Source organism: Jaculus jaculus, chromosome 5 (genome assembly GCF_020740685.1).
Source record: "Jaculus jaculus isolate mJacJac1 chromosome 5, mJacJac1.mat.Y.cur, whole genome shotgun sequence".
NCBI classification, from domain to species: Eukaryota; Metazoa; Chordata; class Mammalia; order Rodentia; family Dipodidae; genus Jaculus; species Jaculus jaculus.
Genome location: NC_059106.1, coordinates 12,448,498 through 12,568,244, shown reverse-complemented (window position 1 = coordinate 12,568,244; position 119,747 = coordinate 12,448,498). Strand labels below are relative to the sequence as shown.

At 45.5% G+C, this 119,747-nt stretch overlaps 2 protein-coding genes and 1 pseudogene across 5 annotated transcripts; 2 read left to right on the top strand and 1 right to left on the bottom strand.

Annotated features, from left to right (window-relative positions):
* The first annotated feature begins 22,451 nt into the window (after positions 1-22,451).
* Positions 22,452-75,548, top strand: B3galnt2 (beta-1,3-N-acetylgalactosaminyltransferase 2). Of its 3 annotated transcripts, XM_004659707.2 has the most exons (12): positions 22,460-22,638; positions 37,485-37,632; positions 42,519-42,619; positions 47,003-47,199; positions 50,073-50,168; positions 60,184-60,294; positions 62,564-62,642; positions 67,711-67,894; positions 69,140-69,265; positions 70,943-71,102; positions 71,664-71,720; positions 73,339-75,548. In XM_004659707.2, the coding sequence occupies exons 1-12, from the start codon at positions 22,527-22,529 to the stop codon at positions 73,477-73,479; spliced, it is 1,512 nt and encodes a 503-aa protein (XP_004659764.2). In that variant the 5' UTR covers positions 22,460-22,526; the 3' UTR covers positions 73,480-75,548. The 3 variants fall into 3 exon arrangements, with proteins under 3 accessions (XP_045004661.1, XP_045004660.1, XP_004659764.2); XM_045148725.1 differs by lacking the exon at positions 50,073-50,168 and having other exon boundaries at positions 22,458-22,638; XM_045148726.1 differs by lacking the exons at positions 69,140-69,265; positions 70,943-71,102; positions 71,664-71,720; positions 73,339-75,548 and having other exon boundaries at positions 22,452-22,638; positions 67,668-67,852.
* LOC105944087 lies at positions 53,819-54,927 on the top strand (annotated as a pseudogene).
* On the bottom strand, positions 74,435-116,577 carry Tbce (tubulin folding cofactor E). Of its 2 annotated transcripts, none has more exons than XM_045148724.1 (17): positions 116,502-116,577; positions 108,878-109,006; positions 105,020-105,104; positions 102,988-103,173; positions 101,776-101,864; positions 98,876-98,975; positions 93,968-94,070; positions 93,068-93,144; positions 91,031-91,126; positions 90,098-90,162; positions 89,950-90,014; positions 89,475-89,624; positions 86,841-86,994; positions 84,838-84,906; positions 82,319-82,378; positions 74,805-74,896; positions 74,435-74,678 (listed from the first exon to the last, which is right to left on the bottom strand). In XM_045148724.1, the coding sequence occupies exons 2-17, from the start codon at positions 108,978-108,980 to the stop codon at positions 74,574-74,576; spliced, it is 1,599 nt and encodes a 532-aa protein (XP_045004659.1). In that variant the 5' UTR covers positions 108,981-109,006; positions 116,502-116,577; the 3' UTR covers positions 74,435-74,573. The 2 variants fall into 2 exon arrangements, with proteins under 2 accessions (XP_045004659.1, XP_004659697.2); XM_004659640.2 differs by having other exon boundaries at positions 116,495-116,566.
* Between the last annotated feature and the right edge of the window lie 3,170 nt (positions 116,578-119,747).

The window sequence follows — 119,747 nt, the reverse complement described above, 5'->3', positions numbered from 1 at the left end:
TGGCTGAGATCTTCTTTCAGAACTGTTCATTAAATGGCACAGTAGTATTTAACATGGCTTGTAAAACAGATGAGATGCTAGCAGAGTTATCAGAAACATATACATAACATTTAATCTTAATAATAAAGAGCTATTTTTTTTTTATCTTTGGTTATACATTTCTCTCTGAGTGTTTAAGACCTTGTAGATAGCCAAAAGTTAATTAAGGATTAATTTTGGAGGTCATTAATGGCTCTCCAAAGAGACTTTAGGGACACAGGAGTAGCCCCATAGCTTACTGGTGTCTTTTGCCTGTTAGGATGAGTCAGGGCCATGCTGGCCAAGTAGTTTTCCCTTCTTTGGGAAGTCAGGAGGACTGATTGCTCCTCAATTGTGACTCTCCTGCTTTACATTGTACACCACTTTTGTTTGGGTCTCCATATCCTCCCTGCTCAGGAAGACAGGTGACTTACCAGGGGGCCAGTGTAGAAGTGTCCCATCATCTCCAGTGGCCTCATGACATGGGAGCATAGGCCAAAATATTGACACTTTTTACTCCGATGATTCCAATTGGCTTTGGCTTCTACATAGGTGATTAACACACTTAGAAAGAAAGTTACACCAGCTTGGATGTACATACATATAGAGCACATTTAATTACTGAAATAGACTTAACTAAAGAATGGCACAGGGCTTCTAAAATCATTTTGTCCTATCTTTAAAATTTTTGTTGTACTGTGGTAGCATAAGCCATATATATATCTGAGGTATAGAAAGTAGGCACATCTCCCATTTTAAATATCCAACATTTATAAGTATAGGCAGAACCTGTTACCAGTCTTGAAAACAGTACCAGTTGATTTACAAACTTAACTTATTTAACCTAGAAAACAAGTAAGACAGTATAAGGTCTTAGCACCTGTGTGAAAACATCTTTGATTAGTTCAGATACCTGTGTGGGTACAAATTACCCAGAGAACATTGGAAACAGAACCATGGAGCTTGATTTTTTTTTTTTTTTTTTATATGAGGACCATTGTTTGAGCATGAGGCTGTGCTCTAAAGTAGGGAATATGTCTTAAGGGTTAATTTTGTTATAAGCACTGGACTTAAGATGCCAAAATTGAGACAGTTACTTTACATATAACAGAGTAGAATCTGGTCTTTTCTGAGCCCAAACAGCTAGCTAAATATTAATATAACCCTTGATAAATCTTTTTGAAAGAAAAAAACATTATCTGACAACCAATGATTTTGGCTTAAACTTGATAACTATTGATTTCATGCACCACAGAAATTTTTATTAACATAAAACAATTTTATGTTTTACCCATGACTTAAATTTGATAAAGCTCAAGCAAACTATCCCAACATACTTCAGCCTGAAAATTTCTTTCTTTTTCACATCCGCACATCTTCATTTACATACTTTAACATTCTGATCTAAGTACCACTCAAAAGACATTTTTAACAAGCACTCTATGTCCCAACATTGAAAAATTCCTTCCCAGTTTCTTTCCTTTTGGGGCATTCGCGAACCCAACATCCTCTTTCCTTGCAATACGTACATTGATCCTTCTCAAGGGGCTTCCTAAAGCCCTCGGGTTTCTTTTTCCTTGTTTGCTTGTTGCCCAGGTACCCTGGCTGTTTCTTCCTGATCCTGATGCTCTTTTTTTTTTTTTTCTCTCTTTTATGATAAACCTTTTCAGCTTCCTTAATTATGTCTGTCAAAGCTAGATCTTGTAAACCCTGTAGATGTTGTAATTTCTTTTTAATGTCTGGAGCGGACTGCCTTATCTATGTCATTGTTATCGCTGCCTGTTGACCCGGAGAAGTAGGGCCAAAAGGAGTATGTCTCCGGGAAGCCTCCATCAAGCATTCTAAAAAAATAGAGGGAGGTTACCTTAGCCAGATTCGTGGGGCGGCGAGCAGCCCCCCTGAGACCTGCCATCAGAGCCTGGTGGTAGACTGTCAGTTGCTCCCTACCTTCTGCTGAGTTGTAATTCCATTCAGGTCGGGTGAGAGGGAATCCCACATCAATCTCATTTGGGAGCTAGGTAGGCTGCTCATTTGGGCCTGAGACATGCTAGGGTCAGGGGGAGGACCAAAGGCTCATACGGTAGAATCAGGTCCTTCAGTTTCTAGTCCCTACAGTGGGCCCATCTCCTCCCCCCTCAGCCAAAGCTGGAGCGGGGAGAGCAGGGGGCTAAGGTGGGGGAGATGGAATCGGGGCAGAGGGCCACTCGGGAGGGTCCTCTATTTCAGGATATATTTTGGGCTGAGCCGAGGGGTCTGTGGCCATTCGGCTTGGTTTTCTCGTGGCTTGTTGGGCCACTGCCAGGACTTGGGAGCCTGACCGTGGCGGGGGTGGATCCAGGGCTTGACCCATGCCGGGGGATCCATCATTAGGCTCTCCCAGACCAAGATGTATGGCTGTTGATCTGGGTGAGAATGGGTCCCTTCTGAAAAACAATATTCTTAACAGCAGAAATAATGGTTAGATCAAATGCTCCCTCTGGCAGCCACTCAAAGGAGCAGAAAGTCTGTTATTTACCCTTTTTTTTTAAAATTTTTACAGATAAGTCATGAGACTTACTTCTAACTTCAGAGAAATGAGATACCGTCAGAGTCAGGGGGGTCGTCACAGTCTGTCCCATAATTAGAAACAAGAGTCCACAAACAAACACAAAATAGATACTGACAAAAAGAAACCAAAAACTGTGACACCTCCGATGCGTCCAGAACAGAAAACCAAATGCAGTTTCAGATGGAAGATGCCTCTGTGGTTTCTCCTGAAGGAGAAATACACAATCTTCCTTTACCAGATAGGAGACTGTCAGCCACCCTGACTCTCCTCAGATCCTGGGGCGTCCCCCAGGATTGCAGCCTGTGGTCCTGCCAACCACCATTGTCAGGTCCTCACGGTCCTGAACAACAGCTGCCCAAACCGAAATTAAAACAGATCAGAGCAACAGAAATTACAGAAATCACTCAAACACTCAAACAAACACTCAGACAAGCAGCGCTGCAGACATTTACATTGTTTACCTCCAAGGGGTCTCCAGAGTCCTGGGTGGATGTGCAAATCCCTGGATGAGTCCTCAATTGAAAGACCCCCAGAGGGAGACCTTCACTCAAGTCTCGAGATAGCATGCACCCAAAGACACACGGGAGACCCAACTTGCTGCAAAAGCATGAGGCTTTATTCAGGAAACCAGAGCTCTGGGGTCGACACATATCTCACACAGGAGACAGAGGTGTCGACTCTTTGCCATTTTTTTCAGTAGTAAGTTTTTGATTTAATTCTTTACTAACCCTTTGTCATTTCTTGGGATGAATGTTAGGTCCATCAATCATAAACCATGGACATGTCTTATCAACAAAAATAAAAAAACTGTATAAGATCCTTTTTCTTTACCCGTATTCCTCGCTCTCTGAGAGAGGCTTTTAAATCCTTTATGAAAGAAGCCTCTTTAGACAATGAATGGCCCATCTTGATGGGATGGAATGAAGAGGGAAAACTTACCAGGTCTTGCCGTCTTCTTGGGCGGAGAAGCGGTGACCCCGGAGCTCATGTGCTGGGGGCTTTCCGTCCAGCAGGGGTCCGTGCCTCGAGCCGCCACGTTGGGCGCCCGTCGTCACCAGGGACGTTCTTTCTGGCTTCCAACAAGATACGTTCCCTCTCCTCGGTCGTGAAGAGGGTCTGGAGTAACTGCTGGCAATCGTCCCATGTGGGCTGGTGGGAGAAAACTAGGGATTCCATGAGTGCAGTTAATTTTGAGGGGTCCTCCGAGAAGGGAGGGTGGTTGGCCTTCCAATTATAAAGGTCTGCGGAGGAGAAAGGCCAATATTGTAGGGGTGGCAGAGGTCTCTGAGTTGGATCATCCCCTGGTAAGATCTGGTTAAAGGTCCCTCCTCGGGGCCATCCAACATTAAACATAGTCCCTTCTCCCTCACATAGAGTTTGCCATTTTCCTTTCTTTATTTCAACAGATAAATTATGAGCTCAGCTCTTAACGTCAGTCCAGTGAGCTAAAGTCAAGTCCAAAGGGGTTGAGATAGTCTGTCCCATGTTGGAAGGGGAATAAAAGAGATAGGAGAACAAAAGGATCTGGAGAACACCGAGAACAAAGAGACAAAGGCGGCCCGATCGCTGCTCGAGTAAAAACGAAACTGAAGCAGATGGCGGCGAGCGGGACCCAGATGATGCTTCCCGACAGAGGCGAACTCGATCCGAGTTCTTCAGATAGGAGACAGAAAAACCTGTCTCCTGGGGGCAATCAGGAGCGTCCTCCAGATTGCTGGGTGGTGGTCCTCAGGCCCGTCAGCCCCAACTCAGAGCACCCAAAGGGAAGGCATCCAGATACTGAAACCGGTTGAAATCGAGAATTTTTCCAGAGGACAGATATAAAAGTACAGACATACACAGACAAGACGGGAGGCGCCTCTTACCTCTGAGGGGTCCTAGATGAGGTCTGGGGTCCTGTAGAGACTCCTGGCTGGCTCGCCAAATGTGGGGTTCCCCGGAGGGGTCCCCGCTCAGGGCTGTCTACGGGACCCCAAGAACACTCACGCAGGACGCTCTCAATGCAAACCGCACGAGGTTTATTGATTCCGATGCATCGGGGCTCAACACAGATTCCTCTCGCAGGAGGAAAGGTGAAGAGCCCCTCGCCACGTGTTTGGTCAGCTTATAAAGGCTGAAAACTATAGGTATGCAGAGTCATAGGGGCTTTTCAGCCGTGGGTTCCCCTGATTGGGTGGGGCCCACGAGGTTGGCTCGTGAGCGTCCCTCTGATTGGGTAGGGCATACAAAGGGCCAGGTCCTCATGGTATACTTTTTACAAAATGGAGGTAGTTGCATACTTTTTACAAAATGGAGGCAGTTGCAAAATGGCAGTTCTGTGATTCAGTGCAGTAGCAAGCAAGCCATATTACAGAAGCTTAAAAAGGCAAGTTAGCAAAGCAGCTAGAAAACAGAGCAGCAGAAATAGGGCAACTTTTATCCTTTCAAGCTCATTCCCACATTGGTGCGCAGCTGGACTCTGGTGGTGGTCCCCAGCTGCCAGTGCCTCTGTTTATTTTTATTTTATTTTTTCCAGGTAGGGTCTCACTGTAGCCCAGGCTGACCTGGAATTTCACTATGTAGTCCCAGGGTGGCCTCGAACTCACGGCGATCCTCCCACCTCTGCCTCCCGAGTGCTGGGATGAAAGGCGCGCGCCACCGCGGCCGGCTCCACGGGCCTCATTCCCCCTCCGAGGTGTGCCTGCCACACCGGCTCTCCGGTGAGCTGCTTCCGTCCGGTAACGAGGACGACCCTCCTCTCTCTGCGGCCGGGCTCGCCTGACCCGCCCGGGTCTGCTCTCGCGCCCACCTGCCCCCGGGCCGCGCGTCCTGGTTCGGGTTCCGGGTTCCCGCCGCTCCCGGGGCGCCCGCGGTCTGCGTCGGGCAGCGAGGGTGACTGCTGCAGATCAGCGCCGAGCTGACTTCCTACCTCTTCCCGGGTCTGTTTCTCCTCCCGCAGCCTGGCCCGTGCCGGGAGGGGGCCCCCTAACCCTAACGTGCTCGGTCAAGTTCAGCCCCCGGCACTAGGGAAGCCCTCTAGAGCAAGGTCATCGTTCACGAGGGGAGCGCCACTTCTCTCGGCGGCCTATTCATCACTTGCAAACCTCCAGGTCCTGGTGAGTCTCCCCCTCCTCAAGGGGAGAACCCCAAGGCCCCCATTCCCACATAGGCTCGCCACCCTCCTGCCCCCCCCCCACAGCAGGAGCTCCTCATATTTTCTTTTCCTTCCTCTCTCTTTTTTTAAATTAAAAATTTTTTTTTTTTACAATTTTTATTTATTTGAGAGAGAGAATGGGCATCTAGCCACTGCAAATGAACTCCAGAGATGCATGCTCCACTTTCTGCATCTTGCTTTATGTGGCTCCTAGGAAATTGAACCCCGGTCATTCGGCTTTGCAGGCAAATGTCTTAACCACTGAGCCATCTCTGCAGCCCTCTAACTCTATTTAGCATTTTTCTGGGCCCACCATGTGGCCTTTCAGACCACGTGGATGTATTCACTTTTCTTCCCTTGGTTCTCTATTTCCCTCAATAAATATAACAATTATCCTGTTGTATTTGCCCAATTCTTTGGTTAAATGCAAAGACGAACCCAGGGTTTGGGGTTCAAGGACTTTCCTGAACCCCTAACACCCTGTTTCAGGTACTAAATGAGCAGACTGGCCTAGGCATGCAGTCTGCTTTCTTTGGAGCCATACTCTTTGGGTTTGCACAGGACATGCCCCACCGAAAGGTACATGTGCCAAAGGCTTGGTGCCCAGCTTGGGGAGCCAGTCATCAGGAAGAGCATTTGGGTCATGAGGGTTCCGAGCACATCAGTGGATGTGGTCTTGATTTGATGGCACTACTGGGGCGTAGTTGGAGGAAGTAGGTCACTGCAGGGTGTAGCATAGCTTGTATTTTGCCTTAGCACTTCCTGCCTTTTTAAAAATATTTTACTTTATGACAGACTGTGAAGGACTCAGGAACCAGAGAGATGCCATGACAGGCTTTAGCGTCACCAGTAGGCCTAAGTTTCTGTTTCCCAGTAAGGTTTAAATAAGAATTTAATGGCTACTGAAAAAAGATCACAAATTGCTTATGTTATATATCTTTATAGTCATAAGACAAGTTGCTTAAGTTCCTTAAACACACATAGCCAATCACAATAAAGGTTACCTAATCTGCTTGAAATTCTCCTAGCCCCCTGCCCACCAGCTCTGCCCCCCAGCATCCTAAGCCTATCAGAAAAGTACAAGTACAGTTACTTCTTAAATCTACCAATCATGTAACCATTCCCCTACTTCTTTGTTCAAATCCCTATAAAAAAAACCTGCCCCCCCCCCCCCCCCCCCCCCGCTGCTCAGGGCTCTTGTACGGATCCACTGCATTGGTGAAGTCAAGAGTCCGAGCTTAAACCGGAAATAAAGCTCCTTGCCTTTGCATACATGTTTGATTCTCCTTGGTGGTCACTGGGGGCGCCGAGAACTGGGCATAACATTTGGGGGCTCGTCTGGGATCCCAGAGATCCTGAGGACCCCCAACACATGGAGCTCAGGTTGCCAGCTGGTAAGTGTGTTTCTGTTTTTGTTTCCTTTTCTTTTTTCTTCCCTTTTTTTTTTAACTTTCAGTTTGCCGGCAAGCCGCATCTGCAGCATCTGTAATTCTGTTATTCTAATCAGGTCATACGTCCTAGTAGATGTGCCTGCCGTAAGGACAGACCTGGAGGAGACACGAGATGTCCTGCCCCCTCGTCTGAGTGGGGGCTCTGTTCTGGACAGAGTAAACCTATAGCATATCTTGTATTTTGCCTTAGTACTTCCTGCCTTTTTAAAAATATGTTATTTTATGATAGACTGAAGAGTTATGAAGGGGAAAGCAGGGAAAGGGAGGGGAGGAGAATACCATGGTTTGTTGTCTGTAAGTATATAAATTGTCAATTAAAAAAAATATATATATATATTATTTATGGACTGGAGGGATGGCTTAGCAGTTAAGGCATTTGCCTGCAAAGCCAAAGGACCCAGGTTCAATTCCCCAGGACCCACATTAGTCAGATGCACAAGGGGGTGCATGCATCTGGAGTTTGCTTGCAGTGGCTGGAGGCCATGGCATGTCCATCCTCTTTCTCTCTCTCTCCCTGCCTCCCTTCCTTCCTCTTTCTCTGTCAAATAAATAAATAAATAAATAAATAAATACATAAAAATAAAGGTGTCAAATACTAGTTTAATTAAAAAAATACTAAGAGAATGACTCACACAGAGCAAGAGATCAGGACGTTTCCTTCTTTCTCCCCAACAGTCCCCCTCACCCCAAGGGCCCTGGCCTGCACCTCCCAGAGCGCCTCCTACAGTGTTAAGTGAGGGAATGGGGAGACCACAGTGTCCTCAAAGCCCTCCTGAGGTGAGACTAAAACGGAGACCTTCTGTGTGTTTATTCACTAGAGTCTGAAGACCATTAGGAAGCAGGATCAACACCCACCTCTTATTACAGGTCAGGGAATGACTTTTGAGATGTTGTTTTCACCAGCACCATTTTCTTTTTCTTTAATTTATTTATGAGAGATAAAGGGAAACAGATGTGAGAGAGAGAGAAATTGGGCATGTCAGGATCTCTAACCAGTGCCACTGAACTCCAGACACATGTGCCACCTTGTGATTTACATGGGTACTGGGGAATTGAACCAGGTCCTTAGGCTTTGCAGGCAAGTGCCTTAACTGCTTAGCCATTTCTGCAGCCCCCACCCCCCATTTGTCTTTCTTTTTCTTTTTTGTTTTTTTGAGGTAAGGTCTTGCTCTAGTTCAGGCTGATCTGGAACTCACTCTGTAGTCCCAGGTTGGTCTCAAACTCACATCGATTCTCCTACCTCAACCTCCCAAGTCCTGGGAATTAAAGACATGAGCCACCATGCCCAGTGGACTTTTTTTTTTTTTTTTAAGACAGGGTCTTGTCATTGTCATGTAGCTGACACTGGCCTCAGACGCAAGATCCTCCTGCCTCAGCCTCCTGAGTACTGGGATTACAGGCATGTAGCACCACCAGATGATATCTTCTGATGTCATATGAAACCTCATTTCCACTACAAAAATTGATTCATATCTGATGAAAGTCAGGTGTGATGGCTCGCACCTTAAATTCCAACACTTGGGAGGCTGAAGTAGGAGGATCACTGTGAGTTAGAGGCCAGCCTGGGCTACAGAATGAATGAATTCCAGGTCAGCCTGGGCTAGAGTGAGATCCTGCTTCAAAAAAAGATCAAATGAAATCACTGGGGTATCCATTTGTAACTTCACAGGTCATTATAGATTTTGCTCCCCTAACATCAGTTTATGGGAAAAAGACATGCCTAGCTCACTGTATATAAACCAGAAGTGAAAAATGGTATAATAGTATGTAATAAGTGGAACCTGGCCCTGATTCATAGAGGAAATTCATCCTAATACTCCAACACAGATAATGAGCCCTATGTATAATTAGCTACTTGGAATTGCCCTTTTATCTTTTAAGATCAAAATATTCAAAGTATCCTGCTGTCTTCTGACTCCGATAGCTCTAAGAGATACTTGCTGAATTAATGTAATGTCATTTTTAAGTCCTAGTACCGTCCTCTTTGCTAGCATTCCAAATTAATTTGCTCTGCAGCTCAGCACAAGCCTTCTGTGCGCACATTTTGGTCTAAAAGCTTTGAAGTAATTTTAATGATGTATCCTGGGTAAATATAAAAATAATGTTGATGTTTAACCTAAACAAAGGACAAGGATATGGGAGAAATTTGTTTTATCTTTTCCTTTGATCTCCTAAAAGCAAGATTCCTGTCATACCTCAAGGTATAGAACAAACTGAGAGGAACAAGAGTAGAAAAATGTCTCAGTGGAGAATGCATAGCCCCATATCACTCAGAGCATTATGATTCATAACTTGGTGACTTGGGAAGCATGTCATTATGAAGGCTCTTGAGGAGAATGACCCTTCGTAGTTAATCATGTTATAAATAGCACGGCTAGGAGACTATTCACCCACAGAGTTACGTTAGAGTTGCCTGCATGATCGTGGGTGGGAGGTTGGTCACTGTGGAGTGGGCGCCTTACTGTGGCTGCGCCACTGATGAACCTGACTCTCCTGTCCCAGCCACCATTGGCTGCTCTGGGAGGTGTGGGTCTCATGAATCCTTCCCCCATCCGCGGTGATATATTGGCAGGCTTGATCTTGTGCTGGGAAGCATAGCTGCCGTGAGTCCGTGAATGTAACCGGTCATGTCACATTCAGATGACAGTGTTGTGTAGCCCTCCTTTCTGCCTCCTGCTCTCTCATTCTTTCTGCCCCTGAATAAAGGGGAAGAAAAAGGAGGTTAATGGGAGGGGTATAAGGGAGAGGAATTGGAAAAATAAGATCAAAATACATTATATGTATATATGTGCAGGAAAATAGAAAAAAAATAAAATTTAAGAAACAAGAAAGAAAAGGAGAAAACAGAAATGTTAAGGAAGAGTTTGTTTTTAGAAGGTTTTCAGAGCTGGTATGGCCTGGGTTTGACTGCCCAGTACCCATGTAAAGCCAGATGCACAAAGTAATGTGTGCGGTTGGAGTTCGTTTGCAGTGGTGGGAGGCCCTGGTATGCCCATACTCTCACTCTCTGCCTCTTTCTCTCTCTTAAGTAAGTAAGTAAATATATATATATATATTTAGAAATGCACAGAAAAAGATAACTTAAATGTAGTCTGTCTTCCTCTAAAACTTAATTGGCTTCAAACATTATGGCCCAATCCTGGGATAAACTAAACTCCTTTTCTAGGAGACATTTCAGTCTTACCTGAACATTTTCTTTCTTTTCTTTCTTTCTTCCTTCCTTTTTTTTTTTTTTTTAAAGTTAGGGTCTTACTCTAGCCCAGGCTGACCTGGAACTCACTCAGTAGTCCCAGGTTGACCTCAAACTCATAGCAATCCTCCTACCTCTGCCTCCCCTGTGCTGAGATTCAAAGAATGCACCATAACACCCAGCTGATTTTTTTGTGTGTCAGGACTCTATAGCCAGGGATAGTCTGGAATTTATAGCAGTCCTCCTGCCTCAGCCTCCCTACTGCTGAGATTGTAGGCATGAGCCATCAGGCCAGCAGAATTAACTTCTGTGAGAACTCAAACAAACAACAATAATAATAGTAATTATTATTATTATTACTATTATTATTATTTTGGTATTTTGAGGTAGGGTCTTTATCCCAGGCTGACCTGGAATTCACTATGGAGTCTCAGGGTGGCCTTGAACTCACAGTGATCCTCCTACTTCTGCCTCCCGGGTACTGGGATTAAAGGCATATGCCACCACGCCCGTCTCAAAAATAATTTTTATTAGTCTTTATGATAACTTTCCAAGGGCTGAAGTGGCACTCACCTAACTATAATCTGAATATCTTTACAGCCATGCTCTGAAAAGGGAATTTGCATTTATGAGCTTTGTTCTTCCGTTTCCTCCTACAGTAGACAAAGTGAGACCGAGAGATGTGTTCCAGAGTCTCATTTCAGACTAGAAAGCTGGGTCTTAATGAGGCAGAGCACTTTCCTTGCTCGAGGGAGTCTATGCAAATCTAGATTTTGAAGTAATGGGTCTCAAAGAGCTACAGAGAGTATTTTGACTTTGTTTCTTTCTTTACAAAGCTTTCTGAATTTTAATTTTTATGACATTAGATTCTCCAGGATTGCCTGGGGCATGTGTGTATGTATATATATATATTTTTTTTCTTTCTTTCTTTCTTCCTTTTTTTTTTTTTTTTATTTTTTGCAAAGAGAGAGAGTGAGAGCAGGCCAGAGCTTCTATGTGCCACTTTTTGCATCTGACTTTATGTTGGACTGAGAAATTGAACCCTGGTCACTAGGCTTTATAGGCAAGCACCTTAACCGTGGAGCCATCTCTCCAACCCCTACCTGATGCTTTTGTTTGTTTATTGTGATATGGGTCTCTTAATACAGGCCATGCTGGTCTCGAACACACTATGTTGCTCACAGTGGCTTCAAACTCATGAAGCATCTCCTACCTCAGCCTCTCAAGCACTGGGATTACTGACACGGCTGTGCTGTATGGTGTTTTCACCTCCAGGCTTAACAGGATGCCATCTAGGCATCTATGCATGGCAGCCATAGCACTTTGGAGCAGAACAGAACAGTGACAGCCAGGTCTATGGTAATGAAGCTACTGATGCTCCCTGGCAGATAGAGGAGGGACCCTCACAGGGCATGCCAGCTGTTGTGCCCTCTTGACCTTCCCCCAGCAGCAAGTGGTCTTGGGAGAAGCTACAGGGTATAGGTACTAGAAGATCAGCTAGAAAGAAGACTCCATGATACAGTTTCCACGAGGTCATCACCCAGGATGGGGTAAGGCTTGGCAGTGATGCAGCTGCCCTTGTGGCCCACACTCCTGTAAGTGACCCTTTACCCAGTGCTCTGCAAGTAACCCCAACAAATTCATTGGTTCATCAAGTTGGATTTTGATGCAATCATTTTGGTCTGCTATCTGTGCCCTATCTGAAATAAATAGACGTGTTCCTGTCTCTCCAGAGAAAAATACTCATGCAACAGGAAGCCATTCTGAACTGTCTTTGATCACAGGTATATCCTGCCATGTGCAAAAGCTTAAAAATAAAATTATATCTCCAGTAGATAAGTCTTCCAGTTTCTTTTGAAATTGGACTTGAGCCAGGTATGGTGGCTGAAGGGACCAAACTGACGCCATGACAGGCTTCAGTAAAGTGCCACCCTAACCAGGGTCATCCAGCATTGCAGGCAAACACCTTAACCACTGAGACCACTGAGCCATCTCCCCAGCCCTGTATATTTCTCTTCTTCTTTTTTTTTTTTTCTATCTTTTTTGTTGTTGTTGTTGTTGTTTTGTTTTTGTTTTTGTTTTTGTTTTTCAAGGTAGGGTCTCACTCTAGCCCAGGCTGACCTGGAATTCACTCTGTAGTCTCAGGCTGGCATCAAACTCACAGTGATTCTCCTACCTCCGCCTCCCAAATGCTGGGATTAAAGGTGTGTGCCACCACTTCTGGCTTCCTGTCTATTTTTTTTTTGGACAGGGTTTCTCATCAGCCTGGAGCTCACCAATTAGGCTAGAATAACCAGCCAGCAAGCTTTAGTGACCCTCTGTCTCTGCCTCCTGGCACTGGCTTCCAGTTGTATGACACTATATCTAGACTTACGTTGAGGACTGGGAATTGGACTTTGGTCCTTTTGCTTGCAAGGTAAGAACATTACTGAGTTATCTCCCAGACCCTGCATATTTTTTAAAGTTTGTAAATTATTAAGATGAAGATAGGATCTATAGCTCAGTGGCAGAGTGCTTACCTAGCATGCACTAAGCCCAAAATTCAATCCCCAACACTGAAAAACAAAATAAGATGAAGGCAGAATTACCTATTTTTAACAATTACCTTTAAAAATTTTTATTTATTTATCTACAAGGGGAGACAAAGAGGATGGGTGCGCTAGGGCCTCTAGCTGCTACAAATGAACTCCAGATGCAAGTACCACTTTGTGCATCTGTCTTTATGTGAGTACTGGGGAATTGACGAAGGCTGATAGGCTTTGCAGGCAAGTTAGTGACTTAACCACCACTGCCACCTACTGTTGGGAAAAATGGCTACTAAGTGTGAAGTTATGCGTCAGGGTTCTCTAGAGGAACAGAATAAATAAAAATGAACACATAGGGCTGGAGAGATGGCTTAGCAGTTAAGCGCTTGCCTGTCAAGCCTAAGGACCCCAGTTTGAGGCTTGACTCCCCAGGACCCACGTTAGCCATATGCACAAGGGGCACATGCATATGGAGGTCCTTTGCAGTGGCTAGAGGCCCTGGCATGCCCATTCTCTATCTATCTATCGGCCTCTTTCTCTCTCTGTCTGTCGCTCTCAAATAAATAAATAAATAACAAACAAACAAAATGAACACATAAAGCCAGGCATGGTGGCACATGCCTTTAATCCCAGCACTCAGGAGGCAGAGGCAGAAGGATGGCTATGAGTTCAAGGCCACCCTGAGACGACATAGTGAATTCCAGGTCAGCCTGAGCTAGAGTGAGACCTCGAAAAACAAAAAACAAACAAACAAGAACACATATTATAAGGAGGTTTATTAAATTATTTTACCGGATATGAGCTGAGCACTCAAGCCACAGCTGGAGTTGGAGAACCCAGTAGCTGCTCAGTCCACAGGCTAGAGGCCTCAGCAGTCCCAGCCTGGCACTGAAGGCCTCGAGGCCTCCTGGAGAGCCGCTGGTCTAAGGCTAATGCAGTGTGCACAGAGGACAGCAGCAACAGCATGGAGGCACCCCAGCGAGAAGCAAGGCAGTCAGGCAAAAGGCCCTCTGTTTCCCCGGAGCTGCTTCATGTATAGAGTAGACTACCACTGGAAGGGCTGCCTGCTCTGGGGAAGACCTTCCTCCATCAGTCCTTCCTGGAAACCCTCACAGACCTGCCCAAGAGGCACATGTGTGACTGGAGAGACTTGGCAGTTAAGGAACTTGCTCGCATAACCTGATGGCCTGGGTTCAATCCCCCAGTACCCAACTAAAGTCAGATGTGTAAGGTTCAGGAGTGACCAAGGACCACGGAGACCACTCTGGGGCAATGATGGAAGTTTTTATTTGGGGGAAAAACATGAGCTGCCAGGACTGACTCCCAAGAGCAGAGCAGTTTGGGGTTACAGATTGTGGGCTTTATAGAGCTCTTCAGTTGGGGGAAGGTGAAGAAGGGGGTTAGGAATTTCTTTGTTGGGGCAGTAAATCTCTGTTCTTTACATTAGCCAAAGGGTGAGACCCAGTGAGGGATAGGGGGCAGTAAATCTAGACCTGGAGCCTTGTTAGACAGGGGAGGGAAAATGGCTGGAAAACTTCTTGAGGAATGTGGAGGATTCACTTCACCCTCCTGCTGTAACTCCATTTTGTCCTGACCTAACAAGATGCACAAAGTGGCACATGCATCTGAAGTTCACTTGCAGCAGCAAGAGGCCCTGGTGTGTCTATATTTTCTCTCTCTCTCAAATAAATTTAAACAAAAATTTAAAAGAGGCATGTCTCCTACTTGATCTCTAATCTCATGGAGTTAACAATAGAATTTAACTACCATAAGCTCAACCCTTATCAACTTGACCCCAAACCAGTGTATCTCCTTATGTCATGCTTAATTTATGAATGAACACAGTTACATCTAGCATACGATATAACTGTCCCATGTACAACTGTAAATGCACTATTCTTTCTCCACAAATACATGGCAAAGTCCCTTTAAGAATGCATAGTCAGGGCTGGAGAGATGGCTTAGTGGTTAAGATGCCTGCCTGCAAAGCCCAGGTCCACATAGACCAGACACACAAGGTGACACATCTGGAGTTCAGTTGTAGTGGCTGGAGGCCCTAGCATGCCAACACACACACTCTCCCTCAAAACAAGCAGAATGCATACTCAGAAAAATCAAAAGAAAGAATGCAGGGTTGGAGAGATTGCTTAGTGGTTAAGGTACATGCCTGTGAAGCCCAAGGACCCAGGTTCGATTTCCCAGGTCCCACGTAAGCCAGATGCACAAGGGGCACATGTGTCTGGAATTCATTTGCAGTGGCTAGAGACCCTGGTACACCCATCTTCCCTCACTCCTTCTCTCTCTCTCTCTCTCTGCCTCTCTGTCTCCAATAAATGAATAAGTAAAAATCAAAATCCTAAAAAAAAAATGCAGCCAGATGTGGTGGTGCACACCTTTAATCCCAGCACTTGGGAGGCAGAGGAAGGAAAATTGCAGAGAGTTCAAGGCTACCCTGAGACTACATAGTGAATTCCACGTCAGCCTGGGCTAGAGTGAGACCCTACCATAAAAAACAACAACAACAAAAAGAATGCATAGTCAGGCTGGAGAGATTGCTCAGTGGCTAAGGTGCTTGTCTGCAAAGCCTGACGGCCCTGATTAGATTCCCCAGTACCCAGGTAAAGCCACAAAGTGGCACATGCATCTAGAGTTTGTTGGCAGTGGAAGGAGGCCCTGGTGCCCCCATATACATACATACACATACTCTCTTTCTCTCTGATTCTGCAAATAAAAAAAATTTTAAAAAAGAATGCAGTGGGGCTGGAGAAATGGCTTAGCAGTTAAGCGCTTGCCTGTGAAGCCTAAGGACCCCGGTTCGAGGCTCGGTTCCCCAGGTCCCACGTTAGCCAGATGCACAAGGGGGCGCATGCGTCTGGAGTTCGTTTGCAGTGGCTGGAGGCCCTGGCGCGCCCATTCTCTCTTTCCCTCTCTATCTGTCTTTCTCTCTGTGTCTGTAGCTCTCAAATAAATAAATAAATAATGAACAAAAAAAATTAAAAAAAAAAGAATGCAGTGTATAGTATCTCGTAAGTTAAATGTAATATAGTTTTAATAACTTTTGCTATTGATATTATTTCAATTAATAGATTATTACATAGTAAAGAAATACAGGAATCAAAAACACAAATAAGGGGCTGGAGAGATGGCTAAGCGGTTAAGGCACATGCCTATGAAACCTAAGGACACAGGTTCAATACTCCAGGTCTCATATAAGCCAGATGTACATGGTAGTGCATGCGTCTGGAGTTTGTTAGCAGTAGCTAGAGGCCCCTGGCACACCCATTCTCACTCTCTCTCCCTATTTTTTTTTTTTTGCTTTTCAAGGTAGGGTCTCACTCTAGCCCAGACTGACCTGGAATTCATTCTGTAGTCTCAGGGTGGCCTCAAACTCATGGTGATCCTCCTACCTCTGCCTCTCAAGTGCTGGCATTAAAGGCATGAGCCACCACACCTGGCTAAAAATAAATGTTCATAAAACAAAACAAAACAAAAACACAAGTAAGGCTGGACATGTGGCATATGCCTTACTCCCCGCACTGCGGAGGCAGAGGTAAAAGGATCCCTGGGAGTTTGAGGGGCTGCAGAGTGAGTTCCAGGTCAGCCTGGCTACAGTGAGACCCTGCCTGGAGAAAAAGAATCAGTAAGCATCTTTTTGATATATGTACCTATGCACAGACACGCTTACACATAGGACAGAAACACTCATGGCACTTACAGTTTTTGTTCCTGGTTGCATGGCCTTAGCTGGTATTTGTGACTACCACCTTCTACTTCCATTCTGTATTTCCTCCACTTTCAACAAGCATCTCAGAAGGTCTTGGTTCTTTACCTGGAGGGGTGACCCATGCCTGAAGGTAGTGCATGGTAACACTAAGAGGTACCCTAAAGGATCTCCTACACTCCAGACATATTCTTCCATACCACCATTGTGGAGGAGCAGTCCAATTTCACCCTTTTAGTTTGGATCAACACCCCTACTAATACTGTTCACTTGAGGACATTAGGAGCCCAGAGTGACTACGGGGGGAAACCTTAGCTTTCAGTTCAAAGGAATGTTTTTGTGCCTCCTGGCAGAAACAGTCCCCACTCTTTTAACAAAAAATTATTAACTTTATTTTCATTTTGGGAGGTGGGCAGGGAAAAGAGAATGAACATGCCAGGTCTTTAGCCACTGTAAATACTCAAGATGCATGTGCCACCTTGTGAATCTGGCTTACATAGGTCTTGTGGAATTGAACCTGGGTTCTTTGGCTTTGTAGGCAAACACCTTAACCACTAAGCCATCTCTCCAGCCCAGTCCCCACTTTTTTTTTCAGAATGACACTATTTCTTTAGTTTCATACTATTAAAATATTCATGCACACTGGTCCCTTTATAATAATGCACATGGTGTTGGGAAAAAAGTCACAGTGTACTCAAATGATCTTCAACAGATAAATTTTGATACAATTACATTACCCTATTTGTTTCAGTCACTATATAAAAAAATACAACAGGGGCTAGATAGATGGCTTGGCAGTTAGGACACTTGCCTGCAAAGCCTAAGGACCTAGGTTCAATTCCCCAATACCCACATAGGCGGGATGTGCCACTTGTAGTGGCTGGAAGCCCTGGTGCAGCCATCTGCCTGTTTCTCTCACTCTCTCAAATAAATAAATAGAATAGAACAGAATAGAAAAAGGAATTGCAGAACTATTCCCAGGACATATTAAGTGAAAGTACTGGTCCTGGGAGAGATGTATGACATAAACTCCATTTATATTGAGAGCACACTTTAGTAAGTGTGCTAATTGATAATAAATGACAAGCCGGGTGTGGTGGCACACACCTTTAATCCCAGCAAATAAATAACAAGCTGGGTGTGGTGGTGCACACAGTTAATCCCAGCACTCCAGAGGCAGAGGTAGGAGGATTGCCATGAGTTCAAGGCCACCCCGAGACTACAGAGTGAATTTCAGGTCAGCCTGGACTAGAGTGAGACCCTACCTTGGAAAACCAAAAAGTAAAAATAAAAAAAAAGATAATAAATGACTACAAAATGACAGCAAAACTCTTAATGCTGGTTTCTTCTGAGGAAGAAAGAGAAGAATGGTAGAGAGAAAGATCACATTTTAGCTTCTGAATGATTTAAGCTTTGGAACAAGAATGATTTTATGGGGCTAGAGAGTCGATTCAGTGGTTAAAGGTGCTTGCTTGTAAAACCTGATGTCCCAGGTTTAACTCCCCAGTGCCTACACAAAGCCAAATATACAAAGTGCATCAATCTGAAGTTTTTTGCAGTGACAGGAGGCCCTGGAGTGCCCTCTTCCACACTCTTTCTCTCTCTCTCAGATAAATATATATATTTTTAAGAATCCTTTTGGGCTGGAGAGATGGCTTAGTGGTTAAGGCGTTTGCCTGCAAGGCCTAAGTACCCATGTTCAATCTCTCTCTAGATCCCACATAAGCCAGATACACAAAGGTGAGGCAAGCACAAGGTCACACATTCCCCCTAGGTGGTGCAAGTGTCTGGAGTGCGATTGCAATGGCTGAGGCCCTAGCACACCAATTCTTTCTCTCCCCCTCTATCTTTCTCGTATGTGCTCTCACTGTCTCTAGAATAAAACAATGATTTTATATATTTCTTACATAATATAAAAAGTTTGAACAATATAAAAAAGTGACAGTATAATTTCATGAGGAGATACAAAGCAGACAGAAGCCTGGCACAGTAGGCAAGATGACATTTCCACTCACTCAGGCTGCTGAAGCCAATTCCTGTCGCAGTGCCAGGAGCATTCTCATCAGTCCCCACTCTTAAACAAGACATCTAGGCTAGCCAAGCATAAGGTTGTGGGAACAAAAAACAAAAATCTGGCCGGGTGTGGTGGTGCACGCCTTTAATCCCAGCACTTGGGAGGCAGAGGCAGGAGGATCGCCATGAGTTTGAGGCCACCCAGAGACTACATAGTGAATTCCAGGTCAGCCTGGGCTAGAGTGGGACCCTACCTCAAAAAAAAAAAAAAATCTGGCAAGTAGGTCGTTTGGTGTGATAGTAAGTGGTACCATTCCAATCTCTACCCCTTGATTCCTGGGCCTGTGAAACCAGGCTATAGGAGAAATTGTACCATATACCGGCTGCTGATTCAGAGCACAGAACCCTGCTATTGCCACCCAGAACCCTGCTATTGCCACCTAGTTGGTGCTGTAACTCTTCCTTCCTTCCTTTTTTTTTTTTTTCTTTTGTTTTTGGTTTTTCGAGGTAGGGTCTCACTCTAGCCCAGGCTGACCTGGAATTCACTGTGGAGTGTCAGGGTGGCCTAGACCTCATGGTGATCCTCCTACCTCTGCCTCCCAAGTTTTGGGATTAAAGGTGTGTGCCACCACGCCTGGCTTGGTTTTTTGAGGTAGGGTCTCACTCTAGCTCAGGCTGACCTGGAATTTACCATGTAGTCTCAGGGTGGCCTTGAACTCATGATGATCATCTTACCTCTGCCTCCCAAGTGCTGGGATTAGAGGTGTGACACCATGTCTGGCTTGCTGTAACTAGCTCTGTAAAAAGCCATCCACTGTTCTATCAAGCCAGCTGCTTCAGGAAGGTGGGAACAAGGTAAGACCAGTGAATTCCATGAGCATGAGTCCACTGCCACACTTCCTTGGCTGTGAAGCGCGTTCCCAGGTTAGAGGCAATGTTATGTAGACGTAACAATGGTAGTGTTGGCAGCAGCTTTACATTCAGGAAAAGCAAAGCCATACCCAGAATGAATATCTATTCCAGCGAGGACACAGGGCTGCCCTATCCATTATGGAAATGGTCTAATGGAGTCAACCTGCCACCAGGATGCTGACTCATCCTTGAGACCTTCATTGGTGGTGGGGCTTGAGGTGGGGTCTCATTCTAGCCCAGGCTGACCTACAACTCACTCTGTAGTCTCTGGCTGGCATCAAACACATAGCAATTCTACCTCTGCCTTGCAAGTGCTGAGATTAAAGGTACATGCCAACACACCTGGCTCCTGAGCCCATTTCTGTGGACAACTGAGCAGTCTACTTTAGTCATCCCAGGGAATCCTGGACCCAGGAGTAGAGTCAGTCTACCTTCCACAGGCATCCTCTGCAAGGACTCACAGGCATTTACCCAAGAGAATTCATTTTTTTTTTTTTAATTTAAAAGAAAAAAGGAAAAAGTGAACATTTAAACAGTACACCTCCCTAAGCAGCATCTACCTGAACACAGGATCCCTGGAACCCTGACAAAGAGTATCCTGATGAGGATAGAATGTCTGAACAGAGGCTGGAGAGGGAGAGAAGGAAAGAGTATCTGGATGAGGCTTCAAAAATCAGTTTTTAAGGAAAATAATAATTCAGGATTGAGAGATGGCTTAGCGATTAAGGCACTTGTCTACAAAGACTAAGGACCCATGTTTCGACTCTCCAGATCCCACATAGGTCAGATGCAAACGTGAGGAAAGCGCAAGGCTGCCCATGCCCACTAGATGGTGCAAGCCTCTAAAATTCGATTTCAGTTGCTGAAGTCCTGGCACATCAATTCTCTGTCCCCCACTCTAAGAAAATAAAAATAATATTAATTCAAACAAGAAATATGTAGAAACTGCATATTCTTTCTTCAGTATCTGGGAAGGGGGTATGCAGATCTTGGTGACATCTGCCAAAGAGCCATATATGATCAGTCTTTCAATTCTGAAAGTGGAAGACGTATTTCTTCCTGTCTTCGGAGCCCTTGGAGAGGATTTAGACCCCTAAAGACTCCCCAGTGTTGACAAACAGTAGTGTTCTTTCAAATTTGCCTGGCATGCTGTGGAAGGCAGCATCCAAGATGGCTCCCAATGGTCTCTGTCTTCACAGTGGCTCTGGGCTGTTCCATGTGACCAATGGACTATCACAGAAGTGACAGTGTCTTCTGAGGCTTCTGGTTTTGTCATGAAAGTGTCTGCCTTGTACATAAGCCATTCAGAGGAAGCTGATTCTCCAGCCACCATCAGACACTGAAGGTCACTGAAGTTTCAGCTGATACCTAACTGCAACTTTATGAGACCCTGAACCAAAACTTAGCTCCCAAATTCCTGACGAGTAGAAACTGAGATAGTAAGTCACTATTGTTGTTTTAAGAGTTTTGGATTTGTACCAGAAAACAAATATACAAGTTTCCCCAAATTCCACGTGGCCTCGAACTCACAGCGATTCTACCTCTTCCTCCTAGTGCTGGGATTAAAGGCATGCTCCACCACACCCAGCTCTCCCCCCAACCTTTTTTTCTTACGAAGAATCAACTCAGGGCGTCCCCATGCTACACAAGCAAGCCCTCTACCACTGAGCATATTACAACCCCAGTCTATAAAACCCCCTTTAAAAGCTGGAGAGATGGCTTGGTTACGTAAGGCCCTTGCCTGAGAAGCGTAAAGACCTAGGTTCGAGTCCCAGAACCCACGGTGCAGCATGCATCTGGAATTTGTTTGCAGTGGCTAGAGGCCCTGGCATGCCCATTCTCTGTGTGCCTCTTCCTCACTTTCTCCCTCTCTAAAATAAAATAAATATCTAAGAAGCAATTTTAGCATTGGGTTGCTTTGCTGGCCACTCAGTGACTGTGGCACTGAGGGAAGAGCCTGAGAGGTGGCTCCAAGCCTGGACCCTCCCGTCAATGCAATGAAGTTCGCGGCTTTCCTGAAACCTGTTGGAGGCGCAACTTCTGAAAAGCCAGACTCCGCAGCCTATGTGACGAAGCATTCCGTTTCCAGAACTTGTGGTAATTTTGTTTTCTTTTAGACTTTGTGAGGCAAGGTCTCGCTCTTTGCCAGCTGGCCTCGAACTCTCGGCACTGGAAGGAAGGCGTGCACCACCGCGCCGGGCTCTGCAGGAACTAGGCATGCCTCCCCGGAGCCCACACGGCGTCCCGGCCCGGCCCGCGTCCTCCTCAGGCCGCAAGGCCGACGCCAGGAGCTCAGGGTACCCCGGGCCAGAGCAGACCCCGATCCGGGACGCCCGTCCGCGCTCCTAGCCCGCGGCGCGCGCTCCCCGCGAGGGGCCGTGGCAGGAGCTTCCCACGCACGCCCTTATTCCGCGCCGAGCGCCGCGCGGGTCGCCCGCAGGGTTCGGGTGGTGACTTTGACCCGCACGCGCTGTGCCACCCTCAGCACCGCTCCGCAAGGGCGAGAGGCGGGGAAACCAGCGCGGGGACGACTGCGCGTGCTCCACTGCTGCCGGCACCCCGCGGTGAGAGGGGAGATGCGCATGCTCCAAGTGCTCCTCCGTGACGGCGCGCGCAGGACTATGGGAAATGTAGTTTTACCGAGGCTCGCAATACCTGGTGTGCTCCCTACGTGGGCCAAGTTTGGGACTACAGTTCCCAACAGGCCGGCGGGCGCTAGCGGGACGTGAACTGAAGGGCCGGGTGTGGGAGGGAGCGTCAGGTGGGCGGAGCCGGTGGGAAGGCCGCGCACGCAGGGGGCGTGGCTTAGGCCTCTGCCGAGGTCGGGAGGGGGCGGGGCGCGGGCGGAGCTGTGCGCGCCCAGCGCGAGCGCGGACGCGGCCGGGCAGCGCGGTGGAGCGGGAGTCCGTGCCTCCCGTCGGGCCGTGTGCTCACCGGTGCCCCCTCGTTCTCCGCCGGGACGCAGGAGAGCCCGGTGCGCGTCGGGACGCGAGGCGGTGCGGGCGGGAGCGGCCAATGCGAAACTGGCTGGTGCTGCTGTGCCCGTGCGTGCTCGGGGCCGCGCTGCACCTCTTGCTGCGGCTGCGCTCCCCGCCGCCCGCCCGCCCCTCCGCGGCCGGCCAGGCAGGTGAGGTCCGGGGACGGGGAGGGGACGGTGGGAGCGGGCCAGGTGGTGGCCCCGGGCCGGACAGCCTCGAACGCGGAAGTTCGCGTCGCCGTCGGTTCCCGGCCCCCCAGTCTCAGTTTGGGCTGCCGGTTCGCCCTTGGGGATCACTCTGCCTCGGGGACGTGCTGTCTTTTCCTCCCATGGTGGTGGAATACGGCTCTGCGAATCTAGACGTGCCAGCTGGGCGCGGCCGCGAGCGGAGTTGTCCCCGCGTTTGGAAGTAGACGCGCAGGTGCCCGGTTCTTCTTTAACTCCAGTCCACTGGTTTCCAGACTTCATCTCTGGTAGGAATGCAGTCTGGTCCGGCTCTTCGCAGACTAACGATGCTCTGCGAACCGTGGGTCTCACCACCCTGGACGCTACTTGTAAGAGTTCCTTGTGTTTTTCTTTTTTCAGGGACTTACATAAAGAGAGCTTACATAGCCGGGCATGGTGGCGTACGCCTTTAGTCCCAGCCCTTGGGAGGCAGAGGTAGTTAGGATCACCGTGAGTTTGAGGCCAGCCTGAGACGACATAGTGAATTCCAGGTCAGCCTGAGCTAGAGCTAGAACCTACCTCGAAAAAGCAAAAAGAAAAAGAGAGCTTCCATAAAGAGATCTAGGTAACTATTTTAAAAATAAGACAATAACTTCCTTTATTGTTTACTATAGGATTTTCTTTTTTTTTATTTTTTATTAACATTTTCCATGATTTAGGATTTTCTTATGAACTCATTCCCAAACAGCTGTTTTCTTATCCCAAAGTTTTAATAACTAGAAGATTTACAGGTTGCCATATGGCTTTAATTGTAGGAAGTAGCAGTCATCAAAACTCTCGTTATAAATTGCATTGGACTTATTTGAGTAATGATCTCTTTTTAAAAAAGATATTTATTTAAGAGAGGAAAAAAAAAAAAAGAGCAAATACGGATGTGCCAGGGCCTCCTGCCACTGCAGATGTACTCCAGATACATATGCCACTTTGTGTATCTGGCTTTATGTGGGTACTGGGGAATCAAACCCAGACCATCAGGCTTTGCAGGCAAACACTGAGTCATATCTCTAGCCCATGATATCTTTTCTTTTTTGATAAAGTACCAGCTTTTTGAAAGTTTTAAAAAATATATATTTATTTGAGAGAGAGCAAGTGAGTGCGTGAGTGAATACTAGGGTATCCTGCTACTGCAAACAAACTCAGATACATGCACCACTGTTGTGCATCTGGTTTGGGTGCTGGGGAATCTAACCCCGCTATCAGTAAGGATTTGCAAGCGAGCACCTTTAAACTCTAAGCCATCCCTCCAGCCCTGAACGGGTGTTTGTGTGACATGAGGAGAGTTAGCCATGAGTTGAGTGGTGTAATGAAGTTATGGTGCATTTAGCCTGTTGATGGGCTTGGGCTTTACAGAGAAGATGAGAAAACAGTGCTGTACACAAAAAATGCTTGGTGGCATATGCTGTGTTTTTGTTTTATAAGTCTTTTAAAATGTGAGTGGAACCTTGTAAAACATTCATAGGATATGTTAACATTCTTTTGGGGTTAAACACAAAAAACTGGCCTTCAAGCTTAAATTTTATTTGATCCACCAAGAGTTTTGTAGTTTGAGAGAGATTTTTCTGTTGTCTCAGTGTTTTGGATGAGGATTTTATCTCCCATTCAGTTAGACCAGGAATTAGATATATAAAAAAAACCCAAAAACAAGTAGTCTGGCCGTGGTGGCGCACACCTTTAATCCCACCACTTGGGAGGCAGAGATAGGAGAACTACCCTGAGTTCGAGGCCACTCTGAGAATACAGAGTGAATTACAGATCAGCCTGGACTAGAGTGAAATCCTACCTAAAAAATGATAATAATAAAATAAATAAATTTTAGAAAGGGACAGGGCAACATAAAGGTGACACAATCAGTTCTAGGGCTGGAGAGATGGCTTAGCCATTAAGGCACTTGCCTGCAAAGCCAAAGGACCCATGTAAGCCAAATACACAAGGTGGTGTATGTGTCGAGTTTGTTTGCAGTGGCTGGAGGCCCTGATGTACCCATTCTCTTTCTCTCTTATCTGGCGAGTGCGCCCGCGTCTCTGTCTCTCCCTCCCCCCCTCCCTCTCCCTCCCTCTCTCCCTCCCCCCCTCGCAAATAAATAAATTAATTAAAATATTTAAAAATAGCCAGGCGTGGTGGCACGCCTTTGAATCCTAGCACTTGAGAGGCAGAGGCAGGAGGATCACAGTGAGTTTGAGGCCACCCTGAGACTACATAGTGAATTCCAGGTTAGCCTGAGCTAGAGTGAGTCCCTACTTTGAAAAACACAGACAAATAAAAAATGTATAAAAATATATCAAATGCCAACATTTAAGAAAAAAACAATTCTAGTTATAACAATTAACTTTGAGTGGATATTGATCATCTGGTCAGATAATTAATAGACTTTTTAATCTAAAGCCAGATTTTCCTCTTCCTATTCCCCCTTGGCATTTTCAGAACTAAAAATAGAAGTATTTTGACTGCAAAAATTAACCACAGGTCCTTTTCACATTTTGCTTTCACTTTGTTTAAAGTGTTTGGGCATATTTACTTTTTATTTATTTATTATGTATTTTGAGAGAGAATAGGCACTCCAAGATCTCTAGCCACTGCAAATGGCACACACCACCTTGTGCATCTGTCTTACGTGGGTATTAGGGAATCATACTTGGGTCCTGAGGCTTTACAGGCAAGCCCCTTCCCCGCTAACCCATCTCTTCAGCCCGTTTTTACTTTTTTTTTTTTTGAGGCAGAGTCTCTGTCTAGCCCAAGCTGACTCACTTAGTAAGATTCTCCTATCTTAGCCTCTTTGGTGCTGGGATTATAGATGTGTGCCACTATGCCTGGCTTCATTTTTACTTTTACATTTTTGACATTAAACGTAAAACCTGAACTTTTTCTAAGTACTTGTCTCTAGAGTTAACATTTCACGTTATACTTCAGTTTTCTCTCCTGCCCTTTTGTCTAGCTTCAGTCCCATTAAGTTGAGGCAGTATTTTTTGTTGTTGTTGTTTTGTTTTTGTTTTTCGAGGTAGGGTCTCACTCTGGCCCAGGCTGACCAGGAACTCACTATGTAGTCTCAGAGTGGCCTTGAACTCACAGCAGTCCTCCTACCTCTGCCTCCCAAAGTGCTGGGATTAAAGGCTTGCGCCACCATACCCGGCCACGAGGCAGTATTTTTGAAAGAGGGATTTACCTTCCCCAAATATTAAAAAGGCCCACCTGGCTGCGAGGGTTCAGCAAACACTGGCGAACTGTGGGGTCAGCTCCTGTTGCAGATGTGGAATTAGCATGAAAATCAGGATGCAGTACCTACCCACATGGTGTTCACCATTTAGAAAGGAGGGCAGCCTAAGGGTGTAACTGCAAATGTCATGGACATGGGGACAAGTATGATAGAGAAAAATGAAGCTATTTACAAGAGAATGATGCTGCTTTATAGAAGGGTCAGAGGAAGCCACTGTGACGAGGTGACTGCTGAGGAGGCCCCTCATGGGAATATGTGGGTTGTGTTGGCACCAGGATTAGCAGATTTCTGATGTGGTTGGTGGCTTGCCTAAAACAGCTGAAACCAGTCAGGAAGAGAACTGGAGAGGAGTAAACAGTCTCTCCTCATGCTATCCAGCATCCCTGGGAGATCAAGAAAGAAAAATGGAGAAGTGTTGATCATAACAAAATAGTTTTGGGCAATGCCTTAGTAGGAATTGTGATGATTAATATAGAACACCCTGAGCTTTCTGGTAAGAAGCTAGCCAAAGATGGAAAGGAAAAGTTTGTCACTCAGCACACACGCACACTTGGAATGCTAGAGGGGCTGGATTTCCGAACACAGACAGGGCTGGAGGGTCAGACAAATTTTGCTGGCCTGTTCTTCCTGGGGCTGGTTGTTTCAAAATCCTCCCCTGTGCAGTATGCTAATTTAGTCTTTGGACTTCATTTTCCTTATGTAAAATGATGAACTCATAGGTTTGTTATGAAGATTCACTTACCATAAACATCTAGAGCAGTGCCCGATATGTCGTAGATATTCCAGGACTTTCGAAGAGGAGTGGTGATATGGAGGTGGCTGACACCTCTGTTGGGAAGATTTCTTGGAAGTGGACAAGAGCACACTGTAGTGGTGTGTGGTGACTGACTGACCAGTAGATCTGTGGTGGGAAGTTGACAGGAGCTCACTGTGGTGGTGTGTGGTGACTGACTGACCAGTAGATCTGTGGTGGGCAGTTGACAGGAGCTCACTGTGGTGGTGTGTGGTGACTGACTGGCCAGTAGATCTGTGGTGGGAAGTTGACAGGAGCTCACTGTGGTGGTGTGTGGTGACTGACTGACCAGTAGATCTGTGGTGGGAAGTTGACAGGAGCTCACTGTGGTGGTGTGTGGTGACTGATTGACCAGTAGATCTGTGGTGGGAAGTTGACAGGAGCTCACTGTGGTGGTGTGTGGTGACTGACTGGCCAGTAGATCTGTGGTGGGAAGTTGACAGGAGCTCACTGTGGTGGTGTGTGGTGACTGACTGGCCAGTAGATCTGTGGTGGGAAGTTGACAGGAGCTCACTGTGGTGGTGTGTGGTGACTGACTGACCAGTAGATCTGTGATTGTTTTCCTCATTCTCAAGATTTCTGCCTGATTGTGATTGTTTTCATCCAAGAACACATGAGAAGTTTTCTGTTTTTTTCAAGACTCCTTGGGCTTATTTTGAATCAACAGCTGTAAGGTCAGTCTTTGATAGGCTTTTATTTTGTATACTTTTGCATGTCCACACTTTGTGCAGCTGTCATACATATTAAAATGGTCATTGCTCTCAGGGCGCTTGCTTAAGGTTGTGAATTATTCTTGACGTCATGGAGATCCTGTTTCTGCGGGGTGTGTGCCATCTAGCAGAGTTAGCATAGGAGATACTCAGTTATCTGAATGAGTGAATCAGGAGAATAAACCTGAGAAGGTACTTATGAATTTTATAACCAAGATCTGCTTACATGTCACATGAACTTGTGATTAAAATTTTTTCTTGGGGTTGGAGAGTGGCTTAGCAGTTAAGGCACTTGTTTTTTTTTTTGCAAAACCGAAGATCCCAGGTTCAATTCCCCAGAACCTATGTAAGCACAAGGTGATGACATGCATTTGGAGTTTATTTGCAGTGGCTGGTGGCCCTGGTATACCCATTTTCTTTCTTTCTCTCTCGCTTTCTAATAAATAAGATAAATTATTTCCTGCAGATATTTTTTCTTTCCAAATGCGAAACAGGTTCTGTGTAGAAAAAAGTTGAATTGTTTTTGTTTTTTGAGGTAGGGTCTCACTCTAGTCCAGGCTGACCTGAACTTCACTGTGTAGTCTCAGGGTGTTCTCAAACTCATGACGATCCTCCTACCTTAGCCTCCCAAGTGCTGTGATTAAAGGGATGCACCACCACGCTCAGCCAAATTTTTTTTTTTGGTTTTTCAAGGTAGGGTCTCATTCTGGTTCAGGCTGACCTGGAATTCACTCTGTAGTATCAGGGTGGCCTCGAACTCATGGTGATCCTCCTACCTCTGCCTCCTTAGTGCTGGGATTCTAAAGGTGTGTGCCACCATGCCCGGCCAGAAATATTTTTAATATAAAGAAAAATGGTCTGTACATCCAGACTGCTTTCTAAAGCATGCACACACACACACACACAATGTTTGAAGGGAAGTTAGTTAACATGTTTTGAAAGTGTTTTGGTGTATGATAGCCATTCTTTTTGCATGCATATAACTGCAGTTGAGCCGGGCGTGGTGGCGCACGCCTTTAATCCCAGCACTCGGGAGGCAGAGGTAGGAGGATTGCCGTGAGTTCGAGGCCACCCTGAGACTACATAGTTAATTCCAGGTCAGCCTGGGCTAGAGTAAGACCCTACCTCGAAAAACCAAAAAAAAAAAAATAAATAAATAAAAATAACTGCAGTTGATATACAAGCTGAACACTTCCAGTTTATCAGAAGACCACCACTGCTGCCCAAAGCTTCCATCTATTGTCCTGACCCTGCCAGTCTGGTGACCACTGTCCTTGTGGCGACAGGCAGAGCTCTGACTGCTTTTGTACCTGATATAAATGCAAGCATACAGGTTGGTGAAGAAGGATACTTAATGATGGGCTGGCAGTTAGTGTGCCAATGTCGATGTGCCATAATGTATGTAACCAGTCTCTGACTTGTGTGTGTTTGTAGCTCACAGGCTGTGATGGACAGGGATCTCGAGGGGGTCACCAGTGACTAGACGAAGTGTCCACCTTTCTAAAGTACGTGGTATACTACTGTCATGCCTTGTAGAGACTCCACATCACACTCCCACCAGCTGTGCCTGTAGAGACTTCCAAATCACGTTCCCAGCAGCTGTGAAAGAGAACCATTTTCTTGGAAGTAATGTCAGTATTCTCTTGAATTCCCTTGCTTCTTGCCAATTAAAAAGACGCTTGTCCATTTGCACATAGGAGGGACCTGGTGGTGTCTGCTGTTCTAATTCAAACTTGACTCATGATTTTTTTTCAGGTCTGGGTGATGACTCAGTGGTTAAAGATGTCTGCTTGTAAAGGCTGCCAGCCTGGATTCAATTCCTCAGCTACCCACTTAAAGCTGGCTGGGCATTTGTGTACAGCAGCAAGAGTGCAAATAGATAATGTTTAGGGTCTGGAGAGATGGCCCAGTGGCCAAAGACACTTGCTTGCAAAAAGCCTGATAGAGCCCAGGTTTGATTCCCTGGCACCTATGCAAAGACCAATGCCCAGTGTGGCATATGTGCCTAAGTTTGTTTGCAGCAGCTAGAGGCCCTGGCATGCTCATCATTTACACACTCAGAGTCAGTCTCTCTCTCTCTGTCTCTCTGTATGCATCTCCCTTTGCAAATTATCCATATATGTGTGTGTGTGTTATTTTATTTAAATTTACTTTTTTTAAAATATTTTTTGTTCATTTATTTATTTATGTATTTGAGAGTGACAGACACAGAGAGAAAGACAGATAGAGGGAGAGAGAGAGAGAATGGGCGCGCCAGGGCTTCCAGCCTCTGCAAACAAACTCCAGACGTGTGCACCCCCTTGTGCATCTGGCTAACGTGGGACCCGGGGAACCGAGCCTCGAGCCGGGGTCCTTAGGCTTCACAGGTGAGCGCTTAACCGCTAAGCCATCTCTCCAGCCCTTAAATTTACTTTTGAGGTAGGATCTCCCTCTAGTCCAGGCTGACCTGGAATTCACTATGTAGTCTCAGGGTGGCCTCGAACTCACAGTGATCCACTTCTGCCTTCTGAGTGCTGGTATTAAAGGTGTGTGCCACTATACCCGTCAATAAAAATGTTTTCTGTTGTTTATTTTTATTTATTTATTTGACAGCGACAGACAGAAACATTTTTATTGGGCTGGAGAGATGGCTTAGTGGTTAAGTGCTTGCCTGTGAAGCCTAAGGACCCCAGTTTGAGGCTTGACTCCCCAGGACTCACGTAGGCCAGATGCACAAGGTGGCGCATGCATCTGGAGTTTGTTTGCAGTGGCTGGAGACCCTGGTGCACCCATTCTCTTTCTCTGTCTCTTTCTTTGTCTGTCGCTGTCAAATAAATAAAAATAAACAACAAAAAAAAACACATGTTTTTCAGAGGTTGTTGACTATATGCCTTCTTTTGTGACTCATGACCTTTTAACGTTTTGTGTTTATTTTTTAGTTGTCCTTCCCCCCCCCCTTTTTTTTCTAGACACCAGAATCAAACTAGATACCCTGTACTTAACCACATATGACAGGGTAGCTGGGTATGGTGGCGCACACCTTTAATCCCAGCACTCAGGAGGCAAAGGTAGGAGGATCACCATGAGTTCAAGGCCAGCCTGAGACTACATAGTGAATTCCAGGTCAGCCTGGACTAGAGCAAGACCCTACCTGGAAAAACAAAACAACATATGACAGGGTGATCAGAGTACAGAGCCACAATGGCAAGAGGAAGCTGGCTTTACATAGAAGAAACTGTTTGCCTCAAGTCTGACTTCAGGAAATCGTGAAGGTGCTGGCTGCTCTGCAGGAAGCAGGACTATGGAAAGTAAAGCAGCTGAGCAGAATGGTGTTAGCCAGGATTGGGGGGGGGGGGGTGAGATCAAAGGTAGTTACAGTCTTAATCTGTAGGGTTTTAACACACCATGTGGTCATCTTTGTATTTAAATAAAAGCACAAGACCTTGCTTGGTAGTCACGAGGAGCAGTGAGGGAGAAAGCACCCTGCCTGGTGTCAGCAAGCAGTCTGCACAGTTGCAGACTTAATGCCCTCAAGGGTTAGGTGTGGGGATTTTCCTGGAAGATTTTGAGTCATCTAGAAAATGCTGTCATGTTCCAAATTCTGTTGTTATTATTATTTACTTATTTTACTTATGGTTTTCTCAAAGGTAGGCTGACCTGGAACTTACCCTGTATCCCAGGCTGGCCTTGAACTCACAGCGATCCTCTTACCTCAGTGCCTCAGTGTTGGGATTACAGGTGTGCTCCCCTACACCCCGCTCTGCGGACTTTATTGTGAAGGGTGTGCTGTGATTAGACTCCAGAAATAAGGACTATTGGTACTCAGAGAGTTTTGGTTTATTTTTTTTTTTTTTTACTCAGAGATACTTGAGGTATTTTGAAATCATGTTTTTGTGTAGAAACTTTGTTTTCTGATGTCAGTGCTTAGGTTAAATATGGTTTTTGCCCTTGTACAGCCTTTAATCTTGTCTATGCTAAACACATAACTCTCACCTCAAAGTGACTGAGAGATAGTTTATTCTGGAGTCAAATGTGAGTGACCATGGCCCAGGAACACAGATTTAGGTTACTACAAACTCCGTGTTTCCACGTGTTATCAATTTCATGAAGGTTTTATAGCTAAAGAACTTCATGGATCAAGACATTTTTCAAATCAAGTTGGTGAAAACATCAGGTATGGAGGTGGGTTACAGCAGAGTGGGGCAATCTCTGCTGTAGGCCTCAGGTGCTGTCTGATGACATTCTTGGCCTTTGGGTTGGTGGAAGTTTGGGGTCTGTACCTTCCCAAAAGGTTTCATCTCACCTGATAGTCACACAACAGATAGCTATGAAGGGGTCTGAAGGCAGCCCAAGGAAATTAGGCTGTGGGCCTGCACCGTTCCATCTGTACAGTCAGTCTGTGGGATGTTTGGAGGATGGGCAGCCGCCTTTTGGGGAACTGTGGTATTGTCTTTCAAAATACATTTTAAAACAGATGTAGTCAGGCATCGGAAGATGCACTGTAGCTTGGTGTGAGGGAGCACACCTGTATTCTCAGTGCTTAGGAGGTGGAGGCTGGAGTATCAAGAATTCAAAGTTATTCCTTAGCTACCTAACAAGTTCATAGCCATCCTAGAATACATGAGAAACTGCCTCAAACATGCACACAGGGCTTTTTTTTTTAAAGCATTTGATTTTTATTTGTTTATTTGAGAGCGACAGATAGAGAAAGGCAAAGAGAGAGAGAGAGAATGGGCGCACCAGGGCCTCCAGCTGCTGCAAACGAACTCCAGATGCGTGCGCCCCCTTGTACATCTGGCTAACTTGGGTCCTGGGGAATTGAGCCTCGAACCAGGGTCCTTAGGCTTCACAGGTAAGCGCTTACCTGCTAAGCCATCTCTCCAGCCCAACATATGACTTTTTAAAAGGAGGTCAGTGGTCAACCTCAAGATATCTGCTCTTCCATCTTCTCTTGCTGCTCTGGCTTCGCCTCCTTTATTATAGGCATGTTGGGATCACAGACACAATCATTGCTTTGCTTTCGGCATTGCTTGGGTTCTGAGAAGGCTTGAACTCTGGTTAGCAGGCTTTGCAAACAATATGTGTAACTGCTGAGCCATCTCCTAGTGCCTCCCTCAGCACATGGACAGTATTCCCCCCGCACCCCAGGTTGGGTCTTGCCCTAGCCCAGGCTGTTGTGGAGTTCACTTAGTCTCAGGGTGGCCTCGAACTCAGAGTGATCCTCCTACCTCTGCCTCCAAGTGCTGGGATTAAAGGTGTGTACCACCATGTCCAGTTTAGAGAGAGACAGACATATACAGACTATGAGAATGGGTGTGCCTGGGCCTCTAGCCATTGCAAACTACATACGCATGCACCACCATGTGCATCTGGCTTACATAGGTTCTGGGGAATCAGACCTGAACCCTTAGGCTTCTCAGACAAGTGTCTTAACCACTAAGCCATCTCTCCAATCCCTCAAACAGGACTTTTTGTATCACCGTTTTCTCTAAGAAACTGAGGCACAAGGGTTTTAAGTACCTTTCTGCTGAGGTGAACAGCATGTTAATTGTGGGATGGATCACTGTCAGGACTGGCCAGCTAGCTCATTTGCCTCCCTCCTGTCACTGGCATGCACTTACTATTAATAGCACTGGCATTTTGCATGAACATTTTAACTGTATTCCAAATCCAGGTTTCTTTAGAGTTATTTTCAGCAAAGAAGTACAGCTTTCATCATACCATATACACGACAAAAATGTTTTCAGGCCATGAATTTTAAAAAACTTTATTTGCAAGCAGAGTGAGATAGAACAGACATAGAGAGAATGGGCACACCAGAGCCTCCAGCCCTGCAAACAAACTCCACACCCATGCACCACTGCGTTTGGCTTTATGTGGGTACTGGGGAGTTGAACCTGGGTTGTTAGGCATTTTAGGCAAGCTCCTTAATCTCTGAGCTCTCTCTCCGGCCCTGAACCATGGATTTTTAAAAAAAATAATATACTCGCTAGCTCTTCAGTGATCTGTGTATCACTAGTTCCCCACATGAAGTAGTGTTACAGATAAGGAGATCAGAATTTAAACTTGGCTATAATTTCTGTACGGCTACAGAATAGAACCCTACCTCAAAAAAAAAAAAAAACTTACCATGAACATGAGGATTTATGTTGAAGATAAATTCTATGTAGAGTTAATTTTGGTACAGGATTGGTGGTAGAGCAAAATAAATATTTCTGTTCTATATAGAACTGAAATGCGTTTTAAAAACTAAAGTAAAAGAGTAAGTCTCCTAATTTGATTATGTTAATTGATTCCTTGAAAAATGTTTTTGTTGCATTTTAGGCTGGATTCATAGGTCCTGTGGCCTACAAAAACATTGTATTTAACATAGTACAGATTGCTGGCTTTCAGTGACTTTTTTTTCCTCCTTTTCCTTTTTTGTTTTTTTCCTTCCCGAGGTAGGGGCTCACTCTAGCTCATGCTGACCTGGAATTCACTACGTAGTCTCAGGGTGGCCTCGAACTCATGGTGATCCTCCTACTTTGGCCTCCTGAATGCTAGAATTAAAGGCATGTGCCACCACGCCCAGCTGCATCCTTCATTCTTTAAAATAGTAATATGTAATACAAGTATCGCTGGCTGTAGAAGTGATTGACAGTAGGGATCCTGGAAGTTTCTAGTGAGGTCCTTTGACTTCATTCTCAAAACTTAGTAATTAACATAATGCAGGACTTTACCTTTCAAAGCATTTTTTTGTCCTCTTTGCAAGCAGAGAGAAAGAGGGAGAGGGAGACAGAATGGGAGTGCCAGGGCCTCCAGTGACTGCTAACAAACTCCAGATGCATGTGCTACGGTGCATCCGGTCTTACATGGTGTGGTGGTTTGATTCAGGTGTCCCCCATAAACTTAGGAGTGCTGAATGCTAGGTCCCCAGCTGAAGGCAGTTTGGAAATTAAGCATTCCTGGAGGCACTGTATTGTTGGGGGATGGGCTTATGGGTGTTGTAGCCAGTTTTCCCTTGCCAGTGTTTGGTACACTCTCCTGCTGATGTTGGCCAGGAGGTGATGTCCACCCTCTGCTCATGCCATTGTTTTCCCTGCCATAATGGAGCTTCCCCTTGAGTCTGTAAGCCAAAACAAACCTTTTCCCATAAGCTGCTCTTGGTTGGGTGTTCTCTGCCAGCAATGTGAACCTGACTGCAACACATGGGTACTAGGGAATTGAACCTGGGTCATTAGGCTTTGCAGGCAAGCACCTTAACCACCAAGCCATCGCTCTGTCCCTCAGAATAGGCTCTGGGGAATTACTGCACGTGTGGTTTGCATGTGGAGGTCACAGGTTGACATCAGGTGTCTTCCTCCATCGGGTTGGGCCTATTTTACTAAGGTGAGTTCTCTCAGTTGAACCTTAAGCTGACCAGTGTGGCTAGTCTGGCCATTTACCCTGGGACCCATGTCTGCCTCCAAGCACTGGGATTAGAAGCGGGCTACCATGCCTGCCCAACACATGTGGGTGTTGAGGATTTGAATTCTGGTCCTGTCCATTTAGCATCTCTCCAGCTCCTGAAAGCACGCTTTTTGTAAGTTGCTATTGAGTGTATATTATGTACCTGCTACCAAAGTGGGCCTTTCCTACACATGACCTCATTTAGTTGTTACATTTTTCTTATTTTTGAAAAATTCTTAAATGAGTGCAAGTATGGGTGCATGCATGTGGCGGTCAGAGGACAACTTTGGCCTGTCCTCCCTGCCTGTCCGCCTTGTTTAAGTCAGGGTTTCTCACTCGATTCTGGCTCTGCTGTGCCTTACTGCACTTGCTTCAAGCTACCAGGAAATTCCCCTCTGCCTCCCACTCCCCGCCTGGGTCAGCTGTAGTGTGTTGGGCTTCCGGCTTTTAGGTGTGGTCTAAGGGCTGAACACAGGCACTCCGCTTGAGTAGTGAGCGCGCTCTCCACTGAGCCCTGATCTTACTTTTTCTTGAGAGGTATTGTGCTCCTTTTGTAGTTAAGAAAACTGAGGCTCAGAAGTTAAATGATTTACAGCCAGCCAGGCGCAGTGTCGCGCACCAGTAATCCCAGCACTCTAGAGGTGAAGGCAGTAGAGTGAGTTCTAGAGCAGCCTGGAACACCTGGTGAGAAAATACGGCAAGGAGATGGCTTAGCTGTCAAGGTGCTTGTCTGCAAAAACCAAAGGACCCAGGTTTGAGTCCCCAGTATCCATGTAAAGCCAGATGCACAAGGTGGCACATATGTCTGGAGTTTGCAGTGGCTAGAGGCCCTGGCATGCCCATTCTGTCTGACCTGCCTCCATCTCTCAAATAGTTAAAATATTAAAAAATAAAACAACCTTATGGTCAGTGTATGAGTGAGGCTGGATTCTAACTGTGTTCTAATCTGCTCTTTCTTACTGTGTGTTACTGTGCTGTTTTGTTGCCATATTAGCTTTTATAGCCATTTTGCTCATTTTTAAAACCTGCCTGAGGGGCAAGAGAGATGGCTTAGCAATTAAGGTGCTTGCCTGCAAAGCCAAAGGACCTTGATTCAATTCCCCAGGCCCCACATAAACCAGATGCACAAGGTGGTGCAAGTGTCTGGAGTTGGTTTGCAGTGGCTGGAATCCCTGGCGCACCTATTCTCTCTCGGCCTCTGTGGTGGTTTGATTCAGGTGTCCCCCATAAACTTAGGTGTTCTGAATGCTAGGTTCCCAGCTGATGGATATTTGGGAATTAACGCCTCCTGGAGGGAGTGTACTGTTGGGGGCGGGCTTATGGGCTTTATAGCCAGTTTCCCCATGCCAGTGTTTGGCACACCCTCCTGTTGCTGTGGTCCATCTTATGTTGGCCAGAGGGTGATGTCCACCTTCTGCTCATGCCATCGTTTTCCCCTGCCATCATAAAGCTTCCCCTCAAGCCTGTAAGCCAAAATAAATCTCTTTTTCCCACAAGCTGCTCTTGGTTGGGTGATTCCTAACAGCAATGCGAACTGAGCTGCAACAGCCTCTTTCCCTCTCTCAATAAATAGATAAATAATAAAATGCTTAAAAAAAAAAAAAAGAAACTGACTGATATGGTAGCACATGTCTTTAATCTCAGTACTGGGGAGGCCAAAGTAGGAAGATTGACATGAATTCGAGGCCAGCCTGGTACTACAGAGTGAGTTCTGGGCTAGAGTGCGACCCTGTCTCAGAAAAACAAAACACAACCGTATGTGAGTGTGAATATATGCACACGTGTGAAAAACAAAAACTGAATGCCAAAATGCCAACAGTGCATATTTCTGGATGGTGGGTTTATGGTTGACTTTTTGTGCGGAGTGTGCGGCACAGATGTGCGTGCCCCATGAACACATGTACAGAGGCCAGAGGAAGATGTCAGGTGTTCTCTAATGTTCTTCCACTTATTTTTTCTGAGATAGAGTATTTCACTAAACCTGGAGCTCACCATGAGCCCCAAGACCCCCTGTCTCCACTCCCTTCAGAACTGGGATTACAGGCCATGCTTGGCCTTTTTTGTGGGGGGCTGGGGATTGAACTCGTGTTCTCACGGCTACGTAACAAGTGCTACCTACTAAGCCAAAGTCCAGCCCCCTTGTGGGTGATTAAAAACAATTTTTTTGCTTTAAATTTTTCTGTAATTCCTACAAACATTAGCATGTTTATCTGTAGTAACCTTAATTTTTTTTTTTTTTTGAAGTAGGGCTTCACTGTAGCCCAGGCTGACCTGGAACTCACACTGCAGTCCCAGGCTGGCCTTGAACTTGTGGTGATCCCTCTACCTCCTGCCAGGTGCTGGGATTAAAGATATGCACTGCCACACCCAGCTGGAATAGTTTTATTTATTTGCAAATGGGGTTGGGAATGGGGTATGGGCATTCCAGGGCCTCTTGCAATTGCAAATGAACTCTAGATGCTTGTGCCACTTTATGCACCTGCCTTATGTGGATACTGGGGAATGGAGCCCTGACCATCAGGATTTGCATGGAAGCACATGTAACCACTAAGCCATCTCTCCATCCCCTGTGATAAACTTGTCAGGGTACATACTGAATTTATACTAATTGAGACATGACTGACTTGCAATTGTTGTTGTTTGTTTGTAGGTCAGCCGGCCTCATTTCCTCCGTGGAAATCCAGTCACTACGATGTGGTGGTTGGTGTGTTGTCAGCTCGAAATAATCATGAACTTCGAAATGTGATCAGAAGTACCTGGCTGAAGCATTTGCTACAACATCCTACATTAAGTCAACGGTGGGTTGTGAGAATTGCTCCTGTCTGGTTTGAGAGTTGGGGAAAATCTTAATTTTGAGGAGAGAGATTAGTTCAGAAATATATAGCTTCTGCTAGGTTTGCATAGAAGTAAATTTAACCAGGATTTTAAGCCAAAAGATGTTTGGGAGAGAGTGCTTCTGGGCTGATGGCCCTGGTGTTCAGAGACGCTGAATGTGGCGCTTTCATTTAGTGTAGCACTCTCAAGTCACCCGTCACTAACTTGGCGGAGTTGTCCCTTGGGGTATCCGGAGCGGCGCTGTCCGCGGTGCGCATCTTGCTGTGCCTCTTCCCTTGCGCTCCCAGAACTGGGCTTGGCGGCACCTCTCAGGCCGACCCAGGCTCAGCTGTGGCTCAGAAGCCCTGGGACCTGAGTGGTTCCCAGTGGGACCAGCCTTGGAAGACTGTGGGACCAGACTTGGAAGACTGTAGTGGTTGTGCATTTTCTTGTTATGGCACTGAACAGGTATAGGTTTCCTCTCTCCCTCTTCCAGATAGGCTTCCTTAGTGCGTGTTACAGGGACGATAGAACCCCGAAACCCAGTGAGGGCAAGACTTCAGAACCAGCCCTCGGTCGTTTTTGACATTGTGCAGAGTGGGCCTCCCCCGCTGCTCACACAGAACTGTGCTGGTTCCTGGTCCCTTGTAAGCCTCGCTTGTCCCGTCCACGCGCCTTCTTTGAAGTTTTACAACTTCAGCTCCACCATCTCTCCTGCTACCTGACTGCTGCGGGGCCAGCACGCTTCTGCAGCTGACCTGTGCTTTCTGTCCACACAGCAGCCAGATCAGAGCGGTCCTTTCCGTTAGTCAGTTCTCTATTGATAGCCCTGTAGAAGCTTTCTTTTTTTGCGGGGGGCAGGGAGTTCACTGTTGCTATTTTAACACAAGGTTCCATGTTGTTCAGGTTAGCCTCAAACTTGCTATGTAGCTGAGGTTGGTCTTGAATTCCTGATCCTCCTGCCCCCACCTCTTGAATGCTTGGATTATGGGAATGTACCATATGTCTGATAGATCTTCTTTCTTGCTTAGAATAAAATCTCCAGTCTGGCTATTCCCCCCGCCCCCGCCGAGGCTGGGTCGCACTCTAGCCCAGGCTGACCTGGAATTAGTTTCAGGGTGGCCTCAAACTCATGCTGATCTCCTACCTCTGCCTCCCAAGTGCTGGGATTAAAGGCATGTGCCACCATACCTGGCTAGATTGGCTTTTTTTTTTTTTTTTTTTTTGGATGTAGGGTTTCTTTCTAGCTCAGGCTGACCTGAAATTCACTATGCAGTCTCAGGGTGGCCTCAAACTCACAGCGATCCTCCTACCTCTGTCTCCCGAGTGCTGGGATTAAAGGTGTGTACCACCATGCCCAGCTAGATTGGCTTTTTAAATTAAATTTTTTTTAATTTTTATTTATTTATTTGTAAGCAGAGAGAGAGATAGAAGAGGGATAGGCAGAGAGAATGGGTACACTAGGGCCTCCAGGAGAGGATCTCCAAATGCATGCACCACTTTGTGCATCTGGCTTTATGTGGGTACTGGTGAATCGAGCCCGGGTTATTAGGCTTTGAAGGCAAGTGCCTTAACTGCTGAGCCATCTCTCCAGCCCTAAATTAATTTTTTTTATTTGGTTTATCAAGGTAGGGTCTCCCTCTAGCCCAGGCTGACCTGGAATTCACTATGGAGTTTCAGGGTGGCCTTGAACTCATGGCAATCTTCCTATCTCTGCTAAATTAATTTTTTATTTATTTTATTTTATTTTTAAAATTTTTATTAGCATTTTCCATGATTATAAAAAAAAAACCCATGGTAATTCCCTCCCCTCCCACCTTCCCCCTTGAAATTAAATTAATTTTTTAAATGAGCATAGAAAACACTGGTTTTCATTATGACATGTTCACATACTTTGTTCCTACTGTCCCATTAACCCTTGCTGGTCTCCTTTCTCCTCACTCTGCTTTTCTGTCATGTACCTACATGTGTGTGTACACACACACACATTTTAATCTGGGTGATGCATGTGAGAAAAAAACGTGTCGTCTCTTCTCTTCCCCTGCAGTACTGTCTCGTTCCTCACTGCACCACGTGTGCTCCTGCTGCGCTCCCTCCCTCAACGCCTCCTCCAGTAAGCATGCTCAGGGCCCTTCCTTCGGGCCCTGCGTAGATGGTACCCTAGCCAAGAGCCCGAGTTAAGTAGCGACCTGCTGCTGCTCCATCTGTCTTCCCTTCCTGGGTTTTACTGTTGCCCCAGCTGGCTTGGTCATTGTATTTAGTTGTGTATTTATCAGTTGTTTGTCTTGCTGTAGTAGGATATAAGTTTTATGACCATCGGGCCTTCTGTTTTTCTTTGATATAGCTTAGTACCTAGACTATAGCTTGACCTTATTCAACAAGTGGAAAATGAATGTCTCAGAACTAAGTTTGATGAGTAGTGCATTTGCCTTTGTAATGGTTCTTTATACTCGGTGGTCTGTTTTATGAAAATAATGTGCTATGTAAAAATAAAGTTGTGCACACTAGTTGTCTACATAAGGTATTTTTGCCTTAAATTGCTGTTAGTAAAAGAAAGTACATTTCTGCAGTTGTGGCATACTTTTATATCTTGCATTTCACCAGATAGCCAAAATCAACATCTTCAGCATTTACGAGTTTTTCTGTCTAAGCAGGTAGAACACTGGACAGCTTCAGTTCAGCCTGAGTGTTGGCGGGTTGTTAGCTTCCATAGAAAGGAACAGATGTGCCAGTTCACGCGTGGCCCAGCGTGTTTGGGAAACTGTGAACAGTCCTGTACAACCAGCGCACAGAATTTGGGGGATGGGTTGGTAAAGGTGAGTGATGCAGTACAGCAAAAGCCCAGGCTGTGTAAGAGGGAAGAAAGGAGTGCCTGTGACTGGGGGGTCAGCAGTGACTTGCTCAGGCCCAGTAGTTGTATGCAGGGTTAAGTGGAAGGACAGACCTATTCCTGTTCAGGCAAGGACTGCTGAGGGGCATCACCTGCTTGGTGATGGTACCTGAGTATAGAAAGAGCAGGAGGCCCTGAACGATGCTGGCTTTATGACTCAGAATAATGGATACCTCAGTCAGGATGCTCGGCCCTGGGTGAGAAGCAGGTTTCATGGGAGAGCAGCTCACAGAGGCGTGGTTGAAACCAAGCTATGGCAGGCAGTAGTGATGTACTGGTAAGTGCTTACTGACAAGAAGTGTGCGCGTCTGTGCACACATCATCATCCGTTCTAGTGAGACACAGGGCCGTGGTACATGACTGACAGGTAATAACATATGTAGTGCTCTATCGTAGCTCCATGTGGAAAATCGATCTCTTAGGATCTTTTTTTTTTTTTTTTTTTTAAGTTGTTTACCCGGGCATGGTGGCACATGCCTTTAATCTCAGCACTCAAGAGGCAAAGGTAGGAGGATCACTGTGAGTTCGAGGCCACCCTGAGACTACATAGTGAATTCCAGGTCAGCCTGGGCTAGTGTGAGACCCTGCCTTGAAAAACAGAAAAACAAAAACAAAAGCAATTTTTTTTGTTTATTTATTTGCAAGCAGAGAGAGGAGATAGACATAGAGAATGGGTGCACCAGGGCCTTCAGCCACTACAAACTCCAGATGCATGCACCACTTCGTGCATCTGGCTTTATGTGGGTGCTAGGGAATCTAACTTGGCTCGCTAGACTTTGCAGGCAAGCACCCTAACTGCTAAACCATCTCTCCAGCCTCTCCTAAGGATCTTTTTTTGTACACGGCTCTCAGCTTTGTAACTCACTGATGGCTGGAATCAACAAAGGCACCTTGATCTGAAGTAAACATAAGTGACAGCTATGATGTCACAGCCTGGCTGATAACTGTTGAGGCAGGTAACAGGTTTTGAACACTGGGAGAGTATTCAGACTTTTTGTAATCACAATGTAATGATGAAAGATGCTCACAAATTCAGTCTGCATTAGTATTGTAGTCGTATGCTGAATATAGACCAACTAGACAAGAAATCAAGTTTTTCTGATTTGGCAGTTTGATTTCCCACCAGGGCCAGTTTTAAGCAGCTGATCCAGAATTGAGGAAACACACATAATCCACATCATGTTCTATTATGCAGATAAAGATGAAAGTAACCTCAACAAAGTAATAGTAAAAGCAGAAAATGGTGAATTTGAGTGTCTCTTTTGTTTTTAATATATTTAGTTCCTAAATTTAATTAAGACTGTACTTAGCTATTTTACACAATACCTAGAATTTGACAGTCAGTTGTCCTTCACCGACAGTTCATGACAAAATGAACTGTGAGTGACCATGGTAACAGTGTCCAGTGAACATAAGGATTAATTACTTAGAAAATGTCTCTAAACTAGAGATGCTAGTTAGAGCCATTCCTGAGCCAGCTGAAGCCTTGGGCATAGATCGTGTTGTCCAGGGACAGGGCGGAGGCTGAAAAGAAGAGCCAACGGCCAATCCATAGAGTTTGTTCTCATGTTTATCATTTGGAAGGAAGGTCATGGGTCATGAGGTGACCACAGGGCCCTTAGCACGAGGGAAGGTCTGGGAGATGCAAGAGCCTCCTCTTGGATGGAAAGTTGTCTTTCTACTTTGGAACAAAAGAATAGGAAGATTGCCAAGATGTTTTCTGAGCAGTTGCTGTAACTGCAGCTGCTGTTGGATGGCAAGAGCATTTGCTGGTAGGCAGACTGGGCATTCGTGTTGCTTCCTTGTGGAGGCCTACACAGTTTATCAGTAGTTAGCAACTCTTAGGTTATGTGTATCCTTTTTGCTCTGCTAGAAGAATAAGGTTAAAGTAAATCCTCCTCAAAACTAGTGTCTCAGGGCTCTGATGTGAGCATGTGTGAAGGGGAGAGCAAAACCTGATGTTAATGCAATGTCTCTCAGTGTGCTTGTCAAGTTCATAGTAGGTGCTCGTGGCTGTGACGTGCCGGTGGAGGACAGGGAGGACCCTTACTCCTGCAGACTGCTCAACATCACCAATCCAGGTGGGTTGTCTTCCTCTTGAAACATCTAGCTTTGTGCCAGGTGAAAGTTGCTAAACTTAACATATAGAGTGCTTTTAACGCGTTAAATATTTGTCATCAAAATGCATGTTTCAGCCTTTTTGGCTAGTGAGTCTATCACTGTGGCTCAGGTGCATTTGGAAGGTGAAGTGCTGAATTTTGAACTTTGGGGAAACTGATTTCACCAGCTAATTAATTAATTTTGAGAGAGAGAAAAATAGGCAAAGAGAGAAAGGGCCTCCAGCCACTGCAAACAAAGTCCAGATGCATGTGCCGCTTTATGCATCTGGCCTATGTGGGTCCTGGGGAATTGAACCTGGGTCCTTTGGCTTCGTAGGCAAACGCCTAAACCGCTAAGCCATCTCTCCAGCCTGGTCATGAACATTTTACGTAAAAAACGTTATAGGACTGAAGAGATGACTTAGTGGTTAAGGTGCTTGCCTGTGAAGCCTAAGGACCCAGAACCTGCGTAAGCCAGACACATGAGGTCACACGTGCACACAAGGCTCATGCATCTGGAGTTTGATTGCAGTGGCTAGAGATCCTGGCACGCTAATTCTCTTTCTTGCTCTTGCTGTCTCTCATAAAAAAGTTTTTAAAAACTATTTTAAATTATTTGTGAGGAGAAAGAATATGAATGAATGAGTACATCAGGACCTCTTGTCACTCCAGATGAACTCCAGGTGCATGCACCATTTTGGGCATCTTGCATTATGTGGGTACTGGGGAATTGAACCCAGGCTGGCAGGCTTTTACAAGCAAGCACTCTTAACCACTGAACCATCTTTCCAATCCAGATATTTTTTCTCAATTTTTATTAACATTTTCCATGATTATAAAAAATATCCCATGGTAATACCCTCCCTTCCCCCCCCCACTTACCAATCCAGATTTTGTGTTCTTCTGACTTAACTTACAGTAGAAATCCAAATGATTGTGATCCTCATCACATGTTTTATTAGTGATGATATGGAAACCTACAGCAAGTTACAGTTGAAAACTAAGCATGTATGCATGCACGCGCGCACACACAAATGAGCATTTTAAACTATGCGGGCATGGAGTGTAGCTCAGCAGTAGAATGCTTTGCTGGCATGTGTAAGGATGTCAGCACACATGCGTGCACATATGCAGACCCACACTACCTGAAACATTGGGTTTTTTGTTTTTCATGGTAGGGTTTCACTAACCCAAGCTGACCTGGAGTTCACTATGTAGTCTCAGGGTAGCCTCAAACTCATGGTTAATCCTCCTACCTCTGCCTCCCGAGTGCTGGGATTAAAGGTGTGTGCCACCACGCCTGGCTCTGAAATGTTATTTTAAGTCCTATTACTAATAGTGAGGGAGAAAAGTTTCATCTATTTACTACGTAGACTACAAGACTATAAACTGTCATATGAGCATCTGTGTATCACTATTAGCTGGAAAGCATTTGGGTTATTTAGTATGTGGAGATCATGGGCAGTGTCAGTCATGACTCTGGTGTCTACAAGGTCTGACTAATAGCATTTACCAAGGCAACAATATTTCCTGTCCTAGGTATCATGAGCTCAAGATACATTTGTTTAAGGAGAAAATAGCTAGGTATGGCTGCTTTTGAAAGGCATGCTTCTGAGGCTGGAGAGATGGCTTAGTGGTTAAGACACTTGTCTGCAAAGCCTAAGAACCCAGGTTCATTTTCCCCAGTACCCATGTAAGCCAGATGCACATGCGTCTGGAGTTTGTTTGCAATAGCTACAGGCCCTGGCTCACCCATTGTCTCTCTCTGCTTCTTTCTCTTGCAAATAAATAAATAAATAATATTAAATTAAAAAAAAGAAAGAAAGAAAGCCGGGCGTGGTGGCATTCGCATTTAATCCTAGCACTTGGGAGGCAGAGGTAGGAGGATCACCATGAGTTTGAGGCCACTCTGAGATTACATAGTGAATTCCAGGTCAGCTTGGACTAGAGTAAAACCCTACTTCAATCCCTCCCCCCCCCAAAAAAAGACAGACAGACACACTTCTACTTTGGATGTCTGCTATTTCCCAGGCACATTCAAGAGAAAACATTTGTTGTCATCCATTGTATTTGGAGTCTAGATAGTCTGGCTGTTCTTGCCTGTGGCTAAAAAGCCTCTTTTCCTTTCCAGCTCATGTATGTGCTTGAGAAGGAGTCAGCATACCCATTTAGTCTCATTCATATTACTGAGCATCTACTGTGTACAAAATAGCTTTTTGGTACCAGGCATGGTGGCACACTCCTTTAATCCCAACACTCAAAAGGCAGAGGTAGGAGGATCGCTGTGAGCTCGAGGCCACCCTGAGACTACAGAGTGAATTCCAGGTCAGCCTGGGCTACAGTGAGACCCTACCTCAAAAAAAAAAAAAGCTTTTTGGGTATGGTGGCTCATGCCTATAATCCTGGCACTTAGGAGGTTGAGGGAGAAGGATCATTGAGAGTTAACTAGTCTAGGTGAGAGAGTACATTTCAGGTCAGCCTGGGCTAGAGTAAGACCCTGCCTCAAAACAACAACAAAAGACCTCAAAAATGGCTTCTAGTGACTCCAAGATAGGGATCCACATGACCCTCTGGTATGTATAATGTTGTGCCATGTATTTCAGTCTGTGTTATAAAGCAGGAGTTTCTTAGGATGCCTATGAATTCAGTGAATATTGTCAAAGCAAATTTTTGTGATTTTGTTCTTCTGAGGTCAGGGCCCTTTAGCTTTTAATGGAAACCTTGAAGTATTAAGCATCAAAGTGAGGGTCCTAGTGCATGCTAGGCACATACCATACCACCGAATTGCTCCCTTCACTCTTAATACAGTAGGTTAATGCTGACCATACAGACTGACCATCAACTGCTTGCTTATTTTGTAAATACATAGGTATGAATGTATATTTGTCTAACTTAGTAATTAGCAAGGCCTGAAAACCATAGCTCTGAACGATACAAAGAACTTTGAGATATGTATAAGTTACTTCCTCATTTCTGTGGACAAACACCTGAGCAGAAGCACTGAAGGAAGGAAAAGGGTCACTGTGACTTCTGGTCTGGCCTGTGGAGGAGGCGCATGGCAGGGAAGGCAAGGGCGCCGGGGCAGGGAGCAGAGCTGGACAAGCAGCACGTGGGGCCAGGCTCGAAAACCTCAAGGCCTGACCTGTTACCAACTTTGTCCAGCAAGGCTTTTCTTACCTCCTAAAAGTTCCACAACCTTCCCAAACAGCTCCATGAGCTGGGGACCAAGTGCTCAACACATGACCTTTTGGGGATATTTTACATTCAAATCACATATTTTCGAGGTAATTTTTTTTTTCCAATATAATGTCTCCCTGTAGCCCAGGTTAACCTGGAATTTACCATGTAGCCTCAGGGTGGCCTCAAACTCACTGTGATCCCCCTGCCTCTCCTTCCCAAGTACTGGGGTTAACAGCATGCATCATCATGCCTGGCTCAAATCACCTGTATTTTAATATTAGGTTTTTATGTTTCTCAAAGTAGTGCTGATAATTCTCTGCCATACTGTATCTTATAATCTCTTAGATTTGTTTGTGGTAAAGGGATTGCTGGCTGAGGGTGTAGCTCAGTAGTAGAGTATTTACCTGGCATGAGCGCAGCCCTGGGTTCAGTCCCAAGAACTGGGAAAGGAGATAAAGTCAAGTAGAGAAAGAAAAAGATTGGGGAGCTGATTAGATAGTGAAAGAGCCCTAGCTTTGGACTCATTCCATGTGGATTTGATTTCTGAATCGGTCACTTTTGTGACTTGAAGCTAATCACTCAGCATCCTCAGAGTTTAATGGCCGAGCCGCACACAGAAGCTGTAAGGTGTGGATCTGATGGGAATGTCAGCAAGCAATCAGAAAGTGTACACCTACTGTATGTGGTTTGCTGATCATTTCTTGGCATTTTATAGCACGACCTTTTCAGTATTATTTGAAGTGATTTCAGTCACTTTTATACTATAATAATTTCCTGACATATCACACATATTTTAAATTGCTTAACATGAATTCCATTTTTGTAATTTGGAGAGTTAGATCAAATTTCCTGATTGTCTGTGAGTGGTTCAATACTGTTTTGTTTACCTGGTCCTGTCATGGTAACCTGAATGGGGTTGCACATAGTCGTGCGAATGCAGAAATTTGCGAAAGTAGCACTGGCAATTGACTAGCTTAGATTTGGATTAGGACCTCATTTTAATACCCAAAAGAGGTTTGATTTACTCGAAGCAGCCCTGATTCTCAGATATTTTTAAAAATTCTGCTATTTGTAAGAGTCAGATACAGAGTGATTGTTTAGATTTCACACTGTGCTGCCTTACATTGGTGAGGTAAGAGATTGTGTTCATTCAGTGACGCAAGCCCTGTTCTCATCACACACTAGTATTGAATCAGGAAATTGAAGCCTTTAGCCTTTCTGGAGAAGCTTCATCAGCGGGGCCGTCTGAGGACCGAGTCGTCAGTGTAAGCTTCCAAGTCCTCTACCCAGTCGTGATCACTAGTCTCGGGGTGTTCTATGATGCCAGTGACGGGGGCTTCCAGAGGAACATCACTGTCAAGTTGTATCAGGCAGAACAGGAGGTATGTGCTACCCACAACAAGATTTTCCTCATTTCTCTTCTTTAGAAATGGTTGTACCCAATGGCATGTAGTAGACTAGAAGGCAGCGTAATCTTGTTGGCTGGCTTCTGCTTTCTTCCCGTGTTGATTGAACCCATTGCTGTGTAGTACATTGCAGTGTTGGTTTGGGGAGAGTACTATGAATAAATATGTTCTGTGGGCTGGAGAGATTGCTCAGTGGTTAAGGCACTTGCCCACAAAACCTAACGATCTAAGTTCAATTCCCCAATGCCTACATAACGCCAGATGCACAGTGGCTCATGCATCTGGAGTTTGTTTGCAGTGGCTGAAGGCCCTGGCATGCCCATTCTCCCTCCCTCCCTTTCTCTATCTCACTCTATCTGTCTTCTCTATCTCTCCTTCCTTGCAAATAAATAAATAAAGTTGTTTTTAAAAATATGTGGGGCTGGAGAGATGGCTTAATAGTTAAGGTGTTTGCCTGCAAAGCCTCATGATTTGGGTTTGAGTCCCCAGGATGTATGTAAGCCAGATGCAGTGTGCATGCGTCTGTAGTCTGCAGTGATTGGAGGCCCTGGCACACTTGTTTTCTCTCTCCCTCTCTTTTCTCTGTTTTTCTGCATGCAAGTAAGTAAATAATTTTTTTTAAAAAATATGTTCTATCTAGAAAAGAAAGGGCTGATAATGTAGACAGTTTCATGTTGCTGAGATGAACATCCAACCAGCCACAGTTTATGGGAGGAAGGAGTTTATTTCAAGCTTACGGATCCAGGGGAAGTTCCATCAATGGCAGAAGCTGGTTGCCATTCATAAATCACAGCAGCAAACAGGGGCCCCACCAGGTCTCAAACCTGTTCTCTCCACACCTATGGGCTAGAATTTGGATCCACACCCAGTGGCACTTCCTCCAGTCAGGTGGCTAGAAAGCCAACTTACAAGTTTAAATTTTTTATTTTTATTTATTTATTAGAGATGAGAGAGTAAGAGAGAATGGGCATGCCAGGGCCTCTAGCTACTTACTGCAAATGAACTTCAGACACATGCACCACATTGTGCATCTGGCTTATGTGAGTCCTGGGGAATCGAACCTATAATCCAAGACAGGCCTTGAACTCACAGCAATTCTCCTACCTCTAAATACTGGGATTAAAGGCATAGGCCTCCATGCCTGGCTAAGCCCTTATCTTTTTGTTTCTAAGTCTTTGTGGGCCAGAGTCTCTCTTGAACATGGGCTTCCTGTTTTGTATCTGGTAACTCTAAACATTGTGATTGACTCACTGTAGGAACTCCCATTATATTGCCCAGAGAATACTGATTTTGCCCATTGTGGAGTGTGTAGCACATAGGGCATAGGGTTTGCGGAGTGCGCAGATGCACAGAGGACAGATGATAATGCGGGTATTTTCCTCCGCTGGTGTGTGGTGTATGCAGAGGTAGAGAACATTGGTGTTCTCCTTTATTGCTCATCCACTTGTTTTCTTTATGCAGAGTCTTTTGGAACCTGGAGCTACTAGTTTTAGTCAGACTGGCCACTCAGCCAGCCCCACCATTTCTCCAGTTTCTGCTCTCCACAGCTCCACAGCACTAGGGGTACAGATGTGTGTGGCCATGCCAGCCTTTTTTTTTTTTTTTTTTTTTTTTTTTTTTTTTTTGAGAGAGGAAGAAGATGGGCACATCAGGGCCTTCAGCTGCCATGTACACACTCCAGACACGTGCACCCCCTTGTGGCGCATGTGCGACATGCATGCTTGCTTTGCTGTGTGTCTGGCTGCATGGGACCTGGAGATTTGAACATGAGTTCTTAGGCTTTGCAGGCAAGTGCCTTAACCGCTAAGCCATCTCTCCAGCCCCATGCCCGGCTTTTTACATGGAAGCTGAGGAATTGAACTCAGGGCTGACAGCTCAGGCGCTCTCATGTCTTCATTCTTGTGTGTCTCGTACTCTGTTCTGAGCCACCTCCCCAGCCCTCTGCTTGTTTTGTTGTGTCGGGCGCTAAAGTCAGCTTCTGTGTGTGCTCATGAGGGAGATCGCCCCAGCAAGACCCAGTCCCTGTGAAGAGTGTACAGTGTCCCTCTGACGTTCTCCTGCTTGGGAGTTTTCCTTTCCTTGTAGCTGACGTATTTGCCTCACCTCTGCCCTCTAATCTGTCTGTCTGTCCGTCCGTCCGTCCTTCCTTCATTTTGAGGTAGGGTCTCGCTGTAGCCCAGGCTGACCTGGAATTCACTATGTAGTCTCAGGGTGACCTTGATCCTCCTACCTCTGCTTCCTGACTGCTGGGATTAAAGGCATGCGCCACCACACTCGGCTTAATATTTTTTTAAAAATTTTTTTGGTTTATTTTATTTATTTGAGAGTGACAGAGAGAAAGAGGCAGATAGAGAGAGAATGGGTGCACCTGGGCCTCTAGCCACTGCAAATGAACTCCAGATGTGTGCGCCCCTTGTGCATCTGGATAATGTGGGTCCTGGGGAATGGAGCCTCAACCAGGGTCCTTAGGCTTCACAGGCAAGTGTTGTTGTTGTTTGTTTTTCAAGGTAGGGTCTCACTCTGGCTCAGGCTGACCTGGAATTCACTATGTAGTCTCAGGGTGGCCTCGAACTCTCGGCGATCCTCCTACCTCTGCCTCCCGAGTGCTGGGATTAAAGGTGTGCACCACCACGCCCGGCTAAAAATGTACTTTTTAAAAAGTACTTTCATAATTTAATAGTCATGACAATACTACAAAGCCCAGAAGTTGCTGAAACCACATTAAGTCCGGCTGGAGCTATTGGGGATTTTGGTGACAGAGAGTCAAGATGTGTAAAGACTTGTTTCACATACACTATATGACACGAAGTCTTGTTTTCTCTTTCTGTTTGTCCCTTCCCACCTCGTAGGAGGCCCTTTTCATTGCTCGCTTTAGTCCTCCAAGCTGTGGTGTACAAGTGAACAAGCTGTGGTATAAGCCTGTGGAGCAGTTCATCTTGCCAGAGGTACAGGGTGTGGTGAAGTCCAGTGCCCAGACAGTCCTTCGCAGGGATGGGCATGCTCTGGCACGGCAGGGGGTTGGTGCTTTGCTGCACTCAGCAGTTCTGCAAGGTGGTAGAGGGAGGGTATCAGCACCGTGCACTAGGGTGTAGCACTCCAGTTACATACCAGACACCTTCATCGTGCCTCAAGCTACGTGACCATACTTTTTGAAAAGCATTGTGTGCACTCTACTTAGTGAAGTAGGCAGCTGTGTGCCTGTTTTAGCAACAAAGGGTAGTATTAAATATTGATTGACAGGGCTGGAGAGATGGCTCAGTGGTTAATGTACTTGCCTACAAAGCCTAATGACCCAAGTTCAATTCCCCAGTACCCACTTAATGCCAGATTATAAGGTGGCACATGCGTTTCGAGTTGGTTTGCAGTGGCTAGAGGCCCTGGTGCACCCATTCTCTCTATTTCTGTCTGCCTCTTTCTCTCTCTCTCTTATAAATACAATATTTAAAATTAAGAAAATACTGACAAAAAGACAAGATGTAGAACATTTTAGTAAATCAAATGGTTTCCTTGTCTAAAGAATTTTTAAAGCCAGGTGTGGTGCTCTTGGGAGGCTGAGGTAGGGAGATCTCTGTGAGTTTGAGGCCAGCCTGGGACTACGGAGTGAATTCCAGGTCAGCCTGGGCTCACTCTCTTGCTCCTGTTCTCACCTGCTGTGGCAGAGGTGGTGCCCAGCCTGTGGTTGTGCCATCCTTTCCTCTGCCGTCACAGAAGTTTCCCCTCAAGTCTGTAAGCAAGAATAAGCAATTTGCTTCCCATCAGCTGCTTTTGGTTTTGTTATCCCAGCAATGAGAAGGTGAATACGACAAAATTCAGGGGGGAAAGCTGGTGATGGTTTGCCTGTTCTTCCTAGCAAAGAGCAATAGAAGAAAAGCACTTACTCTGTGTGAAGGGAAGTAGACATTCATCGTCTCAGTCCCTCACACGTGTCAGTCAACTCCAGAAACATCAGCATGGCTTGTCACATGAACAACTCTCTCTTAAAAAAACTTATTATTGACAACTTCCATAATTGTAGACAATAAACCATGATAATCCCCTTCCCCCACTTTCCCTTCACAACTCCACTCTCCATCATATCCTCTCCCCCTCCCCATCAGTCTCTCTTTTATGTTGATGTCATGATCTTTTCCTCCTATTATGATGGTTTTGTGTAGGTAGTGTCAGGTGCTGTGAGGTCATGGATATCCAGGCCATTTTGTGTCTGGGGGGAGCCCGTTGTAAGGAGTCCTACCCTTCCTTTGCCTCTTACATTCTTTCCCCCACCTCTTACACAATAGACCCTGGGCTTTGGAAGGTGTGATAGAGATGTTTCAGTGCTGAGCACTCCTGTCACTTCTCAGTACCATGGTGTCTTTTGAGTCATTCCAGAGGTGATCTCCATTTGAAAAGAGTAGGTTCTCTAACCAAAAAAGCATTATGAATATATGGGTATGGACATTAAGGAAAGTGCTTACCGGGCAGTTTGGTGAGCATAATATATGCATTTAGTCAGACACCAACAGGCATTACTCCCCTAGGACTCATGACTTCCCCCTTCATATGTTTTCAGTATCAGGCATGTATTCCCTCCCATGGAGCAGACTTCCAGTCCTGTTAGAGAGCAGTTGGTTTCCCCAGTAACAAATACCACTATTGCACCCATTGGCTCATTTGGTCTGGCTGGCCAAACTTAAAGCTTGCAATGTCCTGTTTATCTCCACGGATGACTCCTCTCTCTCCCATTGAACTGCATGCAGGATGGCTTCTTCCAGCTTTCTGTCAGCTGGTCTACATGGAGGAGGTTATCAGCTCAGTTCCAGCAGGATTTCTCAGTGGCCTTGCAGCCCAAGTATGTGGAGTCTTCAGCAGTAGGATCTTACCATCTATTCCTGTTGGGAAACTAAGGGCCTTGGCCATGCCCTGTAATGTTTTGGAGGTATCAGAGACCTCCCTGGCCAACAACTCACTGGAAGGTATCCCATTTCTGGCACTAAAAATCTTTTAATAACAATCTGTGGCTTCTGGGTGCACCATTGTCCAAAAAAACTAGGTTTCCCTATGACTTATTCATAAACTCTTGGAGTTTGATTAGCTCTCCCTCTACCCTTCATTGACTCAGTCTCTTCCCCTGATCTCACTTAGGCCTTTCCACCCCCAGTAATCTGTTCTGCTTACATATATACAATACCAGGCTGGAGAGATGGCTTAGCAGTTAAGGACCCCGGTTTGAAGCTCGTTTTCTTTATTCCAACTTACATACAAGTCTAAACATATGAGAGAGAACATGTGACGTTTGCCTTTCTGGGCCTGGGTTACCTCACTAAGTAGAATTCTTTCCAGGTCCATCCATCTCCCTGCAAATTCCATAACTTCACTTTACTGCTGAGTAGAGCTCCGTATCTAAATGTATCACATCTTCATTATCCACTCATCATTCATGGAACATTTAAGCTGGTTCTCTAAGGTAGTGTGACCAGTCCTTAGGATATATACCTAGGAATGGCATAGTTGGGTCATACGGTAAATCTATTTTTAGCTGTCTCAAGAACCTCCACACTGAGTTCCACAATGGCTGTACCAGATTACATTCCCACCAACAGTGTAGAAGGGTTCTTCTTTTTCTGCATCCTCACCAGCATTTATTATCATTTGATTTCTAAAAATATTTTATTTTTATTTATTTATTTGAGAGGGAGAGAGAAAGACCCAGGTAGAGAAAGAATGAGCACATCAGGGCCTACAACTGCTGCAAACCCCAGATGCATGCGCCACATTGTTTATTTGACTTACGTGGGTCCTGGGGAGTTGAACCTGGGTCCTTTGGCTTTGCAGGTAAATGCCATAACCGCTAAGCCATCTCTCCAGTCCCTCATTTGATTGCTTGATGATAGCCATTCACACAGGAGTGGGATGGAATCTCAATGTAGTTTTAATTTCCATTTCCCTGATGGCTAAAGGTGTAGAAAAAAAATTTTTTAGATGTTTATATGACATTTCTATTTCTTCTTTTGAGAACTCTTTATTTAGTTCCATAGCCCATTTTTAATTGGGTCAGTTGATTTCTTACTTCATTTTTTGAGTTCTTTGTATATCCTGGATATTAATCCTCTATCAGATGTATAGCTGGCAAAGATTCTCTCATTCTGTAGGTTGTCTCTTTGCTCTATTGAGTGTCCTTTGCTATACAAAAACTTGTAATCTCATGAGGTATGGTGGTTGATGAGTGGGTTTGTGTGTGTGTGTGTGTGTGTGTGTGTGTGTGTGTGTGTGTATGTGTGTTTGTTTGCTTGCTTTTTTGAGGTAGGGTCTCACGCTAGTCCAGATTGACCTGGAATTCACTATGTAGTCTCAGGGTGGCCTAGAACTCAAGGCAATCCACCTATCTCTGCCTCCCAAATACTGGGATTAAAGGCATGCACCACCATGCTCTGCTGATGAGTGGCTTTATTTCCTGATCAACTGCGGTTATATTCAAAAAGTTGTTGCTGGTCAGTTGCTTGCACTGCCACCGTCCCCACCACCACTGCCGCGGGTCACCCTCAGCCAGCAGCTCGGTGCCACCTCGGGCCAGCTGCCGTCTCTGGCAGGTAGGAGTGAGACGGCTGACAGGCACGGCATGCCCATGGTGCCTGGGCCTGGTGAGAACATTTCCACTGCTGTTCCAAGGACACAAACTTTGAAATTCCTGGATAATTGCCTTTGAGGAGGTGGAAATAATTTCCTTAACTCCATCTCTTAGTTAATAAGGAAGAGATTGACTGCCACATCTTTGATGAAGGTTTTACTGCCAAGGACAAGCTGGACCAAAAGTTAACGAAGTTTCTTCTGATGATAAAGATGCTTTTTATGTTGTGGACCTTGGAGACATTCTAAAGAAACATCTAAGCTTCCATGTAGGGAGTGGCTGTACAGATCCTGAGATATTTGTGCAAGCAGTGTCTGAATCCTGCTGTGTCTTGACATGGGAGCTGAGATTGGTTTCAGCATATATCTGCTTGATATTGGTGGTGGTTTTCTTGGATCTGAGGATGTGAAGCTTAAATTTGAAGAGATCACCGGTATGATCAACCCAGCGCTGGACAAGTACTTTATGTCAGACTGTGGAGTGAGAATCATAGCAAAGCCGGGCAGATATTACGTCGCATCAGCTTTCACGCTTGCAGTCAATATCATTGCCAAAAAAATTGTGCTGAAGGAGCAGACTGGCTCCGATGATGAAGATGAATTGAATGAGCAAGTGTATATGTATTACGTGAATGGTGGAGTATATGGATCGTTTAATTGCATCCTTTATGATCATGAACATGTGAAGGCCCTGCTATAGATGAGACCCAAACCAGATGACCAGTGTTACTCCTCCAGCATTGGGGACCGACATGTGATGGCCTTGATCAGGTCGTTGAGCGCTATAACCTGCCTGAAGTGCATGTGGGAGATTGGATGCTCTTTGAAAACATGGGTGCATACACTGTTGCTGCTGCTTCTACTCTCAATATATTCCAGAGGCCTACTATTTATTATGTGATGTCACGACCAATGTGGCAACTCATGAAGCAAGCTCAGAAGCAGGGCTTCCCACCTGAAGTGGAGGAGCAGGGCGTCGGCTCTCTGCCCATGCCTTGTGCTCGGGAGAGTGGGATGGACCGTCACTCGGCAGCCTGTGCCTCCACTAGTGTCAATGTGTGGACACCATTCTTGCAGCTCTTCACTGCGAGGGTAGCTTGAATTAAGGGATTTGGGGGTCCACTTACCTTAATGACTGCTAGTCTCGAAATGTCTTTGTACTAGTAGGGCTGGCGCAGATGCAGCACTGTGGAAGGCTGGGCAATGGGGTCACACTTATCTGTGTTCCTATGGAAACTATTTGAATATTTGTTTTATATGGATTTTTACTCACTTTTCAAACATACTAAAGTGCGCCCCTCAGCTGCTGAGCAAGCATTTGTAGCTTGTACGATGGCAGAATGGGCCCAAAGCTTAGTGTTGTGACCCATTTTGAAAATAAAGTATCTTGAAATTTAAAAAAAAAGTCGTTGCCTATGCCAGTATGTTGAAGGGTTTCCCCTACTTCTTCCTCTAGTAGTTTCATAGTTTCGGTTCTGATATAAAGGTCTTTGATCCATTTGGACTTAATTCTTGTGCATGGAGAGAGATAAGGATCTATTTTGATCCTTCTACATATAGATATAGTTTTCCCAGCATCATTTGTTGAAGAGGCCATCTTTTCTCAAATGAGGATTTTTGGCATTTTTTGTTGAAGATCAGGTGGCTCTAGCTGCCTGGACTGATGTCTGGGTCCTCTACTCTGTTCCATTGATCTATGTGTCTATTTTTGTGCCAGTACCATGATGTTTTTGTTACTATGGCTCTGTAATATAGGTTAAAAATCAGATATGGTGATACCACCAGCCTTATTTTTGTTGCTCAAAATTGTTTTGGATATCGAGGTTTTTTGTGCTTCCAAATGAATTTTAGAATTGTTTTTTTTCTATTTCTGTGAAGAATACCATTGGAATTTTAATGAGGATTGCATTAAATGTGTAGATTGCTTTTGATAAGATGGACATTTTCACAATATTGATTCTACCAATCCAAGAACATGGGATGTCTTTTCATTTCCTAGTGTTTTCTGCAATTTCTTTCTTGAATTTTTTTAAAGGTTTCACTGTAGAGATCCTTCACTTCCTTGGTTAGGTTTATTCCAAGGTACTTTATTTATTTACTTATTTTTGAGGCAGTTGTGAATGGGAGTGATTCCCTGATTTCATTCTCAGCATGTTTATTGTTAGTATATAGGAATGTTACTCTGTATTTTGTATCCTGCAATGTTGCTATAGGTGTTTATCAGCTCTAATAGTTTGCTGGTAGAGTCTTTAGGGTCCTTTATGTATAGAATCATATCATCTGCAAATGATGATAACTTGATCTCTTTCTTTCCAATTTGTATCCCTATTATCTGTGTCTCTTGCCTTATTGTTATAGCTAAGACCTCCAGTACTATATTAAATAAAAGTGGGGACAGTGGACACCCTTGTCTTATTCCTGACGTTAGAGGAAAACCTTCACGTTTTTCCCCATTGAGTACATGTTGGATGTAGGTTTGCCATAAACAGCCTTTATTACGTTGAGATATATTCCTTCTATCCCCAGTTTCTGTAGGATTTTTACCATGAAGGGATGTTGGATTTTGTTAAATGCCTGTTGGGTTAAGATGGCATGGCTACTATGCTGCCATCTTATCCCAACAGATTGCTTGTTTTCATTGTGTGCTGACTGAAGCTAAACCTCAGTAAGGGTCACAAGCTTGTTCGTGTTTCTTTTAAAATAATTGCTGGGCATGGTGGCACATGCCTTTGATCCCAGCCCTTGGGAGACAGAGGTAGGAGGATTGCTGTGAGTTCGAGGCCAGCCTGGACTATAGAGTGAGTTCCAGGTCAGCCTAGGCTAGCGTGAGACCCCCCCACCTCAAAAATAAAACTTAAAAAAATACTTAATTATTTCTCAGGTTGGGGAGATAGCTCCGCAATGAAAGGCACTTAATACCGTCTGTTGGTCCAAGTTCTGTTCCCCAGTACTCACATAAAGCCAAATGTACAGCATGGTGCCTATGTCTGGAGTTTGTTTATAGCTGCAAGAGGCCCTGGTATGTTCATTCTCTCCTCTCTAATCGCAAATAAATAAATCATGTTTCTAGTTTCATTTTTTCCTTACTCGTAGTTGAAATCTAACCCTGGTCTCCACAGAAGCAGGCTCCCCTGTCAGCGGAATCTCTAGAGACATTCATCACTATCCCGGGCATTATGTTTTATGAAAGTTGAGTCTTGAGAGCCAGGCGTGGTGGCGCACGCCTTTAATCCCAGCACTCAGGATGCAGAGGTAGGAGGATCACCGTGAGCTTGAGGCCACCCAGAGACTCCATAGTGAATTCCAGGTCAGCCTGGGATAGAGTGAGGCCCTACCTTGAAAAAAAAAAAAAAAAAAGCTGGAGAAGCTGGGTGTCAGCCTGAGCTAGGGTGAGACTACCTCAAAAAAAAGAAGTAAGTAAGTTGAATCTTGAGTCATTTCGCTGGTCCCCAAGAATTGTTAGTGCCCTAGGCACAAACTAACTTCTATGTTTTAGCTGCTGTGTGTGTTTGATGGGAAATCAGAAGTGCCACACAGAATTGCTGTGTGAAGGGGGTTGCAATAGCTTGTATTGTGTTGTGGGTGAGGCCTTTTATATCTAATTTTGTTACAGCCTATGCAATGCTACTTTTCCCTGACTCCTTGTGGTTTTATGATCTTAGCACAGAATTGTCATGTTGTTTTGCATCAAAAGCAGTAGGCGTGGAGAAAGGTTCCTCGGAGAAAAGAAAACAGGTGTGGGGAAGAGCTGAGGAATCCACCTGTGACCTGTGGCAGGGCTGGGGAGAGTGGCAGGTCTTTCGCCCTGTGTGACGGTAGCACACCCGCGTGTTGTACGGGTTCCGTGGGGAAATCTAGATGACCATCTCTGGAGCTGTTTGAATGTGTTGGTAATGAGTATTGCTGGCATCGTGGTGTGGCCCGTTAAGGGCAGATGGAGTTGGGTGCCTTGGAGAAGCTGGCGCTACTGCAGAGCCTATGGAGTGTTGCGGGCCGGGCCAGAGCCGGTCCGGTACGCATTCGTTTTTTTGACAAACAAAATACGCCTTTATTAGTGAGTTCTACAGTATAATACATAGAAAAATACAAATGAATGCAGAGCCATCTGGCAAAATGAACTACAAAGAAAGTAAAGATGCAACACATCCACCCGCGAGGACGACACAAGCTGACGCCGAGACAGCACCAAGCAACAGCTTCAGACTGTTTTCAAAAGTCAACTGTTCACCACAAGAAACCGGCTTGCCCTTATTGTTTGTTTCTGCCGCTCCTTGCGTACCACCTCCTCCTCCTCCTGGTGCTTCTCATAGTGAGAAAAATCATCAAAGATGGAGGTTGTGTGCTTGTAGGAAGCAATGATTTTCAGCACTTGCTTTGCTTTTTCTTTTTTTTTTTTTGGTTTTTCGAGGTAGGGTCTCACTCTGGTCCAGGCTAACCTGGAATTAACTCTGTAGTCTCAGGGTGGCCTTGAACTCACGGCGATCCTCCTACCTCTGCCTCCCGAGTGCTGGGATTAAAGGCGTGCGCCACCACGCCCGGCTTCAGCTTTGCTTTTTCTAAGGGCGCCTCCTGTGTATCACGGGAGTTTGTGACAGGTTTGTTGTCATTGTTCTCCAGTCTGATACGTCATAGCTGATTATTAGGAACAACTTTGACAAAAATCTACTTCACATCAAACTTCCCTTTCCACTTGTCCTGAGACCAGACCCCAGCACTGGTGCCATAGTCCACAGGGGACTTCGTCTCGGCCACCCCACAGAAATGCCCACTTCCATTGACACTGAAGAGCAGGTAGACAGGCCCTTTGCTGCTCATGGAGTGGAAGGCGCCGTCCAGGCGCTTGTTGCCATGCTCTGTGCTGCACCAGATGGAGTACTTGATGGATCGGTGGATGTCATCCTCAGAGTAGCTCTTGATGATGAACACGCGCCCACTCTTAAGATTCCAGTCGAATTCTTTAGGGTTGTAGCTGTGGGCAGCCTTCGGTTTCTCAAGCACAGGATGGGACTCTACGCTCAAGGCAGATGTGGGCTGGGCATTTCCAGTAGAGTTACTGTCACTGCTGGCCCTCCCCACTCTGCCCAAATGCTGCATTTCTGTTGCGAGGAGCCACCCAGCGGGGTTGCGGTGGCTGCTGAGGGCTCTGATACTGTGGCTGGGCCAAAGGTGGAGGCTGAGCTGGGAGAGGCTGAGCTATGGCTGTGGAACAGCCTGGGGTGCTTGCTGGGGAACAGGAGCCTTTCCGCATTCTCGAAGTTTGCCGCTTCGGGGAGGGAGCTGTTGCTCCGGTCACCATGTGGTTTGTCATCTTTGGTTTCGCTTTGATCTGCTCGTCACTGGGATTTGATTTCTGGCCTTGGGTTTTAGTTTCCTTGTTCCTCAAAGGCCATTTCATGCTGACAACCCGGACTTCTGCGTGCTCAGATGTGTTGCCAGCTGTCTACTGAGGAGGGGCCCGTGGCTACGCAGCTGCTGTTATTATCTCCATCCCACCCGTTCTCCAGTCTGTGTCTGTCTTTTCTGAAGTACCTGGGCCAGAACTAAGGAGTTTGGCTTCAGCTTTCAGACTCTAGCACTCAAGTCATGTCAGCTTTTAATTCTAACACATTTGCTACCAGATCTTGCAAAGTGTACCAAGGTCAGAGAGAGACATACAGTGTTTCCAAGGCAGGTCCCAGTGTCAGGGATCTGCTGAGCTTTCGGGTCTCCTTTCCAGTTCTCCCATTCTGCTTTATTTATTTGTTATTATTTACTTATTTTTTGGTTTTTTGAGGTACGGTCTCACTCTAGCCCAGGCTGACCTGGAATTCACTGTGTAATCTCAGGGTGCCTCAAACTCATGGCGATCTTCCTACCTCTGCCTCTTGAGTGTTGGGATTAAAGGTGTGCACCACCACACCTGGCTTTAGTTCTTCCATTCTTAGCAGTGAGCTCACAAGGTCTCTTTTGCATTTCTCTTGGTGATGATCACGTCCCCACTAAATGTCATAAAAATTCAGAAAGTCTGTGGATAAACCGAGCATCAATGTCATCTTTGATGGTGCTGGCTTGTTAGATGGAGAGATTGCTTAGTGGTTAACACAATTGCCTGTGAAGCCTTGTGAATGATCATAGCTCTGTCTAGGAATTCCTTCTGAATCAGTATAGTGCTTGATTGGGTATTGGCCATTATTCCAGCAGTGGGTACTGGAGAATCAAACCAGGGCTGTCAGGCATTACAAGCAAGTGTCTTTAACCACTGAGCCTTCTGTCCAGCCCCAAGAATGACATTTTCCCTAAAGCCTTACGTAAACATGTACTTAAAACCTAAATGACAAGAATAAAGAAATTGACTCACTGTTCATCTTTTTCCAAAAGAGCTTTGAAGGTACAATCGTGTGGGAAAGTCAAGACCTCCACGGCCTTGTGTCCAGGAATCTCCACAGAGTGACAGTGAATGACGGAGGGGGTGTTCTCAGAGTTATCACAGTAAGCTGTCCTTCGTGGTGGTTGTACAGTACCTTAGCTTTTCTTGTAATTCATTAAGGAGTTGGAATTTACTTTCAGGGCTCAACCGTAAGGATTTACTTGCATACCACCCCAGGAAGTGTCACACAGGGTTCTTACATATTTTGGAACATGTATTAGTAGAAAATGTTGCTGAGCCCCTGTGGTGCAGGGGACCTTATACTGTGTGTGATTCCATAGCTCCCCACTGATGACTTTGAAGTCTTATGTTAACATTATTGGGCTGGGGGTGGGTGGGTTGGTTGTCTGTGACAAGATCTCATGTAGCCCGGGCTGACATGGAACTCACTACATAAGCCAGGCTGGCCTCAAACTTGCGGGTCTCCTCTTGCCTCTGCTTCCCAATTGTAGGGATTCCAGGTGTGTGCCACCACGCCCAGCTAAGATTGTTGCATTTTAAAAGTATGATATTTTAGCCTGATGTGGTGGAGTAGTACACCTTTAATCCCAGCACTTGGGAGGCAGAGGTAGGAGGCTCACCATTAGTTCAAGGCTGACATGAGGCTAGAGTAATTTCTAGCACACCCTGGGCTAGAGTGAAACCCTACCTCAAAAAAACAATAACAAAAGTATGATGATTTGTCAACAGTTTGGTGCTTTTTCTTAAGTCCCCCCCCCCCCCCCCCCCCCCCATCCTTCTCCGCCTCTCTTCTTCTTTTTCTTTTTTTGGTTTGGTTTGGTTTTTCTTGGTAGGGTTTCACTCTGTTCTCAGGGTGGACTCATACAGCGATCCTCCTCTGCCTCCCGAGTGCTGGGATTTAAGGCGTGCGGCACCACACACTGCTCTTTTTTTTTTTTTTTCCTTTTTTGAGTAAAGCAAAGGAGATTAAGAAAAAGGTGAAAAAGACCCAGAGTGTCAGGGCAAACATACTCAAGACTTTAGCTGCATCCAAAAACAAAAGACCATGGGGGGAAAGTTTGGTCTTTTGAGTTAGAACTTGGAATCCGGCAGTGAGGTCATGGAGCAGCTGCACAGCAGGCCGGGCTTCTGTGAGTTTACCTGCCTTATCTCGTTCTGCCTCCTCAGCATGTCTCCAGGTAAAGAAGGGGAGGTCTCTACCCCATGACTAGCTCTTAAGGGAGGATGTTCTGGTGTATTTTAGAATGCAGTCTAAGGGAAAGCAGACAGAGAGAGACCGCCTTATCTCTTTACTAAGCCTAGTCATGCCCATGATGTGGCCTTTCAGCCACGAAGCCTGAGCATCTTGCGATTACTAGTCAAGCAGGGAGGGAAAGGTGGTAGGGATATTCGAGTTTGCTTTTGTATACCCTGCTGTCAGGAAGGGGAAGAGGCAGTGGAGAGTTAATTCATCATGCCTGACTGCACTTGGAACCTCAGGGTACCCAAGGCCATAGGGTTTCAGTTTCCTGTGTCCAACTTGGAATCCTCCTTATCTTTCTTTAGACTCCCCCAAGAGAAGCTGAACTTCTTCAGTTGTTTTGACCTAAATACCATGTATTCTGTTGACTTATTTCCTGAGATTCTTGATTACCTGTGTTGTTTTCCCCCTTTCCAATTTGGTACCCGTGTCACATTGACCTCCCATTTTTCAAGTTTTTTTTTTTTAATATATTTGTAGCAGTAGTGCCTTTTATCAGTCCAGCATTTGCCATTTCCTGTTTTTAACATTTTCCTTCCATCATGTTTGTGCCACCAAGAGTGAGTTCAGCATCCATTGTGGTGAAGTGAGTGCATGTGAGGAATGCTGTAGGATGCTGACTACCAACTCTTGTCAGTTTCCAGCCCCGCCCAACTGGGAGAAAGCTGAGATGGAGGAAGGGCACTAGGTGTAGAGAGGTGACGCAAATGAAAGTGCTAGTCCTGACTGGCACAATAGTTTCTGGGCACCTTCATCATGATGTTTGAAGTGTTCCCAGAACAGACTGTTGATTGAAAGGCATCTTTCTCTGCATGGCCTCTTGGTTTTCAAATGTGTCAAGACCTTGTTGAACTAAAGAGAATTTTCAGTCTCCAAAAGCATCAAAGGTGGTGGTAGTTAAGCCTTGTGAAGAGGAAAGTTTGGGATGTAAAATGAACTGGTTTCTGCCCTGTCATGGCTACAAGCACAAGAAGGTAGAAATCTGAACCCATTGAGAGTACCTGATCTTTAATGAGTGTCATCCTTGTGTCTTGGATTAATTGCCATAGTGCTTCTGTTGAGTAACTAATGGTTAGCAAAGTCACTTTTAGTAACAAACCACTGAGCCTTCTTGTTCTCACTCCTTTCAGGCTGGGGAGGGCGCCCTGCCTCGTGAGTTCGTGGAAGGGGTGGAAGGCGTTGCAGGAGGCTTTATCTACACCATCCAGGGTAAGCTGTCAGGGAACAGTGTGCAGAACCTCATGTAGCTAACCCTACTGTGGAAGTTGACAGGAGAGGTCATCCTGTTATGTGAGAAAAGCATTATTAGTCAGGTGTGGTGGGTATGAGGGTGTGAGAGGCCTCCGTCCTGGGCCTGCCAGGTGTGGTAATGCAAGCCATTCATGTCAGCACTTGGGGAGGCTGAGGTAGGAGGACTACTGTGAGTTCAAGGCCACCCTGAAACTACAAAGTGAACTAACTCCAGGTCAGCCTGAGCTAGCTCTAGCCAGACCCTACCTCAAAACAAACAAACAAACAAAAAATTTGTTAAACTGTTACAGTATCATGTATAAATAATATACCACAGTTGAGTTGATTTTTTTTATCATGTGGAGTGTGAGGGATTTGATTCCTCTGTTAAAAAATGAAACAAAACAACAACAAAAAACAGTACTGCAGAGCTAGAGAACTGGCAATAAAACAGTGTTGTGCAGCCAGGCTTAGTGTTGCATGCCTTTATTCCCAGAGGTGGGAGGATTGTGTCAGTTCAAGGCCACCCTGAGACTACATCTTTAATTCCAGGTTAGCCTGGGGCCAGAGTGAAACCCTACCTCGAAAAACAAAACAAACAAAAAAGGATAAAAATAGACTCATGAAGGCTAGATTGGGATTACTGAGTTTCTGTAGGGAAAGATCACAAACTGTGGGGTTGATTGAAGGGAAATTGGGTGGGGTCTTGGAAGGCTAGAGCGGAGCCAAGCTTGTGGGAAGTAGAACACGCGAAAAATACAACATCTCAGAAGTTAAGGTTTTTATTTTTAGGGAATAAACACATGGAGAGAGAGTTGAGGAGCTTCTGTACGGAGATTTAGAAGGAGTCACTTAACATCCACTCTGAGTTTCCCATGGAAGAAAGTTAAAAGGGCAAATGACGTGACTTAAGGAAGACCAGCAGAGGGAAAATACCGAAGCAGAGACTAAGGAGTTCAGATGAGAAATGAGTAGTAAAGACAGTTTCCAATGGTGTTGCAGTCAGGTTTGCATTGCTGGCAGAAATCAATTGACCAAGAGCAGCTTGTGGGAAAAAGAGGTTTATTTTGGCTTATAGGCCCAAGGGGAAGCTCTGATGGCATGAGCAGAGGATGGACATCACCCCCTGGCCAACAGCAACAGGAGAGTGTGCCAAACACTGGCATGGGGAACAGGCTATAACACCCATAAGCCCGCCCCCCCCAACAATACACCACCTCCAGGAGGTGTTAATTCCCAAAATCTCCATCAACTGGGAACCTAGCATTCAGAACACCTAAGTTTATGGGAGACACCGGAATCAAACAAGTCCCCATATTTTTTTTATCAATTCCAATGATGTTCAAACATCCCCATAATCCAAGATCTTTTAACTGAGCCATAATACCAAAAAAAAAAAACCCTCAAATAACCTATAATTTTGGCACAGAATAAATATTCACACTGCAAAAAAATGGCATCAGGCATAGCAAAGAAATACTCAAGCAATACATGATTTAAAACAACCAGGAAAAACATCAAATTCTGTAGCTTCAAGTCCAGCAACTCTAGCCAGTAACAAATCTCCAAGTCTGATAACTAACCAGCAACAAGTCTGGCATTCCAATTCCGCCCCTCCAGCTAGGCTACTCACAGTCCTGGAAAACTTCATCGGGGCCAGCAGCTCTCCTTAGCAGCCATCTCATTATCCCGGCATCTCCACTGGGTCTCCACTGTAATCCATGGTTCATCCTCATGGCCCCGTGGAGGTCTCTGTGTGGCATCTAGCAAACCTGCTTCACACTGCCCATGGCCATTTCCAAAACACAAGATCATGTTGCAAACTCAGTGACCCTCTTTCTTGCATTTCTTATACTCCACAATACCAGGTAGGGTGCCAATTTGTTAATCCAGGGGGGAATAAAGCAAACTTTGAAGAACAGGACACTCCTTAGCACTCAGGCCCCTTCAAAAGAGTCTATATTCTTCCTGGTGCCCCAGTGCAGGTCAGCTGGCCCAATCTCAAAGGTTATGATCTCTCAATTGCAGCTGAATGGGTAGAAGTTCACCCAAAGATTTTTCTTTTTGTGTATATCCCTCTGCTCATACCAGTTCATTTCTACGCAAAGCAACCCTGCACAACTTCTCAGGACATGGGCATAGCTTTTCACACCAACTGCTAGCCCAGTCCCGGCAAAGCTTTTTCTCACCCTCATAAGCCAAACGTCATGGTCCATAGTTCTTACTGCATTCAGGTCTTTCAACTCGGACCAGAATGGTCCACCAAGCTGTACTTACAGCATTGCAAGATATCTTTTAGGCCAAGGTTTCAAGTCCTTCCACATTCATCTTGAAAGTCAGCTCCAAAAGGCCAAAGCCGCACAGTCAGGTGTCTAGCAGCAGTCCCACTCCTTGGTACCATTTTACTGTTGCAGTCTTTGGGCCTAAACTGCTTCCCACTCACCTGCAAATTGTTTGAGATTACAACCATTGAGATTGGGCCAGCTGACCTGCACTTGGGCAACAGGAAGAATGTAGATTCTTTAAGGGGCCTGAGTGCTCAAGGAGTGTCCTGTTCTTCAAAGTCTGCTTTATATCCCCCTACCTGGTATTGTGGAGTGTAAGAAATGCAGGAAAGAGAAGGTCATTGAGTTTGCAACAGTCTTGTGTTTTGGAAATGGCTTGGGCAGTGTGAAGCAGGTTTGCTGAATGCCTTCATGGAGACCCAATGGAGATGCCAGGAACACGAAAGAGATGGCTGCTAAGGAAAGCTGCCGGCCCCGATGAAGTTTTCCAGGACTGTGAGTAGCCTAGCTGGAGGGGCGGAATTGGAGTACCAGAGACTTGTTACTGGTTAGAGTTATCGGACTTGGAGTTCAGTTTGATGTTTGCCCTTGTTTTAAATCTTGTATTGGCTGAATGTTTCTTTGCTATGCCCAGAGCCATCTTCTTCAGTGTGAATGTTTATTCTGTGTCTATGGGGATGTATGAACATCGTTGGAATTGATAAAAACTATGGGGACTTTTAAAGTTAGATGAGTGCATTGCATTTTACATCAAGTATGGTTATCAGTTTATGGGGGCCAGGAGCAAAATGTGGTGGCTTGATTCAGGAGTCCTCCGTAAACTTAGGTGTTCTGAATGCTAGGTTCCCAGTTGATGGAGATTTGGGGATTAATGCCTCCTGGAGGGAGTGTATTGTTGGGGGAGAGGGCTTATGGGTGTTAAAGCCAGTTTTCCCATACCAGTGTTTGGCACACTCCTGTTGCTATTGTTCACCTTATGTTGGCCAGGGGCTGATGTCCACCAATGCCATTGTTTTGCCCTGCCATTGTGGAGCTTCCCTTTTGAGCCTGTAAGTCTAAATAAACCTCTTTTTTCCCACTGTTATGCCCAGTTCTTGGCACCCCCCAGTGACCACCAAGGAGAACCAAACACGCATGCAAGGGCAAGGAGCTTTAATTCGGGCCTACGCTCAGTCTCTTGACTTCACCAACGCAGTGGATCCATACAAGAGCCCCGAGTAGCGGGAGGGTAGGGTTTTTATAGGGATTTGAACCTAGAAGGGGATGGGTACATGGATTTGAACATAGAACAAGGGGATGGGTACATGATTGGTTGATTTAAACAGTATACTCTTCTGGTTGTCTTAGGATTTTGGCAGGCTGGAGCTAGGGGAATTGAGCTCATCTATGACTGCGGGAATGTCTCGTGACTTCAGGAATGTCTGGGATAATCAGTTTAATGGTTAAGCCTACCCTTACGGCAAGGTTGGCGGGCTGGAGGTAGGGGAATTGAACTTATCTTATGACTTCAGGAATGTATGGCATAATCAGTTTCCAGTAACTGTTATGCCCACCCTTACTGGAAAATAGAAACTCAGACCTTGCCGGGAAACAGAAACTTAGGCCTACTGAGGACTCTGACGCCTGTCATGGCGTCCATGTGGTTCCTGAGTCCTTCACCCACAAGCTGCTCTTGGTTGGGTGATTTCTATCAGCAATGCGAACCTGACTGCAACACACGGTTAGCCTGAGTTTAGAGAAATTATACAGGTAACGGGCTTAGAGTTTAGAGAAAGCACCCACGTGGTAGATCTAGTGTGTAAGGGAAATACAAACATGGTAAATTCAGAAACCAGGGGAAAATCCTAGATGTAATTAAAGTGAGAAGTTATCCTAAAGTGTAAAGCAGAGAATTAAATTAAGAAAATTATTCAGACCTAGAAACAGCTCTGCTCCTCGCCACCACCCAGCCAGGCTGTAGGGAGGAGGGGAGCCAGATTCATATCCAAGCAGAGATCACAGGGCAGGATCAGGAGGAACAGCACAAAGTAAAAAAAAAAAAAAAAAAAAAAGAAAAGAGCATGAACAAGCCTTTATATATAGTCCATTGAAAATGGATTCTTGCCGCATTTTCTCAAAAGAAGAATTAAGGGCCAGGCGTGGTGGTGCACGCCTTTAATCCCAGCACTTGGGTGGCAGAGGTAGGAGGATCACCGTGAGTTTGAGTCCACCCTGAGACTCCATAGTGAATTCCAGGTCAGCCTGGGCTAGAGTGAGACCCTACCTCAAAAAAAAACAATAAAAAGAAAAAGGAAAAAAGTAAATGGATTCTTAAGGAGTTGGGTGTGGTGGTGCATGCCTTTACTTCCAGGCAGAGGTAGAATTGCTGTGAGGTCAAGGCCACCCTGAGACTACATAGTGAATTCTGGGTTAAAGTGAGACCCTACCTTGAAAAACAACCAACAACAACAACCAAAAAAAAAAAAAACAGGATTAGGTCGGATTCAGATGCGTAAAGGGAAGGCTTGAGTAAAGGGAAGGCTTGATCGGTCTGTAGACCTAGGTAGTGTGCTGGACTATGGGCAGTAGGGAGCACTGCAGCTGCTTTAGATGAATCTCAATCAGACAGGAGTTCCATTCCTGCCAAGGCAGGGTGGCCTTTTTTGGTTTCTTCTTTGGGTGTTTGTCCCCATCTGAAATGGCCTAAAAGCAGCTCTCTTATTCCTGGGTCTCTTAACAGTAACATGGTCAAGCTCCTCCAGCTGTCGGCTTTTCCTTTCCAGAAGGTGATGCTCTGTTACGCAGCCTTCATTCTCGGCCTCAGAGACTCACAGATCACAGGAGGAATCTGCGTGAGGAGGATGCCTTACTGAAGGAGGAGAGCAGCACCTATGGTGACATTGTCTTTGTGGATGTTGTCGACACTTACCGAAATGTTCCTGCAAAATTACTGAACTTTTATAGATGGTAGGTTTTGAGAATGTCATCAACTAGAACTTTTGTTTCTTTTTTTTTTAAATGTAGAAACAATTTACCAATCTCAAAGCACTGAGATTTCAAAAAGCTAAGACAAGGATGTGATCCACATGTGGCACCCTGGCTCCTTCTGAGATGCTGCCACTTTGTTTGGATGCACAGGGCCACCCACAGTGTGAATGGATGTGTCAATTGGTCAAGACCAAACAGCAAAATTTAATTCCCTTGGAGTCATCCCACTTGCTTAGATTCCTCTTCGTCTTTACTCCCACCTATTACCCAGGTTCCCTAATTAGAGTCACACTCAGTTACTGATCTCAGTTCTGCTCAGCTACACACCCACTTTCTAGGCCCACCCTCTGCTGCAGCAGTTAAAACCCATGCACTGGTCAGGTGTAGTAGTAGCATGTGCTTTTCCTGCCGGCTACCCGGGAGTCTTAGGCAGGAGGATCATTAGTGGTACTTTGTCCTTTAAAATATGAAGGAAAAGGGCATGGTGGCACACGCCTTTCATCCCAGCACTCAGAAGGCAGAAGTAGGAAGATCACTCTGAGTTTGAGGTCAGCCTGGTCTAGAGTGAGACCCTGCCTAAAAAAAAAAAAAAAAAAAAAAAAATTAGAGGGAAAATATAAAAAGCAAGCCATGGGCTGTAGAGATGGCTTAGTGGTTGAGATGCTTGCCTGTAAAGCCTGAGGACTCATGTTTGACCCTCCAGGTTCCACATAAGCCAGACACACAAAGTAATGCAAGCACATAGGTCACATTGCACAAGGCAGCACATGCGTCTGGAGTTCGATTGCAGTGGCTACAAGCCCTGGCATGCCACTTCTCTCTTGTTTCCTGTGCTCTCACACATTAAAAAAAAAAAAATCCAGTTTGTTGGACTTGCCTCAAAAACAGACAAGCAAAGAAACAAAACAAACAAACAAAACACCCACCATGCTTATCTTGGTTCCCAAGCATTTGTAGATGGCTTGGTGATTCTCCAACTTCCCAGAGGCTCCAATGTGCATGGCTCTTGGTTGTGATTCCTACTTCCATAACACGAATATGCCGTAATAATTGCTACGTAGTTTTAACATATGTAGTTACTATTACTAGTCACTCTAGGATGCCGCAATTGCTGAGGAGTGTCCGGTTGTGGAAGGCACAGCTGTACTGGCGCAGCATTGGCATGGCCACTGTCTCAGCTGTGTGTCTGGGCTGTGCTCACTCACACCCCTTTCCTGCCAACAGGACTGTGGAGACCACCAGCTTTGGATTGTTACTGAAGACAGATGACGACTGTTACATCGACTTAGAAGCTGTATTTAATAGAATTGCCCAGAAGAATCTGGATGGGCCCAATTTTTGGTGGGGAAAGTAAGTGAAGCATGACTGGCTATTGGCACTCATGTACCTGACCGAATGTCACTGATTTTTTTAAAAATATTTTTCTGAATTAAAAAAAAAGGCTGGAGAGATGGGTTAGCGGTTAATCGCTTGCCTGTGAAGCCTAAGGACCCCATTTCGAGGCTCGGTTCCCCAGGACCCACGTTAGCCAGATGCACAAGGGGGTGCACATGTCTGGAGTTCAGTTGCAGAGGCTGGAGGCCCTGGCACACCCATTCTCTCTGTGTCTGCCTCTTTCTCTCTGTCTGTCGCTCTCAAATAAATAAATTAAAATATTTTTCTGGACTAGAAGGATGGCTTAGCAGTTAAGGCACTTGCCTGCAAAGCCATAGGACCCAGGGTCAATTTTTCAGGACCCATGGCTAGCCAGCTGCACAAGGGGCACATGCATCTGGAATTCCTTTGCAGTGGCTAGAGGCCCTGGTGCATCCATTCTTTCTCTTCCTCTTTCTCTGTCAAATAAATAAATATATTTTTTCTTAGCCAGGCATGATTGCACATACCTTTAATCCCAGCACTTGAGAGGCAGAGGTAGGGGATCACCACAAGTTTGAGGCCACCTGAGAATACATAGTGAATTCCAGGTCAGCCTGTGCTAAAGATGGCTTAGTGGTTAAGGTGCTTGCCTGTGAAGCCTAAGGACACATATTTGATTCCCCAGTCCCCATATACACCAGATGTACAAGGTGGCATGTGTGTCTGGAGTTCGTTTGCAGTAGCTAGAGACCCTGGTATGCCCATTTTCTATCTACCTCTCTCTCAAATATTTAAAAAAAATTTTTTATTTTTGTTTATTTGAGACTTAACTGCAAATGAACTCCAGACGCGTGCACCCCTTGTGCATCTGGCTAACTTGGGCCCTAGGGAATTGAGCCTCAAACCAGGGTCCTTAGGCTTCACAGGCAAGCGCTTAACTGCTAAGCCATCTCTCCAGCCATCTCTCAAATATTTTAAAAAATAAAAATAAGGGGCTAGAGGCCCTGGCACGCCCATTCTCTCTCTGCCTCTTTCTCTCTGTCGTTCTCAAATAAATAAATAAAAATAAAAAGGAGAGAGAAATGACATCTACATACCCTAGAAGTGCATGGTGCTCAGAAGGGCATCTCATGTCACAGTAGCACATGACACATTTTTCTTTCTTTCCTCCCTCCTTTCTTTTTTTGTTCTTCTGTTTTTCAAGGTAGGGTCTCTCTCTAGCCCAGGCCGACCTGGAATTCACTGTGTAGTCTCAGGGTGGCCTTGAACTCATGGCATTCCTCTTTTTTTTTGGTGGTTTTTCGAGGTAGGGTCTCACTCTGTCTCAGGCCTCCTGAGTGCCACCATGCATGGCTTACAAATGTATTTTTATTCTTTTTTATTTGCAGTCAGAGAGAGAAGAGAGACAGGCAGAGAATGGGCACACCAGGGCCTCTAGCCACTGCAAACTATCTCCAGATGCATGTGCCCCTTGTGCATCTGGCTCACATGGGTCATAGGGAATCGAACCTGGATCCTTTGGCTTTGCAGGCAAGTGCCTTACCCACTAAGCCATCTCTCCAGCCTCCCCTCCCCCTTTTAAATTCTTTATATAGATCAAAAGAATCTAGCTTATGTGTAACAGGTTGTATGTCAGGCCAACACAAAGCAGCTATCTTTTTTATACCGCAGTTTCAGGTTGAACTGGGCCGTGGACAGAACTGGGAAGTGGCAGGAGCTGGAGTACCCCAGCCCAGCCTATCCTGCCTTTGCATGCGGGTCAGGGTACATGATCTCCAGGGACGTCGTCGAATGGCTGGCTGGCAACTCTGGGCGGTTAAAGACCTATCAGGTAATGAGGTCACTCATCCAGCCCAGCATTCTGGGGTATCCTATGAAGACAAAAGCGGGGCCAGCCTACTGTTCATAAAAGCAGCTTGTCTTTCTGTGCAGGAGTCACTCCTCAAGGTCAAGGATACGTCCTTGCCACCTCTCAGAGCCAGACCATGAGTTCTATTCCAGTCTTGTTTGAGCCTGTTAACTCTGTTTTCAGTCTTGCATGCTTGGATGGCATGTGCAGGGTGGGAGCACTTGTGCTCAGAAGCAGCGCTCTCGCTTGCTTCCTCTTGATGTGGTTGATGAAGAGCCACATCTGCCCAGTGGGAAGCATTGCCTGTGTCTGGCTGTCCTTCCGGAGGGCAGGGAAAGGAAGGTAAGAAAAGAGGCTGTTTGCCTGCTGTGCAGGTGCTTCCTGGCCACAGCCACGGCTCCTGTGCGGCAGCCTCCTGTGCATCAGCCGTTCACCTCTGACCTCTCCTGTCAGAATAACAGCATGAAGGAGTGCTTACCTGGGAGAGGTGTAGCCCTCTTGTCTTTACAGAGCTTGAAAAGGTTTGTGTTTGCCCATGTGCAGGGTGAAGATGTCAGCATGGGCATTTGGATGGCAGCTATAGGACCTAAAAGACACCAGGTAAGCGGGCTAAGGGTGCTGGCCTCAGGGTTCTTGGGAGGTACACTCTTGGGACACAAGGACTGAAGGCCTTCCAGCATTCCTGTTGGGCTCTTAATTCACAACACTCCACTTCATTGTTTCTCTTAAGTTTAAACCAAAAGGAAGTGCTGAATGAAAATTCCCTGAAGCACAAAAGAGAATTGGGTTTTCAGCATTGATCAGAACTTCCTTACAGCTTTAAAACTTAGAATCTGTTGGCCTGAGTTCCTGGTACATGCCTGTGGAAGGACTTTTCAATTCTCCTCACTTGTATTTTGCAAAAACCAAAATCAAAAGTAGGAGTCCTGGAGGAAAAAAAGCAAGCAAGCTTTTGCATCATTTATTTCTGTGGCTGTCTCCTTTGGCCACAGAAGGTATAGAGTGCGGAGGACGCGCAGCGCCCGCCACCAGGAGCCTGTGCAGAGCCGCGAGCCCACAGCCGTGAGTTCCCGTAGGGTAAATAGGAACAGACTCCCCCAGACCTAGTTGGTTCAGCTTTGGCGGGATACACACGTGTCCCACATATTTCAGATAGTTTCACAACTACCCAATGTCGTTGGGTTAGCTTGATAGTCTTGTCACTGTACGGGACTCTTGAACCACCTGTGCTTAGTGTTGAATACTAAAATCCTGCTCCCTCGTCTCATGATTATGACACGGGAGGTCAGCTGTCCTTCGACTTGACCGAGTGTGGCTGGGGGATTGAGACCATCAGTGTCATCACCATCTGGACCTGAGGCCCCACTTTGGAGGCAGCCCTGCAGAGGGTGTGTGCCATCACCATGGCCCTTCTCCCTGCTAGCTGACTTGAGCCTCTGGAGCTGAGGAGCCTCCTGTGGGAAGCTTTGTTCCCTGGGCCAAGAATGGTGTCACATGCAAGTCTCCCATCTGGGGCAGGGTGTGACAGTTTGTCAGACAGCAGATGGTTTCAAGGGGCATGCTGACTCAGTGCCCCTATGCCATTCTCTCTGTTGCCCTCAAATAAATAAAATACATATATATGAGAGATGCCTAGCATGGTGGCACACTCCTTTAATCTCAGCAGTGGGGAGGCAGAGGTTGAAGGATTGTCTTGAGTTCAAGGCCACCCTGAGACTACATGGTGAATTCCAGGTCAGCCTGGGCTAGAGCAAGACCCTACCTTGAAAAACTAAAAGACCAAACAATAAAAATTTGAGAGAGACAGACAAAGAGGCAGAGAGAAAATGGGCACACCAAGGCCTATTGTCACTGTCAGCAAGGCACCACTTTGTGCATCTGTCTCTACAAGGGTACTGGGGAATTGAAACCAGGCCATCAAGTTTTGCAAGCACCTTTAACTGCAGCCCTGTATTTTATTTTTAAGAAACACAGTAATTGTGCATATTTTGGGAGTAGTGTGACATTCAATACACATGTGGGATGTGCATTTACCAACTTTTAAGATGTGTGTGGAGCCAGGACTGCAGGCCTTGGTACTTTTCCAGAGTCAAAGCTGCCACTGCCCAGACTGGTGTTGGCTCACCCTCAGTTGAATAAATACATGTGTCCCACATGTCTGCTTCCTGCTTCTGAAAGTAGGTTCACGACTGCTATCACACAATTTGTTTCTTACCAGGACAGCCTGTGGCTGTGTGAGAAGACGTGTGAACCAGGAATGCTGTCTTCCCCTCAGTACTCGCCCCAAGAGCTCAGCGAGCTGTGGGAGCTGAAGGAGCGCTGCGGCGATCCTTGTCAGTGTGAAGCGAGCGCACGGTGACTCCTCAGCAGGGGCTGCGCTGACATCAGGATGGAGGCTGTCAGGAGCGCTCCTGCTGGTACTTTGCTGGTCCCAGCACAGTGTTTCCTGATGCTTGACCATCAGCTGGGGATGCAGCATCAGTTCCACTTACACATTTTATAAAACAAGGAATATTTCTAAGTCTGGATGCACTGTTACTACTTAGTAGTTCATCATTGTCATTTTTGGTTCAAAATTGGCCTAGTTCAGAAATACTAAACAGTAACTTGGTTTGAATCTCAACCAGATTGCAAAGTAGCTCTGCACAGCTTAATTAGGACAACTGCAGGCCAAAAACATTGGCTGTGTGGTCACTTATACCAAAGTTTGGGGTTTCTAGGAATACCAGATTTTGTGAATTGTGAAAAGGAACCAATATAATTCTTGGATCTGGACCTTGGTTTTAATAGACGTTCATTTACATAGTAAATGAATAATACCTGTGTTTTCTTTTGCCAATTAAATCGTAAAGGTTCAGGTTATACTGCTGTTAAACATTTTTATTCCCATCACAAAACTTTACCTCTCAGGGAAGGGTATTTCTAAGATGCTGAAACTTGGAAAGAAGTAATTTTGCTTTCCTTCTGCTATGGCCTAATGTTCATCTAATACAAGTAAGTGCATCAGAGCCGGTAATGCTTAGTTAAGGTATAAATATAGGGAAAGCATGCAATTAAACACTCTTAAAAAAGTGTGCCTAAGAAGAGAAAATAGACTGTGTGTGTTACACATAGTAGAGGGTGTGATTACCCACATTTAAGGGGCATTTCTCAGAATAACAACCAAATCACTTCAGTAACCTTCAAAAGCAGCATTATCATAGACTTCCATTATACTAGAGATTACCTATATTCACATTTACACTAGTTTCTATTTAGTATTTAAATTTTTACAGATGAAATGGTGGTAAGCTATAAAAATAAAGATCAGAAAATCCTTAGCAATCAAAGCCTTTATTATTGCTATTAATATAAAGCCTAGAAATGCTCTCTTCTGCACCCCCATACATCATCCTTTTAAAGTAAATTGTAAAACCTCATTTTTTGACACTAGAATTGCTGCAACAAGTTCTTTCAATTGGTTTGTTCCCATCGCACCAGCAGACAGTCTCCAGTCTCCACAGAATAGTAGTGTAATGACTGTAGGTCATTCTCTAGCCCAATTTCTCTGCCCGGCATCTAAAATCAGAACCAAGGTGAAGTTTGGGTGATTGAGACAACGGTGGCGTGGCGAGGGCAGCCCTGTGTTTAGAATCTGGCTTACTGCGGGGAGGGGCTCGTCTCTACGCGAGCTCAGCCACTTACCTTGAGGCTTTCGTAAGACAACAGAAGTTCTGATGCAGGAACTTTAAGAAGCATTGACAGAAGTCTCTTCACCTTCTGAATTGTCATAGAGTCTATCAAAATAAACATCCAATTAGTTCTCTCAACAGTTACCTGTAGAGATAGCTCAGGTGAGGAGGCCATGTTAGCTGTCTTTGGTAGTACAGTTAATGAAAACACAGAGGCTTGAATCATGCTACCATTTACTTGATCCATTTGGGAAGTGGAGCCAATGTTTGACCCAAGTGGCCTTGACAATGAGTTATGTCATTTCCATAGTGCTTAATTTCCTTACTCAATGTAGACCTCAGTCTGAGCACTGCGGATATCATGCGGGTGCTGACGCGCACCTCAGCCTCGGGAAGTAGGAGGCGCAGGCTTGTGTGTCACAGAAGCCCTTCAGCCACTGTCACTGTTGGCACACTGCGTCACACACAGGACCCGCCAGTAGTGGGGATGCAAGTTACAAGAGCAAACGCTGTTCAGAACACATTACAGCTGCTTTCCAAAGACGGGCTGAGGTAAATTCTGAATATTCTGATGATGAAAATTAGTTTCTTTTAAGCTTTAGCTGAAGGTACAGCAATAGTGTGGTGTTCCCACAAACAATCACAATGTAGTCAGATATTTTTCTATAAAAAACTTTTGTAAAAGCTGTGTGTTTTTATGCAACTTGTGATAATAAATGTTATATTTTAGAATAAAAACTGGACCTTTTGTTTGTGACGTGTGTCCATGGCCATATGGCCACCCTGACTGTCCTGATCTCGTTTGTATAGTAAACTTAGTAGATATTTATAATCTAGCCCTGTTAAAAGACTTTTTAGAGTGGTTAATTCTTGCACACCAACATTTCCTGATCCATGTCAAAAAGTTTGGTTATGAAAACTTCGAAGAGGCATCTACTTGCACTGAGTGTACAAAACAAAGTAGAACTTGCATGTTGCACATTAATAAAGGGACTCACTATGTAGCCCTAGGTGACCATGGAATGTGTGTCAATCTTCCACACCTGTTTTACTGCTTTTAATATGGTATCATATTAACATTTAGAAAATGTGAGGGGTCGATTCTTTTACTTATTTGTATGTATTATATGGGCACTCCACTGTGTCTTGCTGCTGCAAATGGATACCTGTCTAGTTTTATGAGTTGACTGGGGAATTGAGCAGGTAGGCTTGGCACGCAAGCACCTTTAACCATTGAGCCATCTCCCCAGGCTTTGGTCAATTCTTTTACCTTTCTATGTTCAGTGTTAAAAGTTGGTTGGAGGCTAGGTGTGGTGGTGCGTGCCTTTAATCCTAGCACTCGGGAGGCAGAGGTATGAGGATTGCCATGAATTCTAGGCCACAGTGAATTCCAGGTCAGCCTGAGCTAAAGCAAAACCCAACCATGAAAAACCAAAAAAAAAAAAGTGGATGGAAGCTGGGTGTAGTGGCACATGCCTTTGATCCCAGCACGCAAGAGGCAGAGATAGGAGGATCACTGAGTTCAAGTCCAGCCTGGGACTATAGACTGAGTTCCAGGTTAGCCTGGGTTAGAGTGAAGGCCCTTCCTAAAAAAAAAAAAAAAAAAAAAAGGTTGGATAGAGAAATAAATTCACATAGTAAGGTTTAGAAAACAAGTTGGGCAGGAATGCTTCCCTGCTCTGGCCCAGCTTGTGTTCACTGTGAACATGGCCGCCCACCTTCGGTAGGTACAGTGCAGAAGTACGCCACTCAGAGCTCCTGAGATCTCGCCACAGAAAACAAACTTTTTTTGGGGGGAGGTTTCGAGGTAGGGTCTGGCTCTAGTCCATGCTGACCTGGAATTTACTCGGTAGTGTCAAGGTAGCCTTGAACTCTTGGAGATCCTATTTCTCGAGAACTTCTAGAATGCTGGGATTAAAGGCATGCACCACCCCAGCTAGCCCTTCTTTAATGGTTTACATTTATTGTGACCAGTGGCAGTCTCACCAGACAGGTATGATATGGTCGTATAAGTAAATGCCTCAATTGCTTTTCTTTCAATTTTTTTTTTTTTAAATGAGAGAGAACTGGCATGCCAGGACCTGCCTCCAGCCCTTGTATTGCTTTTTAAAAAATTAGTTGAGCTGGGTGTGGTCGCACCTGCCTTTAATCCCAGCACTCAGTAGGCAGAGGTAGGAGGATTGCTGTGAGTTCAAGGCTACCCTGAGACTACATAGTGAATTCCAGGTCAGCCTGAACTAAAGTGAGACCCTACCTCAAAAAACAAAACAAAAATTAGTTGAGAATGGGCGCATCAGGGCCTCTTGAACTCCAGACATCACTTGTGTGTTTGCTTTCATACGGATACTGGAGAGTAGAACCCATAACAACAGGGTTTTCAAGCAAGTGCCTTTAGTTGCTGAGCCACCTCCAGCCTTTCATTGCTTTTATCTTGACAATCACAAGTGCTATAAGACAGAATGCCTAGTCTAAGTATATTTGTTAGTTTAGAGCAGTTGCCAAAGGACCTGACAAAAAAGAGTACACTTTGTTTGCATGCCATGCTAATTTGACAGACCAGAAAATGTTTCTGAGTATTTTACTACTTTTAAAAAATTAATTTTTACTTGTTAGAGAATGGGTGTGCCAGGACCTCCAGCCATTGCAAATGGCAATGGCTAGCACCTTCACTGCTAAGCCATCTCTCCAGCCCTGTCAATACAAAAAAAAAAGACATGCCTGGGCCTCTAACCATTGCATTGAACTCCAGATGCATGTGCCACCTTGTGCAACTGGCTTATGTGGGTACTGGGGAATCAAACCTGAGTCTTTAGGCTTTGCAGACAAGTGCCTTAACTGCTTTTTTTTTGGGGGGGGGGGATCTATTATTTTATTTCAAGCTTGTGTCATTCATCAGACTGTTTTCTTGACATAGGAAAACATCAGCCAATAATGTGTCACTGTTCCGTTCCCCAATAGAACAGTCATTGTCCTCGTCTGACAGGCTCATTGTACTCTGAAATGACACCAAAATGCAATATTTTTCTTGTCAGGCTGAACTTTGCCATGCTTTCTGACTTCAACTTCTTCTCAATATTCATTACTCTTACTTGGCCTCACACTTCCTGTCAAATTGCCTTACTTTATTTATTTAATAATCTGACAGAGATGAAAGGAGCACCGTGGGTTTAAGAGACAATTGAGATGTCCTTTACTGTCATCACTATCATGTAGATGACAGGCGTTCCCTTTCCTGTTGTGAACATCAACTTCTCCACATTCCCTCGTGTGTGTGTGTGTGTAGATTTCATGTACAACTCTGAGCTTTCGTTTTAAACAAATCTCAAAACCACAAATAAAATCTAGTCTAGCTAGGTGTAGTGGCCCTTGCCTTTAATCCCAGCACTTGGGAGGCAGTCATTGGAGGTTCGTTGTAAATTCAAGGCCACCCTGAGACTACACAGTGAACTTCAGGTCAGCCTGGGCTAGAGCGAGACCCTACCTCAAACAAACAAACAAAAATATTGAGTCTAATTTTCAGTCGATCTAATTTAATTGAGTTTATACTTTTTTATCCCCCTCCCTCTGGAGGTTGGTTATCACTCTAGCCCAGACTGACCTGGAATTCACTATGTAGTCTCAAGGTGGACTTGAAACCATGATGATCCTCCTATCTCTGTTAACTGCTTTTTAAAAAAAGTACATCTGAATTTCAAATGGGAAAGTGTGGGGGTGGGGAGGGAGGGAATTAAAAAAAAAAGTACATCTATTGCAGTTACTTCTTTTTTAAAAGAAAAATATTTACTTATTTATTTGAGTACAGGAGAGAGGTAGAGACAGAGATAAAAAAAAAAAAATAGCCATGCCAGGGCCTTTAGCCACTACAAACAAACTCCAGACGCATTTGCCACCTTGTGTTTCTGGCTTATGTAGGTACTGGTAAATTGTAGCTGGGTCCTTAGGCATTGCAGGCAAGTGCCTTAACCACTAAGCCATCTCTCCAGCCCCGTAGTTACTTCTTGCTGGGATGAACATCTGACCAGAAGCAGTTTGTGGGAGGAAAGGGTTTATTTCAGGCTTACAGATTTCAGGGGAAGTTCTATAAATGGCAGAAGCTGGCTGACTTCCATAGGTCCACAGCAGAGACAATAGCCAGCAAACACCAACAGCCACAGCTCAGACTTGCTCTTTCTGTACCTTAGGGCTAGACTATAGACCATCCCCAAGTGATAACTCCTCCAACAGGCTGGTGGAGACTTCAGTTTTAAGCTTACTCAAAAATACCTCAAGAGCTGGGCATCGTGGTGCTTGCATTTGATCCCAGCACTTGGGAGGCAGAGGTGGTAGGACTGCCATGAGTTTGAGGCCACCCTGAAACTCCATAGTGAATTCCAGGTCAGCCTGGGCTAGAGCGAGACCAAAAGCAAAACAAAACAAAAAAAGTCCCAAGGAGGGCTGGAAAGATGGCTTAGTGGTTAAGGTGCCTGCCTTCAAGATTAAAGGATCCATGTTCAATTCCCCAGATCCTACATAAACAGATGCACATGGTGGCACATGTGTCTGAAGTTTGTTTGCAGTAGCTAAAGGCCCTGGCATGCCCAGTCTTCCTCCACACCATAAGTAAATAAAAGCAAAATTTTTTTTAAATACCTCAGGAACTAGAGAGATTGCTTAGTGGTTAAGGTGCTTGCTGGCAAAGCCAAAGGACCCAGGCTAGATTACCTGGTACCCACATAAGCCCAATGCACAAGCTATATATTCATCTGGAGTTAGTTTTCAGTGCGTGGAGGCCCTGGCACACCAAATCTCTATCTCCTCTCTCAGAAATATAAATACCTTAGGCTGGGCATGGTGGTACACAGCTTTAACCCAGCACTCAAGAGGTTTGGTTGGATAGAAGGATTAGTCGAGGCTAGCCTGGAAGTACAGACTGAAAGTGAAACCTCAAAAGGGGGAAAAATAACTCAGGCTATGGGGGACACACATCCACATTCACACACCACCTCATTTACATTAGTGGTTAGACATAGCATACTAAACCTTGTAATCTGCTGGCTTACTGTTGAGCATATAGAATACGAGACTCAATTACTGCTTTAATATCAATTAATTTTCATGGGCATTTTTTTTCTTTTTTTTTCAAGGTAGGGATTCACTCAAGCCCAGGCTGACCTGAAATTCACTCTGTAGTCTCAGGATATCGTCAGACTCACAGTGATCCTCCTACCCTGACCTTCCAAGTGCTAGGATTAAAGGCATGCACTACCTCGCCCAGCCTTCATGGGCAGTTTTATCTCTGCTGGTTTAACCCATAGATTAATAAAACAAAACCATGAACACGGTGTTCCCAAAACTGGCTATTCAGTTTTAAAGGACCAGGGACACCAAGCAGGTGGGAAGTGCAGAAAAAGAGAAGGTGGTGGCCTGAAGCGTGTCTATCTACCTGCCCAGAGTGTGGTTCTGCTCTGAGCTCACAGCCTTCCCAAGGGAAGCCTGGCAAGAAAAGCTCCAACTCACATCCGACCAACATTGTTGAAGCAAATGAGTTGATGGTCCCAAAGCCTGGATGTATATGGGTTGGAAAAAAATCAAAGACATCCAAAGCCAGCAACATTAACTAAAAGTGCCAGGCCTCTTTCACCAGTCTGTCCTCACAGGGCCCTTTGCTGACTCCACTGTAAGTTCTGTGCAGAACCTGACAGGGAGCCCTACATGACTATTAATCTTCCTTGTCAACTTCACTGGATTTGGAATCACTTAAGGCATTTCCACAGAGGAATGGGCTGAGTTTGAAAGGGAGAGGGGAAGAAAATGGGGTGAGCCCCAGCATTTCTCAGCTTCCCTGTCATGGTGGAACTTGGCACCCCCAGCCATGAGCCCTTGTAAGCTGCCTTTGGTGCCTGAACTTGTTTTGTTAGAGCAACAAGAAAAGTAACACACTACTAGCTTTCTTCATCGTATGACAGCAAAATTAACATATGACAGGAATAGAAGAAATTGAATTGCTAGTAAGTAAACATGGAGAAAATGTGGCCAATTACCACTACGGAGATGATGAATACAACCCAGTAACCCTGTTTCTCTGCTGGATAGGAACTGGACATCAATGGGAACATACTGCGCTGGTAGCAAACATGGACATGTGGTTTACTGAGCTGTTCAAACAGATGGGTTTCATTTCCTCTTCGCGTGCTCACAGCTCTAAACTTAACCGACCTGTACTTCAGCATTTCACTGTGAATTAAGTTAATCCTCAGACTTTATAGTATCATGGCATACTAAAAAATAGACTCCTTTTTCTTTTGAGTGAAAGTGTAAGGTTAATTATGTTGATCTAATTTGTTGACCCAAATTCTTTTCCTAGTAAAATTCAGTTCCCAAAAAAAACCAAAAAACAGAGCTGGGGAGATGGTTTTGCAGTTAAGTGCTTGCTGTGAAACCTAAGGACCTCAGTTCGAGGCTTGATTCCCCAGGACCCACGTAGGCCAGATGCACAAGGGAGCACATGCATCTGGAATTCATTTGCAGTGGCTGAAGGCCCTGGCGTGCCCATTTTCTCTATAGCTATCTGTCCCTCCCCCCCCCCCCCGTTGCTCTGAAATAAATTAAAAACAAAAAATAATTAAGTTCCAGTAGCACTTTTTTTTTTTTTTAAAAGACGATCCTGAAATAGTTGTTTGTTTCCAAAGAAAACCACTTGCCTAGGTCCATTACAAGCATCCATGGGGATGCCTAATCAGGCAAAAGTCCCAGAGCACAGACTGACTCTGGACGGCCTGGGAAGTCGTGTGAGGGCTAACCATCAGCGCTCAGCTACCAACCACCCAGTGCTCAGGCCTGTGGTTAAAAGCATCATCAAGCCAGGCATGGTGGCGCATGCCTTTAATCCCAGCACTCTGGAGGCGGAGGTAGAACTGCTGAGTTCAAGGCCAGTCTGGGGCTACAGAGTGAGTTCCAGGTCAGCCTGGGCTAGAGTGAAACCTTGCCTTGAAAACAAACAAACAAAAGGCAGGGGAGATGGATTGGTAGTTAAAGGTGCTTGCACGTAAAGCCTGCCAACCTGGATTCGATTCCCCACTCCCACATAAAGCCAGAGTTCACCTGTAGAAGCAGGAAGCCTTGATGTGCTCATCTCTCTACATCAAATAATCAAACACTAAAAATATTTAACCAGGTGTACTAGAGCATGCCTTTAATCCCAGTATTCAGAAGGCCAAGTAGGAGTATTGCTGTGAATTTGAAGCCACCCTGAGACTACAGAGTGAATTCCAGGTTAGCCTGGGCTAGAGTGACAATCTACCCTGAAAAAAAAAAAAACACTATCACATGTCGAGCTATCAAATGTTAACAAGTCTGCTTTCCAAACAAGCTGGTAAAAGTTATTGGAGACCTGAATCTGGGGGATTAGGTTTAACAATATTAAATACAAATGACAACTTGTAAATTCCAAGGGGCACACAGACATAAACTAAAGGTTCTAATTCTAGCAGGCTCAACCTAAGCCAGAGCCTCACAAGAGCATGGAGGACAAGACAGGTGTGCTCTTACCTGGCAGCTGCTTCTCCAGCACTTTCTCTTCAAGCTGGCTTGAGTATTTTATCTTCAGTGCTACAAGGGAAAAGATTAACTGATACCCACCATAGTGAGGATTTACAGTGGGCATGCATGCAGGGGGGGGGGTGTGGCTCCGTGGCAGAGCGCATACTCAACACGCACAAGGCTCTCAGTCAATAAACTATGCAGGTTATAGGACTGCTGAGTCTGGCTCAAGGTTTCATAAGAAATGGGTCTTGGGGGCTGGAGAGATGGCTTAGCGGTTAAATCACTTGCCTATGAAGCCTAAGGACCCAGGTTCAATTCCCCACGTAAGCCAGACGCACAAGGTAGTGCATGAGTCTGGAGTTCTTTTGCAGTGACTGGAGGGCCTGGCACTCCCACTTTGTCTCTACCTGCCTCTTTCTCTCTCAAATAAATTAAAAAGTTTTTTAAAGAAAGTCTGGAGATGGCTTAGCAGTTAAGGCACTTGTCTGCAAAGCCAAAGGATCCAGGTTTGGTTCCCTAGAGCCCACATAAAGCCAGATGCACAGATGGCACATGCCAACAACAACAAAAGCTGGACATGGTGATACACACCTTTAATCCTAGCGCTTGGGAGGCAGAGGTAGGAGGATCACAGTTTGAAGCCAGCCTGAGACTACAAGAGTGAGACTCTGCCTTGGGGGGGGGGGGGAATGCAAGCAAGCCTGATGGTGTTGAAATGTTTCCCTGTAAATGAAGTCAAATCCACTGGTGCACATCTATAATCCCAGCACTCAGGAGGCTGAGGCAGGATGATTGCTGTGAATCCAAGGCCAGCCAGGACTACATAGTGAGAGCCAGTCTCAAGGAAAGGGAGTGCTTCATGGACCCGGCGCTGAGAGAATGAAGCAGGAGGACTATGAACCCTGGCCAGCTTACCTCAATGTATCAGGGCTGGAGAGAGCTCAGCAGTTAAGGCACTTGACTGCAAAGCTAAGGACCTGTGCTGGTTTGATCCAGGTGTCCTCCATAAACTTAGGTGTTCTGAATGCTAGTCTCCCCAGCTGATGTCAATTGGAAATTAATGCCTCCTGGAGGCAGTGTATTGTTGGGGGTGGGCTTATGGGTGTTATAGCCAGCTTCCCCTTGTCAGTGTTCGGCACACTCTCCTGCTGCTGTTGCCCACCTTATGTTGGTCAGGGAGTGATGTCCACCTTCTGCTCATGCCATTATTTTCCCCTGCCATCATGGAGCTTCCCCTTGAGTCTAAACCAAAATTAACCCTTGTGACCCCAAAACTGCTCTTGGTTGAGTGATATCTGCCAGCAATGTGATCCTGACTCAAGATGAATTCTCCAAGTCCCAGGTAAGCCAGATGCACAAGGTGGTGCATGCATTTGAAGTTTGTTTGCAGTGGCTAGAGGCCCTGGTGCACCCATTCTCTCTATCTGCCTCTCTCCCTCTCTCTCTGTCTCAAATAAAAAACTTTAAAATAAATAAATAAGTAAACAAACAAACATCAGGGGAGATGGCTCAATGGTTAAAAGCACTTGCATACAAAGCCTGACAGTCTGGTTTCAGTTCCTTAATATCCATGTAAGGCCAGATACACTAAGTGGCTTATGTATCTGGAGTTAGTTTGCAGTGGCAAGAGGCCCTAATGTGGTTATTGCTCCCACCTCGTGTGTGTGTGTGTGTGTGTGTGTATTTTTTTTTTGGGGGGGGCGGTGTTTCAGGTAAGGCCTCACTCTAGCTCAGGCTGACCTGGAATTCACTATGTATTCTCAGGGTGGCCTCAAACTCATGGCGATCCTCCTACTTATGCTTCCTGAGTGCTGGGATTAAAGGCATGTGCCACCACGCCTGGCTAGAAATATTTTTAAGGGCTGGAGAGATGGCTTAGCAGTTAAGGCACTTGTCTGCAAAGCATAAGGGTCAAAGTTCTATTCCCCAGTACCCATGTAGAGCCAGATGCGTAAGATGGCGCATGTGTCTGGAGATTGTTTGCAGTGGCTACAGGCCCTGGTGCACCCATTTTTTGCCTCTATCTGCCTCTCTCAAAGAAAATATCACACACACACATATATGTCATATGTATATAAAATATATATATTTTTACTATCAAAAAATCTGGGCATGGTGGTGCATACCTTCAATTCCAGCACTCAGGAGACTAAGGTAGGAGGATGGCCAAGAGTTGGAAGCCAGCCTGAGCTACAGAGTGAATTCCAAGTCAGTCTAGGATAAAATGAGACCCTGGCTGAAAAACAAAATAATAAAAATCAACCACAACAAAAACAGATGGACCAGCAAATCTATGTGACAATTCAGCTGGGTTTCTACCTATGGGAAAGGTAAGTCTCCTGTCACGAGTTTGTTTGCAGTGGCTGGAGGCCCTGGAGCACCCATTCTCGGTCTCTCTGTCATTCCCCCTCTCTCAAATAAATAAATAAACCCTGAGGACACTTGGCTAACTTCCCCAAGAGAAACATTATTTGCATCACACCCAGCGTTCAGGTGTGAGACCACTGTGAATCAGGAATTCTTACTCAGTAGCTGATTTCTGAGCCTAAATGGCTGCTGAGTCTTGAACTCCCCGTCTTCGGGTGCACCGTACTCTGTTTAGGAAGAAATGCAAAGAGATGGATGGTAAGCCAGAGGCCAGTGTAAGGAAGCAGTGGGTAGTGTGAGCAGACTCTTCCCCCATAAGCCCGGCCATGTCCCAGCAGCATTTTGTGTGCATGGCTGGCTGTTGTCAGGGGACATGGATAGCAACCGCTCCCATGGGAAAGGGGCCTAACCCCAACTAGCAAAGCCACCACACTTTCGGCTTTGAAAGCAGTTCCATTTTTTTTTTTTTTTTTTTTTTTTTTTAGTTTTGAGGAAAACTCCAGATACGGTTGGAAGACAGGTGACAGAATACCACGTTTTAGCCAGACATAGATATGTGCAGTACCAGGCCAGGCATTCAGTCTCACCACTGTTGACCAATTTTTGTACATGTTTGGAAAGGCAGGGTAGCTGTGGGTATACATTTTAAGGCCCCAGGGGATGTCTCAAGCTACACAGTACTAGAGATCCTATGTGTGTTCTCCTGTAATACATTCCTACGACAAGGCTCCAGTTATATAAACAAGGCACAGGTAGGAGAAAGACAGCAACTAATGGCAACAACAGCAAGCCCAGCCATGTGCCCTCGCTAGGAAAGGAGAGCGCTTGGCACATCCTCCTGCACGCCCACCTCTTCCAGGGAAGTGCGGCTTCTCCAGCAAATCAAACTCGCTCTGTTGCTTTGTGTTTTGCTGGCATTTTCCAGTAAAATGAGGGTTATTTAAAGAATAAAAATAGCGCACACTTTTAATCAAAGTACTAGGGAGGTAGAGGTAGGAAGATTGCTGAGTTCAAGGCCAGCCTGAGGCTATAGCGTGAGTTCAAGTTATCCTGGGCTAGAGCCAGCCTTGGAAAAACAAAAAATAACCAACAAAAATCCGGTAATGAGTCAGCTACAGAACGAGTCCAGGTGGGTAGCTTATACAACGTGGGTACGCTAGGCAAAAGGAGTCTTCCCTGGGTGGTACAGGACAAGATTTCATCACATTACTCAAATGTCAGCAATTTAAAACTTAATAGAGCTGGACATGGTGGTGCGCTTCTTTAATCCCAGCACTCAGGAGGCAGAGGTAGGAGGACTGCCATGAGTTCAAGTCCAGCCTGAGACTACATAGTGAATTCCAGGTCAACCTGGGCTAGAAGTGAGACCCTACCTCAAAAAAAAAAAAAAAAAACTTAATAGAGTTCTGATTTTTCTGGAACTCTCCATGCAGTGTTTGGACTGAAGGTGGACTGTGGAAAACTGAAGCTGCAGGGAAAGGGCAACTACTGTCCATTACTCCAGCTCTAGGAAAGCTGGTGGCCATGTTTAAGTGCCCATCTGATATGCTTTTGTCTGTTCCACCTCAGCAGAAAGGTTGAGCTGGACTCCAGCTGCTTAGCCATCCCTGCCCTGCCCACAAGTGATTCAGAATTCACCTAGAGCAGCCAGGAAATCGGACCAGCTAATGGAGTCATATGAAAGCAATTCTCATAGGCAGACTGCCTTCCTGAAAAAATGTGCCAGTCTGAAGCAAGGAAAAGTGCATAAAAGTGAAACATGGACTAATAACGATGTCACACTACAGAAAGCACATTCAGGTCAGAGGCGCTCACACTTTCAGCTATGAAGCCTGAGTGGCCAGGATGGAGTGTTTAGTGAGCATGGGGCGCCAGTACCAAACAAAAGGCTTGGGCTGGGCTTCGGGTAAGAGTGCTTCCACCTTCCTGAGGCAGAGACCAGGACATGCAGAGACGGGTCCCCAGGTCCCCAGGTCCCCATGGGGCTTGAGACACCACCAGTATACTGCGTCTGCTCTCAACGTGCTGAAGCCGCCCCAGAAGAGCACACTTCCCCAGGGAAAGGAGAGACCCGAAACACTGAGGACTTCCTGCTCTAGTGGGACAGAGCTCTGCTCTGGTGAGTCTCTGTGGGCAAGACCGCCCGGTCACGTGGACATACTGCTGCAAAGGAGCTGGTATCTGGGATGGGCTGCAAGAAATTCTGCATTTGGCCTGTCTTTCTCTGGATCCTGATGTCCACCGGCCTCTTTCCATTCGTTTCCAAATGCTTTCCGGTAATCAAGCTCTGCTCCTCGCCTTTCCGCTGGCAAGACCTAATTTGATGAAAAATGAAAATATGTCTTCTAGTGCATTTTCCTAGAGAATTGCTGTGGTTTTTACACTGGCCTTCCTCTGCTGCCCACGTGCAAAAAATAATCCAGCTGAGTGGGAAGAGGTGATCACACTTTACAACACCTTCCTTTTCTATCAGACAACTCAAGCTGGAGAGATGGTTCAGTGGTTAAGGCAGTTACACCTAACAACCCAAGTTCAACTCCCCAGTACCCACATCAGCCAAATGCACGGAGTGGCACATGGGTCTGGAGTTGGTTTGCAATGGCTGGAGGCCCTGGTGTGCCCACACTTACACACACTCTGTGACTGTAGCGCTGTGCTGGCAAATAAGTGATTTTTTTCAAAGATTCTTGTTCATTTGTTTGTTTTGTTTTTGGAGGCAGGGTGTCACTCTAGCCCAGGCTGACCTGGAATTTACTGTGTTATCTCTGGGTAGCCTTGAACTCAGGGTGCTGGGGTAAAGGCATGTGCCACCCTGAGACTACATAGTGAATTCCAGGTCAGCCTGAGCTAAAGTGAGATCCTACCTTAAAAAAAAGAAAGAGAGAAAGAAAGAAAGGAAGAAAGAAAGAAAGAAACTTCTTTTTTTAAATTTATTTTATTTGAGAGCAACAGAGAGAGAATGGGCACGCCAGGGCCTCCAGCCACTGTAAACAAACTCCAGATGCATGTTCCCCCTTGTGCTTCTGGCTAACGTGGGTCCTGGGGATTCGAGCCTGAACCCTTAGACTTTTTAGTTTGATATCCTTTCATATCTCTAGATCTTTTGCCTGTACTAAGTACTTTTATTTGTCTCTTTATTTTAATTAACTTTCTTTATCTAAGTTTATGTCTCTTTTTATATACAGAACTTGTTTCTTTCACTTGTAATTGTCATTTTTGACCTTTATATAATATTTCTGTAACTTGTAATTGTCATGCCACATACAGAATATAATCCATGGAATTATGTCCTAGGTGGCTCTGATAAGCACGCTAAGAAAGAAACTTCTTGCTGAGCCAAGTGGCTCACATTAGTAAGTCCAGCACTTAAAAGGTGCTTGCCTGCAAAGCCAAAGGACCTTGGTTGGATTCCCCAGGACCCATGTAGTAAGCCAGATGCACAGAGTGGAGCATGTGTCTGGAGTTGGTTTGCAATGCCTGGAGGCCTTGGCACACCCATTCTTTCTCCCTCTCTTTTAAATAAACAAATAAAAATATCTTAATTAAAAAAAAAAAAATCAATGTGGCCAGGAAGATGGCTCATCACACAAGAATGCTTGCCTAGCAAGCATGAGGCCTTGAGCTAGGTATGGCCATATAGGGATGGGGGTGGATCAGTGAGAGATTCTGTCACATGGGCACACACTAACTATGTACCCCCCAAATTGTGATTCTGTCACATGGGCACACACTATGTACCTCCCAAATTGTGTGTGTGTGTTCTCCAGGGCGGGTTTCACTCTAGCCTAGGCTGACCTGGAATTCATTCTGTAGTCCCAAGCTGGCCTCTGAGAGTGAACCTCCTATCTCTAAGTGGGGGATACAGTTAGGGTCACTGGACTCCTGGAAGTAAGAAAAAGGCAGGAAACCAAAGAAACCAAAGATGATTTACTTCTTATCTCTTTCCTACTTGTCTAGACCTGTTTTTCCACAAACAACTAGGAACCCTCCCAGGACAGAGGTCCACCACAGGATTTAAACATTGTGATTGGTCAAGTTCAGCCCCCCTCTATCCTGAACTTGGTGTCAGGGCTAGCCTCTTCCTGAGATAGTCTCTAGCCCTAACTAACCAGCTGTCCCTCTGGTTCACCTGAGCCAGAAGACAGCCTACCATAAGGTCATAAATACCTTTGCAAGGGCAGGGCAGGCCTCTGACCACTTAGGAACTTCCAGCTGTGGGCGAGTTTTTCCCTCAGCTGGGCCTGGGCTGGCTTGGCCCAGGCCCAGCCGGGAAGGCCCCCTAGACCTTACTCTCCACATGGGTTCTTTATCCCTCCAGCTCCCCACATGGCAGGGGATCCTTGACTTTTTTTTGTTCTCTTTTCTTTCCATGGTTTTTCCAGGTCCTCCATCTGGGATCTCTAGCCATGTAGGTGCCGTTCCTTGGCTCTGTACTTCCCTCAATAAATATAATAATTTAATAATTATCCTCAGTCTTTTTTATTCAATTCTTTGATTAAAATTAGAAACAAACCTAGGGTTTAGGGCTCAAAGACTTTCCTGGACCCTTAACACCCTGTTACACTTCTGCCTCCCGAGTGCTGGGATTAAAGGCATACACCACTACCACACCTGGCTCAATTAGTGTGGTGGCGCACACCTTTAATCCCAGCACTCGGGAGGCAGAGGTCGGAGGATCACTGTGAGTTCAAGGCCAGTCTGAGACTATATAGTGAATTCTAGATCAGACTACCTCGAAAAACCAAAAAAAAAAAAAAAAAAAAGAAGGACATGACGCTCTCCCGGCTCGGCTCACCTCACACTGGTTCAGGGTCCTCAGCTGCCCGATCTTGGCGATGATGAACTGCCGAGCAGTCTGTGCCTTGTCTCCCTCAGTCAGGGGGTTTCGTCTGCAGGACAGGGCCTGCAGACTCTGAAGCTTGTCCAGCTCATTGAAGGATGACCACTGAAGCAACATCAAAATCAATGAAAAGCAGTGTGTGTCAGGCCACTCTACAGGTGACTGGCCTAGCAACACTAAGCTGACACCCCCACTTCCATCTTGGGCAGAGAAGGCACCATGCTCCCACCAGGTGACCAGATTATTTGCAGCAGTGCTGCGAAAATTTCTGTATTGTGTGTCTGGCTTACATGGGTCCAGTTTCTTTTCTCATAGTTTCTTTGTGGAGGGTTTCACTGTGAGGAAACATTTCCCTTTTGGGGTCATTTTTATGCAAGAAAGACCCTTCAACATCCATGTGAAGGGGAGACGTGCAATGCAGTGCTCTTACTTGTGATATCTGGTTGTCATCTACTACCAGGTACTTTAAGGATGGGAACATTGACGTTTTGCACCCTAAAACAACAGGAATTAAGTTACCCAGTAGAAGTGAAAGAAAAAGCTAACACACAGAAGAAGGGGACGTTAATCTTGTATACCAAATCCAGCATCTGGAAAATGTATGGAAGAAAGTCCAGTGTTCGAAAGGATTAGTTCTTCTAGTCTGAAATTAAAAATGTTAAATTTTAGAGTTGAAGAGATGGCTTAGCAGTTAAGGCACTTGCCTGCAAAGCCAAAGGACCTGGCTCAATTCCCCAGGACCCATGTAAGCCAGACATACAAGGTGGTACACATGTCTGGAATTCGTTTACAGCAGCCATAGGCCTTGGAATACCCATTCTCTCTCTCTGCCTCTTACACACACACACTCTCTCTCTCTCTCAATCTCTCTCTCTCTCTCTCTCTAATAAAAACAATAAAATCAACAAAGGTTAAATTTTATCATACAAGACAGTGTAGAATGTTCTGAGCTATTGACCAGAAGGATTTTCCTTCACCCGGGATTTTCACATAAATTCAAGTTCAAATTGCCCAAAAGAAATTATTCACTTTAGGAATTACATTATTATTATTATTATTATTATTATTATTTGTTTTTTGAGGTAGGGTCTCACTCTGGTCCAGGCTGACCTGGAATTAACTCTGTAGTCTCAGGGTGGCCTTGAACTCATGGTGATCCTCCTACCTCTGCCTCCCAAGTGCTGGGATTAAAGGCGTGTGCCACCACGCCCGGCCAAGGAATTACATTATTTTTTAAATATATTATTTGTACACAGGAGTGGGGAGACGTCAAGGCCTCTACGCACCACTTTTTGTGTCTGGCCTAACACAGGAACTGGGAAATCAAACCCAGGCTGGCAATCTTGCCCGCACCTTCAGCAGTGGAGTCATCGCCCCTGCAGAGGGATTACTATCCTGTATCTACTGAAAAGGTATATATGGTGTATGAAAACTCATTCACTAAAAAATCTGGTAGGCCCGTAAAAGGCACATTTTAGGAGCTGTTTACTTGGGGAGATAGGTGATATTACCTGGGAAGATAGGCAATCAGGTGCAGTTGGTTTCCATCAATCAATGGGTTACAGGAAAGGTCCAGTAATGTGACTGTCTGTAAAACATCAGTGGGCCTGGAAGGGAAAATAAATTGTTTAAAACATGACTTAAGTGCTTGTTTCCAAAGGCATGGGCTTAAAATACCTGCAATTTGGCATGGCAGGACGGGATGAAAGTGGAGTGGAGCTAGGCCACAAGCGGGTTGCCTGAGGCAACCTGTAGTGATGGAGATACCCCGGGGCTGAGTCAGGGTTAGCCTGGATTCGGATAGTGGGATACTATGGGAGGATTTCCTGTAACTGAGTGTGATCTCAAACAGGCTTTTTGTTTGTTTGATTGCATATGTGTGTTCCTGCATATGTGTGCACACAGGTCAAAGGGAAATGTCAGGTGTCTTCCTCAATTGCTCTCCATCTTATTTTTTGAGACAAAGTCTCACCAGTTTGGTTGGCTAGCTAGTCAGCAAGCCCCAGGAATCCCCCTGACCTCCAACTCCCCAGTGCTCAGTGCTGGGGGTCTGGAGTCAGGACCTCACACTTGCAAATCAGGCATTTTACCAACTACGCTATTAATCCCAACTCCTCAAAATAAAAAGCTTGGAAAAATAAATAAACAGAAAGCTTGGGAATGGAGAGATAGTTAAGCCATTAAAGGCATGTGCATGGTCAGCCTAATGGCCCAGGTTCAACTTCCCAGGACCCACGTAACGCCAGATGCACAAAATGGTGCATGTGTCTGCAGTTTGTTTGCAGTGGTAGGATGCTCAGGCTCACCCAGTCTCTATCTCCCTTAAATATTCAAAATAAATACAAAATAAAATAAAAAGCTTCCTGAGAAAAATGCATGTATTTGCTTGAATAAATTCTGTACAATACAACCAACAATCTGAATCCAATTCTGTTGAAACTTTCCTATGGTTGACTTCACTTTCTTTTTCTTTTTTGTTTTTTTGAGGTAGGGTGTCACTCTAACCCAGGCTGACCTGAAATTCACTATGTAGCCTCAGGGTGGCCTCAAACTCAAGGCAATCCTCCTACCTCTTCCTCCCAAGTGCTAGGATTAAAGGCGTGTGCCACCACGCCTGGCTTGACTTTCTTTTACACACTGACTTAAGAGGAAGATGAAGCAACATACACTTATCTAGAATGAGTTTACATATATGGTGGGAGGATGAATGGAAGCAGTTATTGCTAATTTAAAGTACATTAATTTCCAGACCTGATGGCACTTGCCTATAACTCCAGCACTTAGGTGGAAACAGGAAGTTCATGGTCACTGATACGGAATATGAGAAGAGCCTGGCCTATAGGAGACTGATTCAAAGACACAGACAATCTTTTTTTTTTTTTAAATTTCCAATACTAAAGACTAATATCAGGGCCTCAGACATGCTAGGCCACTAAATGACATCTTCTAGCCCTTGGTTGTTCTTTTGTTGTTGTTTGGTTGGTTGATTTGGTTTTTTTGAGGTAGGGTCTCACTATAGCCCAGGCTGACCTGGAATTCACTATGTAGTCTCAGAGTGGCCTCAAACTCATGGCGATCCACCTACCTTTGCCTCCTGGGTGCTGGGATTAAAGGTGTGTGCCACTACATCTGACTAGCCCTTGGTGTTTTGAACCAGGGTCTTTGCTTTGCAGCCCAGGCTGGCCTTGAATGTGTGACCTTCCCACCTCAGCCTGTCTAGAATTACAGGTATCTGTCATCAGGCCTGGCTCAAGTGCACTATTCACTCCTTACCAGAGAAACAGGCAAGAAAGCCCAGCACACCCCACAGAATTTGCACAAGAAACAACAAATGGATATATTTATAAAAAGTTAGACATTTACTTCACTTATCTATCAGCTTCCCTCATTTCTATGAATCAAGTTCTACTGATATTCTAACTTGAAGATACAATGAACAAGCATTATTCAAATTCTTGTCTGTGAAGGCTCCTAAAAGTTAATGTGAGCTATGACTGAGACTTCTAGTAACTAGATGGCCGCAGAGACGTTGAAGCAAAGCCCATTACCTTTCTGAAATGCAGAGGTTGTTGGAGTTGAGACAAAGGTACTCGAGGACTGGCCACCTGGGGGCAAGGCGCAGCACCTGGACAGAAATCCAACTCAGACTGCATGTGCGCTCCAGGTCGGCCTGGGCCACAGCGAGACCCCACCTTGAAGAAAGCCCCGGCCCCACAGGGACTCCCTTCAGCTGTGGATTCAGAAGTAAAGTGCCATGTGGACATGTCACATGGGCTGCAGTGGGGGCAGGGGTGAAGTCAAGCCCTGGAGGCTACAAGGAGACCTGGGGATGTCAAAGGACACCCCCTCTGTCTAGTGGGTAGAGGATGTGCTGGACCCACCAATGTCTCCACGGGTCTCTCAGTTGTTTCCCATCTGTCTACAAAGCATCTTCCTGTCTGAGGCTGAGGCTGACCTAAAGAGGCAGCACAACCCTCCAAAGCCTGGCCCGGGACAGACAGTGGCAGATATAGGTGCCAAATCCCACTCTGCCCGCCCAGGAGCACAGCTGAGTGGTGGAGCTGGTCTGCATAAGGGAAAGGGTGAGAATGGAATGTCGCTGTGTGGCCTCAGCCCCAGGAACGCTTCAGGGAAACAGGGAGTCCAAATCCACTCACAGCTAACACTGTGGATTTAGAACAGGGCTCACGTTTATTGCAGACCCTGGGGAGTGTCAGTGTTCAGCACAGCCCAGGGACAGGGAGAGGATGATCCCTAGACATAAAGCTCTACTTAACCAAAGGCCAAAGGATTGATGTTTTTCATTATTTCTATACGGCACTTAAAGCAATTTATTATTTGAATAATAGGATGCTTAAAATGAAAACAGTTAGGCTTCAGTTCCCCCCTACTAAAGCAAAATTTTACATTACTTATTACTTTGTAATAAAGCAAAGAAAAATAAATACCTCAGCCCATGAGACTCCTGTCTGAGTCAGGATTAAAACCTTCAGTGCTGAAAACGTTCCAGCCGGCATCACGGACTCTGAGGGAAACTGCAGCTGATTTTTACTGTGAAAAAGAGCCTAGACATAAGTACATCTCTGGCCCAGTAGACCTAGAAGCCGGTCACCTACAGCAGTGATCTGGGGTCCAGCTCGAAGGGTTTGACTCGTATCACCGAGACTGAAGCTCTAGAGCTGGGACTGTAGCTCAAGAGCAAAGAACTTGCCCCACATGAGAGCGGGAGGGGGAGGCGCCTTGGAGGGGAGGCCACATCTAGGGCTGAGCACAACGGTCACTATTCGCAGCCCTTTCCTCAGCTGTGTGACTCGGCTGCCCTCAAACTCACAGGGTCCCCCACCTCTGCCTCCCAAGTGCTGGGGTTAAAGGCGCGTGCCACCTCATCCTGCCAGATGAGAGTCTCTGCATTCATCTCGACCCACGTGAAAGAATCCGCTCCTGAGGCAGAGCGACATGAGTGTGTGGGCATGTGCACAAACACTTAGAAGGGAGTCTGGCAGCACGTTCGTTACTGTAACAAAAGCAGCTTCCGGGCTGGAGAGATGGCTTAGCGGTTAAGCGCTCGCCTGTGAAGCCTAAGGACCCCGGTTCGAGGCTCGGTTCCCCAGGTCCCACGTTAGCCAGATGCACAAGGGGGCGCACGCGTCTGGAGTTCGTTTGCAGAGGCTGGAAGCCCTGGCGCGCCCATTCTCTCTCTCTCCCAGCCCCAGGAACTGTCTTTCTCTCTGTGTCTGTCGCTCTCAAATAAATAAATAAAATAAAATAAAATAAAATAAAATAAAATAAAATAAAATAAAATAAAATAAAATAAAGCAGCTTCCCCACCACAGGCTTTTGACCAGGTTTCCAGTCACCACACATGAATCCCCTCCAAGGATCAGGAAACATCTTAGACGAGCGGGCAACAAGAACTGAACAGCTAAAGGATGGGAGGAATGCTGTCTTCTGGAAACAGCATAGCCATTACAAGCGACGTCACAGGCTCGGGAGCCCTGCCCTAGAGAGTTAGAGTGAACACTTCCTCATGGATGTGGGAGGGGCAGCTGGGGAATGGAGTTCTGGTCTTCAGGGATGCCCTGGTAAGCTGCTGCTAGGCCAGTAAATAACTTTACCTATGCTCATGTAAGAACAGTTTTACTCAGGGAGACACACACCCACACCCACACCCATACCCACAAACGCACATGAGACTTGGAAGTAGGAACGGGATTAGCTGAGAAGAAAAAGTTTTGTTCCTTTATTTTTTGTAAACATTTTGTTTATTTGCATGTGCACATGCACACATGAGACAGAAAGAGAGACAGAACGGGTACACCAGAACCAGTTGCCACTGAGAATAAGATTCAGAAAGGACCTGGCCGGCAGGCAAGTGTGCTGGTTTGATTCAGGTGTTCTCCCATAAACCTATGTGTTCTGAATGCTAGGTCCCCAGCTGGTGGCAATTTGGAAACTGGAGTATCCTAGAGGCAGTGCATTGGAGGTGGGCTTATGGGTACTGTAGCCAGCTTCCTCTTGGCAGTGTTAGGCACCCTCTCCCACTGTTTTTGTCTACCTGATATTGCCCGGGAGGTGGTATCCATCCTCTGCTCATGCCATTGTTTTCCCCTGCCATCATGGAGCTTCCACTCAAATCTATAAGCCAAAATAAACCCTTTCGTCCAAGAAGCTACAATTGGTTGAATGTTTTCTGCTAGCAATGCTAAGCTGACTGCAGCAGCAAGCAAGTGCCATTAACTACTGAGCCATCTCCCCCGAACTAGAAGTTTAGTGGGAGTGGAGGAGGATACGAACGGGTAATGAAACGAATATGATCAACACATACCACACACTGCTGCCGATATGGCTCTGTGGTTAAGGTGCTTGCCTGCAAAGCTTCGTGACCCAGTTTGAGTCTCTAGTGTCCATGTGAAGCCAGATGCACAAAGTGACACATGCATCTGGAGTTCGTTCACAGTGGCTAGAGGACCTGGCATGCCCATTCTCATTCTTTCTCTCTCTGCTTGCAAGTAAATAAAAATTAAAGTAAAATAAAATGCCAGGTATGGTGGCATACACCTTTAATCCTAGCACATGGGAGGCAGAGGATCGCCATGAGCTCAAGGCCGCCCTGAGACTACATAGTGAATTCCAGGTCAGCCTGAGCTAGAGCAAGACTCAATCTAAAAAAAAAACAAAAAACAAAAAAACAACTACAACTACAACAACAAAATATATGTATATAATTATCAAACATGAAATAAATACCAAAGTGAAATTGGGTATGGTGATACACCTATAATCCCAGAATTTGGGAGGTAGAGGCAGGAGGATCAAGGTTCAAAGTCAGCTGGGCTAGAGAGAAAGTTTGGTAGCTAAGATGCTTGCCTGCAAAGCCAAAGGACCCAGGTTCAATTCCCCAGGACCCATGTAAACCAGATGCACAAGGTGGCACATGTGTCTGGAGTTTATTTGCAGTGGCTAAAGGCCCTGGTGTGCCAATTCTCTTTCTCTCTCTCTCTCAAATATAAATATAAATTATATATATACATATATAGGCTAGAGAGATGGCTTAGTGGTTAAGCACTTGCATGTGAAGCCTAAAGACTGCAGTTCAAGGCTCAATTCCCTAGGACCCATGTAAGCCAGATGCACAAGGGGGTGCATGCATCTGGAGTTTGTTTGAAGTGGCTAGAGGCCCTGACACACCCATTCTCTCTCTCTCTATCTGCCTCTTTCTCTCTCTGTCTGTCACTCTCAAATAAATAAATAAGCCTGGGCTGGACTGAGACCCTACCTTGCAAAACTAAAGAAAACAAAAAGAATCATCTTTGACTATCCAGGAAGTAGTCCAGACTGAGGCCAGTCTGGACTACTAGGCTATGAGACCCTGTCTGAAAGAAAAAAACACACACACACACACAATTAATTTTTTAAAAGTACCTCATTAAAAAATATTTTAGTTATTTATTTGAGAGAAAGAAATAGGCAGGGGGAGAGAGAGAGAGAGAATAGGCATTCCAGGGCTTCCAGCCACTGCAAACAAACTCCAGATGTGTGTGCCCCCTTATGCATCTGGCTTATATGGATCCTGGGGAACTGAACTTGGGTCCTTTGCCTTTGCAGACAAGTACCTGAACCTCTAAGCCATCTATCTCTCCAGCCCAAAAAGTATCTCGTTTTAAATATTTATAACATGCAACTGAGTGGTAGTCACACACAGGATTTTTTTGTCTTCCCCCCACTTGGTTAGGTGAGGCTTCAGGTCCTCAGACATATGTAAGACAGGTGTGGTGGTTTGAATGCAATGTCCTCAAAGGCTTGTGTTGTGAATTCTTGATCCCCAGCCAGTAGTACTGTGTTAAAGCTATCAGCCCTGGGAAGGTGGGTTTCTGGGAGTGAGTTTTATGGTGTTACAGCTTGGCTCCCTCTTGCCTCTGCTCTGTGATACTTTCTCCACTATGAGGAAACTTCACCTTGAAGCACGAACCTGAATTATCCCTTTTCGACTCAATGAGACGGTAACTATGATAAGTTACATTTTTCTATCTGAGGCCACACACAACATGTTTAACTTGACTGCTATACTGTACCTAACTTAGCCAGGTATAGGTTAACTGTATATGTAAAGCCAGTTCAAGAATGAAAAGGAGCCAAGCATGGTGGCGGATGTCTTTAATCCCAGCACTCAGCAGGCAGAGGAGGATTGCCATGAGTTTGAGGCCACCCTGAGATTATAGTGAATTCCAGGTCAGTCTGGGCTACAGTGAGACCCTACCTTGAAAACAAACAACCAACAACAACAAAAAGAATGATGGGCTGGAGAGATGGCTTGGTGGTTACAGCACTTGCCTGCAAAACCAAAGGACCTTGGTTCGGTTCCCCAGGACCCACATAAATCAGATGCACATTCATCTGGAGTTTGACTGCAGTGGCTGGAAGCCCTGGCACGCCCATTCTCTCTCTCTCTCTGCCTCCTTCTCTCTCTCAAATAAATAAATAAAAAATATTTTTAAAAAAAGAATGAAAAGGGTTAGAGTATGGTGTGTGCGTAGCACAGGGCTTCAGAAGCAGGCACGAAGTCCAGGGCTTGATCCCCAGCACCAACAAGTGAATGAAGGAAACGTCAGCCTGGCTGAGATTCTAACACTAAAACTAATCATTAAATATCCAAGAAAGCCGGGAAAAGTGTGCCATTAGAAAAATAGGTAGAAACACAAAAGCCATCATCAGCCAGGTGCTGGTGGCACATGCCTTTAATCCCAGCACACAGAAGGCAGAGTTAGGAGGATTCCTGTGAGTTCAAGACTACATAGTGAATTCCAGATCAGCCTGGGCTATATAGTAAGACCCTACCTCGAAAAACCAAAAACAGTACCCCAGTGAAGCTACTGTTCATTTTTTTTTAACTGGTGGCAGCGGGGGTGGGGGTGGGAGGAGGGCTAAAGGCATGCATTGCCACACTCAGCACTAACATATATATTTGAATAATACCACGTCTCCTTTCCAACTCAACTAAATGACAACACACACACACACAGACACAGACACAGACACAGACACACACACACACACACACGTCCCCTGCAACATTCCATCTTTCATGGTCAGCCTTACAAGACAGGAAGATCCAGCTCGATCTAGCCACCTACCCATCCCCCACCTGATCAAAAAAGATAAAATGCATTCCTTCCTAATACATCAATCACATGACCATCTGAAAGACTAAACTGACCAATGTGCAGAGAATCTTGGTAAATTCAAGTCAGCCCAAACCTGCCTGGAATAAGGTCGCTAGCATGTGGCAGGCTTATGCCATCCATCTCTGACTGCTTCCCTGCCTGTCTCACTGTGACAAGACAATGAAGAGTCCGTACCTGAGATCCAGAACCTCCAGACTCCTGAGCTGCTCCGCAATGTGCATCACTTCATCCCATGAGGAGAAGAGGTTTTTTGACAAATTTATACTTACAATATCTAAAAAGTACATGTTAAGAAACTATCATTTCAGCCATGTGTGGTGGTGCATGCCTTTAATCCCAGTACTCAGGAGGCAGAGGGAGGAGGATCACTGTGAGTTTGAGGCCAGCCAGGAGCTACAAAATATGATCCAGGTCAGCATGAGCTACAGTGAGAGCCTATCTGGAAAAGAAAAGAAAAAAAGAAAAAAAAAGGTGCTTGCTTGCAAAGTCAAAGGACCTAGGTTCAATTCCCCAGGACCCAAGTAAGCCAGACGCACAAGGTGGCACATGCATCTGGAGTTTGTTTGCAGCATCTGGCAGCCCTGGCATGTCTATTCACTCCCTGCATCCCTCTTTCACTGTGTCTTTTACTCACTCTCTCTAATATATATATATATATATTATATATATATTATATATATATATTATATTATTAAATATATATATATATATATATTTAAAAAGTTTCTGGGGGGGGTGCTGGAGAGATGGCTTAGCGGTTAAGCACTTGCCTGTGAATCTTAAGGACCCTGGTTCGAGGCTTGATTCCCTAGGACCCATGTTAGCCAGATGCACAAGGGGGCACATGCGTCTGGAGTTCGTTTGCAGTGGCTAGAGGCCCTGGCACACCCATTCTCTCTCTCTCTGCTTCTTTCTCTCTGTCACTCTCATATAAATAAATAAAAATAACAACAAAAAATTTTTTAAAAAAGTTTCTGGGGGCTGGGCATGGTGGCAATTGACTTTAATCTCAGTACTTGGGAGGCAGAGGTAGGAAGACTGCCATGAGTTCGAGGCCACCCTGAGAATATAGAGTGAATTCCAGTTCAGCCTGGGTTAGAGTAACACTCTACCTCAAAAAACCAAACAAACAAAAAAGTTTCCAAGGGCTGGAGAGATAGCTTAGCAGTTAAGGCAACTGCCTGTGAAGCCTAAGGATCCAGGTTCAATTCCCCAGTGCCCACTAAACCAGATGCACAAGGTGGTGCATGCATTTGGAATTTGTTTTCAGTTGCTGGAGGCCCTGGCATACCATTCTCTCTCTCTCTTTCTCTCTCTCTGCCTCTTTATGTCTCTCTCAGATAAATAAATTAATCTTTAAAAAAAAAAAAACAAAAAAACAACTTTCTCGGGGTTGGAGAGATGGCTTAGCAGTTAAGGCATTTGCCTGCAAAGCCAAAGGACCTTGGTTCAATTCCCCCAGAGCCCATGTAAGCCAGATGCACAAGGTGGTATGTGTGTCTGGAGTTTGTTTGCAGTGGTCAGAGGCCCTGAAGTGCCCATTCTGTCTCTCTGCCTCTTTCCCTCTCTCAAATAATTAAAAAAAAAAAAAATTTCCCAGGCATGGTGAAACGTGTCTTTAATCCCAGCACTCAGGAGGCAGAGGTAGGAGGATCTCTGTGAGTTTGAATCCAGCCTGGGACTACAAAGTGAGACCCTACCTTGGGGTGAGGGGGAGTTGATGAAAAAAAATGAAGAAACTGTAATTGCAAAAGATTCACAAAAAGCATAAAAGTGGTTACTCCTTAAACCTGGAGAACAGAATCTTTTTTTGTGTGTATGGTAAAGTCTTGTTCTAGCTAACCCATACTGATCTGGAATTCACTATGTTGTCTCAGGGTTGCCTCAAACTTGCAGAAATCCTCCTACTTCTGCCTCCCAAATGCTGGTATTAAAGACATGTGCCATCATATACAATTCTCACATGAAATCTTTAACTTTTCATTTTATACCCTCTACTTTGATTGGAAAGTTTTCATGAGTGCGTAATTTTTATCTTTTTTAAATCTTTATTTTAGAGAGTAAGCAAGAGAGAGAGAATTGGTGCTCCAGGACCTTAGCCACTGCAACCCAACATCAAACACTTGTGTCACCTAGTGGCATGTGCGACCCTGCACTTGCATCACCTCTGCGCCTGGCTTTTGTGGGATCTGGAGAGTCAAACATGGGTCCTTAGGCTTCACAGGCAAGCACCTTAACTGCTAAGCCATTACTCCAGCTCAATTTTTAGGTTTTAAATTACCCAATTATGCCAGGCGTGGTGGCGCATGCCTTTAATCCCAACACTTGTGAGGCAGAGGTTGGAGGACCGCTGTGAGTTCAAGGCCACCCTGAGACTACATAATGAATTTCAGGTTGGCCTGGATTAGAGTGAAACCCTACCTCAAAAAAACCCCCAAAAATAAAAATAAAACACAACTATATAAAACCTGCTACCTGTATCCAAATTACCATATACAAGTCAGGCAGACAAAGATTCTTGTTAACTTCTTCCCTATATCCTTAGCTCTCGCCATAATAGCCTTATATGGCAAAAATAAGTAAATAAACAACACTGTGAGAGAGAGAAGGTGCCTACGGCAGAACTGGACACTGCTGCCACTGCCAGGGCTTCTTCCCTAACAGGTAGTCCTGGCATGAGGGAGCACAGGCTGGCCCGCTGCTCTTGAGACGCTGTCTACTGCGGGCTCCCTGTCACGACTCTGCTCTCCCGCTTGCAGGATGACAGCTGAAGGTCGGGTGCTCCACCAGCACTGGGGTGGGGAGCTCAGTGGGCCAGAGACGGAAGCCTAGGAAGTCTGTCTCCCTGCTAGGAGCCCCACCCGGCAGCCTTCGCTCTCTCGAGCCAGGGTGAGTCACAAGGCCCCCCTGCAGGCAAGGGGTCTGGGGAGGTTGCTCGTTATGCAGCAGGGGCTACTTCAAGCAACACTGAGTTTGTGGTTAGGGAGAAAGTCGGGGAGAAGAGAAGTGGGTGTGCGGCTGCTGGGGTCTGGCTCTAGCTGTGTTCTGGTCACGAGCTCTCCAGGAAAGGATACTGGGGCACGCCTCGGCGATTCTTCCTTTCTCACCAGCACAACTTACTGCACAGTCATTCAGGGAAATCACTTGCAACTTGTTCAGCTGGCTGTGTGAAGAAACAGAGCACACATGTATGTGTGAGTATGTACGCTACCCACCGGCCCTTAAAAATTCAACAATTAGGGAGAGTGCCCCTCGCACCCCCCCATGGTGTGTATGAAGAGGTGCACTGGCAACCACGTGCAGTGCTCTTTATCCTTTTCATCGATATGGACATCTCATTTCCGTGTGTTTGTGTGTGTGTGTGTGTGTGTGTGTGTGTGTGTGTACTTGTTTTTTTTGAGACAGGGTCTTGCTCTAGCTCAGGCTGACCTGGAATTCACTATGTAGTCTCAGGCTGGCCTCAAACTCATGGCAATCCTCCTACCTCTGCCTCCTGAGTACTGGGATCAAAGGCATGCACCATCATGCCCGGCAGGACATCTCATTTCTAAACCAAATGTGACCTCTTACTTGGAGCAAGGGAAGGAGCCCTAGTTGGTTACCAGAGATCTGACAATAGGCCAGAGGCCAGTCCCAGAATAAAGTTGTATGGCCAAAAACTTATTTCTGAAGAATAAAATCTATGAAACAGCGTCAGCACTGTGGGAAATGACAAGAAGATGCCCATGATGCGGCCTTCAGAGCTGAAGCTCCAGAGAACTTGGAACTACATGGCCAGACTGAAAAGCAGCATGGCTCCCAGAGAAACACTTTAGTGAGCCAATGGCTCATGAAGATAAGTCCTCTTTTAGCCAGTATCCACCCTTCACACTGCAGCAAATTATGAACAGTAAGGAGACATACTGTGTAACTAAAGAAAATAGAAAACATTATTGACATGGCTCACAGTTTACTACCTATCAATTAATTTATACCACTGAGAAGCTGTATGAATGTAAAGACTGTGGCAAAGCATTTAGACATCCTTCAAGACTTGCTGATCATCAGAAAATCCACACTGGCAAGAAACCCTCTGAATGTAAGGAGTGTGGAAAACCATTCTTCTGTGGCTCAGACCTTACTCAACATCATAGAATCCACACTGGTGAGAATCCCGATGAATGGAAAAGCCTTTAGCAGTGGTTCAAACTTTCCTCAGTATCAGGGAATCCACACTGGAGAGATGCACTATGAATGTAAGCAATGTGGCAATGCCTTCAGTCAGAGTTCCCAGCAGCTCCACTTACCTCTGTTTCTTTGCAACGAAGTCAAAACCAACAGCTTGGACGTGTTTACTTCCCAATTTAGCAACAGGTGCTTTTCCATTAGTGTGTGGTCCATCATCTAACACATAGCGATTCTTAACTGCAGTAAGAAAATCCACTCCAAAATTTACCTTATCTGGACGAATAAAGGAGCCTCCAGTTGGGTGCCTAGAAAAAGAAAGACATCTAAGATAGAAATATCATCTAATGATGACATCAAAACAAAAGAGAGCTGGGCATGGCGCACACCTTTAATCTCAGCACTCTGGAGGCAGAGGTCGGAGGGTCACTGTGAGTTCGAGGCCACCCTGAGACTACTGGTGAATTCCAGGTCAGCCTGGGCTACAGCAAGACCCTACTTTGAAAAACCAAAAAAAAAAAAGAGAGAGAGAGACTGACAGGGGAGAAGATATGGAAAGTGGATTTATGATGGGAAAGTAGGGAGGGAAGCGTATTATCTTTACTATCTGCAATTATGGAAGTTGTCAATAGTTTTTTTTTAAGGGCTGGAGAGATGGCTTAGCAGTTAAGGTGTTTGCCCACAAAGCCAAAGGACCTCAGTTCAATTCCCCAGGACCCACATAAGCCAGATGCACAAGGGGGCTCATGCATCTGTAGTTGGTTTGCAGTGGCTTGAGGCCCTAATGTGCCCATTCTCTCTTTCTTTGTTTATTAAATTTTTTTGTTCATTATTTATTTATTTGAGAATGACAGAGAGAGAGAAAAAAGAGGCAGATAGAAAGAGAGAGAGAGAGAAAAAATGGGCGCGCCAGGGCTTCCAGCCACTGCAAACGAACTCCAGACACGTGCGCCCTCTTGTGCATCTGGCTAATGTGGGACCTGGGGAACCAAGCCTCGAACCGGGGTCCTTAGGCTTCACAGGCAAGCACTTTACTGCTAAGCCATCTCTCCAGCCCGCCTTTCTTTCTTTCTCATAAATAAACAACAACAACAACAACAAAAATATATATATATATATATATATATATATATATATATATATATATATATATATATTTAAGAAAAAAAGGTTCTGTTTGTTTTTTGAAAAGGGCTGGAACAGCTGGGCATAGTGGCACACGCCTTTAATCTCAGCACTGGGGAGGCAGAGGTAGGAGGATTGATGCGAGTTTGAGGTCAGCCCGAGACTGCATAGTGAATTCCTGGTCAGCTTGAGCTAGACTGAGACCCTACCTCGAAAATCTCCCCACCCAAAAAAGAAAAAGAAAAAAGAAAAATGGCTGGAGAGATGGCTTAGTGGTTTAAGGCACTTGCCTGCAAAGCCAAAGGACCCAGGTTCCATCTCCCAGGACCTCTGTAAGCCAGATACACAAGGTGGCGCATGTGCCATTTTCTCTCTCTTGTCTCCATCTTTCTGCTTGCAAATAAATAAATAAATAAATATTACAAAGAAAACCTTGGAGCTGGAAAGATGACTCAGTGTTTAAAGGAGCTTGCTTGTAAAGCCTGATGGAGCAGGTTCACTTTCCTAGCATTCAGTCATCCACAAAGTGTGCATGCACCTGGAGTCCATTTGCAATAGTGAGAGGCCCGAATGTGCCCATACACACACACTCTCTCTCTCAAGAAAATAAATAAATGAAAGAAAAGAAATACCATCTAAACTGGGCGTGGTGGTGGCACACACCTCTAATTAATCCCAGCACTTGGGAGGCAGACGTAGGAGCATCACAATGACTTTGAGGTCACCCTGAGACTACATGCTGAGTTCCAGGTCAGCCTAGGGTACAGCCAGATCCTACCTCAAAAAAAGGAGAAAAGAAAAGAAAAAAAGAAAGGAAAGGAAAGAAAAAAGACAAGACAAGAAGCCAGGCACAGTGGCACATGCCTTTAATCCCAGCACTCAGGAGACAGACCTAGGAGGTAGGAGGATTAAGGTGAGTTCAAGGCCACTCTGAGACTAACTCCAGGTCAGCCTGGACTAGAGTGAAACCCTATCTAGAAAACAAACAACAACACAAACATGATCAGGCCAATCCTAAGGGAAACTCACCTGCATGTAAAATACACAGTCCCGTCCCGACTGCCATCATGTTTTCCTCTCTCAGGATTGTCCCACTCGACTCCTAACCAGAGTCCTAGTAGACAAGACAGACAAACAAGTGACGGGATGACAGGAACGCTCCACCCCCAGGGGCTGACTCAGGATCGTTGCTGGAATTTCATCCCATCACATGCAATAGCACGTCAGAGCCAAAAAGGCAGCAAAACCTACCATAGCAGAAGACAACAGTGGCTGAGATTTACAGAGAGGGACCATGAAGACATTTAAAGTGTAGTGAAGTAAAGTAGAAAAGAACAAAAAGGGGGGTGCTGGAGAGATGGCTTAGCAGTTGAGGCATTTGCTGGCAAAACCAAAGGACCCAGGTTCAATTCCCCAGTGCCCATGTAAAGCAGTGGTGCATACATTTGGAGTTCATTTGAAGTGGTTAGAGGCCCTGGCACACCCATTCTTTCTCTGTCTCTTTCTCAAATAAATAAATAAAATATTATAAATTTTTAAAAAAAATTAGTTAAAAGGGCTGGAGAGATAGCTTAGTCACTTGCCTGCACAGTTAAAGGATCAAGGTTTTATTCCCCAGGACCCACTTAAGCCAAATGCACGAGGTGGTGCATACATCTGGGGTTGGTTTGCAGCAGCTGGAGGCCCTGGTATGTCTTTCTCCTTCTGCCTCTCTCTCTCTCAAATAAATATGAAAAAAACATTTTAATAAAAAAAATGGTGGTGGCTCATGCCTTTAATCCCAGCACTCGAGAGGCAGAGGTAGGAGGACTGTTGTGAGTTTGAGGCCACCCTGAGACTACATAGTGAGTTCCAGGTCACCCTGGGCTAGAGTAACACCGTACCACGAAAAACAAAACAAAAAAAAAAAAAAAAAAAAAAAAAAAGTAAAAATTAGCTGGGAGTGGTGGCACATGCCTTTAATCCCAGCACTTGGGAGGCAGAGGTAGGAGGATCACCATAAGTTTGAGGCCACCCTGAGATGGGAGAGAATTCCATTCATGTCAGCCTGGGTTAGAGTAAGACCCTACCTCAAAAAAAAAAAAAAAAGGTGGAGAGAGGGCTTAGTGATTAAGGCACTTGTCTGCAAAGCCTAAGGACCCATGTTCAACTTCTCAGATTCCAAGTTAGCCAGACACACAAGGTGACACACATGTCTGGAGTTCAATTGCAGTGGCTAGAGGCTCTGACACACCAGTTCTCTTCTCTCTCAGTCTCTCACATAAAAAAAGCAAGCCAACCTATTTGGCTTGCTTCAAAAATAAAGAAGTAGACAGGCGTGGTGGTGCACTTCTTTAATCCCAGCCCTTGGGAAGCAGAGATAGGAGTATCACCATGTGTTAGAGGCCACCCTGAGACTACACAGTGAATTCCAAGTCAGCCTGGACTACAGTGAAACCCTACCTCGAAAAAATAAAAAATTGAAATACAGAACATTGGGCTGGGGAAATGGCTTAGCAGTTAAGGCGTGTGCCTAGGAAGCCCAAGGACCTCAGTTCAATTCCCCAGGACCTATGTAAGCCAGATGCACAAGGTTGTGCATGTGTCTGGAGTTTGTTTGCAGTGGCTGGAGGCCCTGGCATGCCCATTCTCTCTTTGCCTCTTCCTCTCTCTCTCCCTAATAAAGAAAATATTTTTTTAAATCCTTATAAAAAATAAAATAAAATACACAACATCAACAGTAAAAACAATAATGATCTCTAATAATTCAAATGTCCACCTGTCAGGTACAGCTCTAAGGGCTTTGTCCACATCAATTCACTAAGCCCCCAGAACAGGCCTTGGACAAGGAACTTTCCATTTTACACAATTGTGGGCTGCAAAGGATTGCTACCTTGCAAGAGCAAGGAATAAATAAATTAAAAAAAAAAAAAAGAAAGAAATCCTCTTAGTTAAGCAAGTCCAAAGGAGGCAATGCTTGCTTGCTGCTGAAAACCTAGTCGAAAGCCTATGTCTGAAAAGGTTCTAAGTCCTAGTGGGAGGAACACTACTGTTGTCTGGCTAAGTGGATAAGTTATACCCACCACACTGTCTTTAGAGTATGTTCATGTTCATGCCCTATATATCCATGCTACTCTCTTTTGGCTACAGAAGCTTCTCTTTTCAGATCGTGGTGACCACTGGGAAGAATTAAAACTCATGAAGTGCTGAGAAGTGACAGTGGAGCATTCATCACTAAGGGAGACATCTCTATCACATGCTCCCAAGGCTCAGAGCTCATGGCAGAAACAATGTAAGATCCAGAGGAAGGGGAGGAGTGCTTACAATACTGTCTTACATGCACAAAGTGGCCTTGATATTCATGACCCCACAGTAGCTGACACTACCTATACAAGACCTGTGTAATAGGAGGAAAAAAATTATGACATCAAGCTGGGCATGGCTGCGCATGCTTTAATCCCAGTACTTGAGAGGATCTAGGAGGATCGCCATGAGTTTGAGGCCACCCTGAAGCTACATAGTGAATTCCAGGTTAGCCTGGGCTAGAGTGAGACCCTACCCTGTAAAACAAAAAAACAAAAAGAAATAAGAAAGAAAAGAATTATGACACTAAAATAGGAGACAGACTAACTGGAAAGAAGTGATTCAGTTGAGTGGGAATTTGGGAGGGGAAAAAGAGAGTGGTGGGAGGGAATTATGATCATGGTATATTGTATCTATGTATGTATGTCTATATGTCAAAAAAAATTTTGAAGATAATAAGGAGCGGGTCCAGTGGTTAAGGTGCTTGCCTGTAAAACCTAATAACTGGGTTTGATTCCCCAGTACCCATATAAGGCCAAATGTACAAAGTAGCGTATGCATCTGGAGTTCATTGGCAGCAGCTAGATGCCCTGGTGTGCCCATTTTTCCTCTCTTTCAGTCTCTCTCTCTCTCTCTCTTTTTTGAGGAAAGCCCAACAGATTGCCTTTTTTTATGTGAGACAGTGACACAATGAGAGAATGAAAAAAACGAATGGGTGTGTCAGGGCCTCAGCCACTGAAATTGAATTCCAGACATGTGTGCCCCTTGTGCACATGTGCAACCTTATGCACGTGCATCACTGTGTGTCTGGTTTACACGGGGCCTGGACAGTCAAACATAAGTCCTTATGCTTCACAGGCAAGTGCCTTCATGACTAAACCATCTCACAAACCAGTTGCACACACCTTTAATTCCAGCACTTGGGTGGCCCAAGCAGAAGGATTGTTGTGAGTTCGAGGTCACCTGGGACTACATAGTGAATTCCAGGTCAGCCTGGGCTACAGCAAAACTCTACTTTGAAAAACAAACAAAAACAAAATAGGGGAATCCAGGAGTGGTGGTGGTGCACACCTTTAGTCCCAGCATTTGGGAGGCATAGGTAGGAGGATTGCTGTAAGTTTAAAGCCAACCTGGAACTACAGAGTGAATTCCAGGTTATGTATGGGCTAAAGTGAGACCCTACCTAGGAAAAAACCAAAATAAATAAATAAATAAATAAATAAATAAATAAATAAATAAAATCAAAATTAAAATTAAAAATAGGGGAATAAATAAATCAATAAATGTGTACAAGGATGAATGACCAAGGAATACTAGGAAATTAATATTTGAGTTGAGAGTTGTGAGAATTCAAGACTTTCAGTTGTTTAAAGTTTCCTCAGATGATACTTCAAGATAGCTTTAATGTAAAATACAGGCACTTAAGTAATGAAGTAACATAATTAAATAAAACTGTACATTATACATAGAGCACACCGTCACCAAACTAAAGCTGTATCTACAAGTTGGTTGGTCATTTCCTCAAAGTTGGTGATATAAGGCACTACTGGGAAATTTACCTAGAAGTCAGTATGGAGTGCATACACCGCCCCCACTGTGGCTTACCTTCCACCGGGGGAACGACACCACAGAAACGCACTGTTGCCAGTTCTCCATTCACTTCCACTCTTCTACCGATGACATCTGATGGCAAAGTGTCACTCATCATAAGATAACCAGAATCTGAAACGAGATCTGGGGTGGAGGAAGAGGGAACATGTCCTTAACAAGAAAATATTCAAAATAATTTCCTTTAAAATTTTATATTTATTTATTTGCAGAGACAGAGAGAGAAAATGGGTGAACCAGGGTCCGTAGCCACTACAAACTTGACTCATGGGCTACTTTGTGAATCTACCCTTAAGTGGGTACTGGCGAATCAAAATCAGGTCATTAGGCTTTATGGCAAAGTGCTCAGCCATTGCCCCAGCCAAAAAAAAAAAAATTCTTAAAAAAAAAATTTGGAGCCAGGCATGGTGGCACACACCTTTAATCCCAGCACTCAGGAGGCAGAGGTTGGAGGATCACTGTGAGTTCGAGGCCACCCTGAGACTACATAGTGAATTCCAGGTGAGCCTGAGCTAGAGTGAAACCCTATCTCAAAAACAACAAGAAAAAAATTGGGCAGGGCATGGTGGCACACGCCTTTAATCCCACCACTTGGGAGGCAGAGGTAGTGAAGGGACCAAAGTGACGCCATGACAGGTTTCAGTAAGGCTCCACTCTAGGCTTAAATTTCAGTTTCCCAGAAAGGCAAGCAGGACTTCTGGAAAGGGCATACCCTGACGTGTGGCTGGGAAGATAACCACCCAGAGCCTGAGTCAGTTCCTGGACATGCCCAGATATGCCCTTTCATGCCTTCTGCCCCAACCAATCAGAGATGCACAACTGAAACTGCTGATTGCCTAGCCAATCATTTTAAAAATTAACCCGCCTGAAATTCCCCCTACACCTAACCAGCCAAAACCTTAGGAACAGCCAAATATATACAAGTACAGTTACTGTTCAAATTAACCAATCACTGAGCCAGGCGTGGTGGCACACAACTTTAATCACAGCACTCGGGAGGCAGAGGTAGGAGGATTGCTGTGAATTCGAAGCCACCCTGAGACTCCATAGTGAATTCCAGGTCAGCCTGAGCTAGAGTGAGACCCTACCTCAGAAAAAAAAAAAAAAGAAGAAGAAATTAGCCAATCATGTTAGAAAAGACTAAGCCCGCCAAAATTCCTCTAGCTGTGCTTAAAAGGAGCCTGCGAGCTCCTTTCAGGGTTGTCATTTTGCATGAATGGTTGACCCCCGCATGCTGGTTGATTTTGCAAAATTAACGCTCTTTGCTTTTATATACTATTTGAGTCTGGGGTCTTTCTTCAGCGATTCTTGGACCCTTACAGTAAGAAGATTGCCATGAGTGAGGCCACTCTGAGACTCCATAGTGAATTCCAGGTCAGCCTGAGCTAGAGTGAAACCCTACCTTGGGGTAAAAAAAATGGGGGGCTGGAGAGATGGCTTAGGAGCTAAGACACTTACCTGCAAATCCTAAGGACCTAGGTTTGATTCTCCAGTACCCATATAAGCCAGATACACATGGTGGCACATACGTCTGGACTTCATTTGCAGTGGCTTGAGGCCCTGGCATACCTCACTCTCTCTTTCAAATAAGTAAATATATTTAAAAATTTTTTTCCTAGCCAGGTGTGGTGGCACACACCTTTTATCCCAGAACTTTGGAGGCAGAGATAGGAGGCTCACCATGAGTTTGAGGCCACCCTGAGAGTACATAGTGAATTCCAGGTCAGCCTGCGCTACAGTGAGACCCTACCTCAGAAAAATACCACCCCCCAAAATTCTAGAGGCTTCCAGGTAAAATGGTGGCATAGTAGCCATGCCAAAGCAATCTAGTGGGGGAAAAAAGCAAAACACACTCTTCTACTAAAAAGTAAAGGTGTATAAATGAATTATCAACCACAACAGAGAAACAGGAACAGGGCATGGTGGCGCACGCCTTTAATCCCAGCACTTGGGAAGCAGAGGTAGGAGGATCACTGTGAGTTTAAGGCCACCCTGAAACTATATAGTAAATTCCAATTCAGCTTAGGCTAGAGTGAGACCCTACCTTGGAAAAAACAAACAAACAAATTAAAAAAAAAAAAACAGAAACAGGAGAGACACAGAAATTCCAGCAAGCAGAAAACCTACCACAAGCAGCTCCCTCCAAGGCAGTGGCCCCTATCCCAGCCAGGCTGGCCCGGTGTGGCGCAGAGCCGCAGGAGAAGCAGCCAGGTGGAGGGATTTTGCACTCACACCAGTCTCCTCACAGTCAAGAGACCTGAGGAGGACAGCCAGGACCAGCTGAGCAGCGCTGGAACATGTCCAGGCACCCTGCAGCCGCACGTCCCCAACCGCCAGCGCCAGACCCACACCTGAGCCACACAGTCCCCAGTACAGCCTATCTGAATGCCAGCTCCAGTGACCCAAGCAGCCTAACCGAGTCCACAAGATCAGTCTGGGCTACAGTGAACCCCTACCTCAAAATAAATAAATAAAAAGAAAGCAAGCTGGAAAAAGCTATGCTGCATGTAACTCCATGGGAGAAGTCATTGGTGAAGATAAACAACAGTGGATACTGCAAGCCTTAAGTTTGGCCAGCCAGGCCAAATGAGCCAACGGGTGCAACAGTGGCATGTTTGTTATGGGGAAACCAACAACCCTAATTAGACAGGAGGCCTGCTCCATAGGGGGGAATATATGCCTGATACTGAAAACCTATGACAGGGGAGGTCATGAGCCCTAGAGGTGTAACACCTGCTGGTATCTGGCTAAATGCATATATTATGCTCGTAAGTGTCCAGTAAGCAATTTTTTTTTGTTTTTTTGTTTTTTGTTTTTCGAGGTAGGGTCTCACTCTAGCCCAGGCTGAACTGGAATTCACTATGGAGTCTCAGGGTGGCCTCAAACTCACAGCAATCCTCCTACCTCTGCCTCCCAGTGCTGGGATTAAAGGCGTGTGCCACCACACCTGGCTAGCAAGCAATTTTCTTAAGGTTCATACCCATATGCTAATGTTAGTCTCACTTCTGGTTAGAGAAGCTTCTCTTTACAGGTGGTGGTGACATCTGTGAAGACTCAAAATGCACCCTACTGCCGAGAAGAAACGACACAGGAGCGTTCAGCACTGAAACATTTCTATCACACCTTCCAAGGCTCAGGGTCCATTATGGAGGAGGTGGTGGGAAGAATGTAAGAGCCAAAGGAAGAGTAGGACTCCTTACAATGCACTCTTTTTTAAACAAACAAACATATTTATTTATTTATTTAAGAGAGAGAGACAGGGAGGGAGGGAGGGAGGGAGGGAGAAAGGGGGGTAAGAGAGAATGGGCACTTCAGGGCTTCCAATCACTGCAAACAAATTCCAGACACATGTGCCACCTTTTGCATCTGGCTTACCTGGGTACTGGAGAATTGAACCTAGGTCCTTAGGCTTTGGAGGCAAATGCCTTAATCACTAAGCATTCTCTCTAGCCCCACAATGTACTCTTCCAGACACAAAATGGCTTGGATATCCATGACCTCACAGTGCCTAGAACTGCCTACACAGGACCATAATAGGAGGAAAAGATGATGACATCAAAATAAGACAGACTGATTGAGAGGGGGAGGGTATATGACGGAGAGTAGAGTTGTGAAGGGGAAAGGAGGGGAGAAGGGAATTATCATGGTTTATTGTCTATAATTATAGAAGCTGTCAATAATAAAAAATGAGAAAAAAAATCAATCTAATTTGTGTTCTATTCCCCTTTTCTGCCCATTGTAAGAGACAGCAAGCAGCACTTTCATCCTCTACTCTCCATCTAACTTAAGTGCCACAGGCCAGCATGGATAATGCTAGCCACAAGTCCTCTCTTACAGACAAGCTCACTCTGGCAGCCACCTTGGCCTCAGATGCATGTTCTATTATCCCTTTCAGCAGCCACACACCATGAAAACAACTTGCTGGCAATCTTGTCCCATTTATGCTACTCTTAGGGTTGCAACACATTCTCTAGCCCTCTGTTTTCAAGACACCCTCATACTCATGAAGCGGTCCCCACTCATCAAGCAGATATGCCACCCCACACCACCCAACATAGCCACCTCAGAATTTCCCCCAGACACTCTAGCTCCAGATGGCTCAGCCTTGGCTGTCTTGCTAACCACAGCAAGAACCACACAACTGCTACCACGCTGCACATGGGGAAGGATGGGCTTGTCAAGATGTTCCTGGAACATGCTCCTCCCTCAGACAGCCTCAGTTGCATGCTGCCCACCCACAGCCAGGAACCTGCTCCTCATCTGTGGTTCTGGGGTGTCCCATGTTCAGGTGCCAAGTGTTGTAAGACTCTTTCTCTAGGGAGATGTGAACACATGCCCATTCACTCTACACTGAGACCCTGTCTCAAAACAAGAAGGGGGCTGGGTAAGTAGCTGGGTTGGAAGAGTGCTTGCTTAACATGCAAGAAGCCCTGGATCCAGTCTCCCGTACCACATAAACCAGGTGTGATGGTGCATACCTGTTATCCCAGCATGCAAATATTTCCTATTTAATGGTTACCAGTGTTTTCCAATGTCTCTCCTGCACATACTCCAGGCAAAGGGAAATTCTAATATACCTCTTTTACAAATGTGAACGTACAAAATATCTGTTCTATTAAAATGTTTGAAAAACTGACTTCAATAAACTAAAAAGAAAAAAAATGAAAGCCACTAGAAGATAGTTACAACTGATAGCTTTATTGTTAGACATTTACATCTTACAAAAATAAATAATTACAAAAATGTATTAAATAATCCAGAAAATGTGCTTAAAATCAGCAACTTAAGAGAATTCTGTAGGGTAAAAATTCTGGTTAGGTTTCAATAAAGAATGTACAGTAAGGGCTGGAGGAATGGTTAAGTGGTTAAGATGCTTGCCTGCAAAGCCAAAGGACACAGGTTTGATTCCCAAGGACCCACGTAAGCCAGATCCACAAGGTGGTGCATGCTTCTGGAGTTCATTTGCAGCTGCTGAAGGCCCTGGCACACCCATTCTCCATTCTGTCTCTCTATCTGCCTCTCCCTCTAAAATAAATTAAAAAAAAAAAAAAAGAATGTACAGTAAATTTTAAAGTTAAAAGTTAATCCCTGCTGGGTGTGGTGGCACAGGCCTTTAGTTCCAACCTTTGGGAGACAGAGACAGAAGGATTGTAGTGAGTTCGAGGCTATCCTGAGATTACATAGTGGAATTCCAGGTCAGCCTGGGCTAGAGTGGAACCCTACCTCAAAAAAGCAAAAAAAAAAAAAAAAAAAAAAAAAAAAAAGTTAATCATATGAGACAAATTGAGTAATTAATATGTCTCCCAAACAGGTAGTTGGAGAAAAATGAATAGGAAAAGAAATAAAATTCAATCCAGAGGCAAGAAAGGAGAAAAGGAGCCTAGAATGTAGTGGTGGGCTGAAGTTGTAGTCTCCTGGCAGAATGCCTGCTGGCCATGTTTGCAAAGTGTGATTGTAGAAAAGCACAAATCACTGCAACAACATGACGGCCATCACTTAGGTGCCAGGCGCACAGCTGAAAATAAGAAAATGCCCACCCTCATGAAGCTTCTATCCTAGTGGAAGAAACGCAATAAGCCAGGTACGTGAGAACTCACATGGTATGCATGCGGAAGGATGGCAAACACAAGGCAGGAAGTGCAGTGAGCTGTGAAAGAAAGATGCCCGGCCAAGGAAGCCTGGTGAAAAAGTGGTATTCCAAAACGCAGTAGGTAAAGAATGAACCATGTGACCACATAGACCATTCCAGGTATAGAAACAGCAGGTACAAATATCCTGGGGCTACAATGTGCTTCAGAAAGCCAAAGAATGAAGCACTCAGGTGAGCAAGGATGAAGATGGCCCAGCCAGGTCACCAAGGAGGCCATTCTAAAGGCTCTTTCACGGGGCTCAGGGGAAAGAGATGGTGATTGGAGACATGGGATGGTAATGAGAGGAAGCTACAATCAAAATGTACAGGGCTTCAGCCGGGCGTGGTGGCACACACCTTTAATCCCAGCATTCAAGAGGCAGAGATCATTCTGAGACTACATATTGAATTCCAGGTCAGCCTGGACTGGAGCGAGAACCTACCTTGAAAAAAACAGAAAAATAAATAAATAAATAAATAAATAAAAGAAACTATAGGGGCTGGGGCTGGAGAGATTGCTTAGTCGTTAAGGCACTTGCCTGTAAAGCCTAATGAGCCCAGGTTCAATTCCCCAGGACCCATATAAGCCAGATGTATACAAGGTGACACATCCATCTGGAATTCATTTGCAGTGACTGGAGGCCCTGGCAGTCCCATTCTCTCTGCCTGTCTCTCTCTTCTCTCTGCTTGCAAATAAACAATAATTTTTTTGTTTTTCAAGGTAAGGTCTCCAGGTGTGGTGGCGTATGCCTTTAATCCCAGCACTGGCGCGGCAGAGGTAGGAGGCCACCCTGAGACTACATGGTGAATTTCCAGGTCAGCCTGAGCCAGAGTGAGACCCCACCTCGAAAAACCAAAATAAATAAATAAATAAATAAATGAAATATTTTTAACAATTCAGGAGCGAGGACATAAAACGGAACTACATTTCCCAGGGGACACCATGCTACTAGTTACCCAGTCATGGGAAAGTAAAATGCATGGTGAATCTTTGGTGAGTCTTCCCTCTGCAAACTCAAGGGAACCGGCATCCTAATCCCTTTTCTGTCCAGAAAGCGAAGAGGCCCCTCCCAAGGCTGAAACCAAAGCAAAGGTTTTAAAAGCCAAAAAAAGGCCGCGCTGAAAGGTGTCCACAGCCGCAAGATCCGCACATCGACCTTGTTCGGGTGACCGAGACACTGTGCCTCCAGAGGTAGCCCGGGATACCCTGGGGAGAGCGCCCAGGAGAAGCAAGCGTGCCCTCTGTGCCCGCACCCAGTTCCCGACCACCGAGTCGGCCATGAAGACAGAAGAGGACACCGCACCGGTGTTCACTGTGGACGTCAAGACTAACAAGCCCAGATCAGACAGGCTGTGAAGTCACTAGCCTGACCGGGCCTGATGGAGAGAAGAAGGCATGCGTTCGGCTGGCTCCCCATTATGATGCTTCGGATGCTGCCAACATTGGGATCAGCTAAACTGGATCCAGCCGGCTAATTCTAAATACACTTTATTTCACTAAAAAAAAAAAAAATACATAAAAATATTAAAGCTGGGTGTGATGGTGCACGCCTTTAATGCAAGCACTCGGGAGGAAGAGGAAAAAGGATCGCCTTGAGTTCCAGGCCACCCTGAGAATACATGGTGAATTCCTGGTCACACGGGGCTGGGCTCAACACCCTGAAACAAGAAGAAAATTCAAAGCCAGCCCGGTCAACTTGGTACCACCGTGTCTCAACAATGAAGAGGGGCTGGAGTGATGACAGCGGTTACGGCTCTAATGATTACTGGGGCCCCAGACTTACTAAGGCTGGCCTCGAACTCTCGGTGCGCCTCCAGCCTCTGCCTCCCGAGCGCGGGAAGCAAAGACGCGCGCCACCACGCCGGGCCCCGCCTGGAGACCGGCCGCCGGTCTCCGTTCAGCGCGACTCGAGCACAGCGCGCTCGGGAACCCCGGCAGATGGCCGTGCCCCGCCCTCCCCCGCCCCCCCCAGGCCCGGACGGACCTCTCACCTGCCCCGGCTGCCCACCCGTCCGCGCCGCGGCCCTTGCGCTCCGCCCGGGAACACACTTCCGGCCCCGGGCGGCGTCGTGACAGAGGCAATGCCGTAAACGCAGACCGTGTCGCAAATGCGGGCAGAGCGCGACTTGACCTCGCAACCCGCCGTCCCGGCTGCCCGCGGAGCCGCCTCCCGTCCTGCGGAAGCGAGCGGGACTCGCGCCCGGGGGCCTCCACCCCTGGGATGCCGAAGCGGGGGATGATGGCCCCGAGCTCGACAGCACCCTGGGCACAGAAGCGGACTCTGTCGTAGAAGAGCAGCACGCGGGTGCCGGGGCCGCTAGCCACAAGCAGACAAACTCTAGACCTGTGCCACCTTGTATACCTGGCATTGACGCCGGTTCTGGGGAATCGAACGCAGGTTATAGGTTTTGCAAGCAAGCGCATACACTCATTCTGTAGTCCAGGGTGTGCTCACAGCAATCCTCCTACCTTAACCTCCTCAGTGCTGTGATTAAGAGATGCAAGCCACCATGCTCAGCTAATGCCAGTCAATGCCTTTGGTTAAGGAAGCCCAGAAATCTTTAGTCAATTTTGCCTATTGACTTTAGCGGGAGGGCTCCCTGAGCAACACTGGAGACATGTCTCTGGTACACAGTGGGAGGGCTCCCTGAGCAATACTGGCAGAGACACCGAGTTTGCAGTTGAGTGAGTTGGTTAAAGACGACACTGAGGCACTTAGGTGACTTAGTGCTGCAGCAGCAGAGACGGCCTTTGTATGGGGAGGGCGTCTTCTGACTACTGGGTCCTATTGTTGCCTGGAAGACCAGGCTTAGGCCACTATCCATGCACTTGAGTCAGTACTCCCAATAATTTTTTTTTTTTTCCTTTCTTTTTCTTCCCGAGATAGAGTCTCACTCTAGCCCAGGCTGATGTGGAATTTACTGTGTAATCCCAGGCTGGCCTCAAGGTCACGGCAATCTTCCTACCACTGACTTCCAAGTGCTAAGATTAAAGGTGTGTGCCACCAACCTGGGCAAATGTTTTTCTTTTTTAAAAAAATTATATTTATTTATATAAGAGAAAGAGGGAGAGAGAGAATGGGCATGCCAGAGTCTCCAGCTGCTGCTGCTGAACTCCAGATACATAGACATCTGGCTTTATGTAGGTCCTGGGGAATCGAACTTGGGTCCTTAGGCTTCACAGGCAGGTGGCTTAACCACTAAGAAATCTCTCCATCCCTCTTTGTTATCAAAAAAAATTCTAATTTATTTGAAAAACAGAGAGAGGGAGAAAGAAAGGAAGGAGATAAGAGAGAATGGGCACACTAGGGCCACCAGCCACTGCAAATGAACTCCAGACACGTGTCATTTTATGCAACTGGCTTTAAGTGGGTACTGGGGAATTAAATCTGGGTCCCTAGGCTTTGCAAGCAAGCACCTTAACTACTGAGCCATCTCTGCAGCCCCTAATATTTCATTTATTTATTTGCAAGCACAGAGACAGAGAACAAGAGAGAATGGGCACACCAGGGCCTCCAGCCGCTGCAAATGAACTCGATACATGTGCCATTAAGTACATCTTGCTTTATGTAGGTAATGGATAATTGAGCCTGGGTCCTTAGGATTTCCAGACAAGTGCCTTAACCTTCTGTAGTCCCAGGCTGGTCTTGAACTCTTCCTATTTCAGCCTCCAGAGTGCTGGGATTAAAGGCATCACCTTTTTGAAGCAGGGTCTCACTTTAGCCAAGGCATTCCTAAAACTTCTGTAGCTCAGACTGGCCATGAACTCATAGCAATCCTTATCTCAGTCTTCCAAGTACTGGGATTAAAGGCGTGTACCACCACATCTAGCTCTAAATGCAGAATTTGTAAAAAAAAAAAAAAAAAAAAAAAAAAAAAAGCCAGGCGTGGTGGCACACGCCTTTAATCCCAGCACTCGGGAGACAGAGGTAGGAGGATCGCTGAGAGTTCGAGGCCACCCTGAGACGACATAGTGGATTCCAGGTCAGCCTGAGCCAGAGTGAGACCCTACCTTGAAAAACAAACAAAACAAAACAAAACAAAAAATCTCTGTGTGTGTGTATTTGCCACTGCAAATGAGCAGATGCAGACACCACTTTTTGTATCTTTTTTTTTTTTTTTTTGGTTTTATGGGCTCAGGCTGACCTGTAATTCACTATGTAGTGTCAGGGTGGCCTTGAACTCACAGTGATCCTCTTACCTCTGCCTCCCAAGTGCTGGGTTTAAAGGCATACATCACCATGCCCGGCTTTGCACCTTTTGGTGGGTGCAGAGGATCTGAACAATAGCAGAACTGAAAGGGTCTGCAAACAAGTGTCTTAAACCACTGAACTATCTGGATGCCCAGCCCCTAAATGCAGAATCACTTCTGTAATCTTCAAGGGTGTTGGGGGTATTCCCAAGTGTGGCTACATTTGTCTCACGTCTGAACAGAAGTCAGGTGCAGCTCCTCCCCCACATCCCTGTGTGAACACACCTGGGGTCTCGCAGCAGAGGCTGGTCCTGGCTGCGTTCTTAGTATTCACATCTGCTCAGCCAAATCCTCAAAGGACCTTCTCAAACAGACCAAACAAAACCATTCCTTGTCTCCTGAAGCCAATCAACTGAGTTCACTAATTGAATTGATAAGAAATCACAAACCCCTGCATTTTAGGTTAACAGCACAATCTGAAACTCTCCAACAAGTCCTGGAGAGTCTCGATGTGGATCAGGAAGCTCCATAATCCCTTTTCAGATTTTTCTTTTTTTTGGGGGGGGGCGGGGAAGGGTCTAGGAAGCATAGTTAAGTTTGTTATCTCCTCTCCTTCTAGGCTTTAGTTCGTTTTAGTTTTAAGATCAGGTCTCACTAGCCCAGGCTGGCCTGAAATTCACTATGTAATCTCAGGGTGGTCCTAAACTCACGGCAATCCTCCTACCTCTGCCTCCCAAGTGCTGGGATTAAAGGTTTGCACCACCATGCCCAGTTTAGGATTTATTTTGAAGGGGGTCATAACAATTTTGTCCTTTGATGCAGAATTTTGTTCCCTGGGAGACTCCTAGAAAAGTGAGAGGGTGATAAGGAAGAGGCAAGGTCAGAAGAGTCTAGATGAGAGCAATCAAGGACTGAGAAAAATTTACTCTTCAACATTCATCCTTTTTTTGGGTAGGGTCTCACTAGCTCAGGCTGACCTGGAATTCACTATGTAGTCTCAGGGTGGCCTTGGACTCATGGCGATCCTCCTACTCTGCCTCCCAGTC

Excerpts from the sequence above, each read along its gene's own strand:
- Tbce (XM_045148724.1), bottom strand. The coding sequence starts at position 108,980 with ATGATGAGTGACACTTTGCCATCAGATGTCATCGGTAGAAGAGTGGAA. Across the intron at positions 101,865-102,987 it reads TTCGTTGCAAAGAAACAGAG|CCAGCTGAACAAGTTGCAAG; the intron begins GTAAGTGGAGCT and ends TTCTTCACACAG. Across the intron at positions 84,907-86,840 it reads ATACCAGCTCCTTTGCAGCA|AGTACGGTGCACCCGAAGAC; the intron begins GTATGTCCACGT and ends CTTCCTAAACAG.
- B3galnt2 (XM_004659707.2), top strand. The coding sequence starts at position 22,527 with ATGCGAAACTGGCTGGTGCTGCTGTGCCCGTGCGTGCTCGGGGCCGCG. Across the intron at positions 22,639-37,484 it reads CTCCGCGGCCGGCCAGGCAG|GTCAGCCGGCCTCATTTCCT; the intron begins GTGAGGTCCGGG and ends GTTTGTTTGTAG. Across the intron at positions 67,895-69,139 it reads TTACTGAACTTTTATAGATG|GACTGTGGAGACCACCAGCT; the intron begins GTAGGTTTTGAG and ends TCCTGCCAACAG.